Below are 144179 nucleotides of genomic sequence, written 5' to 3'. Positions count from 1 at the left end.
GGCATGTATGTGGATTCATTGGCTGCTTTTCTGAAATGGTAACCAGGTTCCCACTTCCCCCAGGGAAATACAGCAATACTTCAAAAATAAACTTACAAATTTCTGGTGAAACTCATCAGTTCTAGAATTATCTAGGAGGAGAAAGTTGATACTGGCACACCTGCTAAATTTTGCCAGCAATTTCTATTTTTTGTTTTGGATCTCCAGCATCCACATTTCTTTATTTCAATAACACTTCTAACTCAGATTTCTACTCTTTGGGCTTTCAGAAGCTGGCATTGTAGTATAGGCAGGGAGAGCAGCTTAAGCAGGGAGCATTCAAACATTCATGCTGTCTCAGCAGCACAGAGCCATCTCTCAGAAAACATAGTTTAAAAAAAATCTTTAATTCTAGACTGATTATTTCTTTCCAAGGCCTTATTTATTATTCAGTAACTGTGATCTGGTTGAAAATAGGGTCTTTCAGACTTGCTGGAACCAATTCTGCAGTACTGAGCTTATTAATTCTGTATAAATGCAACACTTTTCATGGGGATCTTTTAAAACCCCTTTAATCATGAATCAGCCTATAATTATCCTCAAGGCTTGGCCTCACAAAGAAACAGAACATATTTGGACGTTTCTTGTTCATTGACCACAAGCTGCTTCCCAAAGGCCACAAGTCACAATTCAAAATGGATAAAAGAATAAAAAGAAAAAGAAAATCAGTGTAAGTTCTAAGACGTGAATGTGTACTCCTCAACAAAAGGTACTGGCTAAACTGTAAGCCAAGATCTGTGGGCTAGCCAGTTTTGTGTATTAGGGATAAAAAAATCAGTTTCAAATCAGGTTATAAAATGACAAGACTATTGAGGCATCTTCTAGTCCAATCCCATCCAAAAGAGAAAGTATGTACAATGAGAGAAAAAATGTTCTCCTACTGGACAATGAGCAGCTGCAGGTCTCCAGGGGGCACTGAGGATAGGTGGCACTGATCTAGAGATGAGTGTAGTGAAGGAATGGTAAACTGTGATAATGGAGTTGCATGTATGAGGGACTGTGAGCCATGTGCAGTGTGGCTTTGTGGCTGCTGTGCCATTACATTGTCAATAAGGAGCATCACTTGATTGACAAAACCTGTTCAGGTGCACAGTGGCCTTTGAAAGATGGAGCGGCACAAAGGATATCAGTCTTTCAATGGATATCTGCTGAATGGTGAGTTGTTCAGGTAACAGTGTGTGGTAAGTTGAGGAGAGAATTGGATGTGATGGACATCAGTGGGCGGAGGGGATAGTTAATGAGTTGAGTTTGGTAAAATATGGTGAGCAATCTTATTTAGCCTCAAAGCAATTAATTCTTCAAAAGACTCAATGCAACGCAGACAAAACAATGTAACAATCTGTGTAATTTTTCCATTCACTGGGCAGTGGATGCTGAGATCAGGTGTAAACCTTTCCCTTGTCTTGCATCTCTAGTCTGAACCAAAGTTACAGTGACATTTGTAGGATGTTTCTAGGGATGAGGGATTACAGTTACGTGGATAGACTGGAGAAGTGGAGGTAATCCTCCTTTGAGCAGAGAAGCTGAGCAGAGATTTGACAGAGCTGTTTAAAATAATGAAAGGCTTAGACAGAGTAGATAAAGCGACACTCTTTCTTGTGGCTGAAGGGTTGATCACCAGCAGGCAGAGATTTGAGGCGATGGTAAAAGAAGTCCAAGAAACATGAGGAACAACAACTGGTTAGGGTTTGTATGAACAACCCATGAGGGTGGCAGACACAGATACAATGGTCAAAGGGAATTAGATAAATAGTTGAAAGACAAAAATATTGTAGCGATATGGGGAAAAAGACAGGATTGCTCCTTGAATGCACCTGCACAGTTAATTGTCCAAATCCCTCATTCTGAATTAAAACCATCCTTCTTTAAGCAATTATTTAATGTGATTTGGGTGTTACTGACAGGGTCAAAAATTATTGCCCATCCTGAACTCTCTTCCAAGCTGAGTTGCTTGTAACATTGTTTTAGAGAGCAATCAAGAGTCAACCACATTGGTGTGGGCCTGGAGTTACACCTAGGCCATAGATTAGTGAACCAGTTGAGTTCTTTCCCCCAAGTAATCTACAATAATTTCAGGGTCACCGTTACCAGTTTTATATTCCAGATTTATTCATTACATTTTCAGATGCCATGGCAGAATTTGAACCTGTGTCCGCAAAGGGGTAACCTTATCCTCTATTGTATTAGTTCTATGATAGCACCACTACACCATCACCTCCTCAACCCATGTGAATGTGATCATGATGAACTAACATTCTTCATCTTCTGGTCCACACGTTGGATGAGAAATTAAACTGAGGCGTGGACTACGTTTTCAGGTGCATGTAAAAGATCCCTTGGCATGCTTCCAAATTGGAGCAGGAAAGGTAGCCTTGGTGTTCAGCCAAATATTTTTCTTGAGTTGACACTACTAAAAACAAATGATTTGCTCATTATCACGTTGTTGCTTGTGGGAGCTTGCTATAGAGAATTAACAACCTCCTTTCCTACATTCTCGGCACTGAAGTAATTTCTAAAGTATTTTACTGGCGGTAAGGAACTGCGGGTCATAAAAGGTTTGAGAAATGTTCACCTTCCTTGATTTGTTTCTTCAATCACATCATTTTACTATGTTACTTCTGCTCCATTACTCAGCTAAACGTTGTTCATTAAGATCGTTACTACCTGAAAGGAACAAAACTCAACAGGTCTGGCAGCATCTATATGGAGACTAAATCTTTGTGCTTCCTGGTGAAGAGTCACTGGACTCTAAATGTTAACTTTGCTTTCTCCCCACAGATGTTGCTGAGTTTCTCCAGCAATTTTTGGTTTTGTTTCTGGTTCTGGTTTCTGGTTCTGGTTTTGCAGATCCCCAGCATCTGCAGTTCTCTGATTTATTTCAGTACCTGAAAGAGTGAGTTGACATCACAAGTTAAGCTTGACCAATCAGGATAGAAATGGGTGTTCCTAGGAAGGAGCTAACTACAGTTGTGTACTATTCTCCTGTTCTCCATCTACCAATTGCTGTACTCTTATGTTGAGTCAGATTATCTCCTGTGGGGGAATTGTGTATCTTAAATGAAATGTCACAATTTTTATTCACCAGTGGGATATGGGCTTTGCTGGTTGGCCAGCGTTTGGCATGGTGGCTCACTGGTTAGCAATAGTGCCTCACAATGCTAGAGACCCAGGTTTGATTACACCCTTGGTGACTGTCTGTGTGGAGTTTGCACATTCTTCCCGTGTCTACGTGGGTTTCCACCGGTTGCTCCAATTTCCTCCCACAGTCCAAAAATATACAGGCTAGGTGGATTAACCATGGTAAGTTTGAGGTCACTGTGATGGGATGGATCTTCAAAGGGTTGATGAGAACTTGATGGGCTGAATGACCTGCATCCATGCTGTAGAGTTTCCTAAATTTAATGCTCACCCTTAATTGCCTTTGATAAGGTGATAGTGAGATGCCTTCCTTCTTGAAATGCTGCAGTCCATAGTTACTGTGAGGCAATTGTATATCTTCATTTGGCTGCTAAATAATGTAAGAAAACTTTGCTGTTTAATCAAAATAGAACATCTTTTCTGCATGAGTTATCATGTGGCCAACCTTTCCAACATGGTTTTGGTAGCTTGATTAATACCAGGAAGACATAGCAGCAACTCTGCCCAAGACAGCCCTGATAGTTCTGGTAAAAAACATGTAAAATCCCTGGCAGTGTTGGTTTACGGTTTAGCAAAAATTGTAACAGAGTCAAAAAGGATGGCGCTGGAAAAGCACATTCCTGATGAAAGGCTTATGCCCAAAGTGTCAACTCTCCTGCTCCTTGGATGCTGCCTGACCTGCTGTGCTTTTCCAGCGCCACACATTTTTTGACTCTGATCTCCAGCATCTGCAGTCCTCACTTTCTCCTAAGGAGTATAACAGCTCTAGTTGGATTGCACTCTTCCTTAATCTGTTCCTTTCTCCTCCTCTAAAATGTTACTTAAAACTGTTTCCAAAGTAATGTTTTCAAAGGGGTTAATTCTCAACTTACAATGGATCCATCTATTCTACTGATGTCACACAGTATGGGTGGAGTCAATGAGTTCTACTGTGGTGTTCGGAGGGTGGAGATAAATCTATACCAGCTCCTAGAGGTCCGAGTCAATACGACTGACCAAATGCTATTTTACTTTTGGCTAAGATGCAATAAAACTTTCTTATTATCTAAGAATATTGCCTGTTCTGTCAATATTGAAAGGTGAGGTATCCTCTGTTACTAATCTCTGGCTAGGCCCAAGACAGAGCAAAAACTCAAGAGAATTAGTGATTTCCTCAAACAAATCTTTCCCAGTAAGATAAAATTATCATTGTCCTCACTCACGATTGGCCGCTTTCTCATTTGGAGGAGTGATGACTGTTGATTTAACTTAAGAGTCACCACGTTTCAGGTGAGTGCAGAGACTGAAAAGGACAGTCCATTATGGTATCCTCAGCTGGTGTGGGGATGAAACCCATGCTGTCTGTATCACAAAACGAGCCCCTCTTACTCAGTACTGGTCTAGGTGGCGATTACCACAAGGTATCACAAGGAATGGGTCATCGGATGCTAAAAGAATTTAAGTCTCTGACTGTCCATCCTTTGGGCTTCCTCTTTGTTTCATAATTTTTCTACGAAATGCGTTGGGTTTTTTTTTAACCACTTTAAGAGAGCTACAGGCTACAAGTTTCTGTTGTTCACTAACTCTGTGCAGATTGGGAATCAATTTCAGGACATTGTAGTCTGTGTGCTTCAGTCAAGCAAACCATCTGAGGGGGGTTAAGTGAGCTATTTTAACAAGGTCTTCATCTCTTCTTCCTTATCAAATGCATCTCATTAACAAGGTAAAACACATTCAATTAAAAGGACACAGTTAATGAATACAACTCATTAACCTTTTCTGCATAAATGAGGTGAACGCTGAACAAGAATTCCCACCAGAAAATCAGGAAATATCTAGGAGCAAATGGATTCAGTTTTAATCATTTTTAGATAACTCAAACCATTCAATCTCTTCATATATTATGCATCAAGCTTAATGCATGGACTATTTATACCATAAAGCATTCAGAGGACGTTATTTAGGAAAAGTAATGGTATTTTGAATAAAATGTAGCATTGCTAAGTACCAGAGTCCTCCCTTCCATATAATGGTATAAATTTATAAAAGAAATTTTTCAAAATGCTTTAGTACAGCGAGAGTTAATTCCTTCCTTTGTGTCACATCTTCACAAATTGACTGTTTGTCCTGAAGTTTTATTGCTTTGTTCATTGTTTCAACGCCTTGCACTTATGGTCCACAGTTGACATTTACAATGAAAATAGATTCGCCTAAAAGCCTTGTTCTCTACGGTTACAGGGAGACAATTTATTCAAGCGAGAGAGTTTGAGTCCACTAAAATAGAATGAGCACTGGACTACATATCATTATTTCCCACAGAAAAGAGGCAGGTCCTGCAAATGAACTGTGTAGCCCTGTTTGACACACATCATATTTACAAATTTTGCTTCTAATTTTCCCAAGCGGATTGGGACAGCCTCTAGGTGGTGCTAGCGGGAGAAGGATGAGGAGAAGGGAGGTCAAGTTTCGAGGGCAGGAGCCGAACGGTTGGTAAGGAAAGGACAGCATGCACTTATGCAGCACCTTATTGCTGCTGTCAGCACCATCCCTAAGTACTTCACATGCATTATGCTCAGTGGCTGCAACTACGCGGAGAGCTACAGTTATGTTTTTTTTAAGTCATCCTTGGGGTGTATCGATTTTAAACTCTCAGCTATGTTCTCAAATCGCGCCCATGCTCCCCACACCCCCAATCCCTGCCTCCTCCTCCTCCTCTAGCCCAACAGCTTTCCAAGGCTCAGTGACCCTTCCTCAGAATCATGCACTTGAAACCTTAACTCTGTGGAGAGAAAACAGATGCTCCCAGACTTGCTGAGTTTCTGATTTTGTTTGTTTCAAGCCTTTAGCATCCACAGTTCTTTATTTTATTTTAGCTCTCCAAGGTCTGTGCATATTTTTAATTCCACCCTGATGTGCATTTTCAATTTTAATCCCTCTACCATCCATAGTACTTACCTTTTTGATTAGATTACTTACAGTGTGGAAACAGGCCCTTTGGCCCATCAAGTCCACACCGACCCTCCGAAGAGCAACCCACCCAGACCCATTCCCCTACATTTACCCCTTCACCTAATACTACAGGAAATTTAGCATGGCCAATTCACCTAACCTGCACATTTTTGGACTGTGGGAGGAAACCGGAGGACCCAGAGGAAACCCACGCAGACACGGGGAGAATGTGCAATCTCCACACAGACAGTTGCCTGAGGCAGGAATTGAACCTGGGTTTCTTGCTAACCACTGTGCCACCGTGCCGCCAGAGACTTTCCTCCCTATCTTTCCACATCTCCACTTGTCTATTTCATGAAAGATTCGCCCTAAAACATATCATGAGGGCCAAGTCTTTTGAACACTTGTCCAGCTTTCTCATTACTTGTCTTCCCACCATTTGTTTCTGTGATGCTCTTGGTAAGCATCTTTGCATTTATATAGTGCCCTGCATTGACTATATTTAAGGTGATTCATGTAGTGTATTGCAAGATCTGAGCTGTCTCTGCTGCTCTCTCTGTTGATACAACAAAAATGTATTTCTCTCCGATTTAATATTAACAACATCCATTGCTGTTTGTGGAAGAGATTCCCAAACATCTTCCACCCTTCATGTGTAGAAGTCCTTCCTGAACTGTCTGGCCCTAATTTGTAACCTATGCCCTTAGTTCTAGAATCCCCAACCACTGGAAATAGTTTATTTTTATCTCTTCTGTCTTGAAGACTTCAATCAGATCACCCCTTAACTTTCTAAATGCGAGGGGAAACAGGCCAAATTTGTATAAGCTATCCTCTTGGTCTGTCCCCTGAATTCTTAGGAATTAATCTTAAATTTGTTCAGTAATGCGTGCCTGCAGCTGAGCACATGTTAGTTTAATTTAACACAGTGCCTCACTAACAGTATATAAATGCAAGCTGTTGCTGACGTGGACTTCATTTTCCAGGCAGGCAGGCATTTATTGCCTATCTCTTGCAATGACCATTGTTGTGATTCTTGAACTTTTGTAGTCTGCAAGGCCACAATTCTCCCACTGCTTCATAGAATCTCTATAGCGTGGAGGCAGGCCATTCAGTCCATCAAGTCCACAACAACCCTCCAAAGAACACCCCACCCAGACCCACTCCATCCATCTAACCCTGCATTGCCCATGACTAATCCACCTAACTTGCACACTTTGGACAATTTAATATGGCCAATTCACCTAATTTGCACTTTTTTGGACTGTGGAAGTAAACCGGAGCACCCAGAGGAAACCCTCGCAGACATGGGGAGAATGTGCAAACTCCACATGGGCAACCAGCAAAGGCTGGAATCGAACCTGGGTCTCTGGCACTGTCGCAGTGGTAACCACCATGCCACTTACTCGTGGATGGCGGGTTCATTTTGATGAGGCTGGAACAATTGATCCATGTCAAAATCAGGAAGTTAGGTCTTCATTTGTGCCCCTTATTTTTCATCCTTCTGTAATCACGCTTCAACTTGTCAATTTGTTTAAGAGTTGACCAAACACCAAGCAAGGAAAATAAATACTGAACAATACTTAGAAAAGCTATCCACTTAATTTTCTACAAATTCAATCCTCTGAAAATTCAGATTGATTGCTTCTTATAAGATACAATTAGGAACTACCATTTAGCAAATAAGCCTTTTAACAGAAATGATGAACACAGTTTATGAAGTTTTATTTAGTCTCAAGTTATTGATATAAACTATTGGAAACCAATTTGGTGTATCACCATCAAACATTTGTTAAGTAATAAAGTTTGAACTTTTTTAGTTTCTACTTGAAATTTAGTCACTATTAACTATGTTTCCCTCAAGCAAGAAAGAATAGGCAGTCTTCGAAAAATAGACTGCTACAGATGTTGGAAATTTCAGATAAAAATGGAAGACCTTGGAAACATGAGGCAAGAATGACAGCATCTCTGTAGAGAGGGAAGTGGAGTTTGATGTGATGTGGCAAGTTCTGACTTTGAAGTGTCACACTGTGGCACAAATGTTCACCTCGTGAGATGGAAATAAGAATTTAGCCACATAGTCATGAAGAATTCAATGTACTTCTAGGACAGATCCTAATATCTACAAATGTACATCACAATTACAAGCACTGGAGTGTTTGGACTCAAACTTAGTCATTTGGATTTACTGCAACACACTTCCTTCAGTGTCATCCTGAAAGTGGACAAAGCTCAGTAAGATGGGGACTGAGACCTTTGTAGCATTGTGTGCCCTGAAAATGTAAACCTCTTTGATTATGACACTGCGACTATGACTAAAATGTGATGTCACATGAACATGTCCTTTAAAGGTACACCACACATCTGCTGCAAGACATGGTACTGATTCAGGCCTCCTATCAGACCTGGGAAAGGTTTGCCTTGTGGTAGGTTTTAAGCAAGAGGTGGGTGGGAGGCAGAGAAAGGGAAGGCCAATGATAAGGTACAAGACAGGAGAAATTGAATGACAGAATAATTAATCCTCCGAGGCCAAGGGAAATGGTGTTGGGCCAGGAAAAGAAATGAATGATGTCCGGGGAGTGGATGTGGTACAATCTTAAAGCAATAATAAGAAAAAAAAAACAAGCAAAGAAAAGAAAACAAAAGTGGTGCAGGAACTGTGGTGTAAAATCGTTGAACTCAATATTGAGTCCAGAAACCTGTAACATATCTGATCAAGAGATGACTTGCTATTCCCTCTGTTTACTTTGAACTTCATTGGAACGCTACGGCAGGTCAAGGGTGAGAGGTCCCTGTCAGAGTAAGGTGCAATGATAGGAAAAGGGTGACGAATAGGGAGGGCAGTATAGTGGAAAGTGAGAACAAGAGGTATTCTATTACATAATAAACATGCTACAAGTCAGGGTCAGGGGTCCCAGTGTAGTTGATGGGGGTGTAAGTGGGGTGGGAGGTGGAAGGTGGGAGGTTAGCAGGATAGGGTGGTGAGTGGGAACTGTTTGGTTGAGGACTGAAGAAGACATCTCAGAATGCTGATGTGGAATGTTGTATCATTCAAACAGCCTATGACAGGCTAGGAGAATGGGTTGGAGTCCGTTTTAGGGTGTGAGAAAATGTCACCAAGGGAGCTGTGGGAGATTATAATGAGTGTTCATTGATGACTTTCTGTCAGAAAGAAGACAGGAGTTGAGGAATGGAAGGGACAAAGCTGGACCATGTGAAACTGAGAGTAGAAATTGGAAGTAAAAGTAATGAAATCTTTCCATTTCTTGGCAAAGGCAGAACACTGTACTGATATACTCATCGACAAACAGATGCACGAAGGGATCTGTGTTGGACTGATACATGTAAAGTTTTCAAAGGCAAGTATAGCTTGGATCAATATGCATAGCCAGGTCACAATCTGAGGAAGTAAGATGAATTAAAAGAAAGCTTGTTCACTGGCAGAATAAGTACAGCCAGGTAGCAGAACATTGTGCCCATTGGAAATAGATCTGGACTCTGTCCACTGATGCAATGGATCCATTAATGTCTTATTTCTTATTTTGTAGGTTCTATTCCAACATAGAGTCATACAACACAAAAAAACAGGTCCTTTGGTCCAACCAGTTCATGCTGAACGTAATCCCAAACTAAACTAATCCCACCTGTCTTTTCCTGGTCCATATCCCTCCAAACCCTTTCTATTCATGTACTTATCCAAATGTCTATTAAACATTGTAATTGTGCTCACATCCACCACTTGCTCAGGAAGTTCATTCTGTGTGCGAACTGCCCTCTGTGTGAAGAATTTGCCTGTTCTGTCTTTTTTAAATCTCTCCCCCCTCACCTTAAAATTGTGCCCCCTAATCTTGAAATTCTCCATCCTGGGAAAAAGGCACCTATCATTAACTCTATCCGTACCCCTCATGATTTTATGAACATCTATAAAGGTCACCACTCAAAGTCCTATGCTCCAGCGCAAAACGTCTCAGCCTATCCAGCTTTTCTTTATAACTGAAACCTTCCATTCCTGGCAACATCCTGGTAAATCACTTCTGAAAGCTCTCCAGCTTAATGTCATCTTGGGGGTGAGTTGCCCCAGTTATTTGGATTGCTGGTTTGTGATATCAAAGTGTGTGGTTCAATTCCTACACTGGCTTAGGTAACCATGGTGAACTTTCCTTTTCAACCTCCCCCCTTCATTGAGACAGGTTAAACCACCGCCACTTACCTCTCTGTCTCTTATGGCCCTATGGTTCACTCCGATAAGAAGCAGTAGTGATTTTGCAACTTCATTTACTCAGTGGTTTGTTGTGTCTTTTTGTTTAATTCTTTCTTATTCACTTTCTCCCTGGTTTTCTTTCCTTCCTCCTTCATTAAAGGAATGTCAGAGTTTGCACAGGTAGCAGGGAATAAAGTCATTGGACTGGGACTAATCAGTCACACCGATGGTCAAGAGAATTCCCGCTTTGGGACGTGGATCTCTTTTGGGATGTGGTGTTTGCAAATCAGGCTGCTGACTCCCTTCTAGCGGAGCAGAGGAGGTTATTCCATGACTTTACTTACATTGATTATAATTTGCACTTCACTATGCTCTGAAATAAGATCAGGATAAGATAACGTACTTTGTGTACACAATATTGTAAAAACTAGTTGAATCTTGTGGTGCTGCTTACGGACTTGACTTTTCAAAATATTGAACAGAACTCTAAAAAAAAAATCATTTCAGTGTTATCCCATAGATACTTGTATTTGTATACATTCTATATCAATTTACATTCAACACTTATTCTCTCCTGCACAATGTTTGTCTTGTGATTTTCAATTTACTTCACTACTTACTGTAATTATCCTGCTTTCATGATTCTTCTAACTGCTTTAAAATGTGTTTACTTATGGAAAATTATGTTTTTCTTTGTATTTAATGATCCATGGAACTCATTGGTAGCCGAAATTGTCATTGAGTCACTGTGCTTCCTTTTGTCAAACAACCTCTGGATTGAAATAGGCTGGGGTTGCAACTGGGAAAGGGCAAATGGGAAGTCTTGCAATCAGGGAAGTAATGATGTAATGGTAACATCACTGTCTCAATGATTCAGAGGCCCAGATTAAAGAGTTGGGATTTAAATCCTGCCCATGCCTGATGGTGAAATTTGAATTCAATATACATGTGGAATGAAATGTGTTATGGAGGCATATTACCCTCATTATGAAAATCCATCTGGCTCACAGATGTCCTTTTAGGGGAGAAAACTTTCCCTTTTGACCTGGTATGATGTACATGTGACTCCAGACTCACAGCAATATGGTTCATTGTCCTCTGAAATGGCTGAGCAAGTCATTCAGTTCAAGAGCATAAATGAGTAAAAAAGTGAAAAGGTTGCACTTGTAAAGATGATTATTTCAAAACTAATTCGAGGTTTATTACCTAAAGTGGGACAGTTTGCCTTCAATGGGAATTTAAAATATTCTGACAAATGATGAGTGAGTGACCTTCTCTCAGAATGCTGGTCAGGAGTTGAATACTTTTAAGGACACAGTATACCTCCAATTTAAGAGTACTTACTATTTTTTAATATAACTGTGTTCCCAGGACTAAGATGAAAGACAAGAAGGGCTGTATCAATCAAGTGAATATTTTTAGCTCTGATCAACATCGACCTGGCAAAGGAAACACTTACCACACTTTTAGAAGAGACTATCACACACCCCAACCACCATCAATCACATTACCAATGAAAACATCATGAAGCTAGTGGACCTGTGCCTCACCACCCACTTCACCTTCAACAACATAATCTACAAACAAACCAACAGCACACCCATGGGATCTCCGCTATCAGGATTCATAGCAGAAGCGGTAATGCAAAGACTAGAACAAACAGCCCTACCAACCATCACACCAAAAATCTGGGTCCGCTACGTAGATGATACCTTTGTCATCACAAAACAAAACAAGATAGAAAGACATTTAACATCATCAGCAACACCCTCACAGGTATAAAGTTCACCAAGGAGGAAGAAACCGACAACAAACTCGCATTCCTGGACGTCACAGTAGAAAGAAAGGACAATGGAGAACTACAAACCTGCGTATACAGAAAACCGACAAACACTGTCCAAATACTTAACTACACCAGCAGCCATCCCAACACACACAAACGAAGCTGTATCAGAACACTATTCCAACGAGCCACCACACACTGCAGCACAGACGAACTTCGGAAAACAGAGGAGAACCACCTTTACAACATATTCAAGAAGAACGGATACTCAAAAAATACAGTGCGCAGATTCCTCAAGAACAAACCACGACAAACAGACCAAACACAGGCAGAAACCCTAACCACCTTACCGTGCATCAAAGAAGTTTCAGAAATGACAGCCAGACTACTAAGACCCCTCGGAATCCTAGTAGCACACAAACCCACCAACACTCTCAAACAAAAACTAACAAACTTAAAAGACCCAGTACAACTCATGGACAAAACCAACGTCATCTACAAAATTCCATGCAAGGACTGCCACAATCACTACATACGACAAACAGGAAGAAAGTTAGCCACCAGGATACACGAACACCAGCTAGCCTCAAAAAGACATGACCCTTTCTCCCTCATAGCCCTACACACGGATGAAAAAAAACACCATTTCGACTGGGGTAACACATCTATCCTGGGACAGGTTAAGCAAAGACATGCCAGAGAATTCCTAGAGGCCTGACATTCCATCTACAACGCCATAAACAAACACATAGATCTAGATACCATCAATCAATCCCTCAGAAAATGAACAGGAAATGACATCACCACAAACCCCAGGAACCCCATCCAGGACAAACATATAAATAGAAAGCAGGAGACAACAGCTTCGCTTCACTTGGAGGTCGCCACTGATGATGTTACCTAGCCAGGTAATGAAACGTCTGGATATCAAACCTACAGCTCAGCGAGCAAACCTACACCCTAAACCTCAACCTGAGCTACAAACCTTCACAAACCTTGCATACATCAAATTTGTCACGAATACTTCCTTTCGGACTGACCGCAAACCTATAGCCCCAACCCCTCTAATCTTTCTCCTTCATCCCCGACATTGAGAAATCCTCATGGAATCAGTGATTATTTCCCTGTTATTTCCTTGACACTCACCTTGTTACTCCCCCCCAATGTCTGATCACCCACCAGCCTCAACAGGATTCCACCTGTCTCCAAACTTTACTTTGATCCCTCCCTGAATCTTCTCAATCTCTAGCTGTCCATGCCACCCATCCCCCATCACTGTTCCCGATCTCTTTGACTGTTACCAAACCCTTTGATATCCAACTTCTCCTCAAGCCCTCCCAATCTCCAACTCTCCACTCTACTCCATATGTCTTTCCCTGGTCCTCATCCCCTTACCTCAATTTCTCCCTCATATGTCTCAAACTCCTTCTCTCCTGTCAATTCCCAAACCATCCCAGATCTCTGAACTCTTTCTGATCTCTCACTGATTCCCCTCAACATTACATCATGTTCAACGCGACATTGTGGGCTGAAGGCCCTGTTTCTGTGCTGTTCTATGTTCCATATTCTGTCATGACCACCAGCTACCCCATACAAGCAAACTGAAAGTACATTGAACGTAGTTGCAACTGGGAAACCTTCTTTTATGAAGTATTCACTGCCCAGTCTGGTTGACTTCTGTGTGAAGAATCTATTCAGAGAAATGTCAATGGAGTTTAAACTTCAACATGTCTGGGGAATGCAGGATCTCCAATTTCTTTTGATTCCAAATCTTCCTGCCCAGTTCCTACACTTGGCCCCCAAAAATATTGGGCCCAGTATTTCAGTCTGTCTATAGAACAGGCTTCTTAAGTAGATAGTGGTGGTTGAGATTTATTTATTCATTCAAATGCATATTGGATCAATTTCTTTAAAAAAACAACAGATCACCTGTTCATTATCTCATTGCTGTGTGTCTGTGATCAAATCCAGAATCCTCAGTTCTTTGTTTTATTCAATTATCATCAATCTGTGACCTTTGTTTATTTAGCCTTTTGGCATGAAAGTAGATTTTCCGATTTAGTGCAATGAAATTCAAAATACATTAAAGATATTGTCTTGATTTATCAAATTGAAGATTTTCAAGAAAAGATAGGAAGCCGGGAGTTATCAGCAAGCCCTACCAGTTAAATTGGCCATCGTTCTTTTTGGGTTCATGTCTCAGAATACAAATATAATGGCATTGCAGCAACAAGAAAAGACTGAGAAATAACGTCTTGTCCCAGATGGGCGCAGATGTGGTTTCTTCCTTTGTCTTTCTCATTTGTTTTATGGAGGTCATAGAACAGGGATGAAATTATTGACAACACAACGCAGGGCATGAGGGAAGGAAGAAATCAATGTTTTATCCCGGGAGTAGGACATCAGTCATGGGGGGATGTTGAAAATCTAGGCCAAGTGGTAGTGGTGTCAGTGATGAGGATCTATCAAAGCTGACACGAATACCACTGGGTGGTTGTGTGGTGGAAAGATTGGGAAGTTGAAGGTCAGGATGAAACAGATAGGGGTGAAACTCAGCCGTTCCTGGATGAAGCTATGGAAAATGACGTAAACTATTGCTCAGAGGGACAGTAATGAAAGGCATCTAAAAGCCCAAGAATCTCTTCCACGTGTAGACAACTTTTATTAGCCTGTTCAAATCTGGAGCAGGTGAGACTTGAGCTCAGACCTCCTGTCCCAGAAATAGAGATGCTACCACTATGCCACAGGTCCCATTTTCTGATGAGAGATATTACTGAGATTTGAACAGCCACAGAAGTAGACATTTTTAATCAATGGGTGTAGATTGTTACTGCACACCTCTGGAGCAGGTGGACCTGAACTCAGGCATTCTGCCCAGAGGTAGGGGACACTATCACTGCCTCGTAGGAAACCTAGCCCTTTGAGGAATTTCAGGCAATATAGTGAAAGCCAGGGGACTGTAGAGACACAAAGGAAAGGCAAAGTTTAATTAAAAGCCCAGCTTTCCTTCATCTGATCTTGTAATTGGTCCTATTTATTGATCAGTAAGAGATATAATGATTTAAAAGGAAATACTAGCCATCGTGGCACAGACATGCAATACTGCAGCTCTTGACTATCTAAAGCCTGTCACCATTGACAAGGCATGAGTCAGGAACATGATGGAGAATACTCCCCATTTGCCTAGATAAATGGAGCTCCAACTGAACTCAAGAAGCTTGACACCATCCAGGACAAAGTTATTTGCACCACATCTACAAACATTCACTCCCTCCACCATGCTCTCCAACAGTCAGCCAGCTACAAGATGCACTACAAAATTTACCCTAAGACTGCTCCTTCCAAAGCCATGGCCATTTCCTTCAAAATGGACAAGGGCAGCAGATACATGGGAAGATAACCACCCCAGGGGGACTGCAGTGGTTCAAGAAAGCAGCTCTCCACCACCTTCTCAAGGGACAAATGGGGACAGGCAATAACTGCTGGTCCAGCCAGCAAAACCCACATTCCTCAAGTGAATTTAAAAAAAAAACTTGCATTACATGTGAGGTAATGATGTGAAATGTCAAGAATAAGGAGGAGTGTTGTTCTGATGATGTCACCTTTGCAGAGGGACCCAGAAATGTCCACTTTTTTCTTCAACCGGGGATTCCCTATCACAGTGGTTGTCAGAGCCATTCGCCATGTCTGACCCACTTTCTGCACTCTACCCTCATCTCTTTCCCCTCACAATAACTATATCAGTCATCTGGTCACCCGGTCCTTATCTTCCACCCTATCAGCCTCCACAAAAACTAAAAGAAAGGCAATTCCTAAAGAGTGACACTAAACTCAAAATCTTGACACTGTTTCTCTCTTTTCAGATTCTGCCAGACCTTCTGGGTTTCTCCACCATTTTCTGTTATTGTTTGAATCATGGAGAGTAATAGCTGTTGTGATGACGCTGCTCCTTTAACAAGGTTATGTTGTCTTTGGCTTTTTTCGGGAGGTGGTAAAAACACAGGTTCTGAAAAGTCTAGGATTTAGGGCCAACTTGATTATAGCTAACAGATAATGCCTCAGAAAAAAAGGTTTCAAGTTTAAAAATAACACGTGGACAATGAAAGGGGAGTGGCAAGTTCTCCCAGCTCAGCTTTCTCTGGTTGGATTTGGGGTTTTTTTTGGCAGTCTGGCTATTCACTGAAAGCAGTCAAGATTGGAGTAGTGATGGAAAAGCACAGCAGGTCAGGTAGCATCCAAGGAGCAGGAGAGTCGATGCTTTGGGCTAAAGCCCTTCATCAGAAATAAGGCTGGGAGCCTCAGGGGTGGAGAGATAAATGGGAGGGGGGTGGGGTTGGGTGGAAGGTAGTTGAGTGCAATAGGTGGATGGAGGTGGGGGTAAAGATGATAGGTCAGAGAGGAGGGTGGAGCGGATAGCTGGGGAGGAAGATGAACAGGTGGGACAGGGTCATGAGGATGGTGCTGAGCTGAAATGATGGAATTAGGGTAAGGTGGGGGAGAGGAAATGAGGGAACTGGTGAAGTCCACATTGATGCCCTGGGGTTGGAGGGTTGAAAGCAGTCAGGCAGTTGTGATGCTGCTGGACCCAAAGAAGCAGGTCCATGTTGATCCTCCTCTCTTGCCTTCTCTCCTGTAAGACCCTGTATTTAATTCTACCTTTTGTGCCAACGGGTGTTTATGGGGATTATTGTAAGTATTTGGAACAGCATCATTAAGTTGGGGTGATCTGTTGGGTTTTTGGATAGGTTACGTTATTCTTTCTCTTTTCATGTGTTTCATTCGGTAGTCTTATAAATAAATTTTGTTTTGTTTGTAACTAAGGGGTTTGACCAGCTGCAACCCACCTGGAATATCTGCATTACACCTTCTTAAAACAATTAGCAAACTTAGGGGCAGAGCTACTTCCTTGAAATGTTTTGAGGGGATCTGACCTGGTCTGTGACACTGTTCGGATCAACAACCTGAAACTGATCTACTGCTGCTCTTGTTTGACTCAATGCACAGCCCTCCCACCTTTAAGTTAGAAAGCCATGGGTTCAAGGGACTTGAGTAAAAAATCTAGCTTGACGTTCTTAGTGCTTTATTGACTTCATTGATCATTCACAGGATGTGGGTATCATTGGTTAGACCAGCATATCTTGCCCATCTCTTAATGACCTTGTGAAGCTTATGGTGATGCCCCATCTTGATTACTATAAAATGGATTTCCAGACCATTTCAAAGAACAGGTCAGCCACTATAGTGATTGAAATGAGGTTGGCCATTTGGATCTTATTTCATATGAGATCCCTGATTAGGGTTGTTAACCTGGGGCAATCAGGGAGCCCTGGCTGACACATATAAACAGGAATCTCAGAGACAGTCTAGGGACTGGCTCTGGGCTAACTGGTCAGAGATCATATACTGTGCTTATATAAATAAAGGGGTCTTGGTGAGGGGGTACCAGCCTTGGTGCAATTATTTCAGCCACACTGTTGAGAGTCACGAGTTCACACACAGGTCAGACCAAGTGAAGGCAACAGATTTCCTGATCTAAAGGAGGCAAATACGTTTTTAACCACAATCTGCTCACCATCACTATTGCTACCTTTCAATCCAGATTTATTAATGAATTACATTTCAATCACTCAGAGTTATCGGGAGTCTTACATGTGGGATAGTTCAGGCTCTGGGATAACGGTGACAACAAAAGTAAGACTTGGAGGCTCCTGGAATTCTGAAATGAAAACAGAAAATGTTGTAAGTACACTGCAAACCAGGCAGCATTTATGGTGAGAGAAATTGAGTAAGCATTTCCGATCTTTGACCTTTCAGAAATCCAAATTATTAGTCCAGTAACATGACCACTTTGCCACTCTTCATCCTCACTGAACAGATCCTATATCATGGTTCAATGATAAAGAGAGGAGTTCATTCCAATGTGTGCTAGCCCAATTGTGAAAACATGTGAACGGTCACTGGAGAGACAACCAAGATTAACATTTCAAGTCAGGTGACTTTCCTTTGGGACTCCAGACTGTGGACATGACACGGCATTGACCTCATTGTTGTTCATGGAAGCTTGACGTTCATAGATTGGCCACCATGTTTCCTACAAGATAATAGCCACCACTAGGCATAAAGTGCTTTGGCACATCCTGAAGTTGCAAAAGGTACTATATAAATATCAGCCTTGCCTCCTTGCTCTTGCAGGAAGTAAATCATGAGGTCAACTTTCTGTTAATTTGTTGTATTTGATTTATGTTAATCTATGAATCACCCATGAGTTACAGCATTGCCAAATGTCTGCATTTTCCATCTTTTCAGGCAGTGTCCTTTTTAGAGAGTAAGATAATATTGCTTCTCTTGGTTAGTCCACATTTGTGTCATATTCAGTCTGATATACTTTACCCAGAGGCTAATCCTGGAAATTTACCTCTGTTGCTTTTGCAAAAGCATAGATCCGTAGAAGCAGTACAGTACAGACAAATGCCATTCAACCGATCAACTCTGCAATGAGCGAATATATTAGCTGCTCTTTCTCATCTCTCTCATCAGCACCTGATCCAGAACCTTACAGGTACAGGCTTCAGATGCATTTTGAGGTTCATTTGAGGATTTTTGCCTCTATCACCGAACTAGGCTGTGAATTCATGACACTCTCCATCATTTGGGTAAAGAGTTTATTTTCCCCTCATGACCCCCAGCCCCTTAAATTTGTGCCCCTTTGCAATTCTCCTCTCTGCTGGAGGAAACAGTTTTTCCCTGTCCACTTTATCCGATCCACTCATTATTTTATGCATCTCAATTAATCATCCCTCAGCCTCCTGGGTTCTGAGGAATATGAGTCAGACCTATTCAATATTTCCTGACATCTGCAAATTACAAACACTGCCATCATTCTTGCAATCCTCCTCTGTACTCTCTTCCATTTTTTTCCCTTGCTTTGTTCGTCTTCCTCAAATTTGCTTTTCCTCTGCCTACTCAACCAACCTTCCTGCAGCCAACATGTAACCACGCTGCTCCTTTCACAAGGCTAATCCACCTAGTCTGGGCATCCCTTAAAACAATGGGGCAATTTAACATGCCAGTCCACCTAACCTGCATATCTTTGGACTGTAGGAGTAAACCCACACAGACACTGGGAGGATGCACAAACTCCAAGGTTATTCTGTCCTTTTTTTAGAGGGCTAATCCAGAATAGGTGGATTAGCCATGGGCAATGTAGCGTTACAGGAATAGAGTAGAGGGTGCATCTGGGTGGGCGAGTCTTCGGACAGTCAGTGTTGACCCTTGGGTTAAATGATCTGCGTTCACACTGTAGGGATTCTATGATGAAGATTGTGGTATGATCAAAATGAATGGCAAACCAGACTCAAAGGGCAAATGATCCGCTACTGTCCTATTTTCTGTGTTTCTATGGCTGATATGATTGCTCCACATTCCTGCTTACCTCTGAAAACCTTTATCCCCCTTGCTTAAAAAAGCATCAATTTATCTCTGCCTTAAATATATTCAAGACTCTGCTTCCATCTATTTCTCGGAAAGAGATGTCCAAAGATTCAGTCTTCTGAGCGAAAAAGAAATGAGAGATCTGTATTACTATCCTCCATAATTGTCCTTTCTGTGTTCCCTTTTATTTAAAAAAATTCTAATCAAACCATTTAATGATGTTATTACATACCTCTGGAGCAGATGGGACATGAACCCAGGCCTCCTAGCTCAGAGGTAAGGATACTACTACTACTGCTCCACAACAGCTCCTGCCCTCACCTCACATGGGCCACATCTGTTGTCCACTACAACATCAAAATCTCTGGCATGTGTGACTGTGCAGCAGAGCAACTCTCTCTGTGACTCTGTCCCAGATGCCACTAATAATGAGAAAACATTTGGTAATTAAGCTCTATAATGTCCTCTGATTCACAAGGTGGAAGGTATCACACTTAAAAAGCTCTGGGAATGAATCCAATGGGAGCAACCTTGTTGCTATTAAAACAAAATGAGAACGTTACAATGAATTCTCAACTCCAACCAGACTTCCTTTCAGGGTCTCAATGCAAGCTAATTGCCTCGACTTTACACACGCGTGCACGCACACACAGACACAGACACACAGACACACAAGACACAAATGCGCACGCGCATACACACAGACACACAGACACAGACACACAGACACACAAGACACAAATGCGCACGCGCATACACACAGACACACAGACACAGACACACAGACACACAAGACACAAATGCGCACGCGCATACACACAGACACACAGACACAGACACACAGACACACAGACACACAGATACAGACACACAGACACAGACACACAAGACACAAATGCGCACCGCATACACACAGACACACAGACACAGACACACACAGACACACAGACACACAGACACACACACATAGTTTGAAGACATTAACTCTGACTACAATATTGATTGTTTCAGCAGCAAAAAAGTGAAACATTAATTACTTTTTAATATTGTTTTGATGTCTAGTGATGGTGATGGTCCTAAAATTACAAATCTTAATTTATCAGATTAATTATCAGCTAATTAGAATATGTGGAGGTCAAATTATTTATTCACTGTATCATTTTCCTCTTGACACTATGTACTTCATAATGTGCTACAGCTCTTTGATTCTGAAACCAGGCGAAAAGAAATAGGGTAACGTTCAACCATTTAACACTCTGAGAACCAGAGACCCATGTTGTATGTATTAATGTCTGATCAAACCACAACGTTTGCAGCAGCTTGGATTCATATAAAATAGCTTTAATGCAATGAAATGCCATATGCCACTTTACAAGAAATACTATCAGGTCAAAACTGACATGAGTGAAAGGAGACGTTGGATCATGTGCTCCTGAGTACAATGAGAAGGGCACATTTGAAGGCGTGCTTTTAAACAGGTGAGACAGGTGTCTCTGGCAATACAGTCCTCCAGCGTCTTGACTCTTTTCCAATTCTGCACTGTGGAGTTTCCTCGTTTGTCCTTGCTCCACCATTAACTGATTATTTAGCTGACCAGATTCTAGACTCTGACAATCTCTTCCCAAAATGCTTTGCTTGTTGACTCATCTTGTTGACTGTGTGAGAACTCTGTTTGCCACATCCCTGAACCCCTTCTCTAGCAGCCACACCCCTCTTCCAGCACTCGCACCCATTTCCCAGCATCCAAACCACTTTTCCAGTACACAACCCCCCCCCCTTCAGCACCCAAAACCCTTCTCTTTCAGCACCCAAACCCCTCCTCCAGCACCCACACCCATTTCCCAGCAACCACACTACTTTCCCAGTGTAGAAACCCCATCCTCCAGAACCCAAACCCCTCGTCCATCACCCACACCCATCTTCCAGCACTGACACCTATTTCCCAGCATCCACACCACCTTCCCAGTGCATAACCCGCCATTTTCAGTACCTAAAACCCTCTTCCAGCAACCAGACCGCTCCCCTGCAGCTAAATTTAATCTCCAGCACCCATACCTCTTCCCATGTACTCAAACTCCTTTACCAATCCCCAAACACTTTCCCTGGTGATCCAAACCCCTATGTCAGCATCCAGGCACTTTCCCCAACACCCATACCTCTTTCCCTGCAACATCATCCTTGACCCAGCACCTCCTCCAGCACCCACACACCTTCTCGAGCAACCAAACAACCTCTCCAACCCCCAGAGCTCTTCAATCAGTGATGGAAGGCTGGAGGAAGGTCACAGAGGCATGGAAGGATTAGGTCATGGAAGGAGCTGAATGTGAGGAAGAAGATGTTCAGATCTGAAACTTGCACACCAGGCTGCAATTTCATTTCCACTCGGCCAAACGAGCAGGCTCCATGACATGGAAAACAAGTTGTGATCCTCAACAAAGGCAAGCATTTATTACAGTACTCAGAGCGAGGGGAAGTAGAACCTACTTTTCAAGATGCCTGGAGATGGTTAACATCCTTCGGTAATCCTGAAGAGATTTGGCTTTTATCTGTGTTGCTTCCCAAGCCACGTACGAGCTAATAAGGCTGATCAAACTCTACGGATAACTGTCCTAATGACTGCGAGGTTGAGTTGGTCAGACTGCAAATCCCCACATTTTTGTGGTGTGTCATAGTGTGGTGCCAAGGTGTCTGCAATTGACTTTTTTTAGAGAGCATCAGGGTGACCATGTATTGCTTGCCACTTGCCAGGAGATGCAATTAGGCCTAACACACACAAATCAATCAATTGTCTCCATGTTCCTCACTAACTGCAGACACATTGAAACTGAGTGCATTTGGTAAGAGGCTACATTACACTAATAACTCCAAATGCATTAGAGAACACCAGTGGTGAGGCTCCCCCTCCCCCACCACACACCCACCCTCTCCAGGCCATGAATAAAGAATGAAGCTAAAGACAGACCAACCAGCTGACACAATTCAGTTAAAGAGGCAGAGCGATTACTCGGATGTCTGGATGATGGATACTTCTCCGGATAAAACTTTCAGGAATCTTCACAAAGATCAACAATAAAAATGAGGGGGAGTGTACTTTAAATTACAAGGTCATTCCATAAATATATGCTCATTATTCTGTTCTTGTGGAATATCTCCTATCAAATTTTAACCGGTGTGAAATGAGGATGTCAACACCTCTCTGGGATTTACAACATTGTCTTGGAGTTAAGCTGGAATTGTCAGAAAGTGCACAGTGTTTATTAATAATCCTAGTCTCTCATGAGAGGAAATTTTCCATTAACTGGTGAATGGAAGAAGCATATTTTCTCAATGGACTCTGTGCCCTTGATTTGCCATTTGATTTATACTTGGTGGGTTGGGGAATATTGTGGTCAATTCCAGGCATACATCTCAGGGAGGATGTCAAGGCGATGGGCAGGGATTCCTTTCATTATTCATCAATGAGAAGTGGGGGCCACTGGCTGGTCCAGCACTTATTGCCCATTCCTAAATGCCCATAGGACAGTTAAGATTCAGCCACATTGCTGTGGTCTGGAATCATATGATCCAGACCATGGAAGGATGTGAGATGACCGTTCCGACAGGATATTACATGAGATGAGATGAGATGACATGAAATTAAGTTAGATTTATTATTGTCGCGCGTACACGAATACAGTGAAAAGTGATGTTTAGTGTTCCAAATCTCCAATGCCATTTTGAACACAGAATATAATGCAAGGTATTCATGCAATCAAGCTCACCTCTACATTTGTTTCAAAAGGTGGTCTCCCCTTCTTATGGGTTCTGGGGTCTCTGAAACAGGCTCCAGGATCTCAGTTACATGCTCCGTCTCTGCCATCACTCCCGCAACAGCTGTGTCCAAGCTGGAACTGTGGGCCTGGCTCCAGACGCTAAAGCCCATGCTGCACATGAGCCAGAGCGGCCTTGGGCCTGGGGCTGACCTCCGCACCCTCACCGTGGCCCACCAGTACTAAGCAGTTGGCAGGCCTAGCTATGTCCGAGTCACTGCTGCTCATCAGCTGACAATGCCGCTCCCTCGGGTGCCCAGGCCTAGCAGTAGATCTGGAGCCTTGGCTCAGCCTGTGGGGAGTTAATGAACCGAATGTTTTTTCTTACCACAACCAACACAAATTTTTAAAATTTCATTTTTCCATGGGGTTCAAGCCCATGCCTCTGGAATTTTAGATTTTTAAAATTCTTTCATGGTTTGAGGGCAGCACTGTCCAGGCCAGCATTTATTTCCCATCCCTAATTGCCCAAAGGGCAGTTAAGAGTCGACCACATTGCTGTGGATCTGCAGTCACATATCGGCCAGAACAGGTAAGGATGGCAGGTTCCTTCCCTGAAGGACATTTGTGACCAGATGGGTTTTTCCAACAATTGACAATGGATTCGTGGTTATCATTAGACTCTCAATTCCAGATGTTACTGAGTTCAAATTACCATGATGGGATTTGAGTCTGGGTCCCCAAAGACTTGCATCTTTGGATTAACAGCCTGGCAATAATACCACTAGGCTGTTGCCTTCCGATAACCTTAGCACTAATCCACTGGCTTCCCTAGAGTGTCTAGGCTGGAATAGTTCCAGGACTGAGGGTCCTGCAGTTTTGTCTGCTACTGGTGAATTTGAGCCTGCTCTCCTTAGAGCAGATGAGGTCAAGAGAAAATTTTTTGGCGACAGTTGAAAGAGACAAGGTAAACGTTGAAAAATACTTTTGCGATGGCAAAAATAACAAAAGCATACGGTTTTCAGCAAATTAACTAGAGAACCAAAAGCAACACAAGGGAATTTGCTTTTAATGCAGTCATGGTCTTTTTATTTATATATAAGGCACTTCTAAGAGCTTCTTTTTAGTCTTCATGTTACTGAGAGACACAGAGTGTGATGGCTAGTGGCTTTAGAGAGGTGGTTACATAATCAGACAGATGGGTGTCTGTCAGGAAAGGTAAGGAGGTAGATCAGAATTCTCCTGTGACTATTCCTCTCCCAAACAGATATTCCATTTTGGTTACTGTTGAAGGAAAAGTGTCTCAGAAGAAATAAAAGTGGCAGTCAGATCTTGGATACTAAGAATGAATCTTATATTCAGCGGGGTTTGTCAAAATTTAAAAGAATGATTGTCACAGGGGATTGTCCTGTCAGGGGCGTAGATAGAAGATTCTGCAGCAGTGAGTAATCTCTGGCTTACTCCTAGTGCCACACTCTAATCAGAGTCAGAATTAAAAGACAAGGTAGATAAACCAATTGCTGAAGAGATGGTGCAATGTGCAAGGATTCATATTTTTGGATCATTGGAATCCCTTCTGGGATAGGAATGTCCTGTTCTAAATGAATTGGTTTCACCTGAATTGGAAAAAGACCAATATCCTGGTGGGGAGATTTGCTAGTTCTTTTATGGGAGCATTTAAGTGATCAAAGAAGGAGAATGAGAGGTTCCCAAGTAGCAGTAAAAAGACAGGTCAGGATGATTCTAAATCAGAAAAGAGCAACTTAATTTGAAAAAGGTTAAAGTTACATAACACCAGTTTACAGTCCAAAAGGTTTATTTGGAAGCACTATCTTTCGGAGCGCTGCTCATTCATCAGCTAGCTACCTGATGAAGGAGCAGCACTCTGAAAGCTAGAACTTTCAAATAAACCTTTTGGACTATAACCTGGTGTTATGTGATTTTTAACTTTGTCCACCCCAGTCCAACACTGGCATCTCCTCATCCTAATTCGAAAAGACAGACAAGAGCAAATCAGAGAATGAGGTAACTCTAAAGAATTAAACTGCATGTATTTCAGTGCTTTACAGGTAAGGCTGATGAACTCAGAGAATATATGAGAACATAGGATTGGGACATCATAGCTATTACATAAGCTTGGCTGAGGGAAGGACAGGACTGGGAGCTCAATGTTCCGGGTTTTAGGAAGGATAGAAAGCGAGGCAAGAGAGGAGAGGGATGGCATTTTTGATTAAAGAAAACACTATTCCTCTTATTAGAGAGAATATTTCTGAGCGATCGTCCAGTGAAAGAATACAGGTAGAAATTAGAACTAAGAAAGAGATTATTACCTTGATGGGATTGTACTATAAGGCCCCCAATAATCAGAAGGAAGTTGAGGAGCAAATATGCAGCAAGATCATCAATAGAATAATAGGGTCTGAAGTGGCTACTTGAGGCCCTCAATACACATGAAGATGCGTTGGACAGTGTGTGCCTTACCAACCCCCAAATCTTTATTTGTGGGATGGTTTGGGAATGGGAGTAAAGAGTGGGTGAGCAGCCACTGCTATATCTTACATAACATGTCTGATGCAAACAAGCCTGGCAGATGCTTTCTACGACCTTTGGTTCTTCATCCTTTTACAAAGAGAAACAGCTTCTCTCTATCTACTCGATCCAGCCTGCTTGTGATCTTGAAAACCACTGTCAGATCTCTGCTCATCCTTCTCTTCAACAACTTCTTCATCTATTATTAGACCAAAGTTCGTCATTCCTGGCACTATTCTTGTAAATTGACTGCACTTTCACTGCATCCATTCTTACGTTTATTTAACAGCTTTAATACACATAAAAATTATACTGTTATCCTTCACAGGAGCACGAGCAGAATAAATTTAAACACCATGTTGCTTTGAGAGGAGAAACAGTGGGAAAGGAAACCAAAATTTTGATCCGGAGTGTTCGGTTTTAAGGTGTGTCTGAGAGAAGAGAGAGTAGAGAGGAAGTTCCAGGGCTTCAGGCATACAGAGCTAAAACACAGCCACTGGAGGGCTTAAAATGGGGAACATACAAGTGGTCAGAATTGAAGTGGACAGATACCTCGGAGGAACTGGAGGCTGGAGAATGCTAACGATATCTGGAGGATTTTAAAAGCAAGGAAGATAACCTTGAAAGTTGTAGCAAATTGCTAGGCCAGGAGCCAGTGTAGGTCTGTGAGCGAGGGAAAGGATTAGGGACGAGGTGATGAATGAAGAGGCCTTTGTGTGAGTTATGATATGGGCAGAAGAGATTTAAGTGAGCTCAGATTTGCAAAAAGTGTAATATCGGAAACAGGCCCAGAAGAGTCAAGCTTGCAGGTAAAAACAAATGGAGGTTAGGGTGTCAGTTTGAGCTGAGGGAAGGGCAGAGACAGACAAAAGTATAAGAGTGTATTCAAACCATAAATGCTACAGACAAAGAACGCCCACAGATAAAAAGATGCTGCATTTTTTAAACTCAATGACACCTTTATTGATTCTAGGAGTGATACAGTGGATAGAAATGCTTTATACCACATTGGCTTCTCTTTAAGTTTTAATTCAAAGTCAAAAAGAAAACAGACTAATGATTCGAAGAGAAAATCCCTTATTTCAATTCCACCACTTTAAGTTACCCATCTTTGGTTCTGTCTTCACAAAAGAGGACACAAATCAGAGACCAAAAATGTTGGAGAATGTGAGGTTTAGTGAGAGAGAAGAACTGAAGGAGATCAATACTATCAGCAAAATGGTATTGGAAAATTTGAGTGGATTGAAGGCAGATAAATCCCCAGGGCCTTATAATCTACATACTTAAGGAGATGGCTCTTAAAATAGTGGATGCATTGGTGGTCATCTTTCAGGATTCTATAGACTCTGGAAGAGTCCCTACAAGTTGGAGGGTCGCTAATGTTACTCCAATATTCAAAACAGGAGGTAGAGAGAAACCTGTGAATTATAGACCAGTAAACCTAACATCGGTTGTGGGGAAAATTCTCAAATCCATTATGAAGGATTTTATAGTGGAGCATTTAGAAAGCAGTACTGAATCAGATAAAATCAGCATGGACTTATGAAGTCATGGAAATCATACTTGACAAATCCGTTGGAATTCAATGAAGATGTAACTGGTAGAGTTGACAAGGGGGGGCCGGTCGATGTGGTATACTTGGACTGTCAAAAAGTGTTTGACAAAGTCCCCTAAAGGAGATCATTGCACAAGCTTAAAACACATGGGATTGGAGGGGATTTGCTCACAAGACAAAGCTTTTTACTATGGCTCTGTAGATGTGACAATAAATACAACTCAATTCAATTCAAGTGTATTGAGCTGAATTGAAAACTGGGTGATAGAGAGGAAACAAAGAGTAGCAATTAATAGGTCCTTTTCAAATTGGCAGGCAGTAACTAATGGGGTACCACAGGAATTGTTGCTAGGATTCCAGCTATTTACAATATATATTGATGACTTGGATGAGGGAACAAAATGTACCATCTCAAAGTTTGCAGATGATATCAAGTTGGGTGGGAGGGTGAACTGTGATGAGGATGCAGAGATCCTTCAGCATGATCTGGACAGGTTGGATGAGTGGGCAAATCAATGGCAGATGCAGTATAATTTAGATAAATGCGAGGCTATTCACTGTGGAAACAGGAAGACAGGTTATTACCTGAATAGCTGCAAATTGGGAGAGGGGAGTGTGCAGTGGGACCTGGGTGTCCTTGTGTACCAGTCGCTGAAGGTAAGCATGCAGGGGCAGCAGGCGGTAAAGAATCCAAATGGTATGTTGGCCTTCATTGTGAGAGGTTTCGAGTACAGGAGCAGGGATGTGTGGTTGTAGTTATACAGGGCCTTGGTGAGGCCACCCCTGGAATATTGTGTGCAGTTTTGGTCTCCTTTTCTGAGGAAGAATGCTCTTCCTCTCGAGGGAGTACAGCAAAGGTTTCTCAGGCTGATTCCGGGGATAGCGGGACTGATGGATGAGGAGAGATCGACCAGGTTAGGATCATTTTCACTGGCATTCAGACGAATGAGGGGGGATATCATAGAGACTTATTCTAACAGGACTGGACAGGGTGGATGCAGGGAGGATGTTCCCGATGGTGGGTGTGTCCAGAACCAGGGGTCACAGTCTGAGGATTCAGGGTGGACCATTTAGGATGGAGATGAGGAGACACTTCTTCACCCAAAGAGTGGGGACCCTGTGGGATTCATTACCACAAGAAGTAGTTGAAGCCAAAACATTGAAAGTATTCAAGAGGCGGCTAAATAAAGCACTTGGGGTGAATGGTATCAAAGGTTATGGGGAGAAAGCAGGATGAGGCTATTGAGTTGGATGATCAGCCATGATCGTGATGAATGGTGGAGCAGGCTTGAAGGGCTGAATGGCCTCCTCCTGCTCCTATCTTCTATCTGTAATTCTTGCTTTTCGGTATAAAGGAGGAACTATATGTCGTGACAAAATAAGATTATTCTTAAGTTCGTGGCTCAGATGTTAGATGTTAGTCATTTTTGTCAATTAAAAGGCTACAAAAAATATACACACTTCACACTCCTTACTCTGCAGACTAACTACCCTCTATTTTCTAGTCCACCTTTTGCACAACATCTCATTTTCAAGAATAATTTACAATGATAATCCAAAAATGCACAGATTAGGTGAATTGGCAATGCTAAATTGCCCATAGGGTAAATATAGGGTAGGGGAATGCATCTGGGTGAGTTACTTTTCGGAGGGTTGGGGTAGACTTGTTGGGCCAAAGACCCTGTTCCAATACTGTAGGGAATCTAATCTAATCAAAACATGATCTAGCTGCTCAGAGTTTGTTGTCACCATTAAAGTGAAGTACTCGCTGCTGATCTCAAAGTAAGCTGCACACAAAGATCTGGTGATCTAGTAAAAGAAGGTTGCAACATGTCCAGCAGCTTTGGGCTGGAATTTATCATCTCAATCTATATAGTCCACAGCCCTCCTCTTGTAAAATATAAAATGGGACACAGTTGCATTGGGTTGGCAATACAATGTCATCACACCAGCCTCTGGTGGTGCAGAAGATACAGGCCCAGAAACTAATGACCCAGTTGCCACTTCGAAATTATAACAACGTGGTCCAATTGCATGCAATTTCTTGCTAGCCTCTGCATTTCTTGGGTAGCAGACATGACAAGACTGGGGCTTGTTTTACAGCAGCTGTGATGAGGCAGCACAAGAGTGGAAGAAAAAGGTTTGTCGCAGCTAAATGGCTATCAGATGCTTGATTTGGTGAGTTGATATGATAAGGCAGGAGTGAGAGGCCAACTCACCTTCCATGCTGCTTCCTTCACTCCATTAGAAAGCCCAAAATCCAGCTCAGGTTTGTGATCAAACAGAGTGAGTAGCCATTCACACTATAGCACTCTCACAGACAGCAAATCAGGAAGTTAAAAGCCACTTATAAGAAAACGTGAGCACAAGAATCAGGAACAGGACAGATCTTCATCTTCAGAGTCACTTTGCTGCTCAGCCCCCCCCCCATATCTCTTGGTTTCCTGAAAGACCAAAAGTCTCTCTGTCCCAGCCTTAAATATCTTCACCAATGAAGACTCCACAGCTCTCTGGGGCAGAGAATTCCAAAGATGGATACAAGCACTTTAGTCCAACCAGTCCATGTTGATCATACTCCTAAACTAAATTCGTCCCACAGGCTTGCTCCTGGCCCATATCCTGTGAGTGATGTAATTTCTCCTCATCTCAGTCCGTAATGATTGTCCCCTTATGCTCAGTCTATGTCCTTATGTTTTCGATTTCCAGACAGCAGGAGCCATCATTTGGATATTGCACTGTCAAGCCCTTTCAGAATCTTGTCCATTTCCATGAGATTATCTCTCTTTCTTCTAAACCCTGGGGAACATTGATATAAATTACTCCACCTCCCCTGACAGGACTACCCCAAATTCCATGCAACAATTAAGTAAACTTTTCACAGTGCTGCCTGTGGTACAAGTATGTCATTTCTTAAACTGGGAGACAAAAAGAGCATACAGTATTCCAGACGTGGTCTTGCCAAAATGCTGTACAATTTTAACACAATTATTTTTCTGTACTCCAATTTCCTTACAATAAACATAAACATTCTATTTGCATTCCTAGTTGCTTGTCATATCTGAGCGTTAACTTTCTGAGTTCTTAGAAAATGGGGGAGATACTAAATGAATATTTTGCATCAGTATTTACTGTGGAAAAGGATATGGAAGATATAGACTGTAGGGAAATAGATGGTGACATCTTGCAAAATGTCCAGATTACAGAGGAGGAAGTGCTGGATGTCTTGAACCGGTTAAAGGCGGATAAATCCCCAGGACCTGATCGGGTGTACCCGAGAACTCTGTGGGAAGCTAGAGAAGTAATTGCTGGGCCTCTTGCTGAGATATTTGTATCATTGATAGTCACAGGTGAGGTGCTGGAAGACTGGAGGTTGGCAATCGTGGTGCCACTGTTTAAGAAGGGTAGTAAGGACAAGCCAGGGAACTATATACCGGTGAGCCTGACCTCAGTGGTGGACAAGTTGTTGGAGGGAATACTGAGGGACAGGATGTACATGTATTTGGAAAGGCAAGGACTGATTAGGGATAGTCAACATGGCTTTGTGTGTAGGAAATCATGTCTCACAAACTTGATTGATTTTTTTGAAGAAGTAATAAAGAAGATTGATGAGGGCAGAGCAATATATGTGATCCATATGGACTTCATTAAGGCATTCGACAAAGTTCCCCATGGGAGACTGATTCGGAAGGTTAGATGTCATGGAATACAGGGAGAACTAGCCAATTGGATCCAGAACTGGCTCAAAGGTAGAAGTCAGAGGGTGGTGGTGGAGGGTTTTTTTTTAGACTGGAGGCCTGTGACCAGTGGAGTGCCACAAGGATCGGTGCTGGGTCCTCTACTTTTTGTCATTTACATAAATGATTTGGATGCGAGTATAAGAGGTACAGTTAGTAAGTTTGCAGATGACACCAAAATTGGAGGTGTAGTGGACAGCAAAGAGGGTTACCTCAGATTACAACAGGATCTGGACCAGATGGGCCAATGGGCTGAGAAGTGGCAGATAGAGTTAATTCAGATAAATGCGAGGTGCTGTATTTTGGGAAAGCAAATCTTAGCAGGACTTATACACTTAATGGTAAGGTCCTAGGGAGTGTTGCTGAACAAAGAGACCTTGGAGTGCAGGTTCATAGCTCCTTGAAAGTGGAGTCGCAGGTAGATAGGATAGTGAAGAAGGCATTTGATATGCTTTGCTTTATTGGTCAGAGTATTGAGTACAGGAGTTGGGAGATCATGTTGCAGGTGTACAGGACATTGGTTAGGCCACTGATAGAATATTGCATGCAATTTTGGTCTCCATCCTATCGGAAAGATGTTGTGAAACTTGAAAGGGTTCAGAAAAGATTTACAAGGATGTTGCCAGGGTTGGAGGATTTGAGCTATGGGGAGACGCTGAACAGGCAGGGGCTGCTTTCCCAGGAGCATCGGAGGCTGAGGGGTCACCTTATTGAGGTTTACAAACTTATGAGGGGCATGGATAGGATAAATAGACAAAATATTTTCCCTGGGGTCAGAGAGTCCAGAACTAGAGGGCATAGGTTTAGGGTGAGAGGGGAAAGATATAAAAGAGTCCTAAGGGGCAACTTTTTCACACAGAGGGTGGTACATGTATGGAATGAGCTGCCAGAGGATGTGGTGGAGGCTGGTACAATTGCAACATTTAAGAGGCAATGGATGGGTATATGAATAGGAAGGGTTTGGAGAGATATGGGCCGGGTACTGGCAGGTGGGACTAGTTTGGGTTGGGATATCTGGTCGGCATGGACGGGTTGGACTGAAGGGTCTGTTTCCATGCTGTATGACTCTATGACTCTATGTTAGAAACACATCCAGGACTCTTCGAAAGTAAATGCTTACACAATTCATAACGTTTGAAAAAATAGTCTTTCTATCCTTAACATAAATAACTTCACACATTAATCCTTCTTTCTTAACAGAGTCCAGGTTTCTGCTTTTAACTGTGCATGTATACTACACTTCAAATATTGCTGTCAGTTTCAGAGGTGCAGTGATAACTGACAGTGATATTTTCAACACAATTATTACTATAAATCCTGACTACAATCTTTAATGTAGAAAAATGTTCCAAAAGGCAATGGTCAGGAACAAAATCAGACAAAATTTGTCACAACTGTCTGCACATATCATTATTACAAGAGATAGCCAAATACGTGATTAAAAATCTCATTTAAAATGGTTCATCACAAAGGATTAGTGAAGGGTAGTGAGATAAAGAGATTTAAGCAGAATATTCCAGAATATTCCAGAACTTAAGACCCATGCAGGTCATCCAAGGAGCAGGAGAATCGACGTTTCGGGCATTGGAAGGCAGTGGTCCAGGGGCTTGGTTCCAAGTCTGAGATCCCGAAGCGAGTGAGCAGTCGCTGGCAATTTCTTGACTCAACAAGAAACTTTAAATGTTGCAGCTATTCAAGCTGAAATGCCTGAAGATTTTAATAAATGTGTTACATCAGGCGTTGCTACCATAGCACACAGATACCATGAAGCATGGCTGGAAAACTAAAGACAACGAACCAGGCCAAGAGAAAAACTCTCATTATCCAGGAGAGCAGAGCTGGCAAATTGTGAGCACTCTTAGTTAAATCTTGTGTGTTTTCAGGAAGTGAGCAATTCTGATCTAACACAAATATTTTCAGAAACCCTTCATCAAATCCACAAGAGCTGGTAACCCACAATTAAGGCATTAATAAACCTCTGCAGACTAGCGCATAAGTGCTGCTATGGTGATTTAATGTCAGAATTCAGAAGACCTAAATTTTTGTAAGCATCGTTAAATAAAACAAACTAATGAAAAAGGTGTTAATTAAGTTGTAATACAAATGCTGTTTTTACAGCAATTGGATTACAGTAAGATAAAGTCTCCATAATCCTCCTGGACTGTAGCGCTGCTCCCACATTAGAAACTATGTTGGTGATTTAACCTGAGGGTCACCTCACGCAAGGACAGAGGTTGCAAAGAAGAAACCTTCATTGTTAGCTCAGCTCAGTCAGTGCAGAAATTGAGCTTATTCTATTGGCATCGCTCTGCATCATAAACCAGCCAACACACCATCCAGAAAAAAAATGTGACTTTACGAATGTTAGAGGGTAGCCAAACCCCTGTGAGAGAAGCCAGCTGGGAAGACTATTTGAATTGTAAAAATGGATGTCAGAAGAGACTTGGGCTGCAGGTCATAGAATCATCAAGTCATACAACAAACCCTTTGGCCCAACCAGTACATGTTGATCATACTCCTAAACTAAATTAGTCCCATCTGCTTGTTCCTGGCCCATATCCCTCCAAAACCAAAAGAGAAAATGCTGGAAAATCTAAGCAGGTCTGGCAGCATCTGTAAGGAGAGAAAAGAGCTGATGTTTCGAGTCTAACTGACCTTTTGTCAAAGCTAAAAAAAGGGGAGAAATAGGGAGGTATTTGTACGAGGCTGAGAGAAGGTGAGTCATGGCTTCAGAAGTAAAGGTAGTAATAAAGAGATGATAATGACAGTGCATAGGGAGATTAGGAGCTGTGAATAACCAAGGCTGAAGCCAGTGCTATGTGACAAAATATGTGGGGGATGGGGGGGAGGGGTGAAGCAGAGGCAAAATGGAAAACCAGGGAGAAGGGTAGCAAAGGGGGAATAGAAGAGAAAAAGGTGATGAGAGAGTGGGGAGCGAGAGAAAGAGAGACAATCAAGAAATAAGAGGTACAGAACAGTGAAAAAAATATTAAAAAGATAAATAAAATAAATGAAATAAAATTATCTGAAGTTGTTGAATTCAATGTTGAGACCGGCAGGCTGTAACGGGCCTAGTCGGAAGATGAGATGCTGTTCCTCCAGTTTGCGTTGAGCTTCACTGGAACATTGCAGCAGGCCAAGGACAGACATGTGGGCATGGGAGCAGGATTGTGTGTTGAAGTGGCAAGCCACAGGAAGATCCGGCACCTGATTGTGTACAGACCGAAGGTGCTCAGCAAAGCAATCACCCAGTCGGCGTTTTGTCTCTCCGATGTAGAGGAGACCACATTGGGAGCAACGAATGCAATAGACCAAATTGAAAGAGGTACAAGTGAAACGCTGCTTAATCTGAAATGAGTGTTTGGGGCCTTGGATGGTGAGCACGGAAGAGGTAAAGGGGCAGGTGTTGCACTTTCTGCGGTTGCATGAGAAGGTGCCGTGTGTGATGGGAGAGGTGTTAAGTGTGATGGAGGTGTGGGCTGGGTTGTCCCGGATGGAACAATCTCTGCGGAATGCAGACCGCGGGAGGGAAGAGAAGATGTGGTGGTGTCGTGTTGGAGTTGGTGAAAATGGCGGAGGACTATTCTTTGCAAGTGAATGCTGGTGGGGTGAAAGGTGAGAACAAGAAGGACCCTATCCTTGTTCTGGGAGGGGAGGGAGGGGGTGAGGGTCGTGGCACGGGAAATGGACCGCACACTGTCTATAGCCCTGTCAACAACTGTAGGTGAGAAGCCACGGTTGGAGAAGAAGGAGCACATGTTAAGAGCACCATTTTGGAAAGTGACCTCATCGGAACAAATGCGGCGGAGGCGAAGGAGCTGAGAGAAAGGGATAAAGTCCTTACAGGACGTAGGGTGAGAAGAGCTGTAGTCCAGATAGCTGTGGGAGTCAGTGGGCTTATAATGGATATTAGTGGATAGACTATTGCTCCCTCCAAATCTTTCCTAATCATGTATCCATCCAAATGTCATGAAAACATTGCAATTGGACACACATCCACCACTTCCTCAAGAAATTCGTTCCACACTCGAAGCACCCTCTGTGTAAAACATTTGCCTCTAATGTCTTTATTAAATCTCCTCACATCTTAAAATTGTGTCCCCTAGTCTTGAAATTCCCCATTTTAGGGCAAAGACAACTACCATCAACTCAGCTATACCTCTCATTGTTTTATCAACATCTAACAGGTTACCCCTCAACCTCCTACCCTCCAATGATAAAAGTGAAAAAGATGCATAGATCTTTAAAATGTCATGAGCAAGTGCAGAAATTAATCAAGAAAGGTAATGGAATTCTGGCTTTTAAATCTAGAGGACTGGAGTACAAGGTTACAGGAGTTATAATGCAGTTATAGAGAACCCTGGTTAGATCCTGCTTGGAGTACTGTGAGCAGTCCTAGCACTATACTTCAGGAAGGTTATATTGGCCTTAGAGAGAGTACAATGTAAGTTTACAAGAATGAGACCAGCACTTCAGGTGTTGTTATGAGGAGATTAAGCCTGTTTTCTCTCAAATTAAGAAGATTAAAGTGTGGTCAGGTTAAAGTGTTCAAATATTAATAGTAAAACACAGCATAGGTAAAGATGCACTATTTCCACAGATTGGCGATTCCAGAACTAGGGGCTTGGTCTGAGAATTAGGGCCAGACTGTTCAGGAGTGATGTTAGGAAGTATTTTCTACACACAAAGGGTGGTAGATATTTGGAAATCTCTTCAACAAATGGCAGTGGATGCTGGATCAGTTGTTAATTTTAAATCTGAAGTAGCTACATATTCATTAAGGAAAGGCATTATGGGATAAGGGCCAAGGCAGGAATCTGGAGTTAGGCCCCAGATTAGCCATGATCTCGTTGAATGGCAGAACAGTCTCAAAGGGCTGAATAGCCTACTCTTGTTTCAATGTTCCTACGTTCCTAAGTAGTGTCAGCAAAGTGATGAGATATTTTGTGGACAATGAAAGCCCTTTTAAATAGTGGCAGAGACAATTTATAAGGTGTTACTGTATATCTATGCAATAAAAGCACACCAACTTAGGCCATCTTAGAACATGTGCAAGGCTTGGTTTTTAATACAAATTCCTTTTGAAAAGTTGAGGAATTTTTCTGCATTGAGAATATAGTTCTCTTTAAATCTAGTTTCTAAAATATCAATGTTTTTAAAGATGGATTTCAATATTGTGTAAAATCTGAGGTATAACAGTCATGTTATTATTATCTTTAATATTCTGCAATAGAGTATTTATTATTATGGTATAACAGTATAGATTCCTACCATAAATATTCAAAAGGAAGTATTGTCAAACAAAAAAAAACACTTTGTGAAAATGTGTCAAAGCAAGATACAGACACAAAAAGGGAAACAATGAAAGGACTATCCATACAAAGAAGAAAAGGAGATAGAACAAATAACCAGTCAAAGCCAAACCTAAGGTTTCCTTGAAAAAAATTAGTGACCCAAACTAAATATTTTTGGCAAGCATTTATGTCAACAAGCAGTTCACAGATTTCACGTAAGACAGTGGAACAAGTGTCATAACATAGTGAGATAATGAGCCTCGGTTGACAAAGCACAGCCTACAGCCAATAACGATTCAACTCCAAGGTCTAGGGGGAGTTGAATTTAATGGTAAATGTATGATACAAGCAACTCTCTAACGTAGAGGACATCTAATATTAGAAAACCTTCACGACCAGAAATTCTCAATCTTTGGGTCTTAATCTCATTCAAAAGCTGGAAGGGGTTAAACAGCATAAATTAATCTCTGAAAAGTAATATCCTAAATTGTTCAAAGGCTGAGGAAGGTTAAATATCCAATACACATTACACTGATGAAAGATGCAAAGCCTTACCCCTTTATACACGCAGGGAGATATTACATCCCTTCATAATACAGTTGAGAACCAACTTGCAGAAATTGTATGAATGGTTATTATTTCTGGGCTGGGTAGGTTGGCCATGGGAAGTGCAGGGTTACAAGGATAGGGTAGAGAATGCTGGGTCTAAATAGGATGCTCCTCAGATAGTCAGTGTGGACTTGATGGGCCGAATGGCCTGCTTCCACACTGTAGGGGCTCTATGATTCTATCATGGCCCTTGTCATGAATCCAACAGAGTGGCATTTCCTAAGATTACTTTATCCAAATGTGATGAGAAATTCGAATTGTGTTGAACGTTCAATTCTGTCAGGGTGATAGCAGGAAAAATTCATCCTATATCCATAGTTAATTCAAACTACTCAAAAGTATGTTCAGGAAAGTTTGAATGAGCTTGACATATTTATAACTAATTCTGAATGATTCTGTTTTCAAGGGTAACTGTTTGGATTGCATCTGCCCCAGAGATATATACTATGAGGTATTATGCCAAAGGTTTGCAAGATTTTATTCGAGTCATGTGGATGACATGCTGATCAATGGGTCAATTGTTGAACAGCATGTTCAGCGAGTGAATGCAATATTAAAACAAAAGGAAGGCCTCAGCATTATGGCTATATTGGGTTCACCAAAGAATCGATTCATTTTCTTGGAACACATTACCAACAGTGAATGCATAATGGCTGGTCTTCAGAGAACTAGAGGTATTGCAGAATTCCCCTTCCCAAGACCAGGATCATCAAAGATTCTTGGAAATTGCACCAGGAAAATGAGACATCACCAAGCACAAGGTCAGAGCATGTTTGGCAATGTGGTGGCCTGTGATCTCCACAGACATTAAAGAATTCACTGTCAAATGACAGGTATGTGCCGATCATAGGCCAGAACAAAGGGAAAAGTTAATACTCACCACAAGAGAACTCACCATGTTTTCCATATTCCCAACCAGACCTTGGGATAGTGTGGAGATGGATTTGTTTCTATGTAATAGAAGGTTTTACCTCCTCCTCATTATCAATTATTTCCTTTGGCTGACCAAAATTTAAAAATAACCAATGATGATTAGGGAAGCAGTTGGCCAAGTCTTACATAGAATCTTTGCAACCCATCATATCCCTCAGGTGGCCATGCGAGATAATGGGTCACACATTTGCTAATGAATTCTTCCATCATTTTACAGTCAATTCAAAGTTTGAACACATCACCATATCAATGCAGTATGTTACAGGGAGTGCAAACATGAGGTCAGCATGCTTGAATCACTCTTGATGAAGAATTCCGATTTCTAGTGAAATATAGGCCCACTAAAACTCCTGGCAGTCTAGCACGATCTGATTTATTGATGGACAAAATGCTAAATACTCAGTTCCCTATAGTACCTAAGCAAATAGTTCTATACTTATGGCCTTGTGATTACCAAGAGATACATGATAAGGAGTAATCTTATTGTGCTCAACAAGCCATGTATTGCAATTATCACTGCCATGTGAAGAATTTGCCAGAGCTGTGAATGAGACAATAGGTATACATCAGGTAATTATATAGAAGAAACAGGACTGAATGAGCTGTACGAAGTAATCACAAGTACCTCATCCCATTACACTGTAGACATCCTCTGTTTATTGTACCAAATGGTGAACCTGATAACAGATTAGATCCCAAACAGTCAGAAAGAAAATCCAAGACAACAACCTTCTGCCCAACAAATGATCATCTTCTGAATTTGAAGAGAGCATATTCAGAGAGTCATGATTTGGAGATGCCGGTGTTGGACTGGGGTGTACAAAGTTAAAAATCACACAACACCAGGTTATATCCAACAGGTTTAATTGGAAGCACACTAGCTTTCGGAGCGACGCTCCTTTATCAGGTGATTGTGGAGGGCTCGATCGTAACACAGAATTTATAGCAAAAATTTGCAGTGTGATATAACTGAAATTATACATTGAAAAATTGATTGTGTTTAATGGCCTCCCATCACACATAGCAGATCACACAATCTTCTAAAGGACTCAGACGTTTAAACATATGGACGACAATGTATACAATAGAGGTTTCTCCCACCTTTGGAGAATGTGAGCACATTGTAGAATTTCCAGGAATGGTTAAGTGATTTTATTGCCATCCTCTCTGACTAACATTGATGAACTGTGCCATTCATAATGTCTTCCTTAGGTGAGGTGGTCTCGCCCATATGCTAGCTCAGGACTGAACTTCAACCTTTCTGATATTAATTTCACACTTAGTAGTTGTGTATACAAAGTGAGTAATAGAAGCTCCCCAAGAGCACATGGCTCTTAATAACCTTAATATTTCACTCAGTAAACTGCCAGAACATTTCTTTTACTTATTTGCTCCAGAGGATTTATTTTTTATTTTATATATTTTTAAAAATCTTCTTATGTTCTTGACATCTTGAAAATTATCATTGATTCCTCTGTAAAGACATTGAACATGGGTAAAAGTGAATTGGTTATGTAAGTTTAATGAAAATCTGGATTATTAATGATATGCTAATGAATGTGGTATTACATCTGAAAAAGAATTGCTCCTTTACTTGCATTTCATTAGGCTTTGAAAGAAAGAGGTTCCATTGATGTAACACCTTTCACATTCTCAACACACTCTGGAACACTTCACAACCAATTCATTTCTTGTTGATGCTGCAGTCATTGCTTGAAATAGGTAAAACAGCATGCATTGCAGATAGCAGTGAGATAAATAGCCAATTCATCTAGTGCTGATTGAGGCATAACTGTTGGCCAGATAGATCCTTTTCTCTTCATTTATGAGGGCCCTGTGATGTTTGACATTCCATTGGATGGTTTGTTGTTTTAAATGCACAGTTGGCAACCCAATGGAGAGCTTGCTCACCTCTATCTCAGAGGGTCATGGGTTCACTTTGGCACTGTTTAGTTAATGCTGGCTGACACAGTCTTGTGGCTCTGTTTGAAGCTTTTGTTTTTCAGGTGGAATATTAAACTGATGTTCAGTCTTTCTTCACAAAATATTTCAACCGAGAAAAGAGCACTGTCCCCAGCAGTGTCAGCCAACTTCAGTCTATTTATCTATCTCCTTCACTTCATGAGATGTGAGTATCACTCCTGTATTTGTTGCCCATCCCTAAATGCTGGCAAATTGAATGGTTTGTTCAGCCATTTCAGAAAGTATGTAAGAGTCACCACATTGCTGTTAATTACAGGCCAGACCAGATAAGGATGACCGATTGCCCTCCATATTCGATTAGATTCCTTACAGTGTGGGAACAGGCCCCTCAGCCCAACCAGTCCACACCGTCCCTCCGAAGAGTAACCCACCCAGACCCAATTCTCTCTGACTAATGCAACTAACACTATGGACAATTTAGAACGGCTAATTCACCTGACTGGCACATCTTTGGACTGTGGGAGGAAACCGGAGCACGCGGAGGAAACTTATGCAGACACGGGGAGAATGTGCAAAGTCTACACAGACAGTTGCCCGAGGCTAGAATCGAACCTGGGTCCCTGATGTTGTGAGGCAGCAGTGCTAACGACTGAACCACTGTGCCACCCCAAAAGCATATTCATGAACCAGGTGCATTTAATATTTACAAGACTTAGCCACTGTTACATGGTCACATTACTGAGATTAGCTTTTTAATTTTAGATTTATCAATTGAATTTAATTTCCACCATCTGCCATTTTGGAGCATGACCCGATGCCCTGCATATTATCACAGAACTGTACAATTATTACAGCCTAGAAGGATGTGGAGGTGCCGGTGTTGGACTGGGTTGGACAAGTTAAAAATCACACAACAAAAGGTTACAGTCCAACAGGTTTATTTGGAAGTACTAGCTTTCACAGTGCTGCTGCTTCATCAACACAGAAGGAGGCTATTCAGCCAATCCTGGTTTCATTGGCTCTATTATCTAATGCCAGTCTCCTATGTCTCTGGCGTACGTGCAATTCATTACTTTCCAAATAAAAACAAAGTTTTCTTTCCACACCACCTTTGTTTCTTTTGCACATCACTGCAGAAACATACAAAATCAGTACAGGGGTAGGCCATTCAGCCCTTCGAGCCTGCCATCTCGATAGTTATTATATTACTTACAGTATGGAAACAGGCCCTTTGACCCAACAAGTCTACACCGACCCTCCAAAGAGCAACCCACCCAGACCCTATATTTACCCCTTCACCTAACACTACAGGCCATTTAGCATGGCCAATTCACCTAACCTGCACATTTTTTGGACTGTGGGAGGAAACTGGAGCACCTGGAGAAAACCCACACAGACATGGGGAGAATGTGCAAACGCCACACAGACAGCCACCTGAGGTGGGAATTGAACCCAGGTCTCTAGCGCTGTGAGGCAGCAGTGCTAACCACTGTGCCACCGTGGCACCCCATAGTAAGAATATCCTTCCTCAGACTAGGAGACCAAAACTGCACACTGTACTTAAGGTGTGGCATTACCAAGGCCCTGTATAACTATAGCAAGGCATCCCTACTCCTATATTCAAATCCTCTCAATATGAAGGCCAGCATGCCATTAGCTTTCCTCACTGCCTGCTGCACCTGCGTGCCAACCTTCAGCGACTGTTCCACCATGACACCCAGATCTCTTGCACCTCACCCACACCTCACATAATAATCTGCCTTCCTGTTTTAGCCACCAAAGTGGATAACCTCATATCATATTGCATTTGCCAAGTATTTACCCACTCAGCCAGTCTGTCCAAGTCACCCTGCAGCCTCTTACCATCCTCCTCACAGCACACACTGCCACCTAGCTTAATGTTGTCTGCAAATTTGCAGATATGGCATTTAATTCATTCATCCATATCATTCATGTATGATGTGAACAGCTGGGGTCCCAGCACTGAATGCTGGGACCCATAACATCACTGCTCACTCATCACATAACATCACACTCATCAGTGCCTGCCATTCTGAAAAGGAGCCATTTATTCCAACTCTCTGATTCCTGTCTGCCAACTAGTTCTCTATTCACGTCAATATGTTACCTCCGAAACCATGAGCTTTAATTTTCCTTCCTAATCTCTTGTGTGGAATTTTGTCAAGAGCCTTTTGAAAATCCAGATACACAACATTGATTGAATCACCCTTCTCCACTCTACTGGTCACATCCTCAAAAAGTTTCAGAAGGTTTGTCAATCATGATTTCCCTTCAGAGAATCCATGCTGACTTGGACTGATTCTGTTACCGCCTCCCAAATGCTCAGTTAATTCATCCTTAATCATTGACTCCAGCATTTTCCCTACTACTAATGTCAGGCCAACTGGTCTATAATTCCCCATTTTCTTTGTCCTTGTGTTCAACAGTGAGATTATGTTAGCTACCTTCCAGAGCATTGAAACTCTTCCAGAATCTGCAGAATGGTGAAAAACTTCTCAGGCCACCTCCTCAAGTACTTTGGGATGCAGAGCATCAGGCCCTGGGGACCTATTGGGTTTTAATTCCATCAATTTACCCAATACCATTTCCTAATCAATAAGGATTTCCTTCAGTTTTTCCTTCATGCTTACCCTCCGTCTCCTTGTACTTCCTGATGATTATTCGTTATCTCCTTAATGGAGACAGATCCAAAGTATTTGTTCAACTGGTCTGCCATCTCTTCCTCCATTATGAATTCACCTGATACTAACTGCAATGGACCTGCATTTGTCTTCACCAGTCTCTTCTCTTCACATATCTATAGAAGCTTTTGCAGTCAATTTTGATGTTTTCTGCAAGCTTACTTTCATATTCTATTTTCCCTACCAAATTAAACCCTTTGTCCTGCTCTGCTGAACTTTTAATATGTCTCAGCCCTCAGATTTGCTGCTTTTTCTGGCCAATTTATACACCTCTTCTTTGGCTTTAACACTGTCCCTGATTTCCCTTGTTATTCATGGTTGAGCCATCTTTCCTGTTTTACTCTTACACCTTTAAATCGATGTCCTCTTATTTTTGTTTCTTTTATAATTGGGGACAATTTATCTCCATGTGCCATCTTCTCATAATTTTGAAAGCTTCAATCCATCTCCTCTCAGCCACCTTCTCTCCATGGAGAACAGTCCCAACTTCTTCAATCTATCTTCATAACTGAAGCTTCACATGGTGGTACCATCCTAGTAAACCAAGCCTGTGAATTTATAGTCCAAGGTTCTTACCATATCTGTCCTCACAATGAAAAACATCTCATGTGGCTGCAATTGCAATCCTTAACAGAAAAGTGGCTAATTATTTGAGGCAGGGAGAGAAACATAGGGCTTTAGAAGAAGCAGTGCGATGGGTTTAGATTTAATGTATTCTGACAAAAAGGTGCCATGAATACGATGGGTCAGATGGGCCTTTACTTTGTTAGAATGTTGTGCATTCTTCTCTAAGTGGAGCTCTATCCTAAAACTGCTACTTATGCACAATCTCAACCTTAAATTAAATTTTTTTCGTTCTTTTCAGGAATGAGTGTGAACGCAATTACTTATAGTGCTTCTGGGGGGTGCTCTGCGTCTTCAGTTTTAAATAAATTCTCCTGTACCTCTTAGCGTGTTAGTTCATTGACAGGGAACAAAGACAACTCGCCAACTTTAAGGGCATTTAAATGGTCATTGGATAAACATATGGATGTTGTGGTTCTGTTCGCCGAGCTGGAAGTTTTTGTTGCAAACGTTTCGTCCCCTGTCTAGGTGACATCCTCAGTGCTTGGGAGCCTCCTGTGAAGCGCTTCTGTGGTGTTTCCTCCGGCATTTATAGTGGCCTGTCCCTGCCGCTTCTGGTTGTCAGTTTCAGCTGTCCGCTGTAGTGGCCGGTATATTGGGTCCAGGTCGATGTGTTTGTTGATGGAGTTTGTGGATGAGTGCCAAGCTTCTAGGAATTCTCTGGCTGTTCTTTGTTTCGCTTGCCCTATAATGGTAGTGTTGTCCCAGTCAAATTCATGTTGCTTGTCGTCTGCGTGTGTGGCTATTAGGGATAACTGGTCGTGTCATTTCGTGGCTAGTTGATGTTCGTGGACAAGCGAAACACAGAACAGCCAGGGAATTCCTAGAAGCTTGGCACTCATCCACAAACTCCATCAACAAACACATAAACCTGGACCCAATATACCGGCCACTACAGCGGACAGCTGAAACTGACAACCGGAAGCGGCAGGGACAGGCCACTATAAATGCCAGAGGAAACACCACAGAAGTGCTTCACAGGAGGCTCCCAAGCACTGAGGATGTCACCTAGACAGGGGACGAAACGTTTGCAACAAAAACTTCCAGCTCGGCGAACAGAACCACAACAACGAGCACCCGAGCTACAAATCTTCTCACAAACTTTGAAAACATATGGATGATAATAGAATAGTGTAGGTTAGATGGGCTTCAGATTGGTTTCACAGGGCTGTGCAACATCGAGGGCTGAAAGGCCTGTACTGCACTGGAATGTTCTATGTTCTATGTTGTATACATAATTTGTCTCATGCCTTTCACAACATCAAAATGCCCCTAAGTGCCTTATAGCCTTACTTCTTAAGTTCAGTCAGCATTATGAATTAGTAAAAGCATGGCAACCAACTAGTGCACAGACAGTGATCAAACCATTTAGATTAGATTACTTACAGTGTGGAAACAGGCCCTTCGGCCCAACAAGTCCACACCGACCCTCAACCCACCCATTCCCCTACATTTACCCCTTTACCTAACACCAAGGGCAATTTAGCTTGGCCAATTCACCTGACCTACACATCTTTGGACTGTGGGAGGAAACCGGAGCAAACCCACACAGACACAGGGAGAACGTGCAAACTTCACACAGTCAGTCGCCTGAGTAGGGAATTGAACCCAGGTCTCTGGTGCTGTGAGGCAGCAGTGCTAACCATTGTGCCACCGTGCCGCATTTGTTTTCATGATATGAGGCAAGAGACTATTAATAGGCAGAACCTTTTGGAGAACACCCCTGCTTTTCTGCAGAATTGCCCTTTTAATTTTAAACGTTCAACTGAGGGTAAAAAAAAGACCTCACCTTATTATCCTATCAAATGACAGAACTGAGGTGGCACAGTGGTTAACACAGCTGCCTCATAGCACCAAGGACCCAAGTTCAATTTCAGCCTCGGGGGATTGTCTATCTGCAGTTTGTACATTCTCCCTGTGTTTGCGTGGGTTTCCTACCACAGTCCAAAGATGTGCAGGCTAGGTGAGTCAGCCATGCTAAATTGTCCATCATGTTCAGGGATGTGTAGGCTAGCTGCATTAGTCAGGGGAGATGTGGAGTAATGGGATTGGGGAATGGGCGGGATATTCTTGGGAGGGTTGGTGTGGACTTGTTGGGCCAAATGGCCTGTTTCCACACAATCGGGATTCTATCATTCAAAGAGTACCACACACCCTTAATACTGCCCTGGAGAGTTAACCTGGAATTTCTGGAGCAGGACTTGAACCCTGCAGCTTCTGATTGAAAGACAAGAAGGCTACCCACTGCCTCATGACTTATACATGAGGATAGCGTAGCAATTATTGATATGTTGTTGGGGTGGCATGAAACTCCGTAATTACCAGGCTCCACTGTGGCAATGTCATCACCCATAGTGGAAAAAAGGAAACCATGCACTGAAGTAAAGAGCAGTGCATTTGTGAACCATAAAAAGGCCTTTCACTGACTAACATTTAAAGCTTTCATCTTAATTGGAAACGTAATGGAAAGCTGTGTTTCCCCCCATTAGGAACACTCTGCATTTTAGAAGAAACTGATGCATATGTTAGAGGGTGGCAATGGATCTCCCCGTGGACTTGATGAGCGTAACACTCCTAAGTGTAAGAGGCCTCATTAATAAATCATGCAGACTAACTGAAAGATCACGATATTGCATTGAGTGATGAATAAGGAATCAGAGTAGGTGCAAAATATGAGGATGACTGATCATGTGGAGGGAACACACTGATACGAATTGGTTGAATTGATGTCCCAGTGTCGTGGTATAATTTTTATATAATGCTATTTGTTAAGTGATCACAGTCATGTCTCAGGATGTTTTTATTAAAAAATCCATTCTGCAGATGTCAGGATTCTTGGCAAGGCCTGCATTTATTGCCCAGTTTCCCTCTGGGAAGGTGTTAGGGGCTCACCAGTTAAAATTGTAAGGTGAAGGTGCACTCATTATTTATCTCCATGAAGATCCAAGGTTTTGATGCAGTGATAAAGAAGGAGCAGCCTTTTTTGTGAAAATGTAGCACAGTTCTAATGACAACCGACTAATAATCAAGAAACCAGATTGCAATTCTGGGGCTTGGATTTAAATTCTAACATAGCTGAAGGTGAAATTTTAATTTAATTACAAACAATAATCTACAATTATAATCTAACCAAAGTACCTCTATAACCAGTGTCAAGTGTCGTAAAAATAATCTGATTCACTAACGTCAGAGATTAGTAACTAATGAATGTTTACAAGAGACATTCAATGGTGTTAGCATCACTGCATCCCTCGCTATCAACATCCTGGGTGTTACCATTGACCAGAAAATCAACTGGATTTGTCACAGAAACACATTGGCTACAATAGCAGATCAGAGACTAGGAATACTGCGGCATGTAATTCACCTCCTGACTCCCCAAAGCCTGTCACTATCTACAAGGCACAAGTCAGGAGTGTGATGGAATATTCCCCACTCACAGCTCCAAGAATATTTAGGAAGCTTGGCACCATCTGAGACAAAGCAGCCTGCTTGATTGGCACTGCATGAACAAGCATCCAATCCCTCCAGCACCGATGCTCAGGAGCAGCAGTATGTCCTATCTGGAGGATGCACTGCAGAAATTCACCAAAGATTCTCAGACAGCACCTTCCAAACCCACAACCACTTTCACCTAGAAGTACAAGGGCAGAGATACGTGGGGACACCAACACTGGCAACTTCCCCTCCAAACAACTCACCATCCTTACTTGGAAATATCTCGCCATTTCTTCAGTGTCACTGTCAAAATCCTGGAATTCTCCCCTAAGGGTAGAAGGTGGACGTCAGCGATTCAAGAAATCAACTCACCACCACCTACTCAAGGGCAACACGGGATGGGCAATAAATGCTGTCTAGCCAACGATGACCACAAATGAATAAATAAGGTTTATCAAGCTGGAGACAGGTTTGTAGTGGAGCTCCCCAGGAGTCAGTATTGGAACACTTGCCTTTCCTGTTAGATACTCATGGTCAAGATTCTGGAATTCAGGGCACAAGTTCATAGTTTGCAGATGACATGAAACTTGTTAGAATTGTAAACTGCAACTGTACTCTTAAGAAGGAGAAGGCTGAGAGGCGCAGTTTGATGGTTGCTTTAACAATCATGTACATGTTGAATAAAGTAGCTCCTCCAGTGAGCTTTCGTCTTTACTGGAGCTGAAATATTAACTCTGATTTCTTTCAATGAATGCCACCAAACCTGCTGAACTTTTCCGGCAATTTCTGTTTGTGTTTCAGATTTCCAGCATCCACAGTTCTTTTTCCTTTGTCTGGAGAATGGACAAACATCAGATGAAAGAAAGTAGCAGGTTCCTCTACAAGTCCAAATGATTGAAACCAAACCAACCCCCTGGAACTGCCTTCCCAACAGCACTGCAGGTGTCTCCACATTCTGAGGTCTTCACCAGTCCAAGGAAGTATTTCACCCCCACCTTCTCTTGGTCAATTAGGGATTTTCAATGTATGCTGGCCTGGCCAGTGATACCCACCTCCCAAGAGCGAATTCAAAAAAATGTGCTTGTTGGGATGATGTAATGATGATTTTAGATCATTAGAGATTGAAGCAGGTAGGCCATTCAGCCCATCTAAGACCATAAAACATAGGAGCAGAAATTAGGCGAGTCAGCCCATCGAGTCTGCTCCACCATTCAATTATGGCTGATAGGTTTTCCAACCTCATTTTCCCACTTTCTCCAAGTAATCTTTGATCCCCTTGACAATCAAGAATCTATCTACCTTTGTTTTAAATATACTCAATGACCTGGCCTCCACAGCCTTCTGTAGCCAAGCAGGAGGCTGGAAGAGCACAGCAGGTCCTGAAGAAGGCTTACACCTGAAACGTCAACTTCTCCACCTCCTGATGCTGCCTGGCTGACTGTGTTTTTCCAGCCTCCTGCCTGTCTAACTTGGATTCCAGCATCTGCAGTTTTCTTTTTGTCTGTCTCCACAGTTGTATGTGGTAATGAGTTCTGCTCTGCAATTCGGTGAGATCACAGCTGATCTGATAATCCTCAGCTTCACTTTCCTGCCTTTAACCTCTAACCTTTGATTTCCTTACTGATTAAAAATCTGTTTTCCTCTCAATATACCTAACTACTCAACCTCAACATCCTCTTCACTACACTATGAGAGAAGAAATTCCTCCAGTAACTTCACATTTTCCATCATAATGTTCCATCTGTTGAGAGATTTGCCCATTCACTAAACCTACCGACTACCGTGCTCATTAAAAATAGATGCAGGAGTAGGTCACTCAGGCCGTCCAGCCTGCTCCACTATTCAAAAGTGTCTTGGCTGATCATGAAGGTAATTGTGAGTGAATTGTGAATAAAAACAAAATCAGTGACCATAAAGTTGATCAAAAATCCCAAAAGCATACGGTTGGCTTCTGGGATGACAGGTTTTCTTCTTTATTTCCAGATCGTGGTGGGGAGTTGTGTTCTAAAGTTGCACCCCCTAATGCTGAAGGATTGCTGCCTTGACAATGCCACCAATCAGATGAAACATCAGATTGAGGTCCTATTCACCAGTTCTAATGTTTAGAGTGTATGTGCAAGATCTTATTGAGAAAGTAATAGAGTTGAGCTCTGAGCGCACTGTCATTGGATCTTGTTGGCTGCCTCTTCATAATTCAATATGTTAAATTCACGAGCTCGCTATCATCTTCAACAAGGACACAAGGGAAAGTTCATGGCACTTAAATTCACAGAAGCATGCAATACAGAAAATGGTTGTTCAGCCCATTGTACATCTGCAAAGTTGTATTCAACTCAGAACATTCCACTGCCCCTTTTCATGTATTTTTCTCATGTTCAGGTTTTTATCTGACTTTTCTATGAAATCTACTTATACTACCATTTCTGACTGAGTTAATGCTGAAGACTTCTACCAATCTGATGATGTGGCACAGGTTTAAATAAGGATAAAGTAGAACAGCTTACAATTTCATATATTACAGACTTACATCCATCGGTTTCCCCAGAGCCTTGTAACAATGTACAATGTAACAATGTAGCCATGTTGACCTAACGACTGAAAAGATTTCTGCTCAACCTGTTCAGATATACTGTCATGGAGTCATGCAGCATGAAAACAGACCCTTTTGTCCAACATGTCTCCAAACTGAACTAGTCCCACCTGCCTGTGTTTGGCCCATATCTCACCAAACCTCTCCCAATAATGTACTTATTCAAATATTGTGTAAACGTTGTAACTGTACTGCATTCGTCACTTCCTCTGGTAGTTCATTCCACACAGGAACCATTGTCTTTTTAAAGAAGTTGCCCCTTGTATCTTTTTAAATAATTTTCCTCTCATCTTAAAAATATGCCCCCCACTAGTTTTGAACATCCCCACCCTATGGAAAAGATCCTTGCTATTCATCTTATCCATGTCCATCATGTCCATCAACCTTCAAAGCTGTGAAAGATGTCCCAGCCTATCTAGCCTACTTTTATAACTCAAACCCACCATTTTCAGCAAGGTCTTGGTAAATTACACCTCTGGAGCAGGTGAGACTTGAACCCAGGCCTCCTGACACAGAGCTACTGACACTACCGCTGTGCCAAAAGATCCTTAAAGAAGAATACCACACCCTGATGTCTGCAACGTGAAAGAGACATTTTTTATCAACATGTTCAAGTGTGTTATAACCACAGGTTCAGATCAGTGGAACCTTATCCAGACCTTCTGTCTCTACCACTGGACTACAAGTGTCCCGAAATGGAGGGAACCATAATGGTAGTGACAATGTGGTTGGTTTCAATCAACCTGTTGGACATCTTACAAAGAGCCTCCAGGGCTATGCCTAATCCCATCAGCAGTGGAAATTTAACTCAGATGTCGCACAGTTAGGGACACCACCACCGTACCAAGAGACTCCTATAACCTACCCACCCAAGGTGGGGCTTGAGCTCCTGTAGTTAAGAGTCTCAACTCTAATGACTAGCTAACTCCAAAGAACGAATGTAACGTTCTTAAAGAATCAAAAGTGGTCGATTCTCTGCCACTTAATCAGATCCTTAGGTCCTGTCAAAGGAGAGGTGTTTGGGGGCAGCATTTTTCTGCACACAAATATCTCTGTTTCAGATAACACCCTCCAGATCATATCCAAGAAAATCAGCTCAATGGCCCTTTGGTTCTTTTGCCCCTTATAAATCTATGGCCTCAGTTGCCACCTTTCCTCCCCAACTATACCACATACTCCACAATGTTACAAACGAACATAGGACTTAGGAACAGGAGCAAGCAATTCAGCCCTTTGACCCCACTCTGCCATTTAACATGATCATGGCTGATCTTATCCTGGTCTCAACTCAACTCTCCTGCCTGCTCCCCATAGCCCTTTATCTCACTTTTTATCAGTAAAGTTCCTAATTCCCTCTTGAATTTGTTGATTGATTCTGCCTCTGCTGCAATCTGGGGCAGAGAGTTCCACAGAGTCACAATTGTCTGAGAGAAGTGGTTTTTCCACATCTCAGGTTTGAGCCTACCTCCACTCACTCTATATCTATGACCACTTATTTAGGAATGTCCCGCAGGGGAGAACATTTATTCAATGTCCAACTTATCAATCCCCTTCAACATTTTACAGAACCCAATCAGATCACCCCCTCATTCTTCTCAACTCCAGTGTATACAAGCCCAATTCAATCGCATCTTTCATTCCTGGAATCAATCTGGTGACCCTCCTCAGAATTACCTCCAATGTCACCACATCCTTCCTCAAATAAGGATGCCAAAACTGGACCAAATATTCTTTCATTCAGAATGAACAGATGGACACGGGACAACCCAAGGTTGACCATTGAGAATCCGAGCGATGATCATTCATAAGAACACACTATTGGAAGCTCTTTGAGAGACTTTTATGATACTGTATTGACGCAAACAAAGCAAAATACTCTGCTTGGTTAAAATAAGAAAGAAAAAACAGCAAGAGCTAGAGATTCGGCAGGTCAGACAGCATCTATGGAGTGAGAAACAGTAAAGGTTTTGAATCCAATGTGACTTTTCTTTCGAATTGCCATTTGGAACTGTAATAAATGAAGATTCTCCTGTCCTCTGTCTGTCTGCCTGTCTCTCACTCTCTGTTCAGAGACATTGCCAGATCCACTGACCTTCTCTACCGTTTTCTGTTTTTATTTCATAAAAATGCAATGTTGATAATTATTCTACTAAAAAGATAACACAGTATGTTCTTCACGGTACTATGCATAATTGAATCCACTTCCTGAAGGAGACAGTGACCCTGGTGCCCTTGTGCCTGAGGCAAAGACAAACAACCCCAACCTTAGATGATCAATGGGGAAGCCCTCAGAAGGGCTGTCAGTTCACAGTTGACTAATGTTAATTTGCATGTTACCGGGAGCTGTACATGCTCCACTGACACACAGCTTGAACTTAGTCCTGATGATAAACACTTTTCTCCAATGCTCTTGCAATGTAATTAGCTCAGAGTCCATGGAATCATATAATCCCTACAGTGTGGAAGCAGGCCATTTGGTCCATCGAGCCCACACTGACCTTGATTAGATTAGATTAGATTAGATTAGTTTACCTACTGTTGCCCAACCAGTCCACACCGACGGTCCAAAAAGTAACCCACCCAGACCCATTTCCCTCTGGCTAATGCGCCTAGCACTACGGACAATTGTCATGGCCAATCCACCTAACCTGCACATCTTTGGACTGTGGGAGGAAGACAGAGCACCCGGAGGAAATCCACACGGACCCGGGGAGAATGTGCAAACTTCACCCAGACAGTCGCCTGAGCCGGAATCAAACCCTGGTCCCTGGCACTATAAGGCAGCTGTGCTAACCACTGAGCCATCCACAACATCATCGCAGAACTTTTCAGTTCCATATTGTTAGAATCATTAAAATCTTCAGCTCGGAATGTGACCATTCAGCCCATTGTGGCTGTGCTGTGCCTTTGGAAAACCCGTTGTGCTTTGTTCTGCTTGGCCATAATCTTGCAAACTCCTCGTACTCAGTCGCTCTCTGACCGCTTTGCAAATGATGGTTTCACACCAGCAGCAACAGCAGCAGTAGAACGGGCACTTTGCCAGCTCTCTGGGTGACTGTGATGCGACAGCAAATGCAGCTGGTGCTGGGGACAGGCAAATCCCATTCAGGCAACGGTGCTGAACCTTGTAACACTCTTTGTTCACTGCACCTGCCCTCTCTCGTCCTGTAAAGGGAAGGAAAATTGAATGCAACTGCCTGTTAAAATAAATCCAATTGTTAGGATGTGATGAATTTACTAGCTGCCATTTTCCACCTCTGCATGGCCAAACCATTTAAATATTGTCAGCAACAAACACAGAAAATGCTGGAGAAACTCAGCCGGTCTGTGAAGAGAGAAACAGAGTTAAGATTTCACGTCAAATATCAGTGTTCAGGTCAGACTTGCTAAGTTTCTCCAGTTTGTGTTCTGAAGAAGAGTCACCAAACCCAAACTATTAACTCTGCTTTCTCTCCACAGATACTGCTGGATCTGCTGAGTTTTCCCAACAATTTCTGCTGTTGTTTCTGATTTCCAGCATCCACATGCCTTTGTTATGGTTTTTTTTGTTCAGGGTTTCTGTTGATTCAGATTTACAGTTTCTGCAGGTTTTTTTTTGCTTTTATTCACATATTGATGGTGACTGGGAAGGGTGGAGGATATTTCAAACATCATCACTAACTTCACAGAATCATGAGTTTAAACTGATCTGAAAATCCAGTTTGGAAGAAGCGTCACATTGGACTCAAAATGTTAACTCTTTCTCTTTGGAGACCTGCTGGGTTTTTCGTTTATTCTCTGTGACTTGGGAGCTTGTCTAACGCAACTCAATCCTGGGAAAACAAATGAAATAAAGAATTATGGAGAGGTCGGAAACAAACAAATTAGAGATTGCTGGAGAAACTCAGCAGATCTGGCAGCATCTGTGGAGAGTTAATGTTTGAAGTCCTGCGACTTTTCTTCAGAAACTAAACCCAGAATAAACCCAGGGTACAGTCAAAGAGATGTACAGCACGGAAACAGTCCAACTCGGTAAAAACAAGGACTGCAGATGCTGGAAACCAGAGTCTAGATTAGAATGGTGCTGGAAAAGCACAGCAGGTCGGGCAGCATCCGAGGAGCAGGAAAATTGACGTTTCGGGCAAAAGCCCTTCATCAGAAATTCAGTCCAACTCGTCCATGCCGACCAGATATCCTAGTTTAATCTAGTCCCATTTGCCAGCTAAACCCTTCGTTGTAGCAAGGTTATGTTGTATCTCAAAGCGATTGATTTGTGTTAGGGTCTGGCCTTAGCTGCGACAATAGAGAAGTCATGCAGCCAAGGGATTTCATCAGGAGCATGCAGAGGTAAAGCCAAGGCACTGGAGCAACTGTATAAGCCTCACCACCTTCTTGGCAGCTTTGCAGATCAGACAAAAGATTCATTATTCATTTTACAGTATGTTGAAACTGGATCATGAAGCACTGCCAAAGTAAAAAGACTGAGAAAGGACCCCAGTCCCCGCCCAGTGAAGCAGTTGTGGCTGCCTTGTTGAATGGTTTAAGACAAAGATAGGTAGATTTTTGAACAGTGAAGTAAGTGGAGCTGAGTCCACAAAAATGATCAGCCCTGATCTTATTGAATGGCAGAGCAGGTTTGAGGGGCCAGATGGCCTACTCCTGCTCCTAGTTCTTATGTTATTATGTTCCTCTGTCCTGGATAACACTTGCCACAATGCCAAATGCATTTTGCAACTCTCTATCTATTGAAGCAATTAACGTATAATTCCTGACACATTTTCCCATGTGAAAGGGAAGGACATGTGAACCAATAGTAGGATTTTTGAGTTAAGCTATGAGGGCCGAGGCCTGATGACCTCAAGTCTGCAGAAAACCGAGTTACACAAAATGATGAATGATAATAATTATGGTAGCTGAAAATGTGTTGCTGGAAAAGCGCAGCAGGTCAGGCTCATGCCCGAAACGTCGATTCTCCTGCTCCTTGGATGCTGCCTGACCTGCTGCGCTTTTCCAGCAACACATTTTAAGCTCTGAACTCCAGCATCTGCAGTCCTCACTTTCTCCTAATAATTATGGTAGTCTTGTTTCTGAATAATAAACTTGCATTTGGACAAAGTACTTGACCCTGAACCATGAGAAATAATTCAGGAATTCCCTGACATAGTGTGTAGAGAATGGTTTGGTTAAGATTTTGACCCAGCTCTCTCAGCGGAGCAGGTAAGGGCTGTTTGGCAGTGGCTGCTTGAAGGCTCGGTGACGTTTGTTTAACGGTTTCAATTTGTAAAAGAGTCGAGGAATAGGGAGAGAGAACAGTTAAATGCGTGGCTACAGGGATGGTGCAGGAGGGAGGCATTCTGGTATATGGATAACTGGGGTTCTTTCTGGGGAAGGTGGGACCTCTATAAACAGGATGGTCTACACCTGAACCTGAGGGGCACCAGTATCCTTGGGGGGAGGTTTGCTAGTGCTCTTGGGTGGGGGTTAAACTAACTCTGCAGGGGCATGGGAACCCAGACTGTAGCTTTAGGGTGCAGGATCTGGAGTGTAGGGAGGTTAGGAACATGGCATCAATCTCAAAGGAGGGTGCCTGTAAACAGGAAAGTGGCTTGAAGTGTATATACTTCAATGCAAGAAGTATACGAAATAAGGTAGGTGAACTTGCAGCGTGGGTTGGTACCTGGGATTTCGATGTTGTGGCTATTACGGAGACATGGGTAGAACAGGGACAGGATTGGCTGTTGCAGGTTCCAGGGTTTAAATGTTTTAGTAGGGTCAGAGGTGGGGGTAAAAGAGGGGGGGAGGTGTGGCATTGCTTGTCAAAGATAGTATTACAGCGGTGGAAAGGACGATGGATGAAGACTCGCCATCTGAGGTAGTTTGGGCTGAGGTTAGGAATAGGAAAGGTGAGGTCACCCTGTTAGGAGTTTTCTATAGGCCTCCAAATAGTCCTAGAGACGTAGAAGAAAGGATTGCGAGGATGATTCAGGAGAAAAGTGAAAGAAATAGGGTGGTTGTTATGGGGGACTTTAACTTTCCAGAAATTGACTGGGAAAGCTATAGCTCGAGTTCGTTAGATGGGTCGGTGTTTGTCCAATGTGTGCAGGAGGGTTTCCTGACACAATATGTAGACAGGCCAACAAGAGGTGAGGCCATACTGGATTTGGTTCTGGGTAACGAACCAGGCCAGGTGTTAGAATTAGAGGTAGGTGAGCACTTTGGGGACAGTGACCACAATTCGGTGACTTTTACTCTAGTGATGGAGAGGGATAAGTGTGCACTGCAGGGCAAGAGTTATAGCTGGGGGCACGGAAATTATGATGCGGTGAGGCATGACTTAGGAGGCGTGGCTTGGAAAAGTAGACTTCAAGGGAAGGGCGTAATTGATATGTGGAGCTTGTTCAAGGAGTAACTATTGAGTGTCCTTGATAAGTATGTACCTGTCAGGCAGGGAGGAAAGGGTCGTGTGAGGGAGCCGTGGTTTAATAAGGAATTGGAATCCCTTGTTAAAGGGAAGAGGGCGGCCTATGTAAAGATGAGGCGTGAAGGTTCAATTGGGGCGATTGAGAGTTATAAGGTAGCCAGGAAGGATCTGAAGAGAGAGCTAAGAGCAGCAAGGAGGGGACATGAAAGGTCCTTAGCTGGTAGGATTAGGGAACACCCAAAGGCTTATAGGTATGTAAGGAATAAAAGAATGACTAGGGTAGGAATAGGTCCAGTCAAGGATAGTAGTGGGAAGTTGCGTGTGGAGGCTGAAGAGATTGGGGAGACACTGAATGAATACTTTTCGTCAGTATTCACTCAGGAACAGGACATTGTTGCCGATGTGAATACTGAGTCACAATTAATTAGAATGGATGGCTTTGAGGTACGTAGGGAAGAGGTGTTGGAAATTCTGGAAAGGGTGAAAATAGATAAGTCCCCTGGGCCTGATGGCATTTATCCTAGGATTCTCTGGGAAGCAAGGGAGGAGATTGCAGAGCCATTGGCCTTGATTTTTATGTCCTTGTTGTCTACAGGAATAGTGCCAGAAGACTGGAGGATAGCAAATGTGGTTCCCTTGTTCAAGAAGGGGAGTAGTGATAACCCTAGTAACTATAGGCCGGTGAGTCTCACTTCTATTGTGGGCAAAGTCTTAGAGAGAATTGTAAGGGATAGGATTTATGAACATCTGGATAGGAATAATGTGATCAAAGATAGTGAGCATGGTTTTGTGAAGGGCAGGTCGTGCCTCACAAACCTTATTGAATTCTTTGAGAAGGAAATGTGTTGCTGGAAAAGCGCAGCAGGTCAGGCAGCATCTAGGGAACAGGAGAATCGACGTTTCGGGCGTTAGTCCTTCTTCAGGAATGGCTAATGCCCGAAACATCGATTCTCCTGTTCCCTAGATGCTGCCTGACCTGCTGCGCTTTTCCAGCAACACATTTCCATCTCTGATCTCCAGCATCTGCAGACCTCACTTTCTCCTCAATGAATTCTTTGAGAAGGTGACTAAGGAGGTGGACGAGGGTAAAGCGGTAGATGTGGTGCATATAGATTTTAGTAAGACGTTTGATAAGGTTCCCCATGATAGGCTACTGCAAAAAATACGGAGGTATGGCATTGAGGGTGAGTTGGAGGTTTGGATTAGGAATTGGCTGGCTGGAAGAAGACAGAGGGTAGTAGTTGATGGTAAAGGTTCATCTTGGAGTGCAGTTACTAGCGGTGTTACGCAAGGATCTGTTTTGGGACCATTGCTGTTTGTCATTTTTATAAATGACCTGGAGGAGGGGCTAGAAGTTTGGGTGAGCAAGTTTGCGGATGATACGAAAGTCGGTGGAGTTGTTGACAGTGAGGAAGGATGTGTCAGGTGACAGCGGGATATAGATAAGCTGCAGAGCTGGGCAGAAAGGTGGCAAATGGAATTCAATGGAGGTAAGTGTGAGGTGATTCACTTTGGTAAGAGTAACAAGAAGATAGGGTACTGGGCTAATGGTCGAATACTTGGTAGTGTTTATGAGCAGAGGGATCATGGTGTCCATGTACACAGATCTCTGAAAGTTGTGACCCAGGTAAATAGTGCGGTGAAGAAGGCATATGGCGTACTGGCTTTTATTGGTAGAGGAATTGAGTTCCGGAGTCCTGAGATCATGTTGCAGTTGTATAAGACTCTGGTGCAGCCGCATCAGGAGTATTGTGTGCAGTTTTGGTCGCCATACTATAGGAAGGATGTGGAGGCACTGGAACTGGTGCAGAGGAGGTTTACCAGGATGTTGCCTGGTATGGTAAGAAGATCGTATGGGAAAGGCTGAGGCACTTGGGGCTGTTTTCATTGGAGAAAAGAAGGTTTAGGGGTGACTTGATAGAGTTGTACAAGATGATTAGGGGTTTAGATAGGGTTGACCGTGAGAACCTTTTTCCACGTATGGAGTCAGCTATTACGAGGGGGCATAGCTTTAAATTAAGGGGTGGTAGGTATAGGACAGATGTTAGGTGTAGATTCTTTACTCAGTGAGTCGTGAGTTCATGGAATGCCCTGCCAGTAGCAGTGGTGGACTCTCCCTCTTTATGGGCATTTAAGCGGGCATTGGATAGGCATATGGAGGATAGTGGACTAGTGTAGGTTAGGTGGGCTTGGATCGGCACAACATCGAGGGCCAAAGGGCCTGTACTGCACTGTATTTTTCTATGTTCTATGTTCTATAGAAATCTCACTTGGATTAATAAACCCAGATAACATGAACTTAAATCTCTCAAAAGCAGTTGGAGAATTTCACTTCAGCTGTTCGTAAAACCATTCCAGATCTTAAAAATGTCCTGTCCGTGAAACTGACAATGAAGCTTCTACAAAGACTAAATTATTCTGTCTTGAACATTTACCACTCCTTCTTCAACATTGTTGAAATGTGGTTTCTATCCAGTACCAACATGATTAGCTCTTCAATGAACACTATCACAAAGTATGGCGCTGGAAAAATACAACCGATCATGCAGCGTCCGAGGAGCAGGAGAGTTGACTTTTCGGGTATAAGCCCTTCATCAGGAATTGGGGGGAGGGACAGGAGCTGAGACACAAAGAGGAGAGTGGGGGTGGGGAGGCAATAGGTAGATGCAGGTGGGGAGGGGGGAGGGGCGGGGGTTGATTGTGATAGGTCAGTGGGGAAGGTGGAGAGGATAGGTGGAAAGGAAGATGGACAGGTACAACAGGCCAAGAGGGTGAAACTGAGTTGGAGGCTTGATCTGGAATGAGATTCGATCTGCGAAATGAGAAAACTGGTGAATTCGGTGTTGATGCTGTGTATTTGGAGGATCCTAAGGCGGTTCTTCCTCCAGTTGTCACACTGAAGTGTTCCGGTATGCGTGACAAATTATTAATGGAACGGTTCAAGAAAACAGCGTATCACAAATTTCGGGCAAGAAGGGGTGATTGATAAATACAAAACACTTCAATTATTGTCTTCTGGGTTTGGTCTCCACATCATCATCAACCATTGTCCTTCGTTTTGAAGATGATGTCCATTCATTTGTAAGCTTTTGCCATGCCATTTAAGAAATGGTTCCAGCAGTAAGGAACTTCAGCTGCGAGGATCGATTGAAGAAGCTGGAAATGTTCTTTTTGAGGAGAAGGAGTCTGAGGGGAGATTTGATGGCGGTTTTTGAAATCCCAAGCAGGCTGGACAGAATAGATCAGGAGAGATCGTTCCCACTCATAAAATAAAAATGAATGAGAAGACATAGATTTTGAGTGGTGTGCAAACGAAGCAATGCTGAAAAAAGCTTTTTCACTTCAAAGGTACTTAGAGTTTGGAATTCAATGCTTAAAAATGTAATGAGGTCAGGATCAATTTAGGCATGCAAAAGGATGTTTATTTGGATAGGAATTCTGGGTAGGGATATGGGAAAATGGCAGGAGATTAGCACGAGGTAACGATGCTTATTTAATGAGCCAGTGCAGGCTCGATGGGCCAAATGACCTCCAATTGCACGAAAGCAAATTTGTTATTCTGGGTCTTTGTGTGACTGAACAGGCTGATTTCTTTAGAAACAGGGGACAGGACATCTCATGAGGTAGTGGGATCTGGGGTACAGAATTTTCTACCTTTTATTTCCTCTTCTGCCTCTATTCAGCCTCATCATTAAAACATTTGGAATCAGAGAGTAACACAGGTCTGATGGACATGTTAGTAAATGAATGAATGATTTCATTGTCACATTCATTTTACAGGTGAGAAAAACAGTAAAATACATTGAAAAGCTTCTCCACCGTCACCACAATCTGGCGCCATTTTGAATAGTTTTAAGAATAAGAAAAAAACACAGAAAAATATAGCATAAAGAGAGCCCATCAGACCTGAGCCAACTCATCATCAACGGCAGCGGTGCCACCTTCTCTTCTCCTCTGCCTCACCGCTATCTACACCACATCCAACCAACATTGAAGACTCTAACCTTCAGGCACCATCTTGCAGCACTAGGCCAAATCTCCTCTGCCACTATCTTGCTGGACTCGTCAACATCAGAGTCACATCTCCAGCCACTGGGCCCACCTTGAAGATGTATTAAGCAAGGGTTAGATGAAGTGAAACAAAAACCTACAGGACTGAAATGTTTGTGGTGAAAATGGAGGAGAAAGTGGATTCACATGGGGCCAGCAGTGAGGGAAGGAAATTAGCTCTGAACCCACACCAGCTTGGTTTCCATTCCAGTCACTGGTCAGGGGAAATCCATCTCTGGCAGCCAACCTTCCACCATCTCCACACACTCAGCTTTATTTCTTCCAGAATATTCCAGCATGTGCCCAGCTTTTTGACAGCTGCACCAACTGAGAAGAAGCATGCGGTCAACACCCAAGACTAAGAAAAACCCTGAACAACTCAAGACATAAAATATAGCATCCTCAGAATGAGTTAAATCAAAATCTAAAAATCTGAGTACGTTGTCTCTTCAGGATACAACCCATCCATTCCCTTAAGATTCTGGAATAATCTCTCCCCTGAGCCTTCTCTTCTCTGGAGTAAACAATTTCATGCTCTTCACCATCTCCTCAGAGATCAGATTTCATAAAATAAATGTTGGCATAAAAGGCTCTCGCGCAATCGACAAATCGTTTACCAGTTTTTTTTTCACAAGCTAAATTGCTGCTCTTACTGTTTTATGCCTGTCATGTCTCCAGATTTATTTTAGGTTACTTATTACAATTTTCTTTTAAAATTTCTTAGGATGAGTTGATTGTCTTATGAGGAAAGCCTAAACAGGGTAGGCCTCTATCCTCTTGATATTTGAAGAATCAGAGTTGACTTAATCGAAACAAATAAGATCCTGAGGGGACAGAAGAAGGATTTTTTTTTCTCTCAGACGGTTATGAGTCTTTGGAATTCCCTTCGTCAGATGCAGAAACTTTAAATATTTTGAAGGCAGAGGTAGATAATTCCTTGATTACCAAAGATTTGGAAGATGATGGGGGATATGTATGGAAGTAGAGTTGAGGTTAAAATCAGATCATCCACGATCTTATTAAATGATGGAGCAGAAGTAGACTATTTCTTATTCCTTGCTTACGTGTTCACACAGGTGTTTGCAAAGCATTTTTTTTAAAGTGTAATCTAGATTGTAGGGTAGTACTCACCAGGCAATATCATGAACTCCTTCCTGATGAAGGGCTTTTGCCCAAAACATTGATTTTCATGCTTCTCGGATGCTGCCTGACGTGTTGTGCTTTTCCAAAACCACACTCTTGACTCTAAATCTCCAGTTTCTGCAGTACTCACTTTCGCCTAATGTCATTAATCCTCCTTGTGCCTAATCTTATTGATTTACTCTGAGTTAGTAAAACTGGTAATAATCTCAAAGGCCGCCTCCCAATATTCCCTAATGCCTGACATCACTCCTTAAGGGACCAGATAAAACAAAGGGAAGTATTTTAGATGAAAGCTTACATAGTACAGCATTTTTCCTTTTTTTAGTAATGTATTATCCCAGCAACATAACCTAATAGAAACATCGGGACAGGAGTAAGCCAATTAATTACATCATGGTTGATCATCTCGCTCAACACCTTGGCTATTCACTGTATCCATGCCCCTCATGATTTTATAAAACTCTGTAAGGTCACCCTTCAGCCTCCGATGCTCAAGGCAAAAGCCACAGCCAATTCGGCCTATCTCTATTACTCAAAGCTCCAGTCCCAGTAACATCCTTGTAAATCTTTTCTGCATTCTCTCAAATTTAACAACATCCTTTCTACAGAAGAGCAACCAGAATTATACGCAGTATTCTGTAAGTGGCCTCATCAATACCCTGTAAATGACATTCGAATTCCTGTACTCAACGTTGCAACCAATGAAGGAAGGCATGCCAAACGACTTCTTCACCATACTGTCTACTGGCGACTCCACTTTCACGGAACTATGCACCTGCACCCCTAGGTTTCTCTGTCTGGCAGCACTCCCCTTTACCTATCTAAGTTGTGCTCTAGCTTACCTTACCAAAGTGCAACACTTCACATTTATCTAAATTTAACTCCATCTGTCACACCTTGGCCCACTGGAAGAGTTGTGTCTATCTCTGGGGAGTTATTTAGCTCAGTTGGCTGAACAGCTGGTCTCTGATGCAGACTGAGACTAATAGCTTGGATTCAATTCAGCTTGACAGGGTAAATGCTGAGAGGATGTTTCCCCTCATAGGAGAGTCCAGGACTAGAAGATATAGTCTCAGAATAAAGTGATGCCAATTAAAAGCTGAGATGAGGAGATATTTCATCTCTCAGAGGGTTGTCATTCTTTGGAACTTCCTGAGGAATGTTGGACCAGCAATGATCCTATTGAATGGCAGAGCAGTCTTGAGGGGTGGAACAGCCTACACTTGTTCCTCGTTCTGATGGTCTAATTCCTGTACTGACTGAGGTCCACCATGAAGGCAAAAGTGAGAACTGCAGATGCTGGAAACCAGAGTTTAGATTAGAGTGGTGCTGGAAAAGCACAGCAGGTCAGGTAGCATCCGAGGAGCAGGAAAATTGACATTTCAGGCAAAAGCCCTTCATCAGGAATGCAGCCTGGGAGCCTCCAGGGTGCAGAGATAAATGGGGGTGGGGGGGGGGGGGGGGTGATGGGGGAGCTGGGGAGAAGGTAGCAAAGAGTACAATAGGTGAATGGGGGTGGGGATGGAGGTGATAGGTCAGAAGGGAGGGTGGTAGAAGGTAGCAAAGAGTGCAATAGGTCAATGGGGGTGGGGATGGAGGTGATAGGTCAGAGGGAGGGTGGAGCAGATAGGTGGGAAGGATGATTGGCAGATAGGACAGGTCATGAGGACAGTGCTGAGCTGGAGGGTTGGAACTGGGGTAAGGTGGAGGGAGGGGAAATGAGGAAACTGGTGAAGTCCACCAGTTCCCACCTTCTCAAATTCACCCTTCCCCTGAGCTACAGGCATTTCTGGTATGATGTGATCATTGCATTCTTGTGCAACCTTGTGCTATAGAAAATCAGGCTATGGAAAATCACTACACCTGTACAGTACAATGGTCATATTACCAAACAGCATCCAACTTTGTCAATTGCTTTATTACCAATTTGCATTGACAAACCACGTGTAATATCTGTACAGTGACCCTCAGGTGAAACTCATCACCAGCCACCTCTCTTTAAAAAGACAGTTGCCCTCTGGGACTCTGGTGACTTTACCTTTTCATTTTTCTCTTGGTTAGGCTTGAGATGGAGTATTGTGTTTAATGCTGGACAACACACTTTGGGAAGGATGTCATAACCTTGGAAAGGAGACACAGAAAATTTACCAGGATAAAACCTCAGGGAGTGTTCACTGGCTCAGTTGCTAGCACTACTGCTTCATAGCACCAGGGACTTGGGTTTGATTCCATCCTTGAGCAAATGTCTATATGACATTTGGGTTTCCTCTGGGTGCTCTATTTTCTTCCCACAGTCCAAAGATGTGCAGGTCAAGTGGATTGTCCACGCTAAATTGCCCATAGTATCTAGGGGGATGTATAGACTAGATGGACCAGCCATGGGAAAAGCAGGTATATGGGGATGGGGTAGGGGGTGAATCTGGGTGGGATGCTCTTTGGAGGAAGAGTGTGGACTTGATGGACTGAATGGCCTGTTTCTGCACTGAAGGGGTTCTGTGATTTTATGAGTGACATCAGTTTTGTGGAGACACTAGTGAAGCCAGTATGTTCCCCTCAGAAAGGAGAAACAAAAGGAATAACTTAATATGACGTTGTAACATTTTGAAAGGTTTTGATAAATAGGGGAATCTATTTTTACTGATAGGTGGGTCAATAACAAGATGACACTGATGTATGATCATTGGCCATAGAGTCCGAGGAGTGTTGAAGAAGAATTGTTCCACAGTAAGTTGGTGATTTGAAAGGGCGGTGGAAGTAGATTTGATATTCAATTTCCAAAACAAACTGGATAAATATTTGAAGAGGAAAAACTGTGAAGAGCAGGGGTATGAGACCAATTAGTTTTTAGTTGACTCACTGGACATGGCCATTATTGGCTGGCCAGCACTTAAGAAGGTGCTTGTGAACTGCTTTCTTGAACTGCTGCAGTCTACAATCTATAAACAGACTCACAATAACATTAGAGAGGAAATTCCAGGATTTCAATCTAGCAAGAATGGAGTAATGGCGATATACCTCCAAGTCAAGATGGTAAGTGGTTTGGGGGGCCAACACCTTATTGAATATGAAAAAGATAGCATAGAAACAACTGACTGAATGGCCTCAATCCGTACTCTATAGTTTCTTAAGACCATAAGACCATAAAACATAGGAGTGGAATAAGGCCATTCGGCCCATCAAGTTCACTCCACCTTTCAATCATGGCTGATGGGCATTTCAACACCTCTTACCTGCACTTTCCCTGTAGCCCTTAATTCCTTGCGAGATCAAGAATTTATCAATCTCTGCCTTGAAGACATTTAGAGTCCGACCTCCACTGCACTCCATGACAATGAATTCCACAGGCCCATCACTCTCTGGCTGAAAAAATGTCTCCTCATTTCCATTCTAAATTGACCCCCTTTAATTATAATGCTGTGCCCATGGGTCCTAGTCTCCCTACCTAACGGAAACAACTTCCCAGCGTCCATCCTTTCTAAGCCATGCTTGTAATCTTGTAAGTTTCTATTAGATCTCCCCTCAACCTTTTAAAGTCTAATGAGTACAATCCCAGGATCCTCAGCCATTCATCATATGTTAGGATAAGGTTCTACTGCACATAAATTTTAAGTTTGAAAGCCCTGCAAAGAATGCATATGGTTAGCAATAAATCTATGTCCATTAACCTACATGTAGCAAAATTAGCAATTAGCATGGTGGCTCAGTGGTTAGCAGTGCTGCCTCACAGCGCCAGAGACCTGGTTTGATTCCATCCTCAGGCGACTGTCTGTGTGGAGTTTGCACATTCTCCCCGTGTCTGCGTGGGTTTCTTCCGGGTGCTCCGGTTTCCTCCCACAGTGCAAAGATGTGCAGGTTAGAGTGGATTGGCCATGAGAAATCTAGGATTTCAGGGATAGGGTAAGTTTGGATGGGGTGCTCTTTGGAAGGTCAGTGTGGACCCAATGGCCCGATCTCACATTGTAGGGATTCTATGAACTGAAGTGCGCAATTGTCTCAATGCATTGTAATCTGCGCTTCTCAACTAAATATCTGAGCAATTTTGGATCATAGGTGAACTCATATTGATGTGGATTGTGAAGGGCCAGAGTGCTAACCCTGATTGCTGCTGGCCTATACAGTATTCTGTATCAAATTCTATGGCTCTGGTAACTGACCAATACTCACTGCCCTTGATCCAGAGCAAAGTAAGCTGACACCGTGGAAACTACTAGAAGCTGAGCTCTGAGCATAAATGCAGGCATATCATGATAGAGAAGCTATTTTAAAATTATTGTAAATAACTTGTTTGCATATCAGAAGCTTGTGCCCCCTCTGCAGTGCTGTCGGATAGAGGAGATATACAGCAGACGTCACTAACAATTAACCCTTGTGGAGAATTTTCACCTCAGAGTGGATTTCCCTCCCTTGTCCCTAAAGGAAATCTATTGAGAAACTAAAGCAAAGTGATGCCAGCTTCTTATTGCTATTGAACGTTCTCTGTGCCTGCTGAACCTCCACAAGTCCAGTGCATGTCAGCACATTGCTACAAAATAAGAGGACACTTGCTAGTAAAGACACACTGTTATAATGCAAACACCTTGTACTTTCACAGATGAAAGAGATGGGATTCCTTTGGGATTGAAACCATCGGCAGTCCTTACACCTTCCTCTGAATCCTGCATTGTTTTTCCTTATCATCAGTGAGAATAATCTGCAGCATGTTCTCTACAGTGGTATCTGTGTTACTCTGTACGACAGGGAATGCCAACACATGTCAAAGACACAGCACAAATCATTCTGAACGCCCATTATGAACACTTATTGGAGGGGCAGAGAGGATGAGGCCATGCTAATTATTCTTAATATCCAACCAGTAATTTAATATGCTAATAGCCTTCACCACCTGCACCACAATTATTAATGCCACATTCACTAAATTGTCACTGTTATGATATGACCAGCTGGCCTCAGACATCAGTGTAAACGAGAGAGTACAGAAATAGAATAGACAAAGAAGAAGGACTTTTATTTTTATAACGTGTTGTCGTGTCTGTAAAAATTAAACCAAAACTCTCCTCGTAAAAGAAGTTACTTCGGTATATGTGGTTCTTTTGATGGTGTTTGTGGGTATGTGATTGCTGTCACTAATTCTCTTTCCTTTGAGTCTGAAGGCCTCATTGGTTAACAGCAGTAGAAGATCATGACATTCAAGGCTATGAGCCAAGTGTTGGAACGTGAGATTAGTTTAGATTGATTTGTGTCGACTCAATGGGCTGAAGGATCTCTAAACTGAACTTTAATAAGAAGAGGATATTAATTAAACAAGATATGGTTTACTGTATGTTAGCAGCTCAGTACAAGTGACATTATCTCATAAGATATTGCTACAAAGACAACAAGCAGACCTGTAGATTTTTGTTTTATTCATTCAAAGGATGAGTGCATCACTGGCTAGGCCAACAGTTATTGCCCATTGAGGGCAGCATGGTGGCACAGTGGTCAGCACTGCTGCCTCACAGCACCAGGGAACTGGGTTCGATTCCAGCCATGGGCGACTGTCTGTGTGAAGTTTGCACATTCTTTACATGTCTGCGTGGGTTTCCTTGGGGTGCTCCGGTTTCCTCCTACAATCCAGAGATGTGCAGGTTAGGTGAATCAGCCATGCTCAATTGCCCATAGTGTTCAGGGATGTGTAGGTAGGTGCATTCATCAAGGGTAAATATAGCGTAATGGGTTTGGGTGGGGCACTCTTTGGAGAGTCAGTGTGGACTTGTTGGTTTGAGCGGCCTGTTTCCACACTGTCGGGTTTCTAAGATTCTGAGGGCTTTTAAGAGTCAACTACATTACTGGAGTCACATGTAGTGTCAGACCAGGTAAGGATGGTAGTTTCCTTCCCTCAAGGACATTAGTGAACCAGGTGAGTTTTCCCAGTAACTGGCAATGGATTCCTGGTTATCCTTAGACTGTTAAATCCAGCTGCTTATTAAATTCAAATACCACCATAGCAGGGATTCGAACCTGGGTTCCCAGGTCGTTACCTCGGTTTGTGGAGTAACAGTCCAGTGTTAATGCCATGAAGCCATCACCTCCCCTCAATCTAGGTATCACAAGATCCTAAGGCATTCTGTTTTATTCTTTTACAAACATGTATGGGTAGAATTTAACGTAGTCACAACATTAACCCTTTCTAAACCATGACCTAAAGCAATTGCTTCAAGGCAGTAAAACATTCCAAACATGCTTCACAGGAGTGTCAAATAAAACTTAACACAGAGCTCGGTAAAGAGAAAGTGGTCAACAGCTTGATCATGGGTAGGTTTTAGGGAGAATTTTAAAGAAGGGGAGGTGAGGAGGAAAATGTATGGGAGGTAATTTTGATGCTTAAGTCCTACGTTCCTGAAAACATGGGTATGAAGGGTTATCAACAAATGGTTAATTGTTTCGTTGGTGGCACTGTTTGAGGAGGCAATGTTGAAAAATCTCTTTGCGAACCTGTTCCAAACTATCACTCAATGTTCCAAACTCTCCAGACTTCCTTCTTCCTTGATAGTTTTTTGGTAATAATTGAGTGAACTGCTCGAATTTGACCTTTGCATTGTGCCATTTCTTTGATGCTCTGATAATGAAGGGACATGTGAATGAAAAATGTTCACAATTTTTTATGTTCACTTATTTCTTCACATCCTTTAAGCTTCAGCAAATTCTCACTGCTGCCCTGCTTATCCATTAAAGAATATCTGATGCAGATGATTAGGTCTATTATTTAATTTAGATTACTGGACCTTGCATTGACAAATTAGCAGCTGTATTTCCTGCATTTTAGCAGTAATTGAAACACAATGGTTATTCACTGGATGGCAAGCATCTTTTTTATGTCCTAAAGATACGAAAGGCACTAAAAATGCAAGTGTTCTTTTACATACATGAATTCCTAAAATTTCCTCTAATCAATTCACTCCCATATATTGGTTCATTCTCAGTTTTGTAAGGCACCACACCATAAGGTAATTAGTAGCAAAATCAGAAATTCCTGGAAAAATACTCAGCAGGTCTGGCAGCATCTGTGAGAGAAAACAGAGTTAACATTTAGGGTCGAGTGATCCTTGTTCAGAATAGAATGAGAATAATTAGACTCCAGTGAGGCTGCATAAGAAGGAAAGCAAAATTGTCAGGATTTGCATTCCAGATCACAATCCCATTATGATTCCTGGGAAGGAGGATTGACACATGAAGAGAGGCTGGATGGGTTAGGAATATATTAACTGGAGGTTTAAAGAATGCAGGGGCTGTGGGGATAGGAAGTGCAATCCTATGGAAACCTCAAAAATTCTAATGGTACTAGACAGGCTAAATATGGGAAGGATGTTCAACAGTTCCAGACCTGGAGGCACAGTCTGAGGATAGGATGCAGGCCACTTGGGATGAGGAGAAATTTCTTCAATCAGTGACTGATGAAACAGTGTAATTCTCTGCTATGGAAGATGGTTGATGCCAAAATATTGAATGTTTTCGAGAAAGACTTAGAAGTCGTTCTCGAAAACATTCAATATTTTGGCATCAACCATCTTCCATAGCAGAGAATTACACTGTTTCATCAGTCACTGATTGAAGAAATTAGAAGTCGTTCTCAGGGTAAAGGGATCAAAGGATAAGGGAAGAAAGCAGGAACAGGGGACTGAGTTGGATGATCAGCCATGATCATGCAGTTAGGTAAAAACAATGACTGCAGATGCTGGAAACCAGAGTCCAGATTAGAGTGGTGCTGGAAAAGCACAGCAGTTCAGGCAGCATCCAAGGAGCAGTAAAATCGACGTTTCGGGCAAAAGGCCTTCATCAGGAATACAGGCAGAGAGCCTGAAGGGTGGAGAGGTAAGTGAGAGGAGGGTAGGGGTGGGGAGAAAGTAGCATAGAGTACAATAGGTGAGTGGGGGAGGGGATGAAGGTGATAGGTCGGGTGGGGGAGGGTAGAGTGGATAGGTGGAAAAGAAGATAGGAGGTAGGACAAGTCATGGGGACAGAGCTGAGCTGGAAGTTTGGAACTGGGGTGAGGTGGGGAAGGGGAAATGAGGAAACTGTTGAAGTCCACATTGATGCCGTGGGATTGAAGTGTTCCAAGGCAGAAAATGAGGCGTTCTTCCCCAGGTGTCTGGTGGTGTGGGAGCGATGGTGAGGGAGGCTCAGGACCTCCATGTCCTCGGCAGAGTGGGAGGGGGAGTTGAAATATTGGGCCACAGGGTGGTGTGGTTGATTGATGCGTGTGTCCCAGAGATGTTCCCTAAAGCGCTCTGCTAGGAGGCATCTAGTCTCCCCATGATCAGGCAGTTTCCAAGGGCTGAATAGTCCAATCCTAGAACATGGAATACAGAACAGTACAGCACAGTACAGGCCCTTCAGCCCTCGATGTCGTGCCGACCTTTTGTCCTATTCTAAGATCAAACTAATCTACATACCCTTCAGTTTACTATCATCCACATGCCTAACTAAGAGTCGCTTAAATATCCCTAATGTATCTGACTCTTCAACCACTGCAGGCAGTGCATTCCATGCACCCACCACTCTCTGTGCAAAGAACCAACCTCTGACATCTCCCTTAAACCTTTCTCCAATTACTTTAAAATTATGTTCCCTTGTGATAGCCATTTTCACCATGGGAAGAAGTCCCTGGCTATCCACTTTCTGCTTTTCATCATCTTGTACACCTCTATCAAGCCACATCTCATCCTTCTCACTCAAACGAGAAAAGTCCTCACTCCCTCAACCTTTCTTCATATGACATGCCCTCCATTACAGGCAAAATCCTGGTAAATCTCCTCTGCACCCTCTCTAAAGCTTCCACAGTCTTCCTATAATGAGGCAACCAGAACTGAATGCAATATTCCAAGTGTGGTCTGACTAGGTATCTCGAACTGCAGCATAACCTCGTGGCTCTTAAATTCAATCCCCCTGCTAATGAAAGCCAAAGCACCATAGACCTTCTTAAAAACCCTGTCAACTTGGGTGGCAACTTTGAGGGAACTATGGACATGGACCCCAAGATCCCTCTGTTCCTCCAGACTGCCAAGAATCCTGCCTTTAACCTTTTAATCTGCATTCAAATTCAACCTTCCAAATTTAATAACTTCATACTTCTCCACGTTGAACTCCATCAGCCACTTATCAGCCCAGTTGTGCATCCAGTCAATATCCCTCCACACTATCCACCACTCCACCTACTTTCATTGGCAAACACACTAACCCACCATTCCATTTCCTCATCCAAGCCATTTATCAAAATCACAAAGAGCAGAGGTCCAGAACCGATCCCTGTGGAACACCACTGGTCACCGAGCTCCAGGCTGAATACTTTCCATCTACCACCACTCTCTGTCTTCTATGGGCCAGCCAATTCTGTATCCAGATAGCCAGGATTCCCTGTATCCCATGCCTCCTTACTTTCTGAATGAACCTACCACGAGGAACCTTATCAAAAGATTGCTAAAATCCAGATACACCATATCCTCTGCACTACCTTAATGTGTTTTGTCACATCCTCAAAGAATTCAGTAAGGTTTGTGAGGCATGACTTGCCCTCACAAAGCCATGCTGACTATCTCTAATCAAACTATGGTTTTCCAAGCAATCCGGGTTCGATTCCCACCTCAGACAACTGACTGTGTGGAGTTTGCACATTCTCCCTGTGTCTGCGTGGGTTTCCTCCGGGTGCTCCGGTTTCCTCCCACAGTCCAAAAATGTGCAGGTCAGGTGAATTGGCCATGCTAAATTGCCCATAGTATTAGGTGCAGGAGTAAATGTAGGGGAATGGGTCTGGGTGGGTTGCGCTTCGGCGGGTCCGTGTGGACTTGTTGGGCCGAAGGGCCTGTTTCCACACTGTAAGTAATCTAATCTAATCTAATCTAATCATAAATCCTGTCTCTCAGAATCCTCTCGAATACTTTTCCCACAACAGACACAAGATACTGGTCTGCAAATTCCAGGAGATACCTTTCTTCCATTTCTTGAACAAGGAAATAACATTTACCACCCTCCAATCATCCAGCACTATTCAGTGGACAGTGAGGATGCAAAGCTCACCAGAAGTGCAGGTGCAGCAATCTCTTCCCTCGCTTCCCATAGTAACCTTGAGTATATCCTGTCTGGCCTAGAGGATTTATCTATCCTTATATTTTTCAAACTGTTCAGCACATCCTCCATCGACATGTTCAAGCATATCAGTCTGTTTCACGCTGTCCCTAGAAGCATCAAGATCCCTCTCAATAGTGAATACTGAAGCAAAATATTCATTAAGGATCTCTCCTACCTCCTTCGACTCCAGACGTAAGTTCCGTCCACTATCCCTGATCGACCCTACCTTCACTCTGACTATCCTCTTATTCCTCACATAAGTGTAAAATGTCTTTGGTTTTCCTCAATCCTACCCGCTAAAGCTTTCTCATGCGCCTTCTAGCTCTCCGAAGTCCATTCTTCAGTTCCTTCCTGGCTACCTTGTAACCCTTTAAAGCCCTGTCTGATCCTTGCCTCCTCAACCATAAGTAAGTTTTTTTTCCCTGTTGACTAGATATTCTACATCCCTTGTCACCCAAAGTTCTTTCAACCTACCATCAGTGGGACAAACCTGTCCAGCAAGTGCTCCCAAAACAACCTCCACATTTCTGTTGCGCATTTCCCTGAGAATATCTGTTCCCAATTTAGGCACCCCATTTCCTGCCTAATAGCATTGTAATTCCCCCTCTCCCAATTAAATATTTTCCATACTGTTTGCTCCTATCCCAATCCATGATTATAGTAAAGGTCAGGGAGTTGTGGTCACCATCACTGAAATGCTCTTCCACCGAGAGATCTGACAGCTGACCTGGTTCATTGCCAAGCACCAAATCCAATATGGCCTCTCCTCTAGTCGGCTTATCTACATGTTGCATCAGGAACCCTTCCTGCACACACCTGACAAAAACTGCTCCATCCAAACTATTTGTACTAAGGAGGTTCCAATCAATATTAAGGAAGTTAAAGCCACTCGTGACAACACCCCTGTTACTTCTGCACCTTTCCAAAATCTGCCTCCGAATCTGCTCCTCCATTTGTCTGTTTCTGTTGGGATGTCTATAGAAACTCCCAATAAAGTGACTGCTCCTTTCCTGTTTCTGACTTCCACCTATACTGAATCAGTAGACAAAACCTCCTCGATGATTCTGTAGCTGTGATACCATCCCTGATTAGCAATGCCATTCCACCACCTCTCTTACCTACCCTTCTATTCCTTTTGAAACATCTAAACCCTGAAACATCCAACAACCATTCCTGCCCCTGAGATAGCCAAGTCTCGGTAATGGCCACAACATCGTAGCTCCAAGTACTGATCGAAACTCTGAGTTCATCATCCTTATCCCTGATACTTAAAATAGACAGATTTCAACCCATCACACTGATTTGTATCTTTGCCCTATCAAGTGCCTATCCCTCCTCACAAACTCCCTGCCCACTGTACCTGGCTGTTCACTAATCCATTATCTGATCGGTAACTCCAGTCCCTGATTCTTTTTTCAGCATGGACAATTCACTAACCAGCACATTTTTGAACTAGGGGAGGAAACCAGAGCCCCCAGAAGAAACCCACACAGACATTTGGAGAATGTGTAAACTCCACACAGACACCCAAGGTTTGAGTCAAACCTGAGTCCCTGGTGCTATGAGGCAGCAGTGCCAAACACTGAGCCATCATGCCACAGACAGTCTTTGGGTGAAGGCAGTATGTTCTACACCAGCATTCACAGGGAACAGATTTATTCTGGACAGCTCCTGAGAGTCCAAAAAATAATTGCTTTTGCTATTTTTTAAAAATCAATTCACAAGATGTAAGCATCACTGGCTTGGCTAGCATTTATTGCCCGGAGTCAACCACATTGCATGGGTCTGGAGTTACATATAGGGTGGACATTTTCCTGAAAGAACATTACTGAACCAAATGCCTTTTTCCCCCCCCAAAAAACACAATGGTTTCATGGTCATCATCAGGCTCTTAATTCCAGTTTTTATTGAATTCAAATTCAACCATCTAATGTGGTTGAATTCAAGTCGAACATTACCTAGGTCTCTGGATTGAGAATCTCACAATAATACCACTAGGCCATTACCTTCCCCTGAGGTAAAAACAATGACTGCAGATGCTGGAAACCAGATTCTGGATCAGTGGTGCTGGAAGAGCACAGCAATTCAGGCAGCATCCGAGGACAGGCAAAATCGACGTTTCGGGCAAAAGCTCTTCATCAGGAATAAAGCTTCCAGGCCAACTAATTAACTAAGAAAACTATCATTTCTATTTAGACTATCTTGTACTACTGATAGTTAGACATTGAATAGACAATACCTCAAACAACCCCAGCCTTGTGCCACATTTTCAATGGGCTAAGAGATAGACAGCACAAGGCGGCAGCAGTGACAATTGGAGATAATGCCACAAAAAGGTGTTAACTAAATCCGATTCAATTGTCAGCATTGCCGCTAACTGAGGACTGCAGATGCTGGAGATCAGAGTCAAAGAGTGTGGTGCTGGAAAAGCACAGCAGGTCGGGCAGCATCCGAGGAGCAGGAGAATCGACATTTCGGACAAAAGCCCTTCATCAGGAATCGACATTTCGGACAAAAGCCCTTCATCAGGAATCATTGACTCTCCTGCTCCTCGGATGCTGCCTGATCGGCTGTGCTTTTCCAGCACCACACTCTTGACTCGTGTCACTAACAAAATTTATTATTCACTCACATTGTGGGCATTATTGGCTGGGCCAGCATTTATTGTCCACCTCTAGTCACCCTTGAGAAACTGGTGGTGGGCTGCTTTCTTGAACCACTGTAGTCCATTTGGTGGAGGCACACTCACAGTGCTATTAGGGAGGGAGCACCAGGATTTTGACCCGACTGAAGCTGTACAATCTCTTGTGAGTAACCCACTTGCCAATTATAAAGGCTGATAAATTCCAGAGCTGGCAATGGTTTAGTAATTGAACAACCATAGTTACCAGCCTTAAACTTGAATATCAAATATGAAAACAATTAAAAGATAAGCGTGGTTCACAAAATCAATAGCAGAGATTATTCCTTTCACTCTTTATACTGCCTGAGAAGTCTCAGTGTGTTTTATGGGACGTATAGATGTAAGCAAAGACTAAGTAAGGCACGGTAATATAAAAGTGAAGAACAGACTGAGAAATGCATAGTCAAAGACTCCTAAAGATGCCCTTGAAGTAGAAAAAGAAAGCAAACGTATGGCAGGAAAGAGGGATGGTGTCATCAGTTGATGTATTGAAAGACATAGTGTAAAGAAATAATTTCTTCTGTCAGGTTAGCACTCACAGTGCTAGGGACTCTGGTTTCATTTCAGCCTGGGGTGACTGTCTGTGTGGAGTTTGCACATTCTCCCCGGGTCTTCGTGGGTTTCTTCTGGGTGCTCCAGCTGCCTCCCACAACCCAGGGATGTGCAGGTTAGCTGGATTGGCCATGCTAAATTGCCCATAGTGTGCAGAGATGAGCAGGTCAAGTGGATTAGCCATTTGATAGGGTAGGGGGTTGAGTCAGGTTGGGATGCTCTTCAGAGGGTCAGTATGGATTTGATGGGCTGAATGGTCTGCTTCCACACTGCAGGGATTCTATGATAACTTCAAAACATCTCCAAATGCTTTGCAAACAGTGAAGTATTTTAAAGCACAGTTTTTTAATGGTAAAAATGCTGCAGTCAATTTGTTTACAGCAACATCCCACAAGCAACAATGAAGAAATTGTCAGATAATCTATTTTGCAATTTTAGTTGAGGCTTAAACATTTTCCAGGATATAAGGGAAAACACCCTCCTGTTCCTTACAATAGTACCTCACATTCCGTTATGAGGACAGATCCGAAACTCAGAAATCTGCAGAAGGTAAGAGCAGAACTATCAAGCTTGGAGAGATCACAGAATTAAAAAGTTGAGAATCTTTAGAATGTAGCGCGCTCCTGCAGTCTATCAGCAAGATAAGGATGGGAGATTTTGCTCTCTTCAGCGACCTTCACATTTGTGTAGTGCGTTGAGATGCTTCAGTTAGGAGAGTGAGTATCAGATTGAGAGAATGTAACTCATTTTGAGTTCTGTAATGAACTAAATTAAATTTACATGAGCCTTGGCTCAACATTTCAATTATCTCCTCTCTTCCCGTGTCCTCATTTGTCTGCTCAAATTGTAAAGCTTTGCAGAGTTTTTGACACTGTTGTTCTTTGCTATATTTGAGCCGGCATTGTCCACAGATTGTGGGGGTCTTCTTGAGTCAGGTATCTGAAGTTTATTTACAACTGTAATTAGTTAGAAGACTAGGAGATCTCAGACACATGGGCTGAGTTCCATGCTTACTGAACTTATTATAGGTCATACACGTAGGTCTGCATCAAGATTGTCGTGCTGGAAAAGCACAGCAGGTCAGGCAGCATCTAAGGAGCAGGAGAGTTGACTTTTTGAGCATAAGCCATTCATCAGGAATCCTGTTTGATTCCTGATGAATGGCTTATGCCCAAAGCATCGATTCCCCTGCTCCTCATATTCTGTCCTTTTCTAGCTCCACACTCTCGACTCTGATCTCCAGCATCTGCAGCCCTCACTTTCTCCTAAATAAGTCTGAGTGACTATTCTGCCACTATTCCAGAGAGAGAGAGAGTGACTGAAAGCAAGGCCGGAACTTGAAACCAGAACATCACAAGTCTTGAAGTCATATAACTGTCTTAAAGGAACAGTCCTGCCTACATAATAGAACAGAGTCAAAAAGTGCGGCACTGGCAAAGCACAGCAGCTCAGGCAGCATCCGAGGAGCAGGAGAATCGACAATTCGGGCATAAGCCCTTCACCAGGAATAGACTCAGGCCCAAAATGTTGGCTCTCCTGCTCCTCGGATCCTGCCTGACTTGCTGTGCTTTTCCAGCGACACAGTTTTTGACTCCAATCTCCAGCATTGGCAGTCCCTACTTTCGTCTAATCCGGTTGTACTCTTTCTTAAATAAGGAGACAAAAACAGTACACAATACACCAACTGTGGCATCACCAATGCCCTGTGTCACCAAAGAAAACATCAACATTATAAATATCATCCCCTTGCAATGAACAGCAATATTTCATTTGCCTTCCTTATCATTGACTGTGCTTGTATACTAACTTGATGTCAAAGCACATTCAGATCCTTGTCCTATATCCAGGAAAAATAGTCAATTTTCAGGTGCTACTTCAAGAAAGATACCATTGGTTCTTGGCTGAAGATGTAAGACAGCAAAACAAACTTAATTCCTCACAGGAAATTACTGGGAATTATTCTTAGATTACTTAGATTACTTACAGTGTGAAAACAGGCCCTTCGGCCCATCAGGTCCACACCGCCCCGCCGAAGCGAAACCCACCCATACCCCTACATTTACCCCTTACCTAACACTACGGGCAATTTAGCATAGCCAATTCACCTGACCTGCACATCTTTGGACTGTGGGAGGAAACCGGAACACCCGGAGGAAACCCACGCAGACACGTGGAAAATGTGCAAACTCCACACAGACAGTCACCTGAGGCGGGAATTGAACCCGGGTCTCTGGCGCTGTGAGGCAGCAGTGCTAACCACTGTGCCACTGTGCCACCCAAGGCAAACAATCCCATTGACAATGTTCCAAGACTCCCAAACCTTGGAACTGTCTTCCTATAAACACAGCAAGTATTGCAACACCAAATGGACTACACACATTCAAGAAGGCTTCTCATCACCCAATTCACAAGGGTGATTATGAATGAATAATAAATGCCCATGTCCCAAGAATTAATTAAAAAAAAACACTTGGAATGAGGATTCTGTTAGAATGGTGGATGCATATACATTAGCAAACTGTTCAGGAGGGGACTGAATGAGTATGCGATGGATGAAACCATTTAGGGATATGGGGTCAGAGAAGAGTGGGAAAAACTGGAGAGTTCTTCAAAAGAGCTATGATGCGGAGGTGCCAGTGTTGGACTGGGATGGACAAGGGAAGAAGTCAGACAACACCAAGTTATAGTCCAACAGGTTTATTTGAAATCACAAGCATTGCTCTTTGACGGCTTGTGATTTCAAATAAACTTGTTGGACTATAACTTGACGTTACCTGAATTCAAACGAGCTGGTACAGACTCAGTGAGCTGTGTAGTCTTTTTCTGTGCTACACTACTATCAGATTCTAACTATGGTCCATCATTGAGGTCACTATACTCAAGAGAGGAGGGAAGCGAAAGGCAAAGAGGAAACTGAACTATGGTTTACCAGTTTTGATTGCCACCAATTTCAACCATTTCTACCCTTTCCTACTTTAGAAATGATAAATGAGACTGTTTCTCATTGACTGTTTTTATTAATATTTTAATTAGATTTCATGAGCTGAAATCCAATTAAAAAGAAAAAAAAAATCACCACGGAATACATTAATTTCTTTCCACTTGCTTAATCTAAAACGTGTTATAGTTTAAATTCTCAACTTTGCAGCGGATGTAAAATTATCTTCTACACCTAAAACCTTGAGAATGTGCGGTGTTGAACAATCAATAAGAAGTGACAAATTAATCATTCACATTATTTCTACCTCTCACTTTTACCTTTCTTTATGAATGTACATTCTCTTCATTTGTTTTCAATTTGATTTTTTTTTCTCCTTACTTACCAACACACTTAGAGTCATAGAGATATATACGGCATGGAAACAGACCCTTCGGTCCAGCCTGTCCATGCCGACCAGATATCCCAACACAATCTAATCCCACCTGCCAGCAACCGGCCCATATCTCTCCAAACCCTTCCTCTTAAATGTTGCAATTGTACCAGCCTCCACCACATCCTCTGGCAGCTCATTCCATACACACACCACCCTCTTTGTGAAAATGTTGTCCCTTAGGTCCCTTTTATATCTTTCCCCTCTCACCCTAAACCTATGCCCTCTAGTTCTGGACTCCCCCACCCCAGGGAAAAGATTTTGCCTATTTATCCTCTCATGCCCCTCATAATTTTGTAAACCTCTATAAGGTCACCCCTCAACCTCTGACGCTCCAGGGAAAACAGCCCCAGCCTGTTCAACCTCTCCCTATAGCTCAAATCTTCCAACCCTGGCAACATCCTTGTAAATCTTTTCTGAACCCTTTCAAGTTTCACAACATCTTTCTGATAGGAAGGAGACCAGAATTGCATGCAATATTCCAACAGTGGCCTAACCAATGTCCTGTATAGTTGCAACATGACCTCCCAACTTCTGTACTCAATACTCTGACCAATAAAAGAAAGCATACCAAACGCCTTCTCCACTATCCTGTCTACCTGCGACTCCACATTCACGGAGCTATGAACCTGCACTCCAAGGGCTCTTTATTCAGCAACACTCTCTAGGACGTTACCATTAAGTGTATAAGTTCTGTTAAGATTTACATTCCCAAAATGCAACACCTCACATTTATCTGAATTAAACACCAAATGCCACTTCTCAGCCCATTGGCCCATCTGGTCAAGATCCTGTTGTAATCTGAGGTAACTCTCTTCGCTGTCCACTACACCTCCAATTTTGGTGTCATCTGCAAACGCTGTCATAGTCAATGGTAATCCAGTGGAATCGCATCCACATGTCCATTTTTAGCGTGCAAAACAAGAGTTTAAGAGTTCACAGTATCGTGACACAATATTTCATTGTCAAATGTGCTTTTCTCATTCCTAGGAAATCAGAGAGCTCTGAATAAACACCTCAGCTTGAAGATATGACCATGTGATCTGTTCACCCTAAGGAGATCAACTCACAAAGAAACCTATTGAGACAATACTTTTGAAACCTTTTCAGAACATTCCATGGAAAAGGACATGGAACATAGAACATTACATTACAGCGCAGTACAGGCCCTTTGGCCCTCGATGTTGCACTGCCCTGTCATACTAATCTGAAGCCCATCCCACCTCCACTATTCCATATACGTCCATATGCCTGTCTAATGACGACTTAAATGCACTTAATGGCGAATCTACTACCGTTGCAGGCAAAGCATTCCATACCCTTACTACTCTCTGAGTAAAGAAACTACCTCTGACATCTGTCTTATACCTATCTCCCCTCACTTTAAAGTTGTGTCCCCTCGTGTTTGCTGTCCCCATACTTAGAAAAAGGTTCAAAGTTTGTGCGAAGATTTGTAGCTCGGGTGCTCGTTGTTGTGGTTCTGTTCGCCGAGCTGGAAGTTTTTGTTGCAAACGTTTCGTCCCCTGGCTAGGCGACATCATCAGTGCTTGGGAGCCTCCTGCGAAGCGCTTCTTTGATGTTTCCTCCGGTGTTTATAGTGTTCTGTCCCTGCCGCTTCCGGTTGTCAGTTTCAGCTGTCCGCTGTAGTGGTTGGTATATTGGGTCCAGGTCGATGTGTTTGTTGATGGAGTTTGTGGATGAATGCCATGCCTCTAGGAATTCCCTGGCTGTTCTCTGTCTGGCTTGCCCTATGATAGTAGTGTTGTCCCAGTCGAATTCATGTTGCTTGTTGTCTGCGTGTGTGGCTACTAAGGATAGCCGGTCGTGTCGTTTTGTGGCTAGTTGATGTTCATGTATGCGGATTGTTAGCTGTCTTCCTGTTTGTCCTATATAGTGTTTAGTGCAGTCCTTGCATGGTATTTTGTACACTACATTCGTCTTGCTCATGTTGGGTATCGGGTCCTTCGTTCTGGTGAGTGGTCTGAGCGTGGCTGTTGGTTTGTGTGCCGTTATGAGTCCTAGGGGTCGCAGTAGTCTGGCAGTCAGTTCCGAGATGCTCCTGATGTATGGTAGTGTGGCTAGTCCTTTTGGTTGTGGTATGTCCTCGTTCCGTGGTCTTTCTCTTAGGCATCTGCTGATGAAGTTGCGCGGGTATCCGTTTTTGGTGAATACCTTGTATAGGTGTTCCTCTTCTTCTTTTTGCAGTCCTGGTGTACTGCAGTGTGTTGTGGCCCTTTTGAATAGTGTCCTGATGCAGCTTCGTTTGTGTGTGTTGGGGTGGTTACTTTCATAGTTTAGGACTTGGTCTGTGTGTGTGGCTTTCCTGTATACCCTTGTAGTGAATTCTCCGTTTGGTGTTCTCTGTACCATCACGTCTAGGAATGGGAGTTGGCTATCCTTTTCTTCTTCTCTCGTGAATCGGATTCCTGTGAGTGTGGCGTTGATGATCCGGTGTGTTTTTTCTATTTCCATGTTTTTAATTATTACAAACGTGTCATCGACATATCTGACCCAGAGTTTGGGTTGAATTTGTGGTAGGACTGTTTGTTCTAACCTTTGCATAACTGCCTCTGCTATGAGTCCCGAGATTGGTGATCCCATGGGTGTTCCGTTGACTTGTTCGTAAATCTGGTTGTTGAATGTGAAGTGTGTTGAATAAGTGTACTTAGAAAAAGGTTCTCCCTGTCCACCCTATGTAACCCTCTGATTATCTTTTATGTCTCTAGTAAGTCACCTCTCAACTTTCTTCTCTCTAACGAGAACAGCCTCAAGGCCCTCAGCCTTTCCTCATAAAACATTCCTTCCATACCAGGCAACATCCTAGTAAATCTCCTCTGCACCCTTTCCAAAGCTTCCACATCCTTCTTATAATGCGGTGACTAGAACTACACACAATACTCCAAGTGTGGCCGTACCAGAGCTTTTTACAGCTGCAGCATAACCTCCTGGTTCCAGAATTTAATCCGTCTATTAATAAAGGCCAAAACACTGTATGCCTTCTTAACAACCCTGTCAATCTGGGTGGCAACTTTCAGGGATCTGTGTACATGGACACCGAGATCTCTCTCTCATCTGCACTCCCAAGAATCTTACCATTAGCCCAGTACTTTGCATTCCAATTACTCTGTCCAAAGTGTATCACCTCACACTTGTCCACATTAAACTCCATTTGCCACTGTTCAGCCCAGCTCTGCATCCTACCTATGTCTCTCTGCAACCTATTACATCCTTCGTCACTATCCACAACTCCACCAACCTTAGTGTCGTCCGCAAATTTACTAACCCACCATTCTAAGCCCTCATCCAGGTCATTTATAAAAATGACGAACAGCAGTGGACCCAACACCGACCTTTGCAGTACACCACTAGTAACTAGACACCAAGATGAACATGTTCCATCAACTACAACCCTCTGATTTCTTTAAGCAAGCCAATTACTGATCCAAACTGCTATATCTCCCACAATCCCATTCCTCTGCATTTTGTATAATAGTCTACTGTGGGGAACATTATCGAAGGTTCCCTGAAGAAGGGCTTATGCCCGAAACGTCGATTCTCCTGCTCCTTGGATGCTGCCTGACCTGCTGCGCTTTTCCAGCAACACATTTTCAGCTCTGATCTCCAGCATCTGCAGTCCTCACTTTCTCCTCCAACCTTATTGAACACCTTGCTGAAATCCATTTACACCACATCAACCAGTTTACTCTCATCTACCTGTTTGGTCACTTTGTCAAAAAACTCAATAAGATTCACAAAACCGTGCTGACTGTCCCTGATCAGATTATTCTTTTCTAGATGGTTATAAATCCTATCTCTTATAACCTTTTCCAACACTTTACCAACAACTGAAGTGAGACTCACTGGTCTGTAATTACCAGGGTTGTCTCTACTACCCTTTTTGAACAGGGGAACCACATTTGCTATCCTGCAGTCCTCAGGCACTATTCCTGTAGACAATGATGATCAATGCCAAAGGCTCGGCAATCTCTTCCCTTGCTTCCCAGAGAATCCTAGGATAGATCCCATCCGGCCCAGGGGACTTGTCTATTTTCACACTCTGCAGTATTTCTAATACCTCTTCCTTGTGAACCTCAATCTGTTCTAGTCTAGATGCAAGTATCTCTGTATCTTCCTCGCCAACATTTTCATTTTCTAGAGTGAATACTGTCGAAAAATATTTATTTAGTGCTTCCCCTATCTCCTCTGACTCCACACACAACTTCCCACTATTATCTTTGATTCGCCCTAATTTAACTCTCGTCATTCTTTTATTCCTGATATACCTATGGAAAGCCTTAGAGTTAACCCTGATTCTATCTGCCAACAACTTCTGATCTCCCCTCCTGACTCTTCTGAGCTCTCTTTTTAGGTCTTTCCTGACTTCTTTGTAACCCTCAAGTGCCCTGAGTTTTCACATTTTGTCCGAACATAAGCCTTCTTCTTCTTGACCAGGGATTCCACTTCCTTAGTAAACCACAGCTCACGCGTTCTATATCTTCCTCCCTGCCTGACAGGTACATACTTATCTAGGACACACAGGAGCTTTTCCTTGAATATGCTCCACAGTTTTAATGTGCTCATCCCCTGCAGTTTCCTTCCCCATTCTATGCTTCCTAAATCTTTCCTAATTGCATCGCAATTTCCCTTCCCCCAGCTGTAACTCTTGCTTGGTGGACTACACCTATCCCTTTCCATCACTAAAGTAAACCTGACAGAATTGTGATCACTAACTGCAAAGTGCTCACCTACTTCCAAATCTAACACCTAGCTGGGCTCATTACCCAGTACTAAATCTAATGTGGCTTCGCCCCTTGTTGGCCTGTCTACATATTGTGTCAGGAAGCCCTCCTGCACACACTGGACAAAAACTGACCCACCTATAGTACTCGTACTGTAGTGATCCCAGTCAATATTTGGAAAGTTGAAGTCCCTCATGACAACTACCCTGCCTCTCTCAGTCCTATCAAGAATCATCTTTGCTATCCTTTCCTCTACATCTCTGGAACTATTCGGAGGCCTATAGAAAACTCCCAACAGGGTGTCCTCTCCTTTCCTGTTTCTAACTTCAGCCCATACTACCTCAGTTGACGAGTCCCCAAACATCCTTTCTGCAACTGTAATACTGTCCTTGACCAACAATGCCACACCCCCTCCCCCTCTTTTACCATCTTCTCTGTTCTTACTGAAACATCTGAATCCCTCGAACCTACAACAACCATTCCTGTCCCTGCTCTATCCATGTCTCCATAATGGCCACAACATCGAAGTCCCAGGTACCAACCCACGCTGCCAGTTCACCCACTTTATTTCGGATGCTCCTCGCGTTGAAGTACACACACTTCAAACCAGGTTCTAGCTTGGCAGTGTCAGATACAATGACAGTTCCTATTTCGATTCGCAGGGACTCCTGTGGAGAAGTGAGTGGGTGATTTTATGCTCATGATGAAGGAGGATCTGGGAAAAGATGACTATAGTACAGGAATGGAAGTCATAAGACCACAAGTTGGAAGAGCAGAATTAGGCCATTCAGCCCATCAAGTCTGACCCAAATTACCGCTCCTCATATGACAAGCCCTTCATTTTTGGAATCATTCTTATGAATCTCTTCTTCACCCCCCCCCCCACCTCCCACCAAAGTCAACACAGCTTTACTTAGATACAGGGTCCAAAACTGCTCACAATATTCCAAATATGGTCTGACCAGACCCTTACACAGCCCCAACAGTACATCTCTGGTTCTTGTACTCTACCCCTCTCGAAATTAATACTAACATTGTTCTTGCCTTCCTAACTACCAACTGAATCTGCATGTTAACCTTAAGAAAATCTTGAACTTGGAATTCCAAGTCCCTTTGTGCTTCAGATTTTCAAAGCCTTTCCCATTTTGAAGGTCGTCCATGCCTCTATCCTTCCTAACAACGTGCATAACTTCACACTTTCCCACATTATATTCCATCTGCCACTTCTAAACTTCCCAAGGTATGCCTTGTTGTGATAATTCTAACCAGGAAAATTCCAGCTGACTTGAAAGATTGTCAAAAGATACTTAAAGTTTCAACCGAGTATGGTGGGAAGAAGCAAGAGGTGCGAGTGACTGTGAACGTACATTTTGGCCAGAAGTGTGGCATTTTAAAATGAAAAAAAAAGACAATGCTTTATGCGTGTAGCCTTGCCCTTTGGTTCTTCCTATTGGTTGCTGGGAAACTCATCTCTTTTACAGTTATCTGTTCTTAAGGGAGTCAGAAAAAAGAAGTTTGTTCAAAAGTAGACTGCCTTGCAAACAATTCAATTTCTGCCCTTATCTGACTTCCGGAGATGAGTCCTATTCACTACAAAGATCCATGTTTGGAACTCAATTATTCATAATATTTATTAATAACATAGATGACAGGACAGAGAGCTATATTTCCATGTTCTCTCATGGCACAGTGATAGATGGTGTTATATGAAATGTAGATGGAAGCATAAAATCAAAAAGAGTTAGTGGTGGACTAAATGACCAAGTGAAAATGTAGCAAAAATGGACATCAATGTAAATAACCATGAGGTGGGTTTACTTTGGAGCAATAAGGGTAGAACAGGGCACTTTCTAAAAGAAAATTCAGCGAGACATGCATTTATATTTGATGAACACGATATGTCTCAGATACCTTACAGCCAATGAAGTACTTTTGATAGTAAAATACGACAAAATATGTTGGAGATGCCCAGCAGATCAGACAGCATCTGTGGAGAGAGAAACAGAGTTAAGGCTTCAGCTTTGTACTTCGTGGTGAGTTTTGGTCGAATGTCAGAGATTGGATACTTTGCTTGGAGCTTAATGGCCTCTCCCACTTGGTGGAGGTAGGGCACTGAATCAGGTGGGAGAATGGCAGATGAGGACCCATGATTAAGTCTGTGGTGGGAAGGTCCCTGATTGGTCTCCCTGCTATCCATCCATTAAGGATCTTAGGTGGGCAATTAAAGTGGCTTTACTCTGGATTCTCTTGTGCTTGACACAGATGGCTCACAGCTGCAGGAATCCTAATAAGTAATTGATGGCTGATTGCTTGTCTTCCGGGACGGGTTCGTGTCATCTCCTCTATGCCGGATTGAGGGACGTGGCATTAAAAATGATGGGAAGGGGCTAAAAGTTTGCCGACAGTAGTTGCCAGTTTTTCCCTCCTCACTGCTGCCCCATGACTCCCACTTTGTGGCTTCTGTCCCACCATTGCTCATTAGCATCAGGGACCCTTGCGGATTCCAGGCCACTTTTGTGGGAGTGGTATCGGTAGTGGTTCCCCAGTGGCACTGACACTGAATGAAGAACTGCTGGCCTTTGTGTAATAGTCCACGAAGCCAATATCTCATCACCAAATCACCCTTTATTGATACTTGCACTCTACATGGTCACTGACCAGCTAGCTCAGAGCCCATCCTGAGAATGAGGATAATCCCTAAGACTGCTGTTTATTTTTCTTTACCTTTTTTTCCTTTTTGTGTGCGAAAAACAACAAGTGAATAAATCTTTATTTATATTCCACCTACAGGAATAAAGGAAACACCCAAGTGACCAGTGACAAGCAGTGCATTTCTCAGAGGGCAATGCTGCGTGATCAAACAGTGAAGGGAAGGGGAGACAAGACTGCTGTCTTTTTTCCCCCAGCTTTCAGAGGGAACAGAATCTCTTCCTTTTTCATTTTCCCCACACTACCACCTGACAGTGGGAGTGTTTATTTTTTCTCCATACCCCATGTGTGTGCAGGTATCAGACACAGTGAAAAACAACTAGTGTGTAAATCTTCATTTAAATTCCACCACCAGGAAGAAAGAAAACACCCGAGTGGCCAGTGACAAGCAGTGCCCTTCACATCAAAGGGCAATGCTGTGTAACCAAACAGTGAAGGGGAGGGCAGGGATTAAAGCAAAATAGAGTTGAAGGAGGAAATAATGCACTCCACTCCCTGCGGTGCCCACCGTTCCCTGAAAATCTCAAGGGTGTTGGTGGATACCATATGCTCCTTCTCCAGGGACATCCAGCTCAGATGTAATCGCAGAAGAGGGGCAGGCAGTGAGCCCTAACAACCCCCTGCATGGCCTGCTGCCTGGACCTGTTTATGGCCAGTTTGGGCCAGGCTCAGGAGTAGACCCACGAAGAGATCCTCTGACCTATCCTCCCTCCTCTGTACTGGGTGCCCAAAGATCTGGAGCGTGGGACTGAAGTGAACCACACCCAATATATACATGGTCCACAGACTCCACAGCACAAGTAGTTGGGTTGGGAGAGACTGCTGTTTCTTATTTTTTTTCTTTTTTTCAAAATAAACTCTTCCATAATGTGAAGAGACCAACAAAAATTAGTCTCCTCTCCTCTTTAAAGAGCAGAGTCCTTCATTCCACACTGATCCAGCTCTCTCAGAGCCAGCTCTCAGAGTGAAGAGAACCTCTGACCCACTTTTTTTTTCCTTTTTCACTCCCACACTCCCGCCTAACTGCGGTAGTGCTTATATTTCCTCAGCGCCCATGTTGTGTGTGTGCAGGTGTGAGACGCAGTGAGAGACACAAGGTGTATGGATCTTTATTCAATTTCCACCACCAGGAAGAAAGGAAACACCTGAGTGGCCAGTGACAAGCAGTGCCCTTCACATCAAAGGGCAATGCTGTGTGATCAAACAGTGAAGGGGAGGGCAGGGATTAAATCAAAATAGAGTTGGAGGGGGAAATAATGCTCTCCACTCCCTGCGGCGACCACCTTTCCCTGAACAACTCCAGGGTGTCGGTGGAGACCGCGTGCTCCTTCTCCAAGGACACCTGGGCCCTAACGTAACCGCGGAAGAGGGGCAGGCAGTCGGCCCTAACGACCCCCTCCACGGCCCGCTGCCTGGACCTGTTGATGGCCAGTTTGGCCAGGCCCAGGAGCAGACCCACAAGGTGGTCTTCAGACATGTCCTTCCCCCTCCGTACTGTGTGCCCAAAGTTCAGGAGCGAGGGACTGAAGTGCAACGAAAAACAGAGAAGGAGGTTTTTTTAGGAAAATCAAAAAGAGAGTGCAAGTGCCTACTCCCAATATATACATACACAGACTCCACAGCACCACAGAACATGCAGTTGGCACCTCACCTCACTGAGGGAAAAGCGCAGAGTCCTTCATTCCGCACTGCTCCAGCAAAACTGCTGTTATATATATTTTATTAAACAATTCACACTTTACAAAACAATTAACATTAACAGCTGTATACAGAGAAACAGCAATTTTATAAGGGAGAGGAAAGGCAAAGCCAAGCCCCAAACCCTGATATTTAACCAGCTTTCAGGGAGATGAGGACAAACCTCAAATCCTAGTTTCAATCATTATTACAGTTTGTAATGACAGTCCAATTACATAACAGACCCCCAGAAAGCCCAGCAAGGCCCGCAACCCTCTTACCTTACAGCGACTCTAAGGCAGCCCGAACCTTTACACCTTCTGGCTCTCTTTCCACCCCATGCCTTTTCCAGTTCTCGGTCTGCCCTGACACACCTTTTGACCACCTCTAGGACAGCCCGTCCCAATTACCCCTTCTCAGGACGACAGCGCTCAGAACAGCCTACCCACCTTCTGGCTCTCAGGGCAACTGGCATCGGGGTGGCCTCCCCACCCTCCAGCTTTCGGGACAGCCTACCAACGTTCAGGTTCACAGGATGGCCTACCCACCCTCCAGCTCTCAGGGTGACAGCTGTCAGGAAGACCTATGAGCTTCCCAGCTCACAGTAAGGCCTGCCAGACCCAGGGATACACAAGACAGTGCAGGTGATAACCCCAACAAACCACATGACAGTTAATTATCAACAAACAGAGTCCTTTCTGGTACACACAGTCCATTACCATAAAGTTTTCTTCAAGTTGTAGAGTCCATTCCCAGGAACAGAGTCCACTCCAGTATACAAAGTGCATTATCAAGAATAGAGTCCACTCCAAACTGCAGAGTCCGTTGCCAAAAACAGGGTCCACAACCAAGGGCAGAGTCCACTCCCGAAGGCAGCAAATGCACACCCCACAGCACACAGGTGTTCGGTCTCCATGGATTCCTGGCTCATCCTTGGAGAACTAGGCCCACTCACAGGTACACAGTATATTGTAAAGATGCAATTAACTCACAGGGGTTTGATCCACTCCTGAAGGCAAGGTCTTCTCCCAAACTCCAGGATACAGCAGGTGTTCAACCTTCAGAGGCCCAGTCCTTAGGGCTAGGCCTCCCAACAGGAACAGTTCATCTGGTAAAATGTATGTCTTCCACAAGGGCTTAGTCCAAACACCAAAAAAAAGTGAAGACACATAAAAAAAACAAAGTAATCTAGAATCCAAAGGCTAAGCCCAACCGCAAAATCCACATTGTTCTTTTCTAAAAAGAAAAAAAAAGTAACACACAGACTGTAACCACCCAGTGAAACAACAATCCCCTCAAGAGAACTGAGTTACACCTGCAACACATTGTGTGCATCAGGAGTTTAGAAATCAGTCTTCACTAAAGGAATACCACTTAACAAACTGGCTAAATAATTCAGTCAGTTCAGGAATCAAGTTTTCTTCCTCTGCCTCCCCCCAAAAAGGAGCAGAAACCAACAGTAACAATAACACACTGACTGTGACCCAGCCAGCACAGAGTCAGTCCCCTAAACTGAGGAGACTCAATCTCCTGTTTATATTTTATTAAACAATACAGTTTACAAAACAATTCAAATTTACATCTGTTTACAGAGAAACAGCAATTTTACAAGGGAGAGGGGCAGCAAAGCCAAGCCCCAAATCCTAGCATTCAACCAGTTTTCAGGGAAATGAGGACAAACCTCAAATCCCAGTTTCAATCACCACAAAACAGTAACAAAGACATTTGTACATAAGGCAGTTCAATTACAAAAAAAACAGTGCATACAATACAGTCCTCCAGAAAGCCCAGCAAGACCCCATCCCTCCCACCTTCCAGCCACTCTAAGGCAGCCCACCCCTACACACCTTCCGGCTCTCGGGCCACTCCATGCCCCTTCCAGTTCTTGGTCTGCCCTGACATACCTTTCGACCACCTCCAGGACAGCCCGCCCCAGTACCCTCCTGGGGTGACAGTGCTGAGGATGGCTACCCGCCTTCCGGCTCTCAGTCTGCCCTACGTACCATTGGGCTCTCACCCACCCCGATGCACCATTTGGCCCATGGACTACCCTGACACAACTTCCGGCCACCTCTAGGGTGGCCCATCCCCTTCCCAAGGGACAACAGCATGCAGAGTAGCCCGCAAGCCTTCCAAATCTCGGCCTGCCCCTACACGCCTTCCGGCTCTTGGCTGCTCTGACACACCTTCCGACCACTTCTAGGACAGCCTGTCCCGATTACCCCTTCTCGGGACGACAGCGGTCAGAACGGCCTACCCACCTTCTGGCTCTTGGGGCGACTGGCATCAGGGTGGCCTACCCACCCTCCGGCTTTCGAGACAGCCTACCTTCAGGTTCACAGGATGGCCTACCCACCCTCCAGCTCTCGGGGGTGACAGCTTTCAGGATGACCTATGAGCCTCCCAACTCACAGTACTGCCAGACCCAGGGACACACAAGACAGTGCAGGTGATAAGCCCGACAGGAAATTATGAACAAACAGAGTCCTTTCTGGTACACACAGAGTCCAGATATAGAGTCTTCAAAAATATAGAGTCCATTCCCAGAAACAGAGTCCACTCCAGTTTACAAGGTGCATTGTCAGAAATGGAGTCCACTCCAAACCGCAGAGTCCACCGCTAAAAAAAAGGGTCCACAACCAAGGGCAGAGTTCACTTCTGGAGGCAGCAAATGCACATCCCACAGCACACAGGTGTTCAGTCTCCATGACATCCTGGCCCATCCTTGGAGAACCAGGCCCACTCCCAGGAACACAGTATACTGTAAAGGTGCAGTTAACTCACAGGGGTTTTGGTCCATTCCTGAAGGCAAGGTCTTCTCCTAAACTCCAGGATACAACAAGTGCTCACCTCCCAGCACACACACAGGTGTTCAATCTTCAGTGGCCAGTCCCAGGCTAAGGCCTCCCCACAGGAACAGCTCCTCTGGTAAAATGTATGTCTTCCACAAGGGCTCAGTCCAAACACCAAAAACAGTGAGGGCACATACAAAAAAAAACAAAGAAATGTAGAGTGCAAGGGCTAAGCCCTACTACAAAATTAACATTGTCCTTTTCTCAAAAGTGAAAGAGAGAAAAGAGTAATACACAGGCTGTAACCACCCAGTGAAGCAACAATCCCCTCATGAGAACTGAATTACACCTGAAACACATTGTGCGCATCAGGAGTTTAGAAATCAATCTTCACTAAAGGAATACCATTTAACAAACTGGCTAAATAATTCAGCCAGTTCAGGAATCAAGTTTCCTTCTCCAAAAAAAAGCAGAAACCAACAGTAACAGTAACACACTGACCACAGCGCAGCCAGCACAGAGTCAGTCCCCTAAACTGAAAAGACTCTGAATCTCCTGTTTATATCCTGTCAGCCAGGGCTCCCTGATTGTCCCAGATTAACAGTTCTCATCAGAGAACTCATACTGAATGATATCCGCCTGGCCAACAAGTCTCTGAGGTAGAGGAGGCAACAGGTTCTTTTCACACAAAACCAAGACAAGCTGTTTGCATTTTTAAACATAACCTCATGAAGGGGTGACTCTGGAGAAATCACACCTATTGCCCTGTTGAAAGTGGTGATAAACCCAGTTCACATCATCCCTGACAGAGACACATGCTCACAGAGCACTCCAAATTCAATAGTTTCCTTCCCATTTCCTCCTAATTTTTTTATGGATCTCAAATATGAGAGGAACATAATCTTTCAGATGGCAAAAGCTTGTTTCTCAATTACTGTGAGGATTTGAAAAGATGTTTCTTTCCTGAGAACCTCCTTTGCTAATATGTAAGTGCATTGCAGTGTAATTCCTACCAATCTTTAATTCAAAAAAGCAGATAAACAAATCAATAATCTCCCAAAAACGACCTATCATTTTCTGGGTCATTTATAATTGCAAAATGTATAATGTAATTTGGAGCAAAGTCCTTCACAATGAAATTTACTCAATGAAACCACTTCATTTATTTTTGGTATGGTGATTGACAGATGAAATCATTTAGTTTGTATGCCTCATTTTACTGTACACATTCCCTTCCATTCCCTATTCCAATTTAGGGGGAGGCGGTGGTGTATTACTTGGTAATTTAAGTGGGGCCAGTCAAATCATCTGATGGGTATGGGTTTAAACACCAATAGGGCAGTTGGTATAGTGTGAATTTAATTAAATCAGTCTGGAATTGAACGACCATGAAGCCATCATCAATTGAAAGGAAAGTGAAAGCGGCATGGAACATGGATTTAAACAGGAAGATAAGCAACAGGATCACATGTGTGCAGGTGAGTTTAAACTCGAGGCAGACTAGGAATGCAGCAAAAAGGAAGGATAACTTAGGACATCTTATGATTTTCAATATCTCTAACAATGATAAGAAAGTTAGCATTCAGGCACTTTACCTGAATGCATGTAGTATTCGTAACAAAGTTGATGAATTAATGGCACAAATCATCGTGAATGAATATGATGTGGTAGGCATCACAGATGCGTGGTTGCAGGAGTTCAGGACTGGCAGTTAAACATCCAAGGATTTACAACTTATCGAAAAGACTGGGAGGTGGGCAGAGGGGGCAGGATTGCCTTGCTAGTTAAAAATGAAATTAAGTCTATGGCACTGAATGACATAGGGTCAGATGATGGGGAGTCTGTGTGGATGGAGTTGAGGAACCACAAAGGCAAAGAAAAACTATAATGAGAGTTATGTACAGACCTCCCAGCAGTAGTCAGGAGCAGGGGCGCAAGATATACCAGGAAATAGATAGGGCACGTCAGAAAGGCAAGGTCACGATGATCATGGGGAACTTCATTGTGCAGGTTGACTGGGTGAATAATGTTGTCAGTGGATCCAAAGAAAGGGAATTAATAGAATGCTTACAGGATGGCTTTTTGGAGCAGCTTGTGATGTAGCCCACAAGGGAGCAGGCTATTCTGGACTTTGTGCTATGTAATGAGCCAGACTTTATAAAAGATCTTAAAGTAAGGGAACACCTCGGAGGCAGCAATCATAATATGGTAGAGTTCAGTCTGCAGCTTGAAAGAAAGAAGACAAAATCGGATGTAATGGTGTTACAGTTAACTAAAGATAATTACGGGGCATGAGAGAGGAACAAATGAAAATCGACTGGAGGACAGTAGAGCAACAATGGCAGGAGTTTCTGGGTGTAATTGAGGACACAGTTCAGAGGTTCATCCCAAAGAAAGGAAAGATTATCTGGGAGTGGGGGGTGGGTGAGATTAGACAGCCATAGCAGACAAAGGAAGTCAGGAAATGTATCAAAGAGAAAGAGAGAGCCTATAAAGTGGCCAAGAGCACTGGGAAATCAGAAATTGGAAAGACTACAAAAACAAACAGATGATAACAAAGAGAGAAATAAGGAAGGAAAGGATCAAATATGAAGGTAAGCTAGCCAGTAACATTAGAAATGATCGTAAAATTTTCTTTCAATACATAAGAAACAAACGAGAGGCAAAAGTAGACATTGGACCACTCCAAATTGATGCTGGAAGGCTAGTGCTGGGAGATAAGGAAATAGCTGAAGAACCTAATAAAAGCTTTGCGTCGGTCTTCACAGTGGAAAACATGAGTAATATCCCAACAATTAAGGAAAGTCAGGGGGCAGAGTTGAGTATGGTAGGCATTACAAAAGCAAAAGTGCTAGAAAGGTTGAAAGGTCGAAAAATTGATACATCTCCTGGCCCCGATGGGATATATTCTGGAGTTCTGAGGAGGTGATTGAGGAAATAGTGGAGGCATTGTTAGTGATCTTTCAAAAGCCACTGGAGTCAGGGAAGGTCCCAGATGATTGGAAAGTTGCTGTTGTAGCCTCCTTGTCAAGGAAGGATCAAGAAAAAAGATGGAAAATTACAGGCCGATTAGCCTAACCTCAGTTGTTGGTAAAATTCTGGAATTCATCGTTAAAGATGAGATTTCTAAATTCTTGGAAGTGTAGGGATCGATTAGAACAAGTCAGCATGGATTTGATAAGGGGAGGGCTCTGCCTGACAAACCTGTTAGAATTCTTTGAAGAGGTTAAAAAATAGGTTTGACCAGGGAAACTCAATTGATCTTATCTACCTAGACTTCCAAAAGGCCTTTGTTAAGGTGCCTCACAGGAGGCTGCTAAGTAAGGTGAGGGCCCACGGTGTTTGAGGTGAGCTACTGGCATGGATTGAGAATTGGCTGTCCGACAGAAGGCAGAGAGTTGGGATAAAAGGTTATTTTTCAGAATGGCAGCAGGTGACAAGTGGGGTCACGCAAGGTTCAGTGTTAGGGCCACAGCTGTTCACTTTAGATATTGGATCTGGATGAAGGGACTGGGGGCATTCTGGCGAAGTTCACAGATGATACAAAGTTAGGCGGACAGGCAGGTAGTCCTGAGGAGGTGGGGAGATTGAAGAAAGATTTAGATGGTTTAGGAGAGTGGTCAAAGAAATGGTTTGATGAAATTCAACATGAGCAAATGTGAGGCCTTGCACTTTGGAAAAATGTATACAGGTGTGGACTATTTTCTAAACGGTGAAACAATTCATAAAGGCGAAGTACAAAGGGATCTGGGAGTCCAGGATTCTCTCAAGGGTAACTTGCAGGTTGAGTCTGTGATTAAGGAAACAAATATAATGTTGTCATTTATCTCAAGAGAGTTGGAATATAAAAACAGCAATGTGCTTCTGAGATTTTACTAAGCTCTAGTTAGGCCCCATTTAGAATAGTGTGTCCAATTTTGGGCCCCACACCTCAGGAAGAATATGCTGGCACTGGAGTGTGTCCAGCGGAGATTCACACGGATGATCCCTGGATGATCCCTGGAATGGTAGGCCTAACATATGATAAATGTCTGAGGATCCTGGGATTGTATTCATTGGAGTTTAGAAGGTTGAGGGGAGATCTAATGGAAACTTACAAGATAATGAATGGCTTAGAAAGGATGAACACTGAGAATTTGTTTTCATTAGGTGGGGAGACTAGGACCGGTGGGCACAGCCTTAGAATTAGAGGGGGTCAATTTAGAATGGAAATGAGGAGACATTTCTTTAGCCTGGGGGGGGGGGGTGATGGGCCTGTGGAATTCATTGCCTCGGAGCACAATGGAGGCCAGGACGTTACCTGTCTTCAAGGCAGGGATTGATGAATTTCTTGATCTCACAAAGAACTCAGGGCTACGGGGAGAGTGTGCGTGACTGGTGTTGAAATGCCCATCAGCCATGATTAAATGGCGGAGTGGACTCGATGGGCTGAATGGCTTTACTTCCACTCCTATGTCTTATGGTCTTAATTATTGTCATTATTCAACAGGTTCACAATGGTCCTTGAGGGAATGAAATCTGCTAGCTTGATATGTGATTCCAGATTCATTGCAGTGGTCATTCTGGTGAGTGAATCAAAAGTGTCTGCACTGGTGTAATTAACAATGGCCTTGATTAGCAGCAGACATATCCCATCACAGTTGTGGTATGGGATGGAAGAAGACTATCTGAGAAAAGGCTCTTGCTTTTTATTTGCTTTCTGACTGAACGTCAACTTGGGACTTCTCCTTCTGATTATTAACACCCGATACAATCTGCAGCTGTACTTAGTGTTGCAGCTCAATGGATTTCAGAGCTGATACTGTTACATTTGTCTTACCAGGTCTGAAATTAACTATTGTTTCTGCCTTGTTAAATATTGTCACAAAAATATCTTCTGCAGGGTTTTCAACTGCTCAACTCTTTCTGCTGCTGAATATTCACCTGAGCAACCACTTCAAAGGGTTGTGTGAGAAAATCTTCAGATCTCCACAGCAGCCAGATTTTTTGTAAGGTGTAGTTAAGTACAGACCATACCACTGCCACATTGTTGTAAGAGGAATCCTGACCACAGCTTATCATGCTGTAAAGCCCATCTCGTGGATTTATTGCCACCATCCTCTTTCCTGGTAGGAATCTTCAGGAACTGCAAAGTCCATTGTGTTAGTGGAAAAATGATCCGGTAGTCAATTCTTATCTTGTATATGCTATCATTTATTGCACGCTAGTAACAAGGTATATTTCTACATTAACCACTGTTAGTAAGACTCTGAGGAAGAAATCAATATTAGGTCTTACTTCTTTGAGAGCTAAAGCCATTCACCCATCTCAATTCATTATATTGGGCTGTTAAGATACTCCTCAACATTAACCCCTCCAGACTCTTATATTCTTATCAAACAGTTGCCATGAGTTTTTCTTTACTTTATTCATGGGATCTAGGCATTGCTGGCTGAACCAACATTTATTACCCATCATTCATTGTTCCTCCCTGGAGCTGTCTTTTTGAACTGCTGTAGTTGCCAGTGTGTAGTGACTCCAACAGTGCTGTTGGGAAGGAAGTTCCAGGATTTTGACTTAGCAACAATGAAGGAGTACCCATATACATCCATGATTCGGAGATGCCGGTGTTGGACTGGGGTGTACAAAGTTAAAAATCACACAACACCAGGTTATAGTCCAACAAGTTTAATTGGAAGCACACTAGCTTTTGGAGTGACGCTCCTTCATCAGGTGATTGGAGCGTTGCTCCGAAAGCCCGTGTGCTTTCAATTAAACCTGTTGGACTATAACCTGGTGTTGTGTGATTTTTAACAATATACATCCAAGTCAAGATGGTGAGTGGCTTGGAGGGAGCTTGTTACCATTAGTGAGATTAGCTTTCTAATCCAGTGTTTTTTTTTTAATGAATTCACTTCCTGCTGAATTGGAGATTGAGTTCTTGTCGGAGTACATTTATCATAGATCTCTGGATTACCAGTCCAGATCGGTGCAAATTTCCCCTTGCAAAATTCAAAGAGCAGGGCTGTCTGCTATAGCTGGTATTTATCATTGAACCAACATCGCTCAAATGCATTATCTGCTCATTATCATGTTCCTGTTTACAGGAACTTGCTGTGCACAATTAACTGCTATTATAACCATTACTCTTGGGAAGTGCTAGGGTCTGAGCAGTATATATGTACAAATATGCAGTAATCTGGATGGTATTGTGCAGGACACTCACCGATTGTTCCCTTTAAGATATTAATGGGTCACTGAAGTATGCAAATAAATTTAAAGGCAGTGAAATTGATGGCATCACACAATAATAAAATTTCAGAGACAAAATTGGCTGTCTTGTCTTCCATGTCTTGTGATATATAGTGAGGATATTCAAATTAAAGTTGTTGTTATGAAAGTTGTTACTCAAATAGTAATCTTCCTTTTTCAATTCAATGTCTCTTCGCTGAAATGACCAAGTAATTGGATCTTTTACATTTAATCCCTCTTTTTCGGTTGTATTTGTGTTACTCAATTTCAATTACAAATAATTCAGCACAAAAGAATAACTTATATTGTCTTTATTTGGCATGCACAACAGAAAAAAAACGTTTCTTTCCACAGAAATCCTGAAATTGAATCACATGTAAAGAAGCTCAAGTCAGCACCTTCAATCTTATGTCCACTGTGTCTTGTTTAAATAAGACAATATCTACCACTGTATCCCAACTGACTGCAGCTGATATTGGACTGAAGCTGGAGGAATCAGCTATCAATACTATAGATTTCCAACACGAGAACTTGGAAGAAAGTATCAAATTTCTAATAATAATTAATTTGCACAGGTATGGATCATGACCCTGCAGAAATACTTCAAATGAAAATCATCGCCATTTCTGTTTGAAAGAAAAATAACTAATTGAGGCAATTACAGTAGAGAAATGCCAATTTAGTTTCATAGAGCTATAAAATTAAAAATTCAAACTGGATAGAAACAGGCCCTTTGACCCACCATATCTGTACTGACAGACAAACTACACTAATCCCTTCTACCTGCATCCACCTGCACACCTTCAGGGACCTATGGATTTGTACACCAAGATCCCTTTATTTCTCAGCACTCCCTGAGGAGGGAGACATTCGTGTGTATGTCTTTCCCTTGTTAGACTTTAGAATGGAGGTAAGGAGAAGGTTCTTCAGCCAAAGAATGGTGAATCTATGGAATTCACTGCCACAGAAGGCTGTGAAGGCCAAGTCATTAAGTATATTTAAGACTGGGATAGATAGGTTCTTGAGTATCAAGGGTATCAAAGGTTACGGGGAGAAAGCTGGAGATTGAGATTGAGAAACTTATCAGTCATGACTGAATGGCGGAGCAGATTCAAAGGGCTGAATGGCCTAATTTCTGCTCCTATGTCTTATGGTCTTATAAAATGCATCACCTTATATTTATCAGTATTTTATCCAGTTTTATATAGTAATTCCAACCCTGTAAAAAGTCATGCTGATGTTCATGGAATCCATGTGTGCCTCCTGCTACTCTCTTTCATCTCATACAACAGGATATCATGTTATTAAATCTGAAATATACAAATTTTTGTTAAGCAATGTTCAGGGATACAGGTCAAAGGCAGGTATAGGGACTTAGGTCACAGATCAGCCACAATCTCATTGAATGGGTGGAACAAGCTTGAGTGCTTAATGGCTTACTCCTTTTCCCATATGTTCCCATATTTCCATATCCCTTTTTCCCACATGTAATCTAGGAACAGAAGTAGGCCATTCAGCCTCTCGAACCTGTTATGTGTTTTCTATTCAATCTATCTGCATTAATTATCTCATGTGGAAGCAAATTCCACATCCTCACCTCACTCTACAGGCAAAGAAAAGCTTTCCTTGAATTTCTAAATTTATTTATTTGTGACTATTTGTAATATAACTAAATTGTCAAACACCTTTGTAATCTTGAAAACCCAAGCAGACTGCTTGGTTCCCATTGGCAGGATGGATGTGGAAAGGTTGTTTCCTCTTGTAGGACATAATCTCAGAATAATTTAAGACAGAAACAAGGAAGAATTTCTTCCCTCAGAGGCTAGCATATATGTGGATTTTTTTGTTATCCCAGAGGGTTGTTGAATCTTTGAGTGTACTGAAAGTTGAGATAGATCTTTAATTAGTAACAGAATCAAGGGTGATGGCGAATTGGCAGACTGTGCAGTTGGGTTTGGGAAAGCACTGAGATAATGGTAATGTCATTGAGCTGGTAATCCAGAGCTCAACGATAATGTTTTGTGGGCATAGATTTGAATTCCACCATGACAGATGGTGGAGTTGGAATTCAAAAAAATCTGGGAAAAAGAGTTGACCGAATGGTGACCATGTGACTAATGTCAATTATCTTAAAAACACATCTGATTCACCAATGCTCTTTAGGGAAGGTAAGTGTCATTCTTGTGGTCTAGCCTAGATGTAACTCCAGGCGAAAATGAGGACTGCAGTTGCTGGAGATTAGAGTCAAGATTAGAGTGGTGCTGGAAAAGGACAGCAGGTCAGGCAGCATCTGGGGAACAGGAAATTTGTGTTTCGGGCAGGAGCCCTTCATCAGGAATTCCTGATGAAGGGCTCCTGCCTGAAACATCGATTTTCCTGCTCCTTGGATGCTGCCTGGCCTTCTGTGCTTTTCCAGCACCACTCTAATCTTGAATCTAGATGTAACCCCAGACCAACAACAATGCGGTTGACATTTAACTGCCTTCTGGCTAATTAGAGACAGGGACTACCATTGGTCCAGAATTCACTCATCCAGCAAGTGAATTTAAAAAAAAGGATCTTCAGATCAACCATCATCTCATTGAATAGTAACGAGAACTTAATGGGTTGAATGGCCAAATTCAGCATTTTATGGTCTTCTGTATTTTTTAGAGAAAACGACCCAAATCCATATCAACTAAAATGTAGAAGTTAGGTCTCCTGACCCCTGGACTCTGTCTGGGGGAACTGTCTGCCACCAATGCCAGGAACGTGGGTACAAACAGTTGGAGACATGGCATGCTTTGTACATTCTAACCTCCTTTAGTACCTCATCATACATATCAAATAGGAACTGGCGCTTACACTTGACAGGTACAGTAACCCACAGCAAATTAACATATCTAGAAATTCTTTACACATTATCATCTTGACATTTAATTATTTTACCCTGATTCGAAGAGAAGAATTATGCTCTGAAGCTTCATTTAAATGGTAGATGTCACATCTGGGTGGATGGGGGAGAGTAAGGGAGGGAGCGAGGAAGCAAGTCTTGTATTTCTGCAACATTTTTCATAACCTCAGAGCATCCTAAAGGGTTTTATATTTCCAGCCAATGCAGTATTTTGGAAGTGTAGGTTCTGTTGTAATCTTCATATTAAACACTGTGGGATGTCTTATCCTGCTCTAAGAATAGGAAATGGTGTTAAAATGTGGAGAATGTCCAATCCACCTGATATTCTCATCTGGCCAGTCAACTGTGGACTGAATTGATGGAGATGATGCCTTTTTCATGAGAAGCTTAACTAAACCTTCCTTTGCTTGTTGGGATAGATGTAAGATGTAATTCATTGAGGAAGAGCATCAAGTTTTAATGATGTCCTGGAAAGCACCTTCATCAGCAAATCTGCTCATTAAATTATCTGCTGTTTATGGGATCATACTGTGCAAAATGACTGGCAATATATATATGTATATATATATATATATACATATATATATATATATATATATACACACACACATACACACCCATATGTATGTAGATAACAACAGTAATTGCACTTTGAAAATAATCAATTGTTTGAAAAGTGTTTAAGGGTATCTTGAGGGTCTATATCAATGCAAATTAGTTCTTGATGTTAAACACTATCATTGACTTGATGAACTGAATTCCTTGCAGTCAACCTTTAATGCTTTTGTCTCTGGGCTTGAAGCTGCTGTGAAGACACACAAGAGGACTGAGGGAGCACTATATTGTTAGATGCCTGTTTGATGCATGACAAAGATCATATTGCAACATGGGAAAAGAAAAGAGATGAAAATGTGTTGCTGGAAAAGCGCAGCAGATCAGGCAGCATCCAAGGAGCAGGAGAATTGACGTTTCGGACATGAGCCCTTCTTCAGGAATGAGGAAAGTGTGCCAAGCAGGCTAAGATAAAAGGTAGGGAGGAGGGATTTGGGGACGGGCATTGGAAATGCGATAGGTGGAAGGAAGTTAAGGTGAGGGTGATAAGGTGAGGGTGATAGGCCGGAGTGGGGGTGGGGGCGGAGAGGTCAGGAAGAAGATTGCAGGTTAGGAAGGTGGTGCTGAGTTTGAGGGTTGGGACTGAGAAAGGTGGAGGGAGGGGAAATGAGGAAACTGGAGAAATCTGAGTTCATCCCTTGTGGTTGGAGGGTTCCGAGGCGGAAGATGAGGCGCTCTTCCTCCAGCCGTCGTGTTGCTATGGTCTGGCGATGGAGGAGTCCAAGGACCTGCATGTGTTTGGTGGAGTGGGAGGGGGAGTTGAAGTGTTGATCCACGGGGTGGTTGGTTTGGTTGGTCCGGGTGTCCCAGAGGTGTTGTCTGAAACGTTCCGCAAGTAGGCAGCTTGTCTCCCCAATATAGAGGAGGCCACATCGGGTGCAGCGGATGCAGTAAATGATGTGCACCTTCCTAACCTGCAATCTTCTTCCTGACCTCTCTGCCCCCCCGCCCCCACTCCGGTCTATCACCCTCACCTTATCAGCCTCACCTTAACCTCCTTCCACCTATCGCATTTCCAACGCCCCTCCCCAAAGTCCCTCCTCCCTACCTTTTATCTTAGCCTGCTTGGCACACTTTCTTCATTCCTGAAGAAGGGCTCATGCCCGAAACGTCGATTCTCCTGCTCCTTGGATGCTGCCTGACCTGCTGCGCTTTTCCAGTGTCACATTTTCAGCTCTGATCTCCAGCATCTGCAGTCCTCACTTTCTCCCAAAAGAAAAGAGATTCCTTGTCTCTTAACCAAGGATGTTGACTCAAATAAGATGCCCCAAAACAAATGAGCTGAACACAGGACACTGCAAGTACCATGCAACCAACTAGATAACTGTATTCCAAGAAATTATGCAGTCACAGAAACAGGCAACTGAAGAGGCCACTCAATTATTCCTATTCTTGTCCAACAACAAATATTATGTCATTAGAATCCATCATAAAACAAAGTTGTTTGTTTCTAATTTTCTTGTTGGACATGAACAGGTCAGACACATGCCCTACCAGTGGAAGCAAAACAAAAAACCCATGTGTAAAAGTCTACCCAGAGCACAGTTCTGGAGGCCCAAGACATGAACAGAATAAACCCATGCCACCTATCTAGATCCAACAGGCAGGCCGCCTCTGCTACCAATCCATATCTTGTTTTCCTTTCTAGGAATATGAATGTCGTTGGAATTCTAGCAATTGTTGCCCTTAACCAATTACCTTTGATCTGAGTGATGTCATGGGCCAATTTGCAGGGCAGCTAAGAACCAATCACTTAATGGTAGTTTTGGCAAAGCCATACACAATTTCCTAACCTAAAAGGCATTTTGTACCAGCTGAGCTTTTTGTGTGGTCAACAATACTGAAACTAGCTTCATACCCCAATTTATGAATGCATTAAAATTCCTAGTGGTATTTGAACCCATTCTTAGTGGACTTCCCCCATACTGCACCAACCCCTATCACCCTACAGCATTAACCTAGACCTTTAGTTTACAAACCCATAATTATAATTATTATTATAATTATAATTGAGCCATCATCACCGCATGATGGAGGGTTCATCTACAGACTCAAGTGATAGACTTTTCAGGCAAATGCCTCAGCCACATATGGAGTACTGTGGGGAGAAAATTAAACCCTACCTACTTTCATCCATTTCTCCAAGACACTCTGCCCCACAAAATCTCCTCCATAATATAAAAGGGGCATATGGCACAGAGTGAAAGGAAACAGCATTACTTTAAGCTGTTGTATATCTTTGATCTGCAAAGGAGTCATTGGTCTTTGATGTGGACGGCACAAATTAGCTTGTTCATGACCAGAATAAAATACAGCCATCGTTTCCTTCAGCATTACTGTCACCCCACAGTACAATTTATTGAGTAGCGCTTGGAATTTTACGACCAAGTGAAGTGTTAAAGAGAAGGCATTGCTGTGGAGGGTTATGATAATATTAATGATATCTCTATGTTGGCTTATATCATCAGGCTCTTGAATTTTGAGGAATATATATTTATTTTTAATGTTGGGGAATGTCATCAACAGTCGCTGAGAAAATACAAATGTGTCAAGGATAGATAAAGAGATGAGATTATATTTACAACACAGAGGCCTAACTTTCAGAGACTTCTGTATCACTTGATCCATGTCTGTCTTCACTTTTTGGCATTTCACTCTGTCTTTAGGTTTTCCATTCAACCTTTTGACAAGCTCATACATTTCTTCAATTAGCTGGAGACATCTGTTTCCCAATATGACATTACCCTGTACTCCCAGTTGACTGTTTCTTACTCTGATCTTCATGAAGAGTAATAATGTAAAAACATTATTGTCAACCACCTGATGAAGGAGCAGCGCTCTGAAAGCTAGGGCTTACAAATAAAGCTGTTAGATTTTAACCTGGTGTTGTGTGATTTTTAACGTTGTACACCCCAGTCCAACACTGGCACCTCCAAATCATAACTTAAGAAAAAGTATTGATTTCCCGGTGACCAATGCAAAGAATTGCCCAACAAGATCTAAAGATTTCAGAGTAACAAACTCTTATCAACACTGACTAAACATTACTTAGTAAGCTATTAATTTATTATATTACAGAAAAGGTACTGCCCATTAATTTCCTCATACAATAGGCTTCATAGGTGGCTCTGTGTCTAGTTGCCTTACAGAGTCAGGGACCCAGGTTAATTCCACTGTCAGACAGACTGTCTGGATGGAGTTTGCACATTCTCCCTGCATCTGTGTGGATTTCCTCCCACAGTTCAAAGATGGACAGTTTAGGTGAATTAGCCATGCTAAGTTGCCCACGGTGTCCAAGGATGTGGACCAACCATGGGAAATGCAGAGTTACAGGGATAGGGTAGCTCTGGGTTGGAGATTCCTCCAGAGAATCTGTTGATGTGGAATCAATGGGCTGAATTGCCTGCTTCCACATTCTAGGGATTCTAGGGATTCAACGGAATACCCATTGGCAAGGTTACATTATAAACTCTTAGCTGAGATGTGATCTTGTATTTGATATTCTCAGCACCTGTGCCAGCAGGATAAGTGTTCTTTGAAAACCATCCCTTCGCTCAAACTTTTGAGCAGCAATTAATGGACGTCTAGCACCAAAGCACCCTCTGGTGACTACTTGATCATTAATGCAACGTAAGTCTCATTACTTCAAACAGGAAGCTGGTTTTGTCCAGGATGCTGCTTGATGATTCACACAATAATATCTGCGCGGCATAGCACCCTTGATTTCAATCTACTTCCCCAAATTTCTCTATTTGACTAACGTTGAGAGTTTTGACATAAAAACAAAAGCACTTGCCTCCTCCTTTGTGTCTCATTAAAGCTTGGTCCTAACTTTGAATAGCATTTGATCTGGATCTCCGTCCCCATTTCACTGAGGTCACATGGGCTTGTCGTCGGTCTGTCTTCATTCCCTTCCTCCATTTTAACTTGTACTAAAGGATACAGTTTAAAATGTAACCAGCAGTTACAATATTGAAATATCTCTTGTCCCATGACTCTAGCTTGGCACAAACATCGCTTACACAAACACTCAACTGAGCAAAGAAATTGCCTCTGTTTCATACTTAACTATGTCCATCTGATTTGCCCACATTTGATATATGGCTGTGCTAAAGGAGGACAATATGGAGGGCTTGAGTAGTGAGGCATCATGGGTGGATCTGAGGAATAAGAAAGGTGCAGTTACATTGTTGGGGCTGTATTACAGGCCTCCCAACAATGAGCGTGAGGTAGAAGAACAAATAGGTTAACAGATTATGGAAAGTTAAAAATCACACAACACCAGGCTATAGTCCAACAGGTTTAATTGGAAGCACACTAGCTTTTGGAGCACCGTTCCTTCATCAGGTGATTTCTCCTGTCATCCATGGTTCATGAATCTTGCCTTTCCTATCCTTTGCTTACAATGGGATATGCCTATCCTGCACTATCGTTAACCTATCTTTGAAAGCCTCCCACATCTCAAATTTGAACTTCCCTTCAAGTAGCTGTATCCAATCACCTGAAGAAGGAGCGGCGCTCCGAAAGCTAGTGTGCTTCCAGTTAAACCTGTTGGACTATAACCTGGTGTTGTGTGATTTTTAACTTTGTACACTCCAGTCCAACACCAGTATCTCCAAATCAAGATTATGGAAAGATGTAGAGGCAACAGGGTGATGGTGATGGGATATTTAAAATTTCCCAGCATTGACTGGGATACACTTAGTGACAGAGGTCTGGATGGGGCAGAATTTGTAAGAAGCGTCCAGGAGAGTTTTCTGGAGCAGTATGTCAATAGTCCGACGAGGGAAGGGACTATATTAGACCTGGAGTTGGGGAATGAGCTGGACTATGTGGTAGAAGTTGCAGTGGGGGATTTCTTTGGGAACAGTAACCACAATTCTGTAAGTTTTAGCATACTCGTAGACAAAGATGAGAGTGGTCCTCAGGTAAGAGTACTAAACTGGGCCAAGGCCAATTATATCAAAATTAGATAGGAGCTTGGAAATGTGGATTGGATACAGCTATTTGAAGGGAACTCCACATTTGATATGTGGGAGGCTTTCAAAGGTAGATGAAAGATAGTACAGGATAGGCATGTCCCTTTGAAAGCAAAGGATAGGAAAAGCAAGATTCGTGAGCTGTGGATGACAGGAGAAATCACACGACTAGCCAAGAGGGAAAGGGAAGCGGACATAATGTACAGGCAGCTAAGAACAGAACGGGCCCTGGAGGAATATTGAAAGGGTAGGACCAGTCTTAAACGAGGAGTCAAGCAGGCTAAAAGAGGTCATGAAATAGCTTTAGTGAGCAGAATTAAGGAGAATCCCAAAGCCTTTTATTCTTAAGAAACAAGCGGGTAAATAGAGAAAGGATTGGTCCACTAAGGGGTAATGAAGGAAGGCTGTGTGTCAAACCTGAGAGAATGGGTGAGATTCTGAATGATTACTTTGCATCAGTGTTCACTGAGGAGAGGGATATGATGAATGTTTGAGATTAGCGATAGAAGTTTGATTACTCTCAATCATGTTGACATAAGTAGGGAAGATGTGTTGGGTACGTTAGAGGTTATTAAGGTGGACAAATCCCCAGAACCAGATGAGATCTATCCCAGGTTGCTGAGGGAGGTGAAAGAGGAAATAGCTGGGGCCCTGACAGATATCTTTATCGCATCCTTAAACACAGGTGAGGTGCCGGAGGACTGAAGGGTTGCTCACGTTGTCCCCCTGTACAAGAAGGGTAGTAGGGATATTCCATGTAACTACAGACCAGTGAGCCTGACATCAATGGTGGGAAAGTTGCTGGACAAGGTACTGAGGGATAGAATCTATTTATATTTAGAAAAGAATGGGCTTATCAGTGATAGGCAACATGGTTTTATGCAGGGGAGAGCATGTCTTACTAACTTAATAGAGTTCTTTGAGGAAGTGACCAAGTTGATAGATGAAAGAAGGAGTGTAGATGTCATATACATGAACTTTAGTAAGGCGTTTGATAAGGTTGCCCATGGTAAACTAATGGAGAAAGTGAAGTCACATGGTGTGCAGGGTGTCCTAGCTAGGTGGATAAAGAACTGGTTGAGCAACAGGAGACAGGGAGTAGTGGTTGAAGGGAGTTTCTCAAAATGGAGAAAGGTGACCAGTGGTGTTCTACAGGGATCAAAGCTGGGGGCCACTGCAGTTTGTGATATACATAAATGATCTGGAAGAGGGCACTGTTGGCATGATCAGCAAGTTTACAGATGACACGAAGATTGGTGAGGTAGCAGAAAGCATAAGGGACTGTTAGAGAATATAGGAGGATATAAATAGACTGGAGAATTGGACGGAAAAGTGGCAGATGGATTTCAAACCAGACAAATGTGAGGTGATGCATTTAGGCAAGACAAATGCTAGAGCGAATTATACAGTAAACGGAAGAGCCTTGGGAAAAGTTGATGAACAGAGAAATCCGGGAGTTCAGGTCCATTATACTTTGAAGGTTGCTGCACAGGTGGATAGAGTGGTCAAGAAGGGATATAGTATGCTTGCCTTTATCGGACGGGGTATTGAGTATAAGAGCTGGCCAGTCATGTTAAAATTGTACACAACATTGGCTTGGCCGCATTTAGAATACTGTGTACAGTTCTGGTCGACACATTACCAAAAGGATGTGGACACTTTGAAGAGTGTGCAGAGAAGGTTTCTTGAAATGGAAGGTGCTAGCTATGAAGACGGGTTGAGTAGATTAGGTGTGTTTTCATTAGAAAAAAGGAGATTGAGGGGGGTCCTGATTGAGGTCAACAAAATCATGAAGGGTATAGACAGGGTAGATAGTGATAAGCTTTTCCCCAGGGTGAAGGATTCAATAACGAGAGGTCACGCTTCCAAGGTGAGAAGTGAAATGTTTAAGGGGGATACATACGGCAAGTATGTTACACAGAGGGTAGTGGGTGCCTGGAATGCATTGCCAGCAGCAGTAGTAGAGGCAGGCATGGTAGATTCATTTAAGATGTGTCTGGACAGATGCATGAGTAGGTGGGGAGCAGAGGGATACAGATGCTTAGGAATTGGGTGACAGGTTTAGACAGTACATTTGGATCAGCTCAGGCTTGGATGGCCTAAGGACCTGTTCCTGGGCTGTAAATTTTCTTTGTTCTTTGTTCTCTTTGTTATAGAGTCATAGAGTCATAGAGATGTACAGCATGGAAACAGACCCTTCCCAACCTGTCCGTGCCCACCAGATATCCCAACCCGATCTTGTCCCAACCGCCAGCACCAAGCCCATATCCCTTCAAACCCTTCCTATTCATACACCCATCCAAATGCCTTTTAAATGTTGCGGTTGTACCAGCCTCCACCACATCCTCTGGCAGCTCATTCCATACACACACCACCCTCTGTGTGAAAAAGTTGCCCCTTAGGTCCCTTTTATATCTTTCCTCTCTCATCCTAAACCTATGCCTTCTAGTTCTGGACTCCCCCACCCCAGGGAAAATACTTTCTCTATTTATCCTATTCATGCTCCTTATAATTTTGTAAACCTCTATAAGGTCACCCCTCAGCCTCCGACACTCCAGGGAAAACAGCCCAAGCCTGTTCAGCCTCTCCTCATAGCTCAAATCCTCCAACCCTGGCAACATCCTTGTAAATCTTTTCTGAACCCTTTCAAGTTTCAGAACATCTTTCCAATAGGAAGGAGACCAGAATTGCATGCAATATTCCAACAGTGGCCTAACCAATGTCCTGTACAGCCTCAGCATGACCTCCCAACTCCTGTACTCAATTCTCTGACCAATAAAAGAAAGCATACTAAATGCCTTTTTCACTATCCTATCTACCTGCGACTCTACTTCCAAGGAGCTATGAACCTGCACTCCAAGGTCTCTTTATTCAGCAACACTCCCTAGGACCTTACCATTAAGGTTGAAGTCTTGCTAAGATTTGCTTTCCCAAAATGCAGCATCTCGCATTTATCTGGATTAAACTCCATCTGCCACTACTCAGCCCATTGGCCCGTCTGGTCCAGATCCTGTTGTAATCTGAGGTACTGTCCACTACATCTCCAATTTTGGTGTCATCTGCAAACTTACTAACTCTATCTCTTACGCTCACATCCAAATAATTTATGTTAATGACAACAAGTAGAGGACCCAGCACCAATCATTGTGGCACTCCACTGGTCACAGGCCTCCAGTCTGAAAAACAACCCTCTGCCACCACCCTCTGTCTTCTACCTTTGAGCCAGTTCTGTATCCAAATGGCTACTTCTCCCTGTATTCCATGAGATCTAATCTTGCTAACCAGTCTCCCATGGGTACCTTGTCGAATGCCTTACTGAAGTCCATATAGATCACATCTACCGCTCTGCCCTCATCAATCCTCTTTGTTACTTCCTCAAAAAACTCAGTCAAGTGAGACATGATTTCCCATGCACAAAGCCATGTTGACTATCCCTAATCAGTCCTTGCCTTTCCAAATACATGTACATCCTGTTCCTCAGGATTCCCTCCACCAACTTTCCCACCACCAACGTCAGGCTCACTGGTCTATCTGCCTTCCCTGTTAGGCCCCTTGCATCGGTGGGCGGCATGGTGGCACAGTGGTTAGCACTGCTGCCTCACAACGCCAGAGACCTGGGTTCAATTCTCGCCTCAGGCGACTCTCTGTGTGGAGTTTGCACGTTCTCCCTGTGTCTGCGTGGGTTTCCTCTGGGTGCTCCAGTTTCCTCCCACAATCCAAAAATGTGCAGGTTAGGTGAATTGGCCATACTAAATTCTTCATAGTGTTAGGTGTAGGGGAATGGATCTGGGTGGGTTATGCTTCAGCGGGTTGGTGTGGACTGTTGGGCCTGTTTCCACACTGTAAATAAGTAATCTAATCTAGAAATAAATGCAGTTTAATTTATTAGTCCTATATTGTCCCGACCGCCCTGACTGTTTGACTCACTTCTGTTCTCAACTGTACAGTCTCAGTTTGATCTCTTTCCTCACTATCTCCCTGGGTCCCACCCCGCCCACCTTACTAGTTTAAATCCTCCTGAGCAGCTGTAGCAAATCTCCCTGCCAGTATATTAACCCTTCCAACTTAGGTGCAAACCATCTTTCTTGAACAGGTCACATCTACCCCAAAAGAGATTCCAATGGTTGAAAAATGTGAATCTTTCTCCCATACACCAGCTCCTCAGCTATGCTCTACCATTATTCCTGCCCTCACTAGCTTGTAGCACCGGGAGTAATCCAGATATCATTACTCTTGAGGACCTCCTTTTTAAATTCCTGCCTATCTCTCTGTAATCTCCCTTCAGAATCTCAACCTTTTCCCTCCTATGTCGTTGGTTCCAATGTGGACAATGACCTCCTGCTGGCCCCTCTCCCCCTCGAGAACATTCTGCACCCTCTCTGAGACATCCTTGATCCTGGCACCAGGGAAGCAACACACCATTCTGATTTTTTGCTGCTGCCCACAGAAACATCTGTCTGTACCTCGGACTAGAGAGTCCCCTAACACAATTGATTTCTTGGAACCCAACATACCCCTCATTGCATTAGAGCCAGTCTCAATACCAGAAACTTGGCTGTTCGTGCTACGTTCCACTGAGAATCCATTTTCCAAAACAGCATACTTGTTTGAAATGGGTATAGCCACAGAAGGCGCTTGCACTAGCTGCCTACATTTCTTACTTTTCCTGGAGTTAACCCATCTATGTGGCTGTATCTGAGACTTTCCCCCCTTCCTACAACTGCCATCCATCACATACTGTTGCTGTTGCAAATTCCTCATTGCTTATAAATGTCTCTCCAACCAATCCATTCGGTCTGATAAGATTTGCAACCAACAGCATTTAATGCAGATATAATCCGCAGTAACCCTTGAACTCTCTTTAAACTCCCACGTCTGACAAGAAGCACATATCAATCTACTAAAGGACATTTTTACTCCTTCACAATCTACAGACCCAGAAAATAACACCATCCTATTCCTCTACAAAATATTACCCCAGGTTAAATTAATAGTTACGGCTTATATTATAAGTTTAATCAAGAGACATATCTCAAAAAACATATAATCAAGAAAGAACCCACTCTACTCACCACTTCAGAGTTTCTGTAGGTCCCAATTAAAAACAATGCTTCTGTGCTGTGAACTTCGCCCAAACAGTTCCTCCAAGATTAGTTGTGAATTTCACTGTATGTTAATTTTCCCAGATGCACTCAGGTGAGAATGGAAAGATATAAAAGGACTTTCAGGGCAACGTTTTCACACGGAGGGTGGTGCGTGTATAGAATGAGCTGCCAGGGGAAGTGGTGGAGACTGGTATAATGACAATATTTAAAATGCTTCTGAATGGGTACATGAATAGGAAGGGTTTAGATGAATATGGGCCAAATGATGGCAAATGGGACTACATCAATTTAGGATATCTGGTCAGCATGGATGAGATGGACTGAAGCATCTGTTTCCTTGCTGTGTGACTCTATTATTCTAAAATTAACTTTCCCCTACTGACCCCGAACCTACCCAACTCTGGGAAGCATCCTAGAGTTAGAAAAAGTATGATAAAAATATAAGTTCCGTCTTTCTCAAATCTCATCCCAATACCTTTGCCTTTGCACTTTCCCTTGCAAATTTTCCATTCAAACAGTATTATTCTTAATATAAATGGAAGGCCAGGCCTTGCCAGTTTAAATAAACCAAACACTAATCTCGCCTGTCCATCACTGGGTTCACACAGTGCCTCAGTGACTCTCAATGCAAGTGCATAGGAACAATATCTCAAGGCAATCATCGCCCACTGTATAGGAAACAGCAGATTGGCAAGATAGAATTGTCTGCCTTTGATGTATTCTCATCAGCTTGTCCTAAAAAAAAGTTGAGAAGTTTTTTTTTCAGTTTTCCTGATACCAACACTTGTTGTCTTCAATTCCTTTGGTATTATTCAAACTCTCAATTTCTGCACACAGCATTCTAGATTAAGATTTGTCTGTGCTTTAAAAATAACAGTATCAATTTGTTAAAATTGGACTCAATGCATCTGTTTAATGTGTTTGCACTGATAAGAGACATTTTAAGGAATGTGGCTGTGAAGAGAGCTTTGAACACAAATACCTGTGGAAATACCAATCTGCTCACACTGAGGAGAGGAAATTTAACTGCTCAGTGTGTGGGAGAGGATTTGTGAACTCATCCCACCTCCTGACTCTTGTTGCATCTGGCTAACAGCTCCTTGGTGGATCACAGCTTAGTGCAAGTCAGAGACGAATTCCGGGGTGTGGTGAAAGAGCCAGGAATGGAATTAACCGGAATGTTCCTGGAAGTGCAGAGCCGATGGGTTGAATGTGCTGCCTGACCTGCTGTGCTTTTGCAGCACCACTCTAATCTGGACAACTTGTGTACTCTGTCACTTTATATCTCTATGAACATACAATTCTAATACTCTGGGACATGGGATAAGGAGGGCAAGTTCAAAGGAGATGTGAGGGGCACCTTTTTTTACACAGAGCGTGGTAGGAAGCTAGAATGAGCTTCTGGAGTTGTAGTGGAGGCAGATACAATAGGGGCATTCAAGAAACTTTTAAATAAACTCATAAAAATTGGATGGCAATGGACCAAAGGTGGGCAAAAAAGTAATAGTTTAATTTGGCGTCATGTTCAACAAAACATCATGGGCCAAAGGGCTGAACTGTTCTATGTTCTAATGAAATAGATTAATCCTTCTTTGTGTATCACTACTGTGCTGAAATAAAGATGTACAACACAGAGTTCTACTCAAACTCATTCTTTCCATTAATCATAAAATTGGGATGGAGTTGGGGATATGTTGTATTTAAGCATTTAGCTTCCTTAATCGTTAGCTTATGTAACCGGCTTGCAAAATCAAAGTCTTAATTTTCCCATTTCCATTGAATTCTACTTGCCCTGCCCCACCTTGGTGCTGCTCTGCACTGATCAACAACAGCCTTTTGCTTCATTCTCTTGACTCTTCATTGGCACAGCTAATCAGGCTGCTGTGAGTTTGCCTTCAGACAACTGTTTCTACCTGGCAATGCTTACACGATCTCCTGTAACATAAGAAAGTGGATGTGGATATTTTAGTATTGAGGATCCAAAGGATATTTATTACAACTATTACATGCAAGCAATACATTCCTCAGGCACATGAGGGTCTGGTCTAATGCTAAACTAATTGTTCACAACAAGGGAGCATTCTTCCAGAACAGTGTCATCCTTCCAGTGATCTGAGGAATGATGGAGTACGAGATCTTATGACCCTATGGTCACAGTTTATGACATAGTGATATCTTGATATATATATATGTATACATATATATATAAAACCAGTTAATTGTGAGACTTAAAGCAACATCCTTCTTTTTCCAAAGATAGAGCTCATCCAAACAGATACACATGTTGTCAATTCAATATAAATAGCTTATCAGATTAACATTTCAAACTTTGGAATATTTAAACTGTAACGCTTTGGAGGTTTGACAACTTGCCTGATCTGTCGACCATAAACCCATTTGGAGAGATGCACTTTGTTCTCTGTTGCACTCGCTTAACAACTTGGCTGTCTTGCTGGTTTTTGCTATCACTCAACATAAGTACACAATAATCATCATTGGAGTGTTCTTCCTCACTCTCTTCATGGATGAGGGGCATGTTATACATTGTTCAATTCTGGTTTCTGTTCCTATGCAATGTAGCAGCAAAGACTTTGTACAATCTGAGCTGGTTATATATTCTAGAAACAGTCAAGAAAAGGGCTTGGATTTATATTTGTAAATCACACTGTCTGCTCAGTGCACAGCTGTGCAGTCTACTACCTGCTCACTTGTCACGTATCTCTTTTATGAGTGAAGGAAAATAATGTTCTCTCAGCTTCTATATTATACTGCACTGTTTATGTGTTTCTGCTGAAAAAATACACCTGTCTTTTTTTGTTTTGTTTTCCATTAGACAATCTTATGGATTTATTTTATCTTGAGAGATCATATTGGCCAATCAAAAAATAAATTAGCCGTTTTCTCGGTGTTTAAAGTAAAAGTAAAATCACCATCATCCTAACAGGCAAGAGGGCAGCTCTCAGATTAGAGAGACATGACTAGTGGTGGGATTTAACCTGAGGGTCACCATGCCTCAGGTGAAATTCAGAAGGGAGGCCCTTCATGGTAATCTCAGGGGGTGCAGGAATTGAACCTATGCTATTGGTATCACATCCAGCCACCTGAGTGAACCAAGTCTCAAGTTGTTTAATACCTTATCTACACATCTGTCCAGTTTTCTGTACTTATGAAAACGAATGCAGTTTAAACATAAGGAACTCTCTCTTTGTCTGAGTTCTCTGATGTCCAAGGCTATTGTCTGTTTGGTGTTCAATTAAATTTTAAAAGAATTTTCCAGGAACCTATTGGAATGTTCTACAGATATCCACCACTGCAAGTAACATCATGGGCATATCCCTTAAAGGCATACTGACAGACTGTGCATGAGACATAACACAAAGTGTCAACTGGGGAAATTTCAATATTGTGCAGGAAATTCCATTTAAGTTTCAGATGTTTTGTTGTTGAAAACTATGCACAACACAAAGTAGAATATGATACAGTGCACATGAGTCAGAGAGTTGGCATGGTTACGCTTGAATAAGTACCCTAAGAGTGTACAATACAATGATTTCAGAGATTCTCTAAGGCATAGAATGTATTTCACAATAAAGGAGAATTTGCTTGTGTTAATATTGTATGGAAAATTGACTTAGTTGATGACCTTTCTTTTCTCTTTGCCACTTAATTTTTAACAGGACTTTATTTACATGAGAGAGGTTATCTGCTGTTTATGATTAAGGTTATGGCGTCAGCCAATGCAACATTACTAATAGACTCTTCACCTTTTTCACTCAAACTAAACTTGTAAAGTTCTGCTTTTGCTTCCATTGTTATATTTCTGAGTGCGAGATTCACAGTAAAATGTGTCATTTCAAAAGTTTTTTTACTGAGTGAGCAACCAACTCTTTTATCCAACATTACACAGATTCCTTTGGTTCTGTGGCAATTTAAAAATAGATCAGAAGAGTAAAAATGAATTGATATATTGTCCAATCATATCTTCTCCAAAGGTTCTGGAAATATTGTATGGGGGTGGTGGTGGGGGGGTCAACTGTAGTTGATAAACAATTGCCAAAGTTTGACTGATATTCTAAATTTAAATTTAGACTCCAGAGCAGCTGAGGATCTTCAATCAAATGAATTGACTCAATTTGGAATTATGTAGTGAGTCTCAGTACATGTGACCATGAAATTTCCACTGTGTTGTGAAAGCTCATCTAAATCACAAGCTTCTGGATATATAAGCTTGTTCACTGAGCAAACATCCAGAACCTCAACCTGAGCTACAAATCTTCTCCAAGCTCATTATCACAGGCTTGTCACAATGTAAAAGGTAGACATTCGGTCCATCTGCTGTCCAGATAAGTATCTGATTGAGTACCATTCTCCTACTTTTTTCAGTAATGCTACACATTGCTTCTTTTTAAATAATCATCTAATACTCTATTGAATACCTCAATTGGACCTGCCTCCACTACATTCCGAGGAGAAAGTGAGGTCTGCAGATGCTGGAGATCAGAGCTGAAAATGTGTTGCTGGTAAAGCACAGCAGGTCAGGCAGCATCCAAGGAGCAGGAGAATCGACGTTTCGGGCATAAGCCCTTCATCTCCACTACATTCCGAGGCAGTGCATTGCAGACTCTATTTTTTTTCTTTTCCCCACATTGTCCTTGTTTCTTTTTCAAAACACTTTCAATCAGTTTCCTCTCGGTCTTAGTCATTTTGAGTGGGAATAATCTCTTTGCATCTAATCTGTCCAGACCCCTTGTGATTTTGAAACCTTCTGTCAAATTTCCATGTCTTGCACGGATATCCTTTCAGAAAGAAAATCTGGCACCATGACCCATTCATGTTGAAATGTGTCTCCGGATCCTTTTTGATTATTGACTGTCAAGTGAAACATTCGAACAAACCAGTTAGCAGCTCCCTGTCAATTTCCCGAGATTGATGAGGTTTGGGGAATACACTGGCTTGGCTTGGTTTGTCATAAAGTCATTCAACAGAGAAACAGGCCCTTCGGCCCACCATGTCTATGCTGACCAACTGACACCAAACTGCATCTACCTGCAGTTGATCCATAGCCTACTATGCCCTGGTATTTTAAGGCCTTGTCCAGATGCATCTTAAATGTTATGAGAGCACCTGCCTGCAACACTCTCTCAGACAGCACATTCCATATTTCTCCCCACTCTGGGCAAAAAAAAATCTTTCCACAGGCACCCCCTAAACCACTTACTCTTCACCTTAAACTTATGCTGTCAACTTGACCAGGAAAGGGAAAGCGAAGTCTTTGTTTCAAACCCTAGAAATAGCATCATCACTGTTGTCAGTAAATCTGGCAGTTGATGGGCTGATGCTCCTCTTTTGTGTTGTGTGACTCTATGCTGGACAGTGAGAGCCTGCAAATGGCAGAGATGAATGGCTTGACTAGAGGTCATCTGTACTTGGTTGCATTTTCAGAAGTAACACGACACCAGGTTATAGTCCAACGGGTTTATTTAAAATCACAGGCTTTCACAGCACTGCCCCTTGGTCAGGTGAAGTGCTTCATCGCTTTATTTGTGATTTCAAATAAACCTGTTGGACTGTAACTGGTGTCATGCGATTTCTGACCGTGTTCACCCCAGTCCAACACCGGCACCTACACATCTCAGTTGCACTGACTGAGAAATGATCTAGTGGGCGAGATATATCACTACAACCCACAGAAGGCACCCATTTGGCCACACTGCTTTTGCCAGCCCTATAAAAGTTGTATTTGTCCCATGGCCCTCGATATCTTTGGTTGACTATAATACGGCAATTTCTGATTAAAATTTAACAATATGTCCACTCACTTGTAGAGAATAGCTAACAGAGCGAGGTGACATTGGCAGCTTTGAAACCAATGGCAACTAGAGACTGACGCCGACAAAATAGAATGGCAACGAGGAACATAAGCAGGAAGAGAAGAAAATGCTAAGGGAAAAAAGACAAAGGACTACAGACACTGGAAATCAAAAACAAAATCCGAAATTGCTGGAGAAACTCAGTTGGTTCGGGAGCAGCTAAGGAGAGAAAACAGTTCTGAAAGCAGTCCAGTTCTGAAGAAGGGCCACTGGACTGGACACGTTACCTTTGTTTTTCTCTCCACAGATGCTGCCAGACCAGCTGAGTTTTTCCCAGCAATTTTTGTTTAAAAAGATGCTGGAATTTTGCAGCAAAATATATATTAAAGCAGCTCAGTATATTCATTAGAGAATAGAGCATTTTTCTATAATAATCAACTCATTCTTATTCTTAAACAGAGCTAGCTAACAACGTGACAACAGAAGATGTAGAAGGATACACTATGAGTGTTAGATACATAGCTGATGGGAAAAGCCTGAGATGGAACAAAAACCAATTGGTCTGAACAGTCTGTTTCTTTGTCGCAAATTTGATGTTATACCAATTGGAAGTTGCCATGAATATAGAGAACATATACAATTTACTTTGAAATACACTGCCATCCAGATCACTCTTCATATCGTCATCCTGTTTGGCAAAGCAGCCTCAATATTGCCACAAATCCACGAGGCAGGCAATTCTCGGATTTACAGCTGAGCCCCGTTTTTTTTGATTATCTTTCACTTGCAACAATTCGTTTCATAAGATAACAAAGCAATAACATCATTCTGATTCAGGCATCACAGTCGTTAGTGGCCCTGAGGCACTCATATGAGGAATGGTAATGAGGCCCTCAGGGCTTATAACAACCGCTGGAGCTGAATAAAATGATGTTTTATCACTTTTACTACCTGACAGCATTTCGTTCTCCCAAGGAATGCAGAGGGAAAGCTGTCGGCTCCTTTGAACATGGCTCCCTGGTTTTCTGTAGTGTGTAACTGTTGCGCTTTTTAAAGAAGAATATCATAAATTTCTAGTTAGTGTGACCAATCTCCCATTTCAGTGTAAAAGCGTAATGGCAGAAATAAAAGCAAGAGGAGACCATACTGATATAGATAGAAATTTACAGATTTTTAAAAAAAAATCAACACGATCAGGCATATTATGAAACATCTCTGGACCATATGGGACTTGAACCCAGGCCTGCTAGTTCCAAAGTAGGGACTCTACCATTGTGCCAGAAGTGTTTAATCAGGATGCATTATAGATATTTTAGTCAGCCTTCTGGCACATCTGGGACAAGTTGGAATGGAATCCAGGCCTTCTAACCTAGAGATGAGGACACTACCGTAATACCACAAGAGCCCTCTAGGCGTATTATACCACAATAATTAAATTACTTACCAATTAACCAATTATTTAACTGATATTTAGTTTATGTCAGATTGATCTATGCAAAACATTTCACGGATCCAATCCACGGACAGGTGGCTCAACTTGAAGTGAAGAATATGAAACAAAGAAGGTGATAACAGTCACTCAGTGGTTAGCACGGCTGCCTCATAGCACCAGGGACCCGGATTTGATACCAGCCTCAGGCGACTGTCTGTGAAGGTTTCCTCCAGGTGCTCCAGTTTCCTTCCACAGACCAAAGATATGCAGGTTAGGTGGATGGCCATGGGAAATAAAGGATCACAGGAATAGGGGAGTGAGTCTGGGTGGGGTGTTGTTTGGAGGGTTGTTGTGGACTCAAATGGCCTGTAGGGATCCACGCTGAATCCACGCTGTAGGGATTCTATGATGATGATTCCAGTTACAATCCCTGCATATTAAATCACATAATGTCCACTTTAAACAACCTTGGAAATATTGGTAACTCTGCTATGAAGTTTTAGGAGGAATAGTACACATTTAGGCATTTTCATTGAGGGGAAACAATGACAGTGGACTACTTCTCAATGCTTCGGAATATGAAAATGTAGCCAAACAGGTAGATATATCATTGTCATCCTCAAGAAATGATATTGTTCAATAACTCATTAACATGCCTAACCAAGATGGCTGTTGCACTCATCAGCACCTTGCCACTAATCCCCCCACCTTCACAACTCACACACCTCCCCAATTCCCAGAATCCCAAAAGGAGAAGATCAACCATTGGAAACCTGGGTTGGTTCCACCTCAAACTTTTCCTATTGTTGGATAATGTTTTGCATCAGTTCCTGGCAGACACCAGGCCTGAAATAGCTGTGGACACCAGTTTCCTAGCAACGATTGATCGCAGAATAATTGACTGACGTTGGCAAGAAGGCAACTCTAAAGTGGAAACTTTCCTTTAAAAGCATTTGAGGACTTGCTGTGACAGAAGAACATGACCCTGGATGGAGTGGCAAAACATGTTTCTTGGACCCCCTTATGGGCATGAAAGATAAATGGTAAATGTGAGAAATGGCTACCCTGTGTGTCATTGTGGTTCATTAACTGTAGATTTGAGTTCTATTTCAATGCAGATGTGCTAGACAGAATCTTGGTGAGGTATTAGACTTCTTTACCTGCTGGGTGGACAACTGGCAAGAGACCTTTTAAGAAAGGTCTGCCAAACTACAATTCTTCTGACCTGGGCATGACCAACTTTAGGACTTTCCTGGATGCAATATCCCAGGACGGAGATCTCACTTCTTAGAACTGCTGACCCACCCCAGCCCCTGGGAACCACTTCCACCCCTATCTCAGAGGTGATCAGATGGTTAAACCATTTAGCTATCATGCATGTTGATACGCAAGGGCCCACCTGGTTCAATCCTAGAATCAAAGGATGAGGCTCTTCTGTGGCAATGAATTAGCCACTTAATGGCATCAATTCGTGTATCAGTGCATGCCAACTGTAAGATGCACTGCAGAAATTCACCTAAGCTCCTTAGGAGAATCTTACAAACCCATAACACTTCAATCTAAAAGGACAAGGGTAGCCGATACAAAGGAACATCACCACCTGCAAGTTTCCCTCTGAGTCATTCATCATCCTGATCTGGAAATATATTGAAGTTCCTTGAATGCCAAAGGGATGCAGTCCAGGAACTCCACACCAGACAGCATTTTGGAGCTACCTGCAACACACAGACTCCAGCAGTTCAAGAAGTCAACTCACCACCAACTATCTCAAAGGTTGGACAAACGCAATCCTTATTTCACTTAGCAGATCTGATCTCTAATGTACTTTCTTGAATAACTTAACCAATACTCATAACACAGATTTAATGTAGATGGCCCCTAACGGTTTCCCCAAAATTCAAAATCCACTTCCATGTCTACACCGTGATGGACGAGAGGCTTGGAGAGACAGGTCATCATGACCTTCTCAAGGGTATGATCACAGCAGACAGGTCAGATCCAAAAAGAAAACTGGTTTAATTGATTATATGCTAATTTTTGCACTTGGTTATAATTGTGGTTTGTCACTGAAACATAGTCACAAGAGGCTGCAGATGTTCTTTAACAACAAAGCGTTAATTTAATGCAGAAGCAAACAAAGCCACTACAGTTAGAAATATCTGAACACAAACTGTAAAGCAACATTTTAACTTGATTTGCAACAATATACTTTTACGGATTCTCAGTGTCAAATAAGTGTGACTTCCATCTCAGTTTATCTTCTTTTAGGGTGTAATTTTTTTTTTAATGACTTTATCTTGTATATATGTACACACGTTTAAAAAATAAAAATTGGAGGTGTGCATGTATAGTCCGAATTTATCATCGGATGGAATCAGCAAATACTTGTTTTTTTTATATCTATGATTAACAGGCAGTTAACTGTTTCTTTCTCTTCAAGACCTGAGACCTTACTTTAATGATTTCCTTTCTAGTCTGATGGCATAAAGCCGACACAATTCTGATGGTCTAGACTTTCTCAGTTCTAACAACTTGATGCAACTCCATACCAACTCTCCAGGCTTGGAAGCTGCCAAATAAAACACTTCTGCTGTGCTGACAGATCTCCTGGATTCCCTTGCTCAGACAAAATCTGTTTTATTTCTGAGTTCTACTGAGTTCTTCTGAACTGAGACCGTAAACTTTCGGTTCTAATGCCAAAATTAAAATTAGTGCATCTCCCTGTCATAACCTCAACTGTATAAATATTTTATTCATTAACACTATAGGGTAGTCTGAACTCACATGCTTTCTTAGAAATGATACACTTAGGTCACTGTTCAATTGATTATCTGATCTTCTTATAAAAGACACTTTGAAGCATCTAAGCAAAACTCAAAGGTCTCTTCTTTTCTTTAAAAATAAATCCAACATATTATGCACATTTATCAAAATGGCAATGATATTTTGGCCTAGCTGGTAATGCCCATATGCCATTATTGAATTATAACCAAAAAAAAGCTTCTAAGAGTTCAATAGCATATACCGATTTCAGCTGCAGCTTTATTTGTCCATTAGAAGTGAAGGTATTAAAATCTAGCACTGACTCATCCCAGACATGTGCAGTCTTTGAGATTGAGCTGGAGTTGCCAACTAAAGTGCGCAAATTGGTACAACACTGAGACTAACTCAGGCTTCAGTCATCTTAATTCAATTAATTAATTACTAACAATGAAATAACTAGACACATTGTCAAGTTAATATTGTTGAGAATTTCAATTGTGACACCAAATTTTGCATTTCAAAGAATGTGTGCAGAAATTAGTATTTGATCTGAGGTTTAGCCTTAGATATTGGATAGCTATAGAAGGTGTACAATCCAGAAATCTGATCAAATCATTAACAAGTTATTTTCTTGGGAGTTAGGAAAGTGAGCAATTTTTTGGTGGTTCAGGAATCAGATGCCAGTGGACGTAATAGACATTCTTTTGGTTTAGGTATTCAGTGTCATGACCAAACACTGCCAGGGATAGAATGCTGTGCCCAGATGAAAACTAAATGTCTCTCCATTGTCTCCCATCATGCGGTTAAGTCATGAGAAAGACAGATCAAAGGTCCTTCCAAAAGTCTTATTCAAGCATTTCCAGATGTGACACATAAGGAAAGTTTAACATTGAGTAAAGATCCTTGTGTATTGTTTCTTAATCACAGAGAATAATTTCTTTGGAAGAAAGGATAGCCAGTTGTTGTTCAGCCATCATTGTAGCTGCTCTGAATGGGGTGGTCAATTTATGTTGAAGGTAAAATATTTTCATACTAAGGAAAGAGCTAGCCTTTCTAGAACTCACATCAAAGCAATCTAACCTCAGTTTAATACATTTAATGCACTATTCCTTTGTCTGGAAAACATGACTGCCATTTTGTATGCAGTGAGGTCCCACAAACAATAATGAAATAAACTACCTGTTTCTGTCATCTGTTAGAAGTCACATGACATCAGGTTGTAGTGCAATCACCTGACAAAGGAGCAGTACTCCGAAAGCTTGTGATTTCAAATAAACCTGTTGGACTATCACCCGGTATTGTGTGGCTTTTGATTTTGTCCACCCCAGTCCAACACCGGCACCTGCACATCAATAATATGTTAGTTGAGTGATGAACGTTGACTATAATGTTTGTCTTCTTCAACACAGAAGTCAACAATTTTGGACCCTGAGAGATGTAGGATGTCTCACTCGAAAGTCAGTACCTCTGACACTGCAACACCCCTTCAACACTGCACTGAAACATCAACCCAACTTTTGTTTTCAATCTTCTAGGGTAGGGTTAGAATGCCACGACCGTGTGAACCAGAGGTCAGCATGCTACTTCAGACTGCTTGGGAGCTGAGTTAATGTGTTCCATCTCGCATTCAACTGTGTCATTGAGATCCCCTATTGCTTGAACTCTTTCCTTCCCCAGTTCTCAATTTAAATGTTGGCTGAATGCAGGGAAATGCACAGACCAAATTGCTTTAGGAGGCAAATCACAGACTCAAGATAAAAAGCCTGCCAAGATAATATCATGTTGCGTTGTTCAGTAATAGTCTATGTTTGGCGTCAGACTCTTTAAACCTTTTAATTATCTTATCATTTGAAATAAAGTAATGGATTTGTTTAAAAACATTGTCTGATCATTTAACATGACCATTGCACGCAGCAAGTTAGAAAATAGCAATTGTATTTTCCAACCAACATTGTCACTACATGAGATGGCACAGAAATTGAAAAGGTTTTCAAATTTAAATCAATTTATCTCAATATGAAGGGAGCACTCCTTCCAAATGTCTCTGCTTTTCTTTTCAACTACAAGAGAATGACAGCATCATTAGTAAGAGACTCTCATAAAACATGGAGCATTGTCTCAGACTGAGAAACTCAGAGGAAGCATAAAGTGTACAGCAGCCATCAAGGACAAAAACAATGAAGAAAATTATGAAATAAGGAGAGAAACAATCTGAATTTTCAAGCTTATGTTTTATAAGAAGGAATGAGAACCGAGGGGCACAGAGGAAATTTCACAACACACAAAATGAATAAAAGAAATCGTACCAGACATACAAAAGGAAAAAAATTGTATTTCCATATCTACCATGTCTTCAAAAAAATCCTCAGGGCATCTGTCTTCTTTACAACCAATGAAGTACTTTTGAAGTGTAGTCACTATTAGAATGTAGGAGACATAGCAACCAATTTTATATACTCCAACTCCCACAAACAACAACAAAATCAGAAATTGCTAGAAAAGCTCAGCAGGTCAGGCAGCATCTGCAGAGAGCAAGCTGACTTAATGATTCGATCGAGCGACCTTTCTTCAGGACTGGTGGTAGCAAGGAAAAGGTTGGCATATATGCTAGAAAAGAGGGGAAGGAGTAAAAAGTAAGTGGAGATGGTGCTAAGGGAGAGGGCAAAACAGTTGGGCAAACAAAGCCAGCAGGGTGAAAAACACGTACCTGTTTGTATCGATGGTGCTAAGGTGGAGGTAGTCGAGAGCTTCAAGTTCCTTAGAGTAAATGCCACCAACAATCTGCCTTGGTCCATCCAAGTCAACACTACAGTCAAGAAAGCACACCAATGCCACTACTTCCTCAGAAGGCTAAAGAAGTTCAGCATGTCCACAATGACTTACCAATTTTTACAGATGCACCACAGAAAACATCTTGTCCGGAGGCATTAAAGCTTAATATAGCGACTGCTGTGCCCAGGACTGCAGGAAATTACAGAGAGCTGTGAATACAGCTCAGTCTATCACAAAAGCCAGCCTTCCTTTCATCGACTCCATCTACATTTTCTGCAGCTTCAGGAAAGCAGCCAACATAAGCAAAGTTAAAAATCACACAACACCAGGTTATCGTCCAATGGGTTTATTTGGAAGCGTTAGCTTTTGGGGCACTGCTCCTTCGTTAGCTAGCTACTCAACAAAGGAACAGTGCTCAGAAAGCTAGTGCTTCCAAATAAACTTGCTGGACTATAACCTGGTGTTGTCTGATTTTTAACTTTGTCCATCCCAGTCCAACACCGGCTCCTCCAAATCATAATCAAAGACCACGTCCCCCACCCCACCTTGCTTATACTCTCTTCAATCCACTTCCATTGAGGAGAAAATCCAAAGTTTGAAAGCATGTACCAATAGATTTAAGAACAGCTTATTCCCTGCTGTTTGCTGACTTATGAACAACCTCATATATTAGAATTGATCTTTCTCTGCACCTTCTCTATAGCTGTAACACTATATTTGGCATTCTGTTCTCTTACCCTGGTGTGCTCATGTCAGGTATGATTTGTATGATTAGCATGCAAAACAATACTTTTCACTATATCTTGCTATATATGACAATAATAAATCAAATCAAATTAAATCCCATCAAATATGGTCTTTTCTAAGATGTTGGCTCAGTGGTTAGCACTACTGCCTCAGAGTGCCATGGATCTTGGATTCATTCCAATCTTGGGTGACTGTGGTGTTTGCACATTCTCCTGGTGTTTATGTGGGTTTGTGTTGGGTACTTCGGTTTTCTCCCATAGTCCAAAGATGTGCAGATTAGGTGATTTGGCCATGGTAAATTGCCTAAAGAGTCTCAGAATGTGCAGGATTAGCCATGGGAAATATGGAGTGAATGAAATGGGATGGATCTTGGTGGGATGCTCTTCAGAGGGTCAGTGCAGGCATGATCGACACATGGCCTTTATCTGTAGTATAGAGATTTGAAGATTTTTAGGGGACTTGACAGGGTAAATACAGACTGGTTGTCTCATCTTGTGGGAGAGTCCAGAACTAGAGGACATGATCTCTAAAGTGTTGCCCATAAAAGACAGAAATGAAGAGGAATAGCTTATCTCAGAAGACATGAATCTGTGGACTTCTTTCCTGCAGAGAATTGTCAAGACTGGGTAATAAAGTATATTCAAGGATGAAATAGTCAGATTTTTAAACAATAATGGTATCAAGGCTCAGAGGGAAATGGAAGGAATGTGCAGTTGAGGTTATCAGATCAGCCGTGACTTCATTGAAGGGTGAGGAAGACTGAATGGGTTGAAATGGCCTACTTCGGACCCTCCATTTTTTTTTGGCAGATTGTTAGCAGCTAGCATGTGGAATCCACAGATGATCGATTTAGCCAGGGTTGAGTTCAGGTAAAGGGGCTTCATGGAGTGCAAGCCTGTCAACATGGGCACATACAAAATAAAAGTAGATAAAGCAGCCATTCGACCCTTCAAGCCTGTTCTGCCATTGAATAAGACCATCGCTGATCTGCTTCACTTTCAGATTCCACTGTCCCAACTATCCCTTTCCAATACAAATCCATCAACCACAGCCTGAAAAATATTCAATGATACTGCTTTCACCCCCTTCTGAGGCAGTGAGCCATTGTTGTTCTACACATTGATTCAAATAGACCTTTGATATGACTTTAAAATCATATGTAGGATGCATAGCTCATCAGGGTTGATTGGTGCTGAGATAAGCCAATGACTGACATGTTTGATGCTTTTCAGACCGACAGGCCGCTTGTGGGAATTTGGTCAGCTTCTTGATGATATTAGGTAGCAAGATCTCCCTGACCAAACGTGCTCAAGGCGCCTTTGTGCAGGCTGTCATCAACGCAACCCTCCAGATTCTTGTGACATGTCTTCACGAACAGCACCAACAAAGCAACTAAAATGGAGGGATCGAGAGGCTGACATTTACAATGGCTGTGTTACCAAGATAGAAATTCCACAAGGTTGCAATGCTCAGCTCCATTAGTATTGACGGGAACATAATTCAGGGAGTGCTATAAGTTTCATTTGATGCATTGAATAAAGGATCCAGAACTCATTTGTTCAGTGTGTTGTATCTTTCACAATATGGCCGTCCTGCTGACCAGCTGCCAGGTATGTCCCTGATGGATAGGTCTTTCTGCCGTTTAATGGTCAGCGACCCCTCCGCTCACTTTTAAAGTTTCCTAGTAATTGGTCAGAGATCTCCATAAAGGATTGCACTGTTCCAAAATACCTGGAGCAGGGAGGACTAGCTGGAACAATGTATTAATCTGGAGGATGAAATCACTAATCAGCAACTTGCAATAACAGCTATCTACAGGTAACGCAATCAGATAAGTCAAATCTGTTTACTTGAAGATCTCTAGTGAATTATTTACAACTCAACAACAGTATGAAATCATCTCTAGACACAGCCTGTGCCTCAAGCATGACAGTGCAGAGCCTCTGGTTGTGTGATTGCATCCAATTTCTTGGCTCATTTACATGATAAGCTTTTAAAGGTACATTGCATCTGACATGATAACACCACAGCATTGGCCTGGAGTTATGATCAGAGAAAAATACAACAGCTGACACTTTCTTGACAGTATGGCACTACTGGCAGTAAGGGCTGGAGATTGGGCATAGTGCCAGCTTTCAGTCACAAATGTTGCCCACAATGTCTGAGAGCCTCCCCTTGACTCCAGGCACTCTCTTTCCGAGGAGAGGGAGAGGTGTATCATTCACCACATGAAGGTGCCATGAATGGATGTAGTTAAGGGTGCTGCCCCTTTAAGAAAGATGGTCAGGTGACCTGGAGAGTCAGAGCTTGGATCTAGACTAGAACCGTCTGTGGAGGTGTGTGCAATGTCAATAAAGTGTTCCTGTTCAGATTTACCATTTGTTTACCTGGCATCTAATTCCTGGTTCCAAATGAAGCACTAACATAACAGTGTGGACACACTGAGGAAAGCCTGATTTATCCTCCTGCTACTGTTTGTTGCAATGGAGTCAGATGGAGTTGGTGAGGCTGAATGATTCCAATGCCACACAATGTGAGGTGGGGAATTCAGTTGAAAACGTTTTCATTAAGAAATTCTCAAAGTTTTTGCGTTCTCTCTAAATAGTTCATACCAAGGTCACGATTGTTACTGGAAAATGTGTGGCAGGGCCCACCAAACCATGCACCAGACAGATTTTGGCAAGGCCACAGGTAGTCTTCCTCCTAAAATCAAGGTGAGGGTAGGAGACTCAAGAACTTGCTATTGAGTCCCAGAATGAGAGATCCCAGGTGAAGATGAGCGGCTACACAGAAGTAGGGACAGAATGTGACAATGCAGCCAATTCAATTCAGAATGGTCAGAATCAGGGTAAGATGTTATTCAACCCCAGCCCTTCTACCTGTCAGGCTCTCAGTCAGGCTCTGATTGCCAATAAACAAGGGGCATTCTCCCATGCAGTATGTGTAGTTTGACCTCTTGGTCTTGTTAACGAATGATAGTCATGACTGCAACTAGATTAGTCCCAGCAATGGTTGGATGAGGGCTTGAGTGATCAGGTATGGAAAACAGATTTCCTTCCCGAAAGAACATGAGTGAGCCAAGTTGAATTTTACAAAAATTGAATAGTAGTTACATGATTGCAGTGACCGATGCTATATTCCAAAGTCATTATTCATGGAATGTAAATTCCATCACCTTCCATGGTGGGATTTGAAATGTCTGTACCTCCCATCATCAGCATGAGCCTCTAGAATAAAAGCCTGTGATGTTACCTGTAGCCCATGCTCCAAATTCTGGAGTGGGGCTTTCAACTACCTTCTTCCAGTACAGCAAGTAAAATATGCTCACATGCAAATTTGGAAAAGATCAGTAGGTCAATTAAGATTACCCTGTATCAGGTATTGGCAGAATCTTGTTGAATCATATCTTTACACCCATCGTCCACCAGTCTCTTTCCTTTCCCAAACTCCCTACAACGACGTAATCACCTGGGATGTGATCAGTCTTGATTTCACCCATTCACAGTCATAGAAAGGGTGGCACAGTGGCTCAGTGGTTAGTATTGCAGGTTTGATCCAACCCTTTGGCAACTGTCTGTGTGATGTTTGTAAATTCTCCCCGTGTCTGTGTGGGTTTCCTCCAGGTGCTCCAGTTTCCTCCCACAGTCCGAAGATGTGCAGGTTAGGTGGATTGGCCATACTAAATTTCCCATAGTGAAGAGGGATGTGTAGCCCAAGTGGATTAGCCATGGGGAAGGCAGAGTTACAGGGACAGGGTATGGGGATGGGTCTGTGTAGGACGCTCTTTCGAGCGTTGATGTGCACTCAATGGAGAGAAAGTGAGGTCTGCAGATGCTGGAGATCAGAGCTGAAAATGTATTGCTGGAAAAGCGCAGCAGGTCAGGCAGCATCCAGGGAACAGGAGAATCGACGTTTTGGGCATAAGCTACAACAAGTGCCCAAAACGTCGATTCTCCTGTTCTCTGGATGCTGCCTGACCTGCTGCGCTTTTCCAGCAATACATTTTCAGCTGTGCACTCAATGGACCAACTGGCCTGCTTCCACGCTGTAGGGATTCTATTCAATGAAAATAACTGTCAACTGTCATTCAAGAACATCTCCATAGGATAGTTCATGCAGTTGCACAACAGAGCACTTTATTGGTGAAATAAAGAGAGAAGGGTTTGGATTCAGAAGGAGAGAGACAGACATCTTGCAAGCCTCCGTTTGGTGACATGAGGTCCAATTAAAACCTAATCTGCCCAGCAAGATTGGCATATGGCAGGGTTACTCTTTGGAGGGCCAGTGTGGACTTGTTGGGCCGAAGGGCCTGTTTTCACACTGTAGGGAATCTAATGAAATGGAAAGCTAATGCTTTTTGCTGCTTCTGAAAAACTCCCATGTAAATTTGTGGGTCAGAGAGAGCTCAGCATTCCAAATTAGAAACGACAATAAATAAAATCAAGTAATGTCAAATGATTATCAGAGAACCCTATTTCTTGCAGCCTCTTAAATGTAAAATGCAGCATTCCTAATCACTGGGTGATGTATTGTGCATCGTATGGAATGACAGCTACAACAAATAAAATAACACAGCAATTATATCCTGCTTTCATTATTTATTGCTGTTTAAAATCATTACAATCCAGTTATAACTTATATAGGAGGAAAACGTTAGCTTGCTTTTAATTCACCTTCCAGATGGTTTCCTTCGGTCACAATGCATTTTATATTTTGTTGTGAAGTTGAAATTTAAGCCACATGTCCATCATTTTGGTTTAATATTTCCAGTTGAAACTGTTTTCCTTTATCAGATCTCTTTCAATCTTTCTCTCAACAACAACTAGCATTGATTTGACACTTTCGACCTGCAAAAAGAGAGATTATAAAACAAAATTTGATGCATATGAAGGCTGACCAGAATTATGGCTAAAGAGAAGTGAGTGTCAACAGGAGATTTAGATTAGATTCCCTACAGGATGAAAACAGGCCCTTGTGGTCCACAAGTCCACACCAACTCTCTGAAGACTAACCCACCCAGACCCATTCCCCTCTCCTATATTTACCCCAATTAATGCACCTAACACTATGGGCAATTTAGCCTGGCCAATTCACCTAACCCGCTCATCACAGTGGGCAGAAACCAGAGGAAAACCACACAGACACAGGGAGAATGTGCAAACTCCACACAGATGGTTTTCTGAGGCAGTGAGAGGCAGTAGCACTAACCACTGCACCACCTTGCTGCCCAGTGGTGTATGGGATTCCAGAATTTCAGGTCGAAGCAGCTGAAAGTATGGCCACTAATGGTAGAGTGGAGGAAACTGGGCCATTCCCATACAGCATATTCAGAGAATATGTCAAAAGACTGAGGGAGGGGCAAAGGTATATAATGCTTTGGAAACGAGGATTAGCAAAATTGAGCCAGCAATGGCCTGAGAGTCAATATTTATCATCTGTGCTCAATGGTGATCGGTGAGTGTTAGGCTAAAGAGAAATAACTGCTCCTCATAGAACATAGAACATAGAACATAGAACAGGTCCTTCAGTCCACGATGTTGTGCCGACCATTGATCCTCATGTAAGGTAAACCTAATGTATGAACCCTCAAATTTCTGTGACAATATTCATGTCCAGCAATCTCTTAAATATCCCCAATGACCTTGCTTCCATAACTGCTGCTGGCAACGAATTCCATGCTCTCACAACTCTCTGTGGAAAGAACCCGCCTCTGACATCCCCTCTATACTTTCCGCCAAACAGCTTAAAACTATGACCCCTCGTGTTAACAATTTCTGCCTTGGGAAAAAGTCTCTGGCTATCAACTCTATCTATGCCTCTCATTATCTTGTACACTTCAATTAAGTCCCCTCTCTTCCTTTTTTCCAATGAAAAAAGTCCGAGCTCAGTCAAACTCTCTTCGTAAGATAAGCCCTCCATTCCAGGTAGCATCCTGGTAAAACTCCTCTGAACCCTCTCCAAAGCATCCACATCTTTCCTATAATAGGGTGACCAGAACTGGACGCAGTATTCCAAGTGTGGTCTAATCAAAGTTTTATAGAGCTGCAACAAGATCTCAAGGCTCTTAAACTCAATCCCCCTGTTAATGAAAGCCAAAACACAATATGCTTTCTGAACAACCCTGTCCAATTGGGTGGCAATTTTAAGAGATCTGCACACCAGATCTCACTGTTCCTCCACACTGCCAAGAATCCTGTCTTTAATCCTGTACTCAACTTTCAAGTTCGACCTTCCAAAATGCATCACTTCACATTTATCCAGGTTGAACTCCATCTTCCACCTCTCAGCCCATCTCTGCATCCTGTTAATGTCCCGCTGCAGCCTATAACAGTCCTCTATACTGTCAACGACACCTCCGACCTTTGTGTTGTCTACAAACTTGCTAACCCATCCTTCAATCTCCTCATCCAAGTCATTAATAAAAATTACAAAGAGTAGAGGCCCAAGAGCAGAGGCCCAAGAACAGAGCCCTGTGGAACACCACTCACCACTGATTTCTAGGCAGAATACTTTCCTTTCATTACCACTCGCTGTCTTCTGTCGACCAGCCAATTCTGTATCCAGACAGCTAATTTCCCTGTATCCCATTCCTCCTGACCTTCTGAATGAGCCTACCATGGGGAACCTTATCAAATGCCTTGCTGAAGTCCATATACACCACATCCACCGCTCGACCCTCATCAACTTGTCTAGTAACATTCCCAAAGAACTCAATAAGATTTGTGAAGCATGACCTGCCCCTCACAAAGCCGTGTTGACTGCATTTAATCAAGCCATGCTCTTCCAGATGGTCATAAATCCTATCTCTCAGAATCCTTTCTAACACCTTGTAGATGATAGACTTGAGACTGACTGGTCTGTAATTGTCGGGGATTTCCCTATTTCCTTTCTTGAAGAGAGGAATTACATTTGCCTCCCTCCAGTCCTCAGGTACGACTCCAGTGGAGAGCAAGGATGCAAAGATCTTCGCAAGCAGCGAAGCAATCACATTTCTCACTTCCCAAAGCTGCCGAGGACAAATCTGGTCTGGCCCTGGTGACTTGTCAATCTTAATGTCTGTCAAAATTTTCAGCACATCAGCTTCCTCAATCTCTATCCATTCCAGCATGCTTACCTGCTCCTCAATGGTTTCATTCACTACAAGGTCCTTTTCTTTAGTAAAGGCAGAAGCAAAAAACTCATTTAGGGCTTCCTCTACTTCCTCAGGCTCTATACACAGTTCCCTATGCTATCCCTAATCGGCCCTACTCTTTCTTTGATCATTCTCTTATTCCTCACATACATGTAAAATGCCTTTGGATTCTCCCTAATCCTTCCTGCCAAGCCTTTTTCGTGACCCCCCTGGCTCTCCTCAGACCATTTTTGAGCTCCTTCCTCGCCTGCCTGTAATCCTCTAGAGCTGAGCAAGACCCTTGCTTCCTCCACCTTACGTAAGCTGCATTCTTTCTTTTGACGAGAAGCTCCTCCGTTCTCGTCATCCAAGGATCCTTTATCTTACCCCTTCTTGCCTGTCTCAGAGGGACACATTTATGCATCACTCGCAACAACTGTTCCTTAAACAGTCTCCACATGTCTATAGTGGAACAATTGCTCCCAGTCAATGCTTCCCAACTCACGTCTGAAAGCATCATAGTTTCCTTTTCCTCAATTTAATATCCTCCCATTGTCCCTGCTTCTCTCCTTCTCCATACCTATGTAGAATGTGAGGCAGTTGTGATCACTATCACCAAAATGCTCTCCCACCGCAAGGTCTGACACCTGCCCCGGCTCATTGCCGAGCACCAAATCCAAAATGGCCTCTCCCATCTTCGGCCTGTCAACGTACTGAGTTAGGAAACCCTCCGGAACACACCTTACAAAAACAGCTCCTTCTAAACCATCTACTCGAAGGAGGTTCCAATCAATATTGGGAAAGTTAAAGTCACCCATTACAACAACCCTACTACATTCACACTTTTCCAAAATCTGCCGACTTATGCTTTCTTCAATCTCCCTGCTGCTATTGGGGGGCCTGTAGTAAACCCCTAATGAGGTGACCCCTTGCTATTCCTAATTTACACCCATACTGACTCGGTAGGCATATCTTCCTTAACAATGGTAACCTCTGTAGCTGTGATACCCTCTCTGATTAGCAGTGTTCCACCCCCGCCTCTTTTCCCCCCTTCCCTATTCTTTTTAAATGTTCTAAACCCTGGAACATCCAGCAACCATTCCTGCCCCTGAGAAATCCACGTCTCTGTTATGGCCACAACATCATAGCACCAGGTACTGATCCATGCTCTAAGCTCATCACTTTTATTCCTGATATTCCTTGCATTAAAGCAAACACACATTAACTGATCCCTTGGTTCTTTCCCAGGAAGTTCCTTCCCACCGGCTGCACTACCTCTTGCTATTGCCGCGTCTCCATCAACTCTCACCTCCGGTATACAGCTCAGGTTCCCACTCCCCTGCCATACCAGTTTAAACCCTGCTGAACCACTTGAGCAAACCTTCCACCCAGGACCTCCTTTCCTGGTAATGCCTCATGTAGTGTTCACTGATTACTTTCCTTCCCCCTTTATCCTTGTGTTTTATTGTTCATCTCCTTGGTCATTCCGCTGCCTAAATCTTAACTTGCCCCTGTTGCGTGAGGTAGTTACTACTTGAAAGGGGGGAGCTGACATTGCAAGATACACTTTGATCATTAGGATATAAAGGACAATTCCTAGGAGGAGCTGGACAGGTTATCATAACCTGTCCTGGTTATTCGATTGTCTCTAGGTTGTGTATCATAATCTTCCATTATCAGTAAAATGTACTCACTCTGAAGTTGAGCCCAATGCTTCCCAAGAGGCAATCGTGTAACTGTGCTGCAATGTAACTAGCTAATAAGTACTACTTAATAAAACTTTACTGTTTATCATGATTGAGTCTATCTTCTGCCAAAGACTGAATATGCTTCTCCACATGGCATTTGTAACTTAGAATAATAACTGCAAGGCAGTTGAATGTACTCAAGACTTCTCAGTTATATAAATATATGAACATGTGAGTACAAGACTCGAGATGTAATGTTGAGTTTATACAGAACATTGGTGAGGCCTTTTCTGGAACACAACGTCCAGTTCTGGTCACCTTGTTATAGGTAGGATATTATTAAGCTGGAGAGGGTTCAGAAAAACATTTACCAGGATGTTGCTGTGAATGGAGGGTTTGATTTAGAAAAAGAGGGCGGATATGCTGGCACATTTTTCACTGGAGCGTAGGAGGTTGAGAGGTAACCTTATAGGGGTTTATAAAACTATAAGAGGTATAGATAAGATGCATAACAGGCGTATTTTCCCAAGGTGGGGGATTTCATTTTGAGGGGACATTTTTAAAGGTGAGAGGAGAAAGATTTGAAAAAGACATGAGGAGCAACTTTTTTTACAGAGAGTGGTTTATGTGTGGAATGAACATCCAGAGGAAGTGGTGGATGTGGGTACAGTTACAACATTTAAAAAGACATTTGAATAAGTTCATAAATAAGCAAGGTTTGGAAGGATATGGGTCAAGAGCAGGCAGGTGGGACTAGTTTAGTTTGGGTACATGGTCAGCATGGATTGGTTGGGCCGAAAGGGTTTATTTCTGTGCTGTATGACTTAATGAGTCAGGAGCAGGAGCATCCCCCTGAGCTTGCTTCACAATTCAATATGATCATGGCTGATGTGATTGTAACCTCAAATCCACATTCCTGCCTACCCCTCATTACCTTTCAATCACTTGCTTAACAAGAACCTACTTACTTCTATTTTGAAGATATTTGTTTGCACCGTATTTTCATGGACAGAGCTACAAAGACTCATGACCCTCTAAGAGAGGGAGTAAAATATGTTTTAAATGGACAACTACTGTTTTTTTAAGCAGTGACCCATTACAGTCACACCGCTCTAATAGGTTTGCAATTCAGCAACATGGGCGGCTCAGTGGTTAGCATTGCTGCCTCATAACACCAGGGACCCGGGTTCAATTCCAGCCTTGGGTGACTGTCTGTGTGGTGTTTGCACATTCTCTTCATGTCTGTGTGGGTTTACAGGTGCTCTTGTTTCCTCCCACAATCCAAAGATGTGCAGGTTAAGTGGATGGGACACACTAAATTGCCCATAGTGTTTTGGGATGTGTAAGTTAGATAGGGGTAAATGTTGGGGAATGGGTTTGGGTGTGCTACTCTTCGGGGGTTCAGTGTGAATGTGTTGGGCCAAATGGTCTGGTTCCACACTGTAGGGAATCTAATCTAAACATGAAATTTTAATAGCACAAAGTCCCATTACTCTCTCAATCAAAGTGGCCATTGATTCCCACAATACTCGATGAATTGCCTCACGACATAAAAGACACAATATCAATGCAAATCTTGTCAGTTTTTGCCTCTGTTCCTTTCTGTGTTTGGGCTGTTTGTCTTTGAGTGATTTAGACTAGGAACCAATTTAGGTCAACAAACATTGTGGTGACAAATGAATACCCCCTCTTTCATTCTGAATAGTGTCTGAGATTATATATGAGGACAAAAAGGAAGATGCCACCAAACATGTCTTGTTCTCCCCACCACTGTCAGCATTCTGCAAGGACAACCATCCTGGTACATTCCTTCATCTCACTTAACAATTCCACATTCCACCATGACACCTTTCCATGCAGTCTCAGAAGATGTAACACTTTCCCATTCACCTTCACCCTCCTCACTCTACAAAGCCCCACACACACAACTTACAGATGAACCTGCATTTTACTTGAACTTCTTTCAATATAATGTACTGTGTTCACTGCTCACAATACAGCTTCCTTGACATTGGCAGGTCCAAACGTGGACCAGTCATGGCTTTGTGGAGGTCTTCCATTCTGTCACTGATTATCTAGTTCTGTGCAATAAAAATAAATTATTATTTATAAGAAATCATTGTTTTACCATGCTAACATTTCCATGCTTCTGTGTTCTGATGAAGAACTTGAGAAACAACATCCAGTTGTTTTCCACTTTGTAGACTTTAGAAATCAACAGTGAGTTAGACAACTTTAGAACATGACATCTCTACTCCATTTTCATGCATTTTCACAACTTTCTCCATTATCCTATCTCTGACCCAAACCCTAACCCTAACCTTAACCTGAGCCCTAGCCCTAACCCTAACACAAACCCTAACCCTAACACTGACCCTAACCCTAATCCTAAACCATCCCTCATCCTAAATTTGTTTGCATTTTATTGATTGTGCTCCCAGCATATTAGACCAATTTTATCCTTTTCATGCCTTCATTTACACTCATCTTTCATCTCAATTGTTCCCTTACCATCACTATCACTCCTTTGGACTGATACACTGAACACCCTGGAAACCTATTCCACTTTCTCCCCCTCACCAGCATAAAAACACTGTTTTCCAGCTCCTATCAATTCTGAAAAGGAGTCATACTGGACTGGAAATGTGAACTATTTCTCTCTCCAACAATGCTGTTAAGTTTATCTGCTTCATTTAAGATTTCACAATATTTTCTAAACCTTAAATTGCATGCATACCAGTAAAGTAGCATTGTCAAGTGTTTGTACACCAAGGGAAAAATACAATTTTCATAGATCGCCATTAGATATTATTTTAGATTTTTTAAAGGAACCTTTTAATAATACATGCAGGAGTGTTTTACCTGCAGGAGAATGACTATTGATCACACACTAGTTAAAATTATCCTGGCATTTTAAAAGCCCATTACCTTTGGTTGCATGTGGGTTCATTATCAGGCAGCACTTTCCCTGTTACATGTTGGCAGATATCAACACAAGAAAGCAATCCTACCTTTTCCACTGTCTATCTGACCCATTGATAATGTCAATCAATACAGGATTTCACTCACTTCTAAGCAGGACAATCATTTCTTTTTAAAGCCTTTTTTCTTCTGCCGATTATCGAGGAAGAGAAAATACCAAAGCAAAATTGATAATTAAGGCTTCCAATTGTGAAAAAAAAGACAAGTTTCTTCTCAACATTTTAAACTAATTACATAAAAGCATTTTCATCTTTTGATAGTACTAATGCCTCATGTTTTATTTAGCATCCTGACTCGAAACATTTTTTGAAATGGCTTTTGATTAATGATTATTTTTAGATAGGATCACAGGATTCTGGTATTTTCCTACAGTACATTTATTTACAGAATGATTGGTGAATGAGGGCAGATTACAGGGAGATAATCGAATGAAGGAGCTTGGATATCATTGTAATCCCCTGTACCAGAAACAAAACCTGTTTAAAAACATCATCACAACCCATAGATTAGATCCGGTGAAGCGAGCCTGAGCCCGGTGGTGGTAGTTTGAAGAAAATGAATATCCCTTTGAAAACGAAAGAGGGATCTTACCCTCATGAATGTCTGATTAGTGGCAAATTCTGATATATGAAGTTCTCTGGTTAATTTCAGAATGATACAACCCAGAAATGGATTTATAAAAGAGTCTACTCATTGAATCTTTCAGCACAGAGGAAGACATTTGCCCCATGATGTCTATGCCAGTTCTCCATATGAGCTAAATTAGTTGTATTAGCCCTGATCTTTCTCAATGGCCCTGAACATCATTTTTACTCAGAAACACATTTGCATTTGCTTTGTAAAGTTGCTGTTGAATCTACTTCCTTGACAATTTCAGACTGTGTATTCCATACTACACCAATTTATTCCTCATTTCCCATTGGCTTATTTGTCAATTACATTCAACTTGTGCCCCTGCTTGGTGACTTTCCATGTCAGCGGAAGAGATGTTCTGTTTTCACTTCAGCGCGCTTCCCTCTTTGCTATTCTTTTGTGGCTTAGTAACTCAGTGTTAACCCTTGAACACATTACAAATGTCGTGGACATTGTTTTGGTAAAGGCAATAAGATCAGAGCAAATAGGGACAGGAGAAGGCCATTCAGTCGCTCAAGCCTGCTTCGCCATTCAATAAGATCATGGCTTATCCAAAATTCCTCACATCTACTTTCCTGTTCTGTCCCTGAAACCCTTAATTCCCAGACTGATCAAGAATCTGAGTATCCTAGCCTTAGACATACATAATGACTCTGTCCCCACAGCTCACTGTTTCAAAGACTTGTAATTCTCTGAGAGAAGCAACTATTCCTAGCCTCCAGATTAGGTTAGATTAGATGTTTTGTCGTTGTGTACCCAAGTACAAGAGTACAGAGGTACAGTGAAAAGTGTGCAGAGTCAGCATTCTCAGGCATCATCTTACCGTAGAATAGTTAACATTAAAAGTAACAGCAAAAAATAAAGAAACAGAAACAAAATGTAAAGAAAATGTCCAGATCACTCTAGCCACTGCCACCATTAGTCTTGAGCCGAATTCACCAGCGCAGCCTGTGCTGGACTCACCAACACCACAGTGGGGCTGCCAATGCCACCACCTCAAGTCCTGCACCTTGCTGCCACCTGTGCCAGACCCATTGACATTAAAGTCACCAAAGTCCACCGCTGAGCCCACCTCACCTTCACCATCTTGGAATCAATTGATATATCAGCGTTCACAACATTCCGGACCAAATGCAAGAGTGGAACCCTTCGAGACATCGGAGTCGTTATCGATGCCACAGACACCATTTTGAGTCTTGCTCTGGACTCACCAATGTGAAAGTTGTCATGGTCCAGTGCCATTTTTTACCACTGGACGCACACTCACTATAATCGCCAATTCCGCCGGTTCTGCCGCAGCCAAGCGTCCTGTGGGCAAAAGGTAAGAGAGAAAAGAAAAGTAGAAATAACATAAGAAAAAGAAAAGAAAAAGAGAAACGGATGGAAGAAAGCAGCAGACAAGCAGGAGCCCAAGTGCTGCTATTCCACCATCACCATCTTGCATTGACATCTTTTAATTCTGAGACTATGCACTCTGGTCCCAAGCTCTCCCATGAAGGGAAGCATCCTCTCAGCATTTACTTTGTCAAGCCCCTTAAAAATCCTATATGTCTCAATGAGATCTCCCCTCATCCTTCTAAACTTTACTGAGTAGCATCCCAACATGTTTAACCTTGGCTCAGAAGACAGTCTCTCCATACTAGGGATCGTTCAAGTGAACCTTCTCCGAACAGCCTCTGAAGAAATAATACCTTTCCCTAAATAAGGGAACCAATGCTGCCCCTTGTGAAGTAATCAGTAGATATGTGTTTTCGCCATCTATTCTCGTGTGTGCACATCACTGGAATAGTTTCTATTTATCATTCATCCTTCACCATTTGTAATAGACGTGGTTGCTTTTGTAGAAGGTACAGAAACCAATAGTAAGAATAGATACAGTATTCATTAACTTTAGTCCATTCCTCACCTTGAGTCTTCAAGTCTTCTCTCAATTGTAATTTTTAATTTTGTTTTTCCTTTATCCGTAATACTGAGTAGATCTCATGTAAACTTTCCCCCTTTTGGTCTTTTTTAAAAGCAGCTTGCATTTACGTGGTGTCTTAAATATGGTAAAATAATCTAAGGAATATCATAGGAGTGTTAGCTATTAAGACTGCGCATCCATCCATATAAAATAGATTAGGTTAAATGACCAAACCTTGTAGGTTTTAAAGAGGAAGGTGGAAATCTAGACAGATTGGGCAGGACACTTTAGATTTTTGGGCTCCATTTCACATCTTTATTCTGCTTTCATGTGGTCTGTTTCTATTGAAAGGAAATTTAACTAAATATGCCCAGTGCAGAAATGAGTGTGATTACATTATATGCACGATTTCAATGTTACTTTGCAATGTCCAGAACTGAATGAAAATTGGGAGACCCATAAGCTCTGAATTCCATCATCAGAGTTGGCACCGCTCTACTCCATTTTCCTCCTTAACGGCATCCTTTAAAATTCATCTTGTCCAACAAGCTTCGCCTTCTCTGGCATTAGATCAGTTTTTGGTTTTGATGTTACTTTGTGAAGTTCCTCAGGATAATTTACTATGTTGAAGAAGATATATGAACAGGAGATGCTGTTATATCAGAAAGCTGTTTAACTACATTTAACAGTTTGGTCAGCACACTCTCTGTGCTCTCATTGAATTATACTGGCTCTCCCAACGAGGGGCTCTGGAGTTGAATTTGCCAACGCTGGGGATGCACTTATAAGGTCCACAAATGCAGCCTTGAGGAGGCAAATGTGCAAATCCAACTGAAGATGTATTCAGGTCCTAGGGAATTGCAGTGTCTAGATACCATCTGCTCAACTAAAGACATTGAAATAAGAATTACAGAAAAGTTTCAGCCCATTGTGTCCATGGCTGTAGTTGAAGGGTGATAAGTCCCCAGCGGCAGACCAGATATATCCTGGGCTGCTCCAGGCAGCGAGATAGTATCTTTAAATATTTGCTAGGCCAAGGTAGGTAGATTCATGATAAGCAGGGGTTTGAAAGGTTATCAAGGAGAGGCAGATATGTTCAATAATCAGATCTTATTGGATGGTAAAGCAGGCTTGAGGGCCTGTGTACATATTCCTGCTCCTAATTCATGTGTCTATACGCTCTTTGTTACAATCTTTTCAAATAAATTAAACTTACATGCCAAATAAAAAGCAAATGATTATTTAGCATTTCAATCATATCGTGAAACTTTGTATGTGATGTGAATGAAATACCACACTCCAAGACTGAACACATTGCACTTTGAACAATGGTATTTTGCTTTAGATATTCTGGTGCCTACTTGAAATATTGTCAGTGCCAGGCTAAAATTAATCTTAACATTTCTTGTTAATCTTTACATTGTGCAGAAGCAAAATATCTAACAACAAGGGTGGCACGGTGGCTCAGTGGTTAGCATTGCTGCCTCACAGTGCCAGGGTCCCAGGTTCGATTCCAGCCTCAGGTGACTGTCTGTGTGGAGCTTGCACGTTCTCCCTGTATCTGTGTGGGTCCCCTCCAGGTGCTCTGGTTTCCTCCCACAGTCCAAAGATGTGCCGGTCAGGTGAATTGGCCATGTTAAATTGCCCATAGTGTTAGGTCAATTAGTCAGAGGGAAATGGGTCTGTGTGGGCTACTCTTTGGAGGGTCAGTGTGGACTGGTTGGGCCAAAGGGCCTGTTTCCACACTGTAGGGAATCTGAAAAAAGCAACAGTATAATATTTAAACTAAGTTCAAATTGCTCAAAAACATATATGGGATAGTTTTAACTTTGGATGGTTGTGCAAAGTGTTTGAGCTGCGCATTATTCATCTTCCAGGAGAAAGTGAGGACTGCAGATGCTGGAGATTAATATTGAGAGAATGATGCTGGAAAAGCACAGCAGATCAGGCAGCATCTAAGGAACAGGAGAATTGACATTTTGGGTATAAGCCCTTCTTCAGGAATGGCTTATGACCAAAATGTTCATTCACCTGTTCCTCAGATGATGCCTGATATGCTGTGCTTTTCCAAATCCACACTTTTCAACTGTTCCCATATTATACACATTTAGAGCTTTTGAAAAAAACACAGTAATTTACAATCCCATTAATCCTAACTGCATTCTTTAATTCTCAAGCACCACAGAGAGAATTCCCTTCCGCAGAGTTGCTTCACTACTGTTTCAAGTCCACAGTCTTGAGAATCTGATCATCTCTTCCTTGAGCCTTCATAAGACCGAGCTCAAACTTTCTCCGCTTCAAGTAACCTCATCTGAATTTTAACTTCTGGTATGGAATGTTGAAGCCAAACTCCTTACACTGAGGTAAATTATTTCTTAACAGCTTTGGATGATTTCTCTTTCTCAGAAGCAACTGTTTCATACATTTAGCTTCAGTCAAGATTTCACTGAACCTCCAGAACTGAAACTTAAATGATATTTCAAAACTATGAGTGTTTCGTTAATCAAAAGGAAAAGAAAGAATCTTTGATCTTCTCGACTGAAAGTCAAATGAGCAATTGTTTAGTTGGTTTGCCAGTAAAATCTCTCCCAATGAAATTAGAACCCTATTACACACCAGAAACTCCATCTCACCATTTCATTGCAATGAAATTACCATTACTGTAAAAATATTTACATGCTAATTATTAAGACTCTTCAGAGATGCACTGTACAAACATAAATGCCAACATCATAAACACTAAAGTAAATATTAAAATGCATGTAAATCCTACGCAACAATATATCAACTGAAACTCTTGAGTAAGCTATATTTTATATAATAAAGACCCCATTGTCTAGAATACTCATACAACCAGCAGCATTCTACTCTGTGCGCATTGGTCACTGGGGAGTTTACTGTCCACAATTAATTCTACACAAGGTTTCCTCTCAGTCAGAATGTACAGACTGGGTATTCATCAGTAAGAAAAAAAAATTATCAGAATTCTTCCATTGTTCTTTCTCAGTAGTTGGACAATATTAATCACAGCTCTCATTGTGACAGAGTTACGTTAAATGTTCTCCCTTAACATTCAGTTGTTAAATTTGTATGACACCTGTCTATCACAAAGCCATGTCAATACTGGAAGTCATAAATAAATCATGATGAGTCCTTCATAGAATTTAGTCATTTCTTTTTGTACAAAGTGAATATATCTTGGTGTCTTTCCATGTCCAGCAGAAATTCTGACCACATTCTAAAAGTTACATTGATGTTTACTTGAAAAGCCATGATCCTCAGTATTATTTAAAGATACTCCTTGTACCACCTTTGAAGGAAGAGAGTTCCAAATACTCGTGACCTTTTATAAGGAAAAAATAGATCATTAGACCATAAGAAATAGGAATAGGAGTAGGCAATTTAGCCACTTGTCCTTGCTCTGCCATTCAGCTGATCTGAAACCCCACACGTGCACTTTCCGTCCTATCCTCATAACCCTTGATTTCCTGACTGATCAAGACTCTATCCCAGCCTTAAATATACACAAGGACTCTGTCTCCACAGCTCTCTGTGGCAAGGAGTTACAATGACTCACAACCCTCTGACAGAAGAAATTCCTCCTAATCTCAGTTTTAAATTAGCATTCATAATTCTGAGGCTATGCCTTCTGGTCTGAGATTCTCCCATGAGGGGAAGTATTCTCTCAACATCTACTTTGTCAAACCCCTTAAGAATCATGTATGTTCCTTCAATGATTGCCTTCTTATTGTTAATCAGTGAACCTGGTTCTATATTCACCTCTTACACTTCTAAACTCCACAGGGCACAAGCCTAGCATGTCCAATCTTCCCTCATAAGACAACCACCTATTTCAGGTATTAGTGAGGTTAACCTTCGACTTACAATGCATTCACATCCTTCAAGAGACCAATAAAGTACACAATACTCCAAATATGGTCTCATCAATACCCGATATAACTGAAGCATAACCCTACTTTTGTATTCAATTCCCATAACAGTAAACAATAACATTCTATTAGCTTCCCTAATTATTTGCTGTGCATGCAAACTTGCTTTTTGTGATTCATGTGCGAAGTTATGTAAGCACATTACTAAATACTCAGTCAGCAACACTTCCATTTCTTCAATCCTTTTCAGTCATTGCCTTTAATCTGTTGGTCTTAGCAAGAAAGGAAACATATGCTTGTTTACTAATTGTGTTTGCTTCTTCAGATTCCTGACAACATTGGCATTGTGTTGGAAGGATGAAGTAGTCCTGGATGATAGTATTATGGAGATAGACCATCAAGTACTCTCTCCTCATTTTTGTACACTTGAAATCAACAAGAAAGAAAATTGGTCAAGGTGTTACATGGACTCTCAATCTGATTTTATCTATTTAGCACTTCTGTGTAAAACTAATTCCATGTTACCATCTTCCTAATGCCATCCAATAGCCCTTAAATTAACATGTACAGAGGAACCTTGATTATCCAAAGGTCACGGACAGGGAGTATTTTGTTTGGTTAATTGAATGCCAGATAACACAGTTTAGCCATGCATTGGGACCTTGAAATCTTGTTTGGATAATCCGAAATTCAGAAACTCAAATGCTGGATAATCAAAGTTTCTCTGTATTACAATGTGAGAATGTTAAAATCAACACTTTACAGAGTGCTTTATTTTTATGTGATGAGGTTTCAGATGATGTGCTGGAAAAATTCACCTCTCCTGTCCTAAGTATTTCATCACGTCTCATAGGCATCTCATCATCTTTATGGGTGAACAGGGACAGTGCAAATCTTTGACTAGTTGAGTGCAAAGAGCATTGTTACCACATGTATCCACTTGGGTCAATATTTTCCAACTGAAACCTTCAGGAAATTCTGCTTTTAAAAAAAACATCCAAGAGATGTAGCTATTACTGACTGGGCCAGCACTAGGCCATCCCTAATTGCGCCAGAGAAATGGTTGAGAGCTGCCTTTTTGAAATGTTACAGTCAGTGGCAATTAGCTACACCCACAATGCTGTAAGGAAGGGAGTTGCAGGATTTTGATTCAGCGGCAGTGAAGCAACAATTATATCCATTCCAAATCTGCATGGCCACAGAATAGAGTCCCTGCAGTGTAGGTGCAGGCCATTCAGCCGATTGAGTTCACACTAGCCCTCCAAAGTGCATCCAACCCAGAAACAACCCTTTCCTTATAATCCTGCCTCTCCTGTGGTTAATCCACCTTGCCTGCACATCCCTGGGCACGATAGCCAATCCATCCTAACCTGCATATTGTTGAACTGTGGGAGGAAACCGGCACACCCAAAGGAAGCCCACCTCAGCACAGGGAGAATGTGGGAACTCCACACAGACATTTGCCCAAGGTGGAATTGAACCCTGGCGCTGAGAGGCAACAGTGCTAACCACTAAGCCGCCATGCTGCTGTGCAGTTTGAAGAGATATTTGCAGATGGTTGTGTTCCCATGTCTGTTGTCCTTGTCCTTCCATGTTATGATACTTGTGGGTATGGAAAGTGCTGTCTAAGCAGCCTTGAAGTTGCTGAAGTCCATTGTGCAGATGGTACATGTTTTGTTATGTCTCACCATTAGAATGTGGCATAGTTCTAAGAGACAAAACAAACACGGTCATTCATATGACCCAAAAGTATCAAAGTCTCAGACTCCACCTCAACTGTGCTGACTTGAAGCATAACATGCTTAAGGAAACATGCCACTTTTAGGAAATGCATATCTTATTATTAACCCATAATTTGAAGTGCTTGTGATTATCACATGTGTAGATACTGGTCAGTACAATGAAACATCTACAGAACCTTTCTCTACTATGTTGTCCGTATCTAGGTAAAAGCCAGCAACATGTACATAGATCCCTCAAAGTTGCCACCCAAGTTGATAGGGTTGTTAAGAAGGTGTATCATGCTTTGGCTTTCGTTAACAGGGGTATTGAGTTTAAGAGCCGTAAGGTTTTGCTGCAGCTCTATAAACCCTGGTTAGACCACAAGGAATATTGTGTCCAGTTCTGGACGCCTCATTATTGGAAGAATGTAGTTTTAAAGCTGCTGGCCCGAAAGAAGCAGGTCCATGCTGATCATCCTCTCACTCTGACACCTTTCCTATAAGTCCCTGTGTTTGATTTTACATTTTATGCCATGGCGTGTTCATAGAGATTGTTCCAAGTACTGGGAACAGCACCATTAAGTTGGGATGATGTGTTGGATTTTCAGATAGATTAAATTTTTGGGGATTCTGTTCTCTTTTGTTTGTCTTATTCAATAATCTTGTAAATAAATTCTGTTTTGTTTAAAACTACATGGTTTGACCGATTGCATCCTTCCTGGAATATTTGCTCTACACCATGCTTGAAGCAACTAGCAAAGTTAGGGTCTGGCCTGGTCCATAACAGATTGGGGGCTCTTTGCAAGATTTGTTCTACAGTTCCAAATTGGGATGAGGGTCGTTAGTGTCTTTGGTTCTGGGTGTTGAATTCAGTCAGTTTAAGCAGTGCTTGGGATAGCAATGTCTCTTTCAGCCATCAAGAGTTCTCTGGGAATGGAAAAAGTGACTTTGGGAGTTTTACAAACATGATTAAGGCCAAGCTGCTGGAATTAGCAGACAGGCTGGAGTTGGATCTGCCTCCTTCCATGAGGAAAGGAAAGATAATTACAGCAGTAACTCAGTATTTAAATTTTCTGGAAACACCATCAGAATCTTTAGAGACGGCTAAAGTTCAATTGAAAATGAAGCAGCTTGAGTTAGAGGCAAAAGACAAGGAAAGGACAAAAGAAATGAAACAGCTTAAATTACGATTAAAAACAGAGGGAAGTGAAAAAGAACGAATCGCTATTGCAGAACAAAAAGAAAAAGAGAGGGAAAGTGAAAGAAGAGAGAGAGAAAGAAAGAGAGAAGAGGAAGAAAAGGGGAGAGAGGAAAGGAAGAAAGAGAGGGAGTTTGCATTTCAGAAATTGACATTTAGACAGGAGTTCAAAAGTTCACTTCCTGAATTAATGCAAAATCATGTGGAAGAACAGAGAGTTAAAATAGCAAGATTAACAGCTTAATTGGCTGAAGATTTTGAGTTGGCCCATAAACCAAAGTTTGGGATAAGGTGT

The sequence above is a fragment of the Chiloscyllium plagiosum genome, unplaced genomic scaffold (assembly GCF_037043375.1).
Source record: "Chiloscyllium plagiosum isolate Xiang-an unplaced genomic scaffold, Cpla_swu_hap1 HiC_scaffold_17, whole genome shotgun sequence".
Lineage (NCBI taxonomy): Eukaryota > Metazoa > Chordata > Chondrichthyes > Orectolobiformes > Hemiscylliidae > Chiloscyllium > Chiloscyllium plagiosum.
This window is presented reverse-complemented; position numbering follows the sequence as displayed.